The sequence below is a fragment of the Heterodontus francisci genome, chromosome 37 (genome assembly GCF_036365525.1).
Source record: "Heterodontus francisci isolate sHetFra1 chromosome 37, sHetFra1.hap1, whole genome shotgun sequence".
NCBI classification, from domain to species: Eukaryota; Metazoa; Chordata; class Chondrichthyes; order Heterodontiformes; family Heterodontidae; genus Heterodontus; species Heterodontus francisci.
In genome coordinates, this window is record NC_090407.1 from 39,491,670 (window position 1) to 39,635,848 (window position 144,179).

At 44.1% G+C, this 144,179-nt stretch overlaps 1 protein-coding gene across 5 annotated transcripts; it reads left to right on the forward strand.

The window, feature by feature from the left end:
• Positions 1 to 226: 226 nt before the first annotated feature.
• On the forward strand, positions 227 to 96,009 carry LOC137352262 (alkaline phosphatase-like). 5 transcript variants are annotated; one of them, XM_068017547.1, is made up of 16 exons: positions 229 to 427; positions 8,208 to 8,320; positions 24,109 to 24,304; positions 24,607 to 24,692; positions 29,294 to 29,441; positions 32,048 to 32,184; positions 43,928 to 44,047; positions 53,061 to 53,176; positions 53,749 to 53,923; positions 66,040 to 66,215; positions 70,913 to 71,053; positions 72,552 to 72,621; positions 74,453 to 74,587; positions 79,419 to 79,610; positions 92,328 to 92,447; positions 93,568 to 96,009. In XM_068017547.1, exons 6-16 carry the CDS (start codon positions 32,124 to 32,126, stop codon positions 93,846 to 93,848), a joined length of 1,587 nt encoding a protein of 528 aa, XP_067873648.1. In that variant the 5' UTR covers positions 229 to 427; positions 8,208 to 8,320; positions 24,109 to 24,304; positions 24,607 to 24,692; positions 29,294 to 29,441; positions 32,048 to 32,123; the 3' UTR covers positions 93,849 to 96,009. The 5 variants fall into 5 exon arrangements, with proteins under 5 accessions (XP_067873651.1, XP_067873650.1, XP_067873648.1 ...); XM_068017546.1 differs by lacking the exon at positions 24,109 to 24,304; XM_068017550.1 differs by lacking the exons at positions 24,109 to 24,304; positions 43,928 to 44,047 and having other exon boundaries at positions 227 to 427.
• The last annotated feature ends 48,170 nt before the right edge of the window (positions 96,010 to 144,179 follow it).

The following is a 144,179-nucleotide window of genomic DNA, read 5'->3' on the forward strand; positions in this document are numbered from 1 at the left end:
CTAGATTGAATTCAGTTAGAGCCGGGGCATGAGAGAGCAGTTGAACGAGCATTGCAGCCCCCAGTGCAGTCCACACGTTTGTTTCTGCGGGTTCGGCTCCCAACTGTTCCTTCAAAAAGCAGCCCACTGTTCAGCAGTAGGTGGAGCTCGGTCTTTAAGCAAATCCTCTTCACACATTAACTAATCGGTGAAAGGCAGCCAAACAGTGCCACAGTTGTGGTACCTCCTTCTCCCTTAGGGCAGGGAGAGACTATCAGCGCTGGGTGAAAAGCTCCTTCATATAAAGGAGTCACATCAGTTACTGAGCCGCTCAGCACTGGCTGCATCCTCCACACGGGCTTCGAACTTTGCAACTTCTCATTGAAGGGACGGAAAGAAACTTTCATCCCGTCAGCTTTACCGGATTTAAAGGGGTAGTCCCAGTCAGGTGAGTTTGCAGCAGTTTCTGCTATTACTAGCCCTTAGACACATTTTAATGAACTTTATCAGCCATTTCTTTTCTGCAATTGTCTCCCATTTGACATCAATCTTCCCTGAATGACCGAGTAAAGTCTGTTTAATTCTTTTGTTCATGTTTCTATATTTAAGTTAGTTATGCTGCGCTTGTGCATAATATTTTGATTTTAAATGCTGAGTGTCAGAATAGACTTTTTAAAAATGAAATGTTACTTTGCAGGAACAGCTCCTCAGTTCCGATCAGAGATAAAGGGGAAATAAATATCTTTAGAAACAAGTTGAAAGCATTCGGGAAAGACATGAAAGATGATGAGAATCGCAGAACCATTAAGCATTGGGTATCTTCTATTATGTACAATGATGTTGACAATTTTAATCCCAAAGTTCTGTGATTGAATTCATTCAATTTCTCGGATATAAATATCAAAAATATTCTGACATCTCTTTCCCATTCTTCCAAAAGGCTCTTCAGCGAGGAATGTTGCTGAAACTGGGTGGTGTTAAACCTTAACCTGGTATGGCACGCACATCTGTCCCTAATGTTTCTTGACATTTTATTGTCTGCAGGGACCCCAGCTAAATAAGCAAAGGTTAACAAAAGAAAAAAAACATGCAAATAGTAGAAATCTGAAATTAGGTGGACTCTTGCTGGAGGGGGAAACCCTACACCCTTCAGCAAGTGGGGGGGGGGGGGGAGGGGGGAATGACACTGGAAATGCAAGCCGATAGGAAGGGCAACAAGGCATCTGGGTATAGCAGTCTATCTTCTTAACGAATGAGCTTTAAGGATTGAGAACCAGGAGCCCTGGCGAAGGAGATAGAGTGAATTAGAGTTAAACCAAGGACAGAAAGAGAAATAAAGAGAGGGAAAGAAAGATTGTTTTCAGTGAGAGAGAGAGAAAAGAGACAGTAAGAAAAAATGTAAAATAATTCTTTTACTGAAATCTCTAAGAATTGACTGCATGCGGGAATGAGATTGAACAGTTTAAATTGTTCCCATTCTGAGCCAGAGAAATTAATTAGCATTGCATCAGCAATTAGCATGTTGATAAAAGGTGAGTTTAATGTACAATTAATGTACAAATCCAGCAAGTTCTTAAAAATAATGTGGATAAGGCCGAGATGCCGTTTGTGCGAAGCAAACAGCGGAGTGGTGTAAATCGACCAGCAAGTTCTGGAGATTCGCACTTTATGGCGTATCTCTTAATCCTCTGAATTTGCTGACTAAATATGCACATTAATAATGGCATCCATTATTAGCGCACTATTATATTTCCAGCCAGATTTGGTTCAAAAAAAGGTGTATAAAAACACAGCAGATCTGTGAACTTGTGGAAATCAATGTTTCTGCTTTGAACTGGGCTTTCACCACTAGCAGAGTCTATGTCGGGCGCCAGTTGGGAAGGAGCAGCTGTGAGCCTGTAAGGAGATCTGTGCAAACCCATGGCCAAAGATTACGTCCAGAGAAAGCCGGAGAGAATCAGAGATAGACTGGGTGAAGCAGTTAGGGGCGCAATGGTTCTGATAGTGAGTCACAACTGCACGTCCAATTATTCTTTAACTCTCTTGCACATTGTGCATTTCTCTTTCTGTTTTCTGCTGTCAGTAGTCTGAGTTTGTGTGACAAAGGTCTGTGTCCTATTTCAACGATTATTGCTGATCTCAAAGATATGGTGTGATACTTGGTGGGAAAACGGACCCAGTTCACAGTAAATTGTTACATTTGACCTGCTTGTTTTCTGCTATTTTTATTTCAGATTTCTACTACTTGCACTTTTTTTTTGAACTTCCAGCATTTCGGCTCAGCAGCCAGTGCATCATATGGAATCTTGGAAATGTCCTGTTGTGTTTTTTTCTGCCCTTTGCCCTTTGCTATGTGGACACAGTTCCTTAGCCCCATTCTGAACTTCTTACCTGATGTCCAGATTCCCTTCCTGACCCCTATGCTAGCTGACATTGTAAGAGTTTCCCTCTCCACAGGCACCGAGCCGCCTCCTTTCAAAACAACAGTGATTGCTCTCCTCCTCCGAAAGTCATCCTCCACTCCTCTGTCCTCACTAACTACCTCCCTGTCTCAACCCATCCGCTACTGAGGCTGTCAACCATGCCTTTGTCAACTCCAGACTAGATTATTTCATTTCTCTCCTGGTTTACCGTCCACCCTATACCCTCAATAATTTGAGTTCATTCGAAACTCAGCTGCTCGTATCTTATCCTACTCCAAATTCAGTTTGCCTATCACCCTGACCCCTGACTCTCAGCACCACCCCCCCCCCCCCCCATGCCTTAAATTTAACATTTTAAATTCCTTCATGGCCTCAGCCTTCCCAATCGTTTTACCCTCCTGTAGCTCCACAACACCTTGAAATTGCTGTTTTTCTGAGTTTGTCCACTTTTGTGTCCCTCCTCCCTTTGACCCCACCATGATGGCCTCCAGCCATCTGTGCTTCATGCTGGAATTCCATCCCTAAATCCCTCTGCTGTTCCACATCCTTCTCCCCTTTCCTCAAAACCGACCTCTTTGATCAAGCTTTTGATCACTCATCCAATATCTCCTCCTTTTGGTTCAGCAGTCAGTGTTTTTCCTTATACTTCCATGGACTGCCTTGAACTATTGTTCTACATGAAGAGCACTATATAAAGGCACGTTGTTGCTAATAACTTTGTTTCCTTGTGTATTCTTTTCTCACTCAATCAGCCGATGAGAGTTTCTCTGAGCGGACGGTGTTTGAAATCTGCACCTTTGCGCTTTCTGACCCCGTGGAGTTTGTTGATCGGGGGATTAATAATAATTACAACAGTGGTGCTGCTCCCAGGTTAATGGTTAATCCCAGGGGCTCAAAATTTGTCATGTTACGAATTGAACGAGAACCCAAAACCAACATAATTGTTGGCAGCCAAAGTGCGATAAAACACATCTACACACCCAAACTGTGGAATGCAAAAGGTGAGTTATAGGTCAGAGAAAAAGAAAAACAAAGAGTTAAAGAGGAGGTTAGAATGTGGAATTCTCCCACACAACAGTTCTAGAAGCAGAGCCCAATTTATTTTTGATAGCTTGAAAAGGAAGCATATTAAAGGGATGGATTAGACCAGTTGGCTCAAGTGGAGCAATCCACTACCACAGACTTGATGGGTTGCCTACCCTCTTTCCTGTGCTGGAACATTCTATGGTTCTATGAAGTGGCTAGGCTGGTGACGGGGTGAGCCAGTGCCAGCTCAAGAGATAAAAGGTCCAATGTGAAACAGGACACACAAACTGACAGTGGAAGTGGAAAAGGGGGAGCTCAGAATGGAAGCAAAGGCAGGAGACATGATGACACAGATTTCAGAATGGAAGAGCAGTCTGGTAATGAGGACTTCCATTCGCCTGTTAAATGAGAAAAAATTACAAAAAGTACCCAAAACCATAGCACTCTGGGCCAGATATAGCAATCTGGGCATTGTGCCATTGGTGCTGGCACTGATGAATGTTGTGTTCGCCCTCACACAAATTGGTTGACCTCATTCGACAAAAGGAGTTTAGCCCATTGGCATAATTTGTTGGCACCTTCAAACTGACTTTCATGATGCATGGGGAGTGCCAAAGGTGCCTTGGGTTTGCCAATCTGTGACTGGATGGCAAGGGTTCAGTAGACACAGGTATGGTTAGTGGGGGCGGGGGGGGGGGGAGGTGGCATGGTGGGTGGTGGTGATGCACCCAGGCAAGATGGCAGAAGTACAGAGACGAGACCAAAACTTTCATTTACATAGAGCCTTTCACGGCTTTTGGACATTTCAAATTGCTTTGCAGTAAAATAAGTACCTTTAAAATGTTGTAATGTCGGAAACAGGACAGATAATTAGTGCACAGCAAACTCCCACAAATAGCAATAACCAGATAATTTTCTTTTGTGATATTGATTGGGGAATAAGTATTGACCAGGATCACCAGGGAGAACTTCCCTGCTCGTCTTCAAAGTAGTGCTATGATTTTTTTTTTACAACCACCTGAGAGGACCGATAGGGCTTTGGTTTAATATCTCAGCCAAAAAGGACAGCAGTCCTGCCACCAGGAGTATCAGCCTAGATTTTGTGCTCCGGTCACTGGAGTGGGATTTGAAACAACCAACATTCGAGCTTCGGGGGTAAGAGTACTACCCATTGAGCCATGGCTAATACCAGGTGGAGATTTTTTTTTAGATTTAGATTTAGAGATACAGCACTGAAACAGGCCATTTGGCCCACCGAGTCTGTGCCGACCATTAACCACCCATTTATACTAATCCTACACTAATCCCATATTCCTACCACATCCTCACCTGTCCCTATATTCCCCTACCTATACTAGGGGCAATTTCTAATGGCCAATTTACCTATCAACCTGCAAGTCTTTTTGGCTGTGGGAGGAAACCGGAGCACCCGGAGGAAACCCACGCAGACACAGGGAGAACTTGCAAACTCCACACAGGCAGTACCTAGAATTGAACCCGGGTCGCTGGAGCTGTGAGGCTGCGGTGCTAACCACTGCGCCACTGTGCCGCCCATATGTGAAGTGATGTGATGTGAAGTGGAAAGAGGCAGAAAGACAGGGGTAACAGTATCCCCTACGGTCTCTTTTCCAAATGGGCTCTGGGTGCTGGAGTTCTGTTCAGACTCTTCAATTACTAATGGGGTGGCTGCGGTGGGTTTAATAAGTTGTGCAGATGTTTCTAAGCATGTCAGGCTTGGCTCAGAGGGTGAGTACAAATTTGCTGTCACATTTCCCTACATTATAACAGTGACTACACAGTCCTTGGCTGTGGTGCACTGTGGTATGTCCTGAGGATGTGAATGGCGCTGTATAAAGGAACACGCTTTTGTGTCATTGCCCACATCAGGATGGGCAGCTAATCAGCTACTTTATGTGACAAATTCTATACTACAGGCCTCCCAACAGCCAGCGGGAGGTAGAGGAGCAGATATGTAGACAGATGTTGGAAAGATGTAAAAGCAACAGGGTTGTTGTGGTGGGTGATTTTAACTTCCCCTATATTGACTGGGACTCACTTAGTGCTAGGGGCTTGGATGGGGCAGAATTTGTAAGGAGCATCCAGGAGGGCTTCTTGAAGCAATATGTAGATAGTCCAACCAGGGAAGGGGCTGTACTGGACCTGATATTGGGGAATGAGCCCGGCCAGGTGGTCGAAGTTTCAATAGGGGAGCATTTCGGGAACAGTGACCATAATTCCGTAAGTTTTAAGGTACATGTGGATAAGGATAAGAGTAGTCCTCGGGTGAAGGTGCTAAATTGGGGGAAGGTTATTTATAACAATATTCGGCAGGAATTGAAGAATTTAGATTGGGGGCGGCTGTTTGAGGGTAAATCAACATCTGACACGTGGGAGTCTTTCAAACGTCAGGTGATTAGAATCCAGGACTGGCATGTTCCTGTGAGGATGAAGGATAAGTTTGGCAAGTGTCGGGAACCTTGGATAACGAGGGATATTGTGAGCCTAGTCAAAAAGAAAAAGGAAGCTTTCGTAAGGGCTAGAAGGCTGGGAACAGATGAAGCTCTTGAGGAATATAAAGAAAGTGGGAAGGAACTTATGTAAGGAGTCTGGAGGGCTAAAAGGGGTCATGAAAAGTCATTGGCAAACAGGATTAAGGAGAATCACAAGGCTTTTTATACGTATATAAAGAGCAAGAGGGTAGCCAGGGAAAGGGTTGGCCCACTCAAGGACAGAGGAGGGAATCTATGCGTGGGGCCAGAGGAAATGGGCGAGGTACTAAATGAGTACTTTGCATCAGTATTCACACAAGAGAAGGACTTGGTGGATGATGTGTCCAGGGAAGGGAGTGTAGATAGTCTGGGTCATGTTGATATCAAAAAGGAGGAGGTGTTGGGCGTCTTGAAAAACATTAAGGTAGATAAGTCCCCAGGGCCTGATGGGATCTACCCCAGAATACTGAGGGAGGCAAGGGAGGAAATTGCTGGGGCCTTGACAGAAATCTTTGTATCCTCATTGGCTACAGGTGAGGTCCCAGAGGACTGGAGAATAGCCAATGTTGTTCCTTTGTTTAAGAAGGGTAGCAAGGATAATCCAGGAAATTACAGGCCGGAGAGCCTTACGTCAGTGGTAGGGAAATTATTGGAGAGGATGCTTCGGGACAGGATTTACTCCCATTTGGAAACAAATGGACTTATCAGCGAGAGGCAGCATGGTTTTGTGAAGGGGAGGTCGTGTCTCACTAAGAGGTGACAGCCTCTTTATTGGTCACCGCCGCACGGGATTGAGTCCCGCTTTCGGTCCTAGCGGTGGGTCTGCTTACCACTTGAGAAAATCCAGTCTTAGGATGCCTGGGTTTCTACATCTAATAAAAAATTGCCTTCTTTCAGAAACAAAGTGGAAATCAAAGCGAGGAGCCCTTGCTGAGTTCCAGCTCTTTCTGCCTCTATTTTTTCACTGAATGATACAGAGAGAGACCTTTTAAAATTCTATTTGAGTCTGAGGGATGGTTGGGCAATTTTATGAATTTACAATTCCAGTGCCGGGCTTTGTGTATCAGGATTGCACATGGCAAATTGGGATGCACACTCCCTGCAATTTTCCAAATGGATGGAAAAATCATGGGATACACACACCCAACTTCCTTTGGGCAGGTCAAGTTTTTCATTCAAGGGGGTGAATTTACAAATTCACCCTTTAAGAACAACAGTGAGACTAACCGCCTCTTTAAGTGGATATTTTAGTGGCCATGTATTCAAAGATACAGTCTTGTATTTTACAGTGCATGCTTAATATGGGAGGGAAGGGGGAATGAATGAGAAGGAGGGGCAATGAGAGAGAGGGCTGAGGAAAAGGGTCTTGAGAGAAATTTGGAAAGAGAACAAGAACAGAAATGGTGCAATGAGAGAAAAGGAGTGAAAGGGTAAAATAGGAAATGAGAAGAGGATAAGAGTCAGGGAGGGTGAGGAAAGAGGGGGAATGTAGTGAGAGACAACAGAGCAGAAATGTGAGACAGAAGGAATTAGAGGTTGGGAGAATGAGACTGGGAGGGACAGTGGGCGGGAGGTGGAATGAGGAGAGAGCGAGGGCAGGAGGTGAAATGAGACTGGGAAAGACAAAGAAGGGGCAGGGAAGTGAGAGACACAATCCAGATTTGAAGAAAGTAGTGCGGAAGAAAACATGTCAAAGGTTCTCGCGATGCACTAAGCTACACGTTTTGCATGGTGTGCCTGTCGTAGCTGCAGTTACAGTGAATGCACTCGTAGTTGTCAGTGTACAATATTTTCTCCTGGCTTTGAACTGTGAAAGGTGACCACCTGTGGTTTAACCTGCGGTGCAAAATTGTGAAATTGTGGATTTTGAAACCGCATGCCCTCATAATTTCAGGAAAAGCCTACTGTTTTGTGAGACTTTCTTCTTGCTTTGTGTGTCTGATCTTTTATTTTCCAATGTTTCCTTAGACCCTCTGTTAATGCACCTCAATAGCCACCCCGGCCAGCCTACAGATTAATGGCAATACATTGAACCCAGGAATTCAATTTGTTACATCCTCAATAAAGTGCAAAGGAAGATTCTGATTGAAAAGAAGCAGACCCACTAGACAGGAATCATTTAGATCAGACTTAAAATCTTTTGCCTCTTCAGTGAAAGGCGAAGAAAAGTTCTTTGTGTCTTTCAGCGAGGAGGAAATGTGATTCTAAACAGAAAATGAGAGAGAAAAAACATTTTAACAACAACACAGGGTAAACAATGAGCTGAAATCTGCTTCTATTCTGCTTTCAGGCTGAACACCATTATCTGTCTTTTACTGAGTCTGCTACCATTGACCAGCTGATGCACAGAACAGCGATCCACTGCCAGTCACACAGGACAATTACAATTTAAAGGCCAGAGAAGTAAGTTTATTTTTTTCCTTTTAACTGAATTCATTTCAGTCAGGTTCCAAAGGCTGGTATCGTCTGTGTGGAATGGTTTTCTTCTTAAGGGTCTGGATCATTATTTCCTTCACAGGCGCCCTCGTACCATTCCTTCCCTCCGAGACCATCTGCTGCCAATTCTTTGCCAATGCCAGGCTGTACCATCTGCTAGGGATTGACTCTCCCTAGGATTTTCACCTGGCTTCCGTTTAGCATTTCCCTAGAGCAAAGGGACCAAAGATCACTGTTGTTTATGAAATACTGCAATCCACTCCTTCCCAGTTAACACCTTCAGGATGGGCAAGCCAAGGACAGAAAAAGGCTTTGGAATGCAGTAACGTATAAGGGAGATTTGATTGAGAAGGAAAGGGATTCAGAAGCTCTCGCTCCACTCTTCTACTGTTAAATAGTGACTTGTTTTCTACCCTAAAGTGAGAATTAAAGCTGAGATGAATGAGAAGGAAAGACATGCATGAGCATAACATCATCACGTCCAACAATTGTCAAAGTGCTTCAACAGAATAATGTAACAATTCCAAATGGGAAAACATGGCAGCCATTTTGTATACATCACATTCCCATTAGTATGGGCGACAGGAGTGTCAGTTAATCTGTTCTTGGCTATAATTGATTCAGGGAGGAATGTTAGTCACTGCTAGGAAGGCCAGCCATGACTCAGTTGGGAGCACTCTTGCCTCTGAATCAGAAGGTTGTGGATTCGTGTTCCACTCCAGGGACTTATAAGCATAATAAGCTAGGCCAATATGAAAAACATTAAGGTAGATAAGTCCCCAGGGCCTGATGGGATCTACGCCAGAATACTGAGGGAGGCAAGGGAGGAAATTGCTGGGGCCTTGACAGAAATCTTTGTATCCTCATTGGCTACAGGTGAGGTCCCAGAGGACTGGAGAATAGCCAATGTTGTTCCTTTGTTTAAGAAGGGTAGCAAGGATAATCCAGGAAATTACAGGCCGGAGAGCCTTACGTCAGTGGTAGGGAAATTATTGGAGAGGATTCTTCGGGACAGGATTTACTGCCATTTGGAAACAAATGGACTTATTAGCGAGAGGCAGCATGGTTTTGTGAAGGGAAGGTCGTGTCTCACTAACTTGATCGAGTTTTTTGAGGAAGTGACGAAGATGATTGATGAAGGAAGGACAGTGGATGTTGTCTACAAGGACTTCAGTAAAGCCTTTGACAGGGTTGAGGGGCCTTACACCTGCTCCTATTTCTGGTGTTATGTTCTTAACCATGAGACAAGGTGAACTTCCTGCTCTTCTTTGAATGGTGCTTAATGTCCACCTGAATCAGCAGAACAGGCAGTCGGGGTCTTACCTTAATATTTCGTCCAAAGAATGGCCCCTTTGAAAGTACAGCAATTCTTCGAGTATCAGCCTAGACTATGTGCTTATTCAGAGCTGGGACTTGAACCAATCATCCTGTGATTCCGAAGCAAGAGTGATCCCAACTGAACCGAGCTGACAACTTGGGCCAAGAGCCTTCTTCCTCTGACCCTATCTTGTGATAATGGCAAGGTAGCATTTCCTACCTTTAATTCACTGGAATAATCAGAGAGGGTCTTGGTCATCCAAGGGACAACACAGAACTCCTTCATTGTTAGGCTGGAGTATCAGCATAGATTAGGACTCCAATTCTGGAATGACAGCCCTTAACTCAGTGTTACCGACGAGCCAATCTGCCACCTTGGCTCAAAGAACTTAATATGGATTAAATAAAACTCTCCTATTATATTAATGCTCCAGGAAATAGAACAGAATATTTGAGTATATTTACCCTCCTGTAATAGCAAATACCCTCTAACCTCCCCCTTTCATCCCAGTTTTCTCCCCTTCCTGGTACTCCCCTGGCCAAAAAACGATATATAATCAAAAGAGTAGAGCTTTTTGTAAATCACCAACAATACATCTCAACTGGCTACCAAAAGGCATGGATTGTAACACAACAGAGACTCACCTGCTTAGTGTCACCTTACAACAGGGCTTCTGATATTGGGAAGTCAGTAGAGTGGGGAACTGTCAGCCAGAGTCTTTCCACCCACTGGCACATTGGTACCAACTTACCACATCAACAACACAACTCACATTACATTCGTTCAGCATTCAGGAAAGTTTAAGCTGCCTGTTGGCTGCTCTTACGTCTAAGGGTTTATCAGCTTCCTTTTCTCTTGGCCTCTCGGTGGCAATTATTTTCTAGGCAGATTATGATCCTGAGCAGTTCTACTGAAGGTTGTATAACCCTTGTCAGGATATTTGCGCAACATCACAAAAGCAATGTCAGTTTCTGAGCTTTGTTACTATTACTAACGTTTGAAGAATTAGCACGCTATGGTAACTGCTATGATATATGGGTCTTTTCAAAGTGTAGCATGACTCTATTACCAAAGGCATATTTAGGGTGGAACCGCCAGCAGAACAGAAGAGTATCCAGTGGCAGAGCTGCAATGCTCTATCACTGACAGCCCTTTTGGAAGTAAACCACAGGAGGCAGCTTAGCAGCAGAAACAGGCTTCAAGGCCTCGAAATTTGTGCTGCGCCAGTTTTTCAAGTGAGCTGAATCTGTGCCACAAGTGTGTTGTGTACCACGTTGGTTCTGGTGCCCTATAATCATGGCAGTCACCCATCTGAATGAAGTGTTAAGCTTATTAATATGTTTAAGTCAGGCCCTTCATGGTGTTTTTAGGATCCATTCACGATATTAGTCTGTGGCAACATCTGATTTGCCCAGAAAACCATAAGGAAGCAAACTGCAAGAACGCTACTTAAAGGGATCCTCACCTCTATTCGGCGTCAGTAGCTGGACTGCTGGACTGTTGATTTAGGTTGCCTGTGGCCTTGTTTTGGCGACAATAGTAGTGAATTTTGAGTTTTCAGATGACCTGGAGGCCCTTGAATTAATGTTGTGCCTTTAAAATCACTTTCTTTTCAGTGGAGCCAATGCTCCCTTTAAGAGATGCAAAGTGCCATTAAATGGCATCAGGGATGCCTGATTAATTTCCCCATCATCAGGCGAGCAGCCAATTAGCAGCACCTTGCCACCTCGCCTCTTTCAATGTGACGCTGGAGGGAGACCAATATGGTGTGGTCCTTGCACCCCATTCTTAATCGCAGCATAATCTAATTTCTCAGCTCATGTCTCTACAATATTTTATTTTATTTATTTATTTACAGCACTGAAACAGGCCCTTCGGCCCACCGAGTCTGTGCCGACCGACAACTACCCATTTATACTAACCCTGCATTTTAGTCATCTTTATAATATTGATAATGTGCTGAGGGAAGTATGCAGTACCAAGACTGTCTTAATATACTATGAAGGAGCATTGATGGCCATCCCTTCAGCTGTCTAGGCCCTAAACTCTGGATTCCCCCACCGAACCCCTCTGTCTCTCTTGTCCTTTAAGTCGCTCTATAAAACCTAACTCTTTGGCCAAGTTTTTGGTCACCTGTCCTAATGTCTCTTTATGTGGCTCAGTGTCATATTTTGCTTGATAACACTACTGTGAATCACCTTGGGATATTTTACTAAATTAAAGATGTTATATAAGTGAAAAATGTTGCTATTGGTTGAGGTGAGCCTAGGAGACAACCTTCCAGGGATCAGAAGTTGGACGTGTGAAAACCAGGGAGTCTCTATTGGAACCTCCAACACATAGGTTCATTAAAAAAGGGAGGTAAGAGGCTGTACTTCTCACTTAGTCACTGCTATCCCAGGAACATAGGAACAGGAGTAGGCCATTCAGCCCCTTGAGTCTGTTCCATCATTCAATTGAGATCATGGCTGATCTGTATCCTAACTCCACCCACCCGCCTTGGCTTCATATCCTTGGCTAGCAAAAATCTATTGATTTCAGATTTAAAATGGTTGAATTAGCATCTACTGCTTTTTGTGGGAGGGGGTTCCACACATCTACCATGCTTTGTGTGAAGAAGTGTTTCCTAATTTCTCTCCTGACTGGTTTAGCTCTTTAAGGTTTTGTCCCCTTATCCTAGGCTCCCTCTCCAGCAGATAAGGTTCTCTTTTTAACGACCGGTTAATTCCTTTCAAAATCCTCAAACCTCAATCAAATGACCCCTTTAGCTTCTATACTCCAGAAAATACAGGCCTTGTTTATATAATCACTCCTAAAATCCAACACCTGCTGGTAGCTTTCTGCTGAATCTGTGCTGCACTCTTTCAAAGGCCAATATATTCTTTCTAAGCTGTGGTACCACAACAGGACTGAGTACTCAGTGGGTAGCACGCTTGCCTCTGAGTCAGAAGGTTGTAGATTCATAGAATAGAATCATAGAATTATTGTACGGTTACAGCACAGAAAGAGGCCACTCGGGCCATCATGTCTATGCTGACTGTCTGCAAGAGCAGCTCAACTATTCCCACTCACCCTCCCTTTCCCCAGAACCTTGCAAATGGTTTCTCTTCAGATGCTTATCCAATTCCCTTTTGAAAGCCATGATTATATATGCTTCCACCACACTCTCAGGCAGTGCATTCCACATCCTAACCACTCGCTGAATAAAAAAGTTTTTCCTCATGACACCTCTGGTTCTTTTGCCAATCACCCTAAATCGGTGTTCTCTGGTTCTCGACCCTTCTGCCAATGGGAACAGTTTCTCTCTATCTACTCTGACCAGACCCCTCATGATTTTGAACACCGCCATCAAAACTCCTCTCAACTTTCTGTTCTTAAGGACAACAATCCCAGCTTCTCCAATCTATCCACGTAACTAAAGCCCCTCACCCCTGGAACCATTTTCATAAATCTTTTCTGCACCCTCTCTAAAGGTTTCCCATCCTTCCTAAAGTGTGGTGTCCAGAATTGGACACAATATTCCAGTTGAGGCAGAATCAGGTTTTTATAAAGGTTCATCATAACTTCCTTGCTCTTGTGCATTCTATATCTCTATTTATAAAGCCCAGGATCCCATAGGCCTTTCTAACCACTTTCTCAACCTGCCCTGCCATCTTCAATGATCTATGCATATATCCCCCAGGTGTCTCTGTCCTGCACCCCCTTTAGAATTGTACCCTTTATATTGCCTTTCCTTGTTCTTCCTACCAAAATGTATTACTTCACATTTCACTGCTATAAATTTCATTTTATTTCAATCCCATTGAGCACAAAATCTATGCTGACAGTATAATGCAATACTTTAGGAGTGCTGCACTGTCAGAGGTGCTGTGTTTCAGGTGAAATGTCTGCTCTCTGAGGTGGACGTAAAAGATCCAATGACACTATTTCGAAGAAAAGAGTAGAGTTCTGCCTGGCGCCTGGCCAATATGTATCCCTCAATCAACATTGCTAAAACAGATTATCTGTCATTATCACATTTCTGTTTGTGGGAGCTTGCTGTGCGCAAAATGGCTGTTGCATTTCCTTACAACAGTTACAACACTTCCAAAGTACTTCATTGGCTGTAAAGTACTTTTGGATGTCTTGAGGTTATGAAAGGTGCTATATAGATGCAATTGTTTTTGTACACAGTACTCTATATGTAGTCTAACCAGGGTGTTGTACAGCTGTAGCAAAAGTTCCTCCCCTTTATATTCTAGCCCTTTAGTATAAAAACTAAAATTCCATTTGCCTTTTTGATTATCTTTTGTTCTTGATTGTTAATTTTAGTGGTCTCTTTAAATCTCTTTGGACCTCCACTGTTCCTAGCTTTTTCCATTTAAAAAAAATATTTAGATCTATTTCTTTTTGGTCCAAAATGGATGACCCCGCACTTACCTGTGTTGAAGTTCATCTGCAACTGTTTTTCCTATTCTCTTAATCCATCAATACCTCTGTAATTTTATGCTCCTGTCTATACTAATACTGTGCCACCAATCCTTGTGTCATCGGCAAACTTGGATGGATACGCAAATCTCTATTATGTTATCTAAGTCTTTAATAAATATAGTGAATATTTGAGGTTCCAGCATAGATCCTTGACGGACTCCATGAGTCAGTTCCTTCCAACTTTGGAGTCTGGGTATCAGTGTAAAAATATTCATGGTTAAGAAGGAGGCTGACAGACTTTGAGTATCAGCTAATATGTGAATCAGTGTCTTGGCGTGTATAAGTTGCACCATTTTGAATGGGTCGCATTAAACGGCTGTCACATTTTATTTGCAAGCAGATGTGTTTTTATTCCTTTTTAAATCCACACATTATTATAATTGATGCCCCTTATCATGATTTAAATGTCACATATATTTCTAAGAGACAAGCCATTGATGGAATTATGTAAATATTTAAAAGAGCGCCTACATTTTTTCTGCAGAGTGCGCATTGAAGTTCGACAGCCTGTCAAACATCTCTCATTTATGATATTGGCGGGGGCAGTGGGGGAGGCGCGGGGAGGTTTGGTAAAATAAGCTCATCAGATCCCAAGGGTTTGGTCTGTCGCAACAATGGAAATTTTTAAACCTGGGAAACCATGCAAGGCATCTCTGCCCTTTTGCACCATTTTGGGAAAGATATTGTCATTGTATCTATTTTATTGATGCAATGTAATATTGAGGGCTCCACCCCATAGTAACTATCTGCCTAACTCCTGAATTCATGGAGGAGTTATAGCAGTGTATTTTCAAAATTATGGGCTAGAAATTTGGCACTATCGTGTAGTTTTGAGTCCAAAATGACATCTGTGGCGTATGTGCACAATTAGAGTCATAAAGTCATAGATTCACAATTCATGAGTCACAATTCTGATGTGAGTTGCACCGGAAGCCATTTAGTAAAGACCAAACAAGAGGCATCCTTTACCCAGAACAGAAGCAGGCATTAGGCCATCAATATAGGCAAATAAGGGGCCTAACGCTTGCTTCTGCTCCATCTTGCAACTTTGGTTTGTGCCTGAGGCAGCCAGCACCAGTGCTGATTGCCTCCATGAAAACCAATGTTAAGCAGCATGGAAGAGAAAAGGGTTAGTACTCACTTTCATCACCACTGCTCCTGGTCCCAAGATCTCTGACCTCACTCCCGGCTCTGAACTCCAGGCCCTCCAAAACTCCCAACTGTATTCACACTCCCCTCGCACCCAAAGCAATACTTCCGAGCCCTATGATCTTCTTCCCCGACAGACGTCAAATCACACTCTGAGGCCCAGCCGTTCCTCCTCCAGAACCCCATGATCATACCCAATCACTTACCTGAACATTGGTTCCATCTATATGATAATGATGTTCAAGCCCCAAAATCTTGGGCTCCTCAGAGCTCCCGGTTTGAGTGCAGGCTGTTAGCATGCTGCGGGTGAGGCACCCAAATATGGACACTGTTGAATTTTTAGGCATACATATCATACGCCTAGTAATAATGATTAGATCCTGTCCCTCACACTTCTTTGTCACACTTGTACTGTCACACTCAAATTTCGGTTTCACGCTTTAAAAAAAAGTTAAAGAAACAGAAACATTCATTTGACAAAGAATGTTAAATTTCCTCAACCTTCGACTGACTTTACCAAACACAGTTTAAAAAAAAAAGGAAATCAGCGTCCTGACCTGAGACTGAAGTGATTTAAACTTTGACCTCATCCATTGTTTCCTTAACAGTTATGCGTGCTTAATGTGACACAGCTTCACATTAAATGAATAATTTACTTCGCGTCCAATGACAGGACATAGACCATATTAAAAGGCTCAGCATTCAACTTACATGAGCAATGCCACTGGGCATCTGATAGCAATAAATAAAGACATGGGCTAATTTTAACTTGGAACAGGATCGGTGCATTGGGTGGGCAGGGGAGAGTTCCTGAAACCATCTTAAAGCTTGTGAGATTGTCTGATATTAATAACTGGGACTTATTTTAATATCTGAAACCAGTCTCTGAGGTTAAGGCTGGTGGGTAGGAATACAAACGAGGGTGCGGGGGTGTGGTTGGGGGTGTGTCCAAAGGGACTGTTCTTGGGCAGGTTGGGGAGGGGGCGTGGGGGTAGTTTACAATAGAATACTGGTGCAGGAAGGACTGAGACAAAGGGAGGTCTGAGGGATCTTTCTGGGGCCCAGAGGAGAACTCCTGCTCCAACCTAACCCCGAAGGAATCTTCTTGAAGTGCCTCTTCTGGCCACTCCCCTACATCTCACCAGGTTACTCTCTCACCAGCGCTGCCTCAACATTGTACACGAGTGCCAGCCTAGATTATGTGCTTAAGTCTCCGGAGTAGATCTCAAAGCAGCAATCTTTGGATGTGGAAGTGAGAGTACAGTTGACTGAGTCACAGTTGACACTAGCTTCCCAAGTTCATCCTCAGCATCCCATTCCATTGACAGCTTTCATCCATTAGGAAAACAAACCTCAGCATGCAACCTTTCCAAAGAACAATGTTGAAGCTGCTACTGCTGACTCACGGATCCATAGTCCTGCTTCCTACCTCCCCACCTGGAGTCTTACACACCCACCCATCAGACCTCTTGAAGCAGCGATGCACATCACTGCAGTGGCTACTACTCATTTGCCCACCTGGAGTCCCATTCTCCCAACTATCTGGACTCTTGCTTCCCACCAACTCAATTGGAATCCTGCTTTGTGGCAGCTGGCACTTTCTCCTCCGCCCATGGTCTGGCCAGCTTTCTTGCTTCATCAACCGGGTTCAGGCTTACCTACCTGGGTTCTCAAAGCAGTGCCACCCATTACTATGACAGATGCAGCTTGCTTGCCCATGTGGAATCCCACTGGCCCACTTGGAGGCTCCGCCTGCTCTGTGATAGCTGCCACTTGCCCCTCTCCAGATAATTAGTTGATGGTCTAGGAATCCTGTTTCGTCTGCAAGATATTCAGTCACTCTTGCCCTGCTCCATAGTCTTGTAACGTGCAATAACAGAGGAAATAATATTACTGTCACTGAAATGAATTCCCAAAGACAGCAATTCAAAGACATCATGCAAACAGACAAAATTATGCCTTGCCAGCCAGAGAAAGATTAAAACAGCAACATAATTCAACTTGAACAATCATTGCCATTGACTAACACAAACACAATCGCAATTTAACCAGCCACATATAATTGGCAAACTACATCCCATATTTGCCACAAAGCAAAGGAAATCTTGCACAGACCACACCCCACACCCCCAAAAGGCACAGTTGGATGATGCCATTGCTCATCTGCATCTACTTTAATGATACAGAATAAAGACAGAAATTTATAATATCACACAAAGTACCGAGAGCTTTCGTGAGTTTTACACCGAGAGACCTGAGCTACCTGCCCACATTAATATTGACTGGAATGTTTTAGTTTTAAGAGATTGAACTGTGACAAGGTATTCAGTGTTATTGTGCCAACTTGTAAAGCATCACCATTAAGGATGCTCCATTTTTTCCATAAATTTAAAATTTCAATAAAAATCAAATCAAAATATTAGGTCTAGTGATTTGTTCATTTCTTTTCTGAATGCAAGGAAGCATAATTTTCTATTAAGTGTACAGATGAGTTAATAAAGGAAATGATTTTGTGATTGGTCTGTCCCCTTAATACACAGATGCTCAAGGTAGCCATCCCCTTTAATATACAGACACCTTTTTAGGATCACGGCAGCACAGTGAGGGAAATTGCATAACTTTGGAACTGGTTTGCAAGTTGAACATTAAGATAAATTTATGTACCTCCAACTTGAACGTTAGTCTGATGAATGTGACAGTTTAAATAGTCTGTGTCCTATTCTGTCCACTGCTGTACTGTATATGGCACCTGATTGCCCTGTAGTCTCGGGAGCTGCTGCTGGTTTGGCCACTGGCATTTTATTTTACTTTAATTTCCTGAAGGAGGACAGGGCATATCAGAATTTAAAGCCTAAATTCGTTTGTTTGTTCTTCCTTAATGTATAGCCAAGAGATTGATTTAGAGTAGTTTGGAAGGGTGTGGTGAATGGTGGGATACAAATGAATATACGATAACCCACGATAATGAATTCTAGGATTTTTAATCACAGTGCAGGTAATTGAGTCTTATCATCGGGACCTTGCAAAGAAAGAAATCAGTAAGTAAGAGTTGTTGTTGCTATTAACATCCTTTCTGTTCCAGTTCATTTTAGTCAGTTAGTCTAAGCAGTGGAAAGCATTGTCTCAAAGGACTGACCTGTGAAATAGCTGAATTAGAGAGACAATTATACAGTCTGGAATTATTCAACACAGGCTCTGCATGTTAATTCAACAGGCTGCATACTTGGCTCAGTAATCCTTTGCAGTCAGTATCTCAATGACGTTATTAATACTCACTATTGTAAAAGAGGAGGAAAATCAATTGCTTATGGACAAAAGAAATAAGAAGGACAATTAAAATCCTTTGTAACTGATTTTTCAAGGGGCCCTGATACTGAGACCCTCTAGCAACTTGGATTGGGTGGGTATAGAAAGCTTTAAATTTTGTGCCGTGTTCTCAGCTTTTCACAAAGGCTGTGGGCCAGTTCAGCTGGGAGGTAGTCAAGATAAGTTAACTCTGTAATGATTCGTCACTGAGAATCTCAAAGAGCCTGTGCTGTTGACAGCAGAACTCAACTTGACAAGCATTGAGATTCTAATTCCTGTAGCAAATAGTGGCGTCACTGAGCAAGCAGATGGCTCATTGTATTGGGAGATCTGATCTTTCAACTTTGAAGAGCCAGGTTCAAAACCAACCTAGAGAAAGGCAGATGGAGGGTGCCCTTTACGTGCTGGCAGAAAAGGGCACAGAATAATTCTCAGTTTCTCGTCTTGTGGTGGAGCTACGATGTAAGATTGGTCTCTAGAAGGAACTTAATTTAAATGGGGCCATCTTGCCATCAAGGCAAAGTAGGTTACACCTTTGATTAAGCTTCACTGCTCAATAATATTTAAAAAAAAAACGTGGGTGGGAATACACAAGAAAATATCATTTAACATTTCTGGTTTAGATGCTTTGTTATCATTGATGAAAGGTCTAAAGTCAGCCAGTTTCCTCATGGATGTGGAAGGATCTGTTGAATTGTTTCAACACTTTTTTTCCCTTTTATTTTCGATTTCCAGAATTGGTATAGTTTTAAAAAAAATTAATATGTCACCATCTGGAGAGCAAAACCCAAACCACCACTAGTGTGACATTAGATAAAGTGCCCATGCTACAAGTTTTGAAATGTTTACTGGCCATTTGAAAAGTATTACAGTTATCATTTCACCCTTGTTTGGAGGTCAGCCAGTGCAGTTGCCTGACTGCATTCCATAGCCCTGCTGCCATAAGTATGCTGATAGAGGAGTGAGGATAGGATTGAGATTCGAATCACCCTATGGTCAAACAACCTCTTGGGGCACTATCTCCAGGTTCGAGGGACTGCACTCCTGCTGCTCACTTCCTTGGCCACTTCCATCCATGCCTGCTTGGTTTGAGAGTCTGTCCTCTTCCTCCTGTCCTTGAGCGACATCACCTCACTTCAGTCCTTCAGACCCTACAGCAGGACCTCCAGGTCTCCTCTCCATTCCTGTGGTTGCTGACGCCTCAGGAATCCATGTCCAGCTCATCCATTCTAACCCCTGCTGAGGTCCCTTTAACTAAAAATCCTTTGACAGATTCGACGCATCATCCTGCCCGCCCTCTCTGATTGGTTGGGAAACCTAGAAGCGCAATGCCAAATTTGTGGCTCAGCTAAAGAGCTACGGCAAAGCCTGCTTCAGATTCCAGCAGGTTTCTGCCCTTCTACTGGTCTCGCCATTGCGTCTGGGATTACTGATTTAAAATTATGCCCCTTAGTGCAACACGGAGGGAGCACTGGATCATTACAGCTGGTGCTCTTTATGTGAGATGACAGGGTGTTAAAAATCTCCTGGTCTATTTAAGGAAGCGCAAGCAGTTTTCCTGGTATCTTGGGCAACATTCCTCAACTAGTACCAATTAATGGCAGATTAAGAAGCCTTTTCCAACTCATTGCTGTTTGAAGCATATTACTGGTGCAGATTAATTGCATATTTGTTTACATAATAACAGCTTGTGCACTTCTAAAAAGTAATTCATTGTGTGAAATGTTTAGCGTGATCAGCACATATAAATGTTAATATTATTTATTATTCCATCACATCATACAATCATAGAATGAAACAGCACATTGTGCTTATGCTGTCTCTATGTAAGAGCTATCCAGTTACCCCCACTCCTCTACTTTTTCCCCATAGCCCTGCAAATATTTCCTTTTCAAGTATTTATCCAGTTCCCTTTTGAAAGCTGTTATTGAATCTGCTTTCAGGTACCATCTTTTCAGGCAGTCCATTTCAGGTCACAACAACTTGCTGTGTGAAATAATTTCTCTTCATCTCTCCTCTAATTCATTTGTCAATTATCTGTGTTCTCTGGTTCCTGATTCTCCTCCCATTGGAAACAGTTTGCCTTATTTACTGTATCAAAACCCCTCATAATTTTGAACACCTCTACTAAATCTCCCCTTAACCGTCTCCGCTCCAAGGAGAACAACTCCAGTTTCCCCCCTATTTCCATGTCTCTTTGTCATACCTCTTCATTGTTTGCCTTCAACTTTCCACCAAAAGCTTTCCTTGTGATTCTCAAGCAATGGACTCACAATCGGCCAATTTAAATGTCATGATCAGTGCCAACACTTCTCTCCTTTCTTGTGCTAGTTAAATACTTTCCCACTCTGCTTGTCCGACTAATTTTTGACATATGTCTATGGATTACTTGGATATCTCTAGCCTTCAGACTTCAGCCATCAAGGCCCAATATTGACATCTGTACATTGTTGACCACTGCTATAACTTTCAGCTCTGCCCATGTCTCCTCTTAGGCACAGTGGCGCTGGTCATTACTGTAAGCATATCTTTCGGAGTGTGGTGTACTGCCTAGCACTAACTATATAATGATGTAGCCCAGCAGTATAACAGTAGAGACCCCCTTGTGATTGGAATTGGATATGGTGGGGTAGAAATTGGTTGTTGGTGCCACGCCCAATCTGCACCAACGTTCGGGTCATTGCCATATTGGTAAAGGCCTCTTTCCTGATGTCCACCTAAAACAGGTGCTAGGCCCCTTGCTTCCTCTAAGACACATAGACTGCATGCAGTGGGGCAGATTTTCAATTTGGCATTGAGGCTGAACATTGAAATTAATGGGAATGAAAATCGGCTGGTTTCTATAACACACGGCTAATCTGCAATAAAACAAATCACAAAATGAGGTGAATGCTGGAAATCCAAATCAAAATCAAAAATATGCTGGAGACACTCAGCATCATCTGTGGAGACAGGAAAGCAGTGTTAATGTTTAATGTCAACGACCTCTCCTTACATCTGAAGTTCAAGTTTCACAGCAGGTTGTAAATCGACCTCAGTGACTCCAGTTAAGGTTGAACATGTGAGAAGTGGAGCTTCTAAACAGAAAGCAGCAAACTCAGCTGAAGCAGACCAAAATTTGGCCCCGTTTCCCAACATCTGCAAATATTTTAAACGGGTTCCTGAGGTAGAGGTCGAAAGTGGATCCCAGCTCTTGTGGTTTTTTAACCTGATCCCTCCCAACATGCAAACTTGTAAACCAATATCTTGTATTATTCATTTGAATGGGCTTATTTTTCCTCTCTGAGTTAATGTTTTGATGGGCTGTATACCTTAGCCCTTCCTATTGACTACATAATTGATCTTTTTTCGCAATCATGTTCATGTAGGACTTGTTAATGCTTGATATTTTCCTTGAATACATTTGTCAGGATAATTAAAGTTATGTCATTTTGCAGCTGTGGACATGATTTAATTCCATATCAGCTGTCCTGCCTGGTAACATCTTTCCCTGAGACATCTTGTCCTTTTTTCCCTATCTTCCTTCCCGGAGGCCAATCAAAGCATTATTTCCCAAGGTCACCTGCACTTCCCCCTGTGAGGCTGCCAAAGTTGCTGTTTATCTCCAGGCAAGCCGTCCTGACCTTTCCTTGGTCTAGCAGCCAAGGAACTTTCGTTCCATGGGACACATACAAACTGCAGTGCTCTGCCGTGATTTCCATGCTGTAACCACCAGAAAACCACCCAGCTTTCTCAATGGTTCCGCAAGTGTGGTGAAAATTACAGAAGCGGTCAAGTGCCACTTGTTAAATTAAAAATAAATTGTTTTGCCTCAGCGTTAATTGGCAGGGGGAAGTTTTGAGTGAGAGCCAGGCAACATTTATTCCTGCTTCCTATCTAAATTAAATACACAAAAAGCATGTCAAAATACAAACCTTCTGCTGCCTCAATGGATGAAGAATTCGCCTTCAATGGTGGAAGTCTTAGGCAAATTTTTTTTTGAGTGTTGAGAGTTGTTGAGAGTAATGGTTGGGGAGTGTGGGGAATGGAGGTCAAAGGAGAAAATGAGACCAAGGATGTCGAAGGCTTAAGGGTATAACTCATAGTGGGAGCTATTAGACTTGCAAGAGATATGGGAGCAATAGTGCAAGAACTTTGGCCATTGCTCTGAGAGCACTGGGCATTGTGAGTACTGAAGTTGAGTAATATAAAGAAGGTTGATGATTGTAGAGGGAAATCATCAGTAAATGAGTTGATGGGTTTGGATGATGAGTGGAGGAGATCACTGCTATTGGTGCCGTTTTGGAGTAGCTACAGACTAGGTCTACTGGAGCAATGCGTTTAAAAACGCAACGATTTGGAATAAAATTCCAACAAATGCAGGTACATTTTAGGTTAGGACTACAATGGAGGGACGATAATATTATTTGTATTACTTACCCTTGCCCCATCACATGGGCCCCATACTATAAATGTAGATGAATTACTATATATAAGAGGAATTGCTCAGTAGGCATTCCTGGTGTGGAGCTTTGTGTACTGGGAGCACATATCAAAATTTCAGGCATGTACTGTGCATAATATTCCAATAATATGTGGCACAAAATAAATTACATTTGAGAAACTGCATCTCTGAGAACCACCAGCATTAACTCTGCTCGATCTATTGGCTCTGATTTAAGTATTAATTGTAGAGTCGAGCAGTAGCTTTCTTCACGCACTGTACATGCATGGATTCTTCCGATTGTCACCAGTCGCCTCAAATCCCTTTAAAACCTACCTCCCTGACCAAACTTTTGATCATTCCTGAAAATATCTCCTTCTTTGGTTTGGGGTCCATTTATTTTGATTGCACCTCTCAGACGCACCTTGGGATGTTTTTCTGTGTTAAAGGCAGTATTTAAATGAAAATTGTTGTTGTCACTGTACAGTGTAACACCCTTTCCTTTCCTGCTCTTTAAGTTTCTAGTCGGTGGTCTGTTCTCCTAAAAGTTCCATTTATCCAATCACATCAGGTTGCATGGAGTGCACAGCACAGAAACAGGCCATTCGACCCAACCGGTCTGTGCTGGTATTTATCTTCCATGCAAACCTCCTCCCACCCTATTTCATTTAACATTATCAACCTATCCTTCTATTCCTTTGTCTCTCATGATGTATCTAGCCTCCCCTTAAATGAATTGATGCTATTCACCTGAACTACTCCTTGTGGTCGTGAATTTCACATTCTCACCACTCTCTGGGTGAAGAAGTTTTTCCTGAATTCCATTTTGAATTTATTAGTGACTATCTTATATTTATGACCTCTAATTTTGGACTCCCACAAATGGAGAGATTTTGTCTTGCATCGACACCATCCCTTTATCCACTTTTTTCCTTTTCTCGATAGCAAAGAATTGAACAGCCTTTCCTCAGAACTAACAATACATAATACGATTCTTACACAGGGTCCAAATGCAAACCTTTTATCTGGAGATGTTCAGTTGTAATGATTTTGATTTGATTATGTTTTTTTGAAAATCATATCTTACAGGAACGCCACCCCATAGTTAAAACTAGGACAACAGAATTCTTATTAAAAGTGAAAGTTGAAACCATGCTCTGCCTGCTGTTCAAAAGCTTGTGAAACTAAATGTTGATATTTGGTGTATGACGCAAGCCCTGGCATTTAGACTGATCTTGATCCCCATTCAGGACGGAAGCTCTGTGAATCTTCAATTTATTTAATGGTAAATTGCTTTCATTAATAAAGACTAGATAGGGATTGTGTAAACTACTTTGCTTTGGAATGTCTGCTCATGCGAAACAATAGTTATGGCCCATTAGTTCAGACTGAATTTGTATCCAAGCTTCAGAAGTGAAAGGACAGCATTCTCACTCTGCCTCCCAAACGCTTTCTGGCTTAAACAAGGAATTGGCATAGCAAGGCTTTGCAACAATCAGCAGATGGATCAGATGACAGCACTTTCGTCACTTTGAGTACTTTGCAATCTGATTAAATGTTTCTCTTGTTAATTTCAAAATTACACAGGGCCTTGTAAATGCAGAAGATTGAACAGAATTAAAGCGCGTGTGCTCTGTTTTTCACTGGGTTCAACGCTGACAAAAGGACCAGAGGTAATTGCGAACGACATTTGCAACATGCTTAGTGCCAATGGCATTTATTTGGCACCAAATTGCTTTCTATCAGCCAGCAATTGATCCCCAGGCAAGGTGTTTGTTGTGATGATAGGTTCAAAATAACACAAGTTTAAAATCTAGGCACTAAGTTATAAGGGAGGTTAAGTGAATATTATAAACAGGGTGATTGATTTATGGAATAAGTAACCAGTAAAGGGGACTGATGTGGACAACTTCAAGAATCAATTAGGCATGTTTCTGGAAGACAAGGATTTGGCGAAAAGGTGACATGAGATCAAGCAAAGAAACGCCAAACTTGTTCAGCCAAACTCTTACCTCTGAGTCAGAAGGTCGTGGATTCTTCGCCCACTCCAGAGAATTAAGCAGAACTCCAAGGCTGACACTCCAGTGCGGTGCTGAGAGAGTACTGAATTGTTGGAGGTGCTGCCTTTCAGATTACATGTTAAACTGAGGCCCCATCTGCCCTCTCAGGTGGACATAAAGATCCCACAACACTATTTCAAAGAAGAGCATGGGAGTTCTTCCAGATGGCCTGGCCAGTATTTATCCACCAACCAACATCACTAAAAATGGACTATCTGGTCACTATTAACATTGCTGTTTGTGGGAGCTTGCTGTGCACAAATAGGTGTCCCATTTCCTACATTACAACACTTCAAAACTACGTCTTTGGCTGTAAAACGCATCGGGACATCATGAGATTGTGAAAGGCACTATAGAAATGCAAGGCTTTCTTTTTTTCAAAACACACTCACTAATTTTGTTTAAATAAGTGTCAAGAGGCTTTAACTAATCCCACAGTGTCATGTTTCAGTGCTAAAACGATATGTGTTTGTAACTAGTTACTTGGCTGAGCTCTGGCTCAACTTTGATCCTGTTTACTGACACTTGTTCAGACATCTACTGGAACACATCTAAAACCACCGGTGCCAACATTTCAAATTAAATACAGGTGTCACTGGCGACAATCCTTCTGAGACTGTGTTGAAAATGGAAAGGCTGAGCCCAGCCCATGCTGCTTATCTTGTTGCTGTCAGCTGCCTGTGTTAGACTGGAGGTGTGGTTTGATGTGTGCAGTGACCCCTGTTAAAGAGTTGGTGCTCTGCATGCTACCAAAGGTTGGTTAAGTTTGCCAGGTCATTAAAGGAAATGACAGATTGATAGCTTGGGAACTATAATGATAATTGTACAGCAGGCAAAATGATTATTGAAGCATAACTGCACCTTCAATCATCACTGTGAGAACATTTCAACATCAGTCTGATCTCTTCCATGACCAGCAGAGTATTCACTTCATTCCTCTGAAGGGGAATTTAACCAAACGTCAATTTAAATACCGAAAACCATCAGTCTTTTAAAAATTGGTTGTATTTATAGGATACGTAGGATTGTTGTTATCAAGATCTGACTGCAATTTTAACTCTGGCCTCAGCAAGAAAACCTGCCCACCAAGTGAGTGCCAGTCAGGGCCTGCCAGTAAGGAGATGAGGCCGATAAAGTTAAGTTATTTATCTTTTTTTTTGTGGGGCCAGCAGGATTAGTGATGTTCTTTTAGGTCCCACTGGGTAAGATGAGGCATCCCCTCCCTGCAAGATATCCCGAGAACGTAATCCCGCCACCTACCTTGTGTTGGCAGCTGACCTCCAGACTGTGCGATTTTCCGCTTTCCCGGGAGGATTTAAATGGGGCTGGGGAGTCGAAATACACCAGCCTTCATTACCGAAGCAGCGGGTGAGTTTCACACTCACCTCGTCACCGATGCCCGCAGTTTCAATCAGGGCTATAGAGTTCCCCAGTTGGATACAGCAAGTGGGTTCTGTGCACTTGGGCAAACCAGTCCAAGACACAACTAAGGGAATGCGTGTGGCTGCCAGTGCCCCATTTTGCAATAGACCAGACCAAACACAAAACCAGAAAGTGCAGCCCAGCAGGGTTGCAGTGAAATACCTCCCAAAGGGATCATACCACTACAATTGTTGGGATTGGGGTTGTTCATGCAAACAGACCTCAGGCCAAAATATCAAATCAAAACGTTACAGTCAGGTTGGGAGGTGGTGTAGATCAAAGCAAAAATTCATCACAGATGGCATCCCACTAATGCAGATTGGTATTTGGGGTCATGCAGGGATGGGCAGCAAATACTGGCCTTGCCAGCGATGCTCACATCCCATTGAAAGAATAAAAAAAAGGTGGGAACTGCAGCTTGAAATTTGGGAATGCAGTGGGATGGCTGGCAGTGCCACCTGGGATTCATGGTCTGCCAAGGATGAATCACAAGTGACTGGGCGCCATCTATAACTTCAAGGTGCCACTTCTTCAAAACAAACACCTTAATTACAACCCCTATGTGCAATTTTTGATGTACATGGTGGCTCAGGGAGTTAATAACACACACAAACGCTTGAGGGTGGAGTGTGTGCAGTAAGTTCATAATAAGTGTGTTGAAAATGGATGTGGATTAAAAAAATTGATGTGATTTAAAGTCAAGAGTTTGCCTTTGGTGGAAACAGTGCCATCAGCAGTGTGGTCTGTAACTAGATGCTTCCATGGTGGGCACTGCCAAATACCTCAGTGGCAGTAATACCTCCAATGCCAATATAAACACCATTGGCTTACTGGAGGTGGCCATAGTTTAAGTTGCCTGAGGGACAAGCGGTTCGAGTGCACTAACTTGCTCCATACAGACAGTGAAACATATCACTGCTGCTGTACCCTCCATTCATTCCCCAGACACTGAGGAGAGGTAGTCAGGAGCAGCAGCTTTAAAATGAATACACATGATAAATGCTGTTATGAAGTGGAACCAGCAACTGCAGAAACCATCCACAATACAAACAAGGCAAAAGAAGGAGAGGCTTCCATGATATCGGGACATCCCCAATCTAATGAAGTACTTTTGAAGTGTGGTCAATGTTGTAATGTAGGAAGTGTGGCAGCCAATTTGCGCACAACAACCTCCCACAAACAGCAATGTGATAATGACCAGAAATTCTGTTATACTGATATTGGTGGAGGAATAAATAGTACTGCTGAAAACAGAGACATTTGGTCGAAGCTTTTCATCTTGCACTCATCAGGACAATCACAAGAATACCAATGTAAGGGAAAGCAACAAATTTCTACTATATTAGAAGAGAGTGCTGATTAGTTGGCAAGTGGACTCTGATTGGTAGAGGCATTGCCACGGACAATGCTCCAGTTTATGGTGACTGACAGTTAACTGCCAAGCTTCGTTTGAAATTTAAACCAGGCAGCTTGACTCTGATTGGCCAAGGCATTGCCCTGAGGAATGAACCAGCGAATGGCTGTCACTTATTGCTGAAACAGGCGCAATGTGTGTACACGTTAATATTCTTGTGAATTGTCCTGATGAGTGCAAGATGAAAAGCTTGGACAAAATGTTTCTGTTTTCAACAATACTCAAGTTCTGTACTACCAAACAGATAAATAGTATGCAGATCACCAGCGAAGAATGCCCCTGCTCTTCTTCAGAATAGTGCCAGGGAATCTTTTACATCCATCTGTCAGAGCAGACAGGGCCTTGCTTTAATGTCTCATCTGAAAAACATCGCCTCCAACAGCATGGCACTCCCTCAGTAATGCATCGAGTATCGACTTAGATCATGTGCTTAAACCCCTGGAGCAGAACTTGAACCCACAACCTTCTGATTCAGAAGTGAGCTTGCTGCCAACAGAGCCACAGCTGATACAGCCATAGCCTGCTATAGCAGTTCCTACGGCACCAGAAGCTGGCATCAGAACAGCTCCTGAAAATAGAAGTCTATTGTGGCACTCTTTCCAAAGTGGATGAGTTCCACTGGTTGATTCATGAAGCTGATTCACGAAGCAGATTTGGAAACAAAGAACCAGCTGCTCATTCATGGGTTTTGTAAATGTAAAATCCCAGTGACTGCAGTCGTGTATTTGTAGCTTTCTGATTTGCCCACATACCTTCCCAGCATGCAGCACTCCAGCACCTCAGCCATCATTGCTTGGTCTAAATTTCCAGACCGAAGCTAACTGGTTATTTGTCTCATTGATATTTTGGGGCCTTGCTGTGTGCAAATTCCCAACATTATAACGGACTTTATTTCAAAAGTACTCCAGAGGTTGTAAAGCGCTTTGGCACATTATGAGGCACGATATAAATGCAAGTCTCTATCTCTTTCTTTGTTGAGAACTGTATATTTGGTGCTAGAGGTAAGTGTGTAAGGCAGAAGATGGAATTTTTTTTTATTGATAAAAGCAGCTGTTATAATGCAGGCCTGATGTTGTAGACATCACTGAACCCTGGCTGCAAAGTGATGTTGGACTGGTTGTGACAGGTTGGAAATACTTACACCCCTGGGCTGCTTACTGATCAGGAATTAATGTAAATTTTGATATGCTTTGTGCCCAGCAGAAAACAGATTCATTGATCATTGTTAATTGTGGGATCTTGCTATGTGCAAAATGGCTGCTATGATTAGCCACATAAGGACAGGCAGTGCATATTTGAATTGATGTATGTGCTTTGTACTATTTCTGAGCAATGCAGGAAGTCTGATGTAAATGCTTCTTTCATTCGTGTGTTGCAGGATCTGTTCTATGTGATGTTTAACCAGCACTTGGTGAAACATATAATCCAATAAAAGAATCTGGGTACCGGCCTAGACGACCGTTTCCCTGCGAAGGAGCCCCTCCAATATTTCCAGTTGAATTTCGAAGCAACAATCCTGCTGAGAGGTAATGGGAGGTGTTTGGGTGATAATTCAGCTCTAGTGAGTGTAGCTATTTGAGAAATATCAGGCGACTTGGAATAAACCCGCAGAAAATAGCAAATTCTAACGATATTGAAATATATTTGAGCATTTAATTTCTAATGAGGTGTTAAGGCAATGGCACTGTGTGACAGGCTGAGCTCCCTCTTTCTGACTGCTATTATTCATGGTGTTAGTCCTTTATACTTCATTAGTTCTCTGCTATGTCCAGAATGAGGAAAATCTCATAATTTACCTTACATAACAATGGTTTCTGTTTAAAGCATCACATTGCTTTACTATGCTGCCCTACATTTCTCATCTAAAAAACTAGTCCTGTGAACTGGTTGTAATGGGTTAAGTCTGAGTAGGGAGGTCATGGGCTCACGGCTAGTCCAGAAGCTTGAGGACATAATCCAAGCTGACACTTTGGTGCAGTACTGAGGGAATGCTGACTGTAGGACATGAGGCACTAGGGCTGTGCCCCTAGCCAAGCTGTGCCTGTACAGCTACAACACTGGCATCTACCCGGCAATGTGCAAATTTGCCCAGATATGTCCTGTACACAAAAAAGCAGGACAAATCCAACCCGGCCAGTTACCACCCCATCAGACTACTCTCGATCATCGGTAAAGTGGTGGAAGGGGTTGTCGACAGTGCTATCAAGCAGCACTTGTTGCGCAATAACCTGCTCAGTGACGCTCAGTTTGGGTTCCGCCGGGGCCACTCAACTCCTGACCTCATTACAGCCTTGTTTCAAATGTGGACAAAAGAGCTGAATTCCAGAGATGAGGTGAGAGTGACTGCCCTTGACATCAAGACAGCATTTGATTGAGTATGGCATCAAGCCCAAGCAAAACTGGAGTCGATGGGAATCAGGGGGAAAACTATTTGTTGGTTGGAGTTGTACCGAGTGCAAAGGAAGATGGTTGAGATTGTTGGAGGTCAATCATCTGAGCTCCAGGACATCACTGCAGGAGTTCCTCAGAGTAGTGTCCTAGGCCCAACCATCTTCAGCTGCTCCATCACTGCCCATTCCTGCATCATAAGATCAGAAGTGGGGTTGTTCGCTAATGATTGCACAATGTTCAGCACCATTCGCGACTCCTCAGATACTGAAGCAGCCCCATGTCCATATGCAGTAAGACCTGGACAACATCCAGGCTTGGACTGATAAGTGGCAAGTAACAATTGTGCCACACAAGTGGCAGGCAATGACCATCTCCAACAAGAGAGAATCTAACCATCTCCTCTTGACATTCAATTGCTGAATTGTACTGGGGAGTTCTGAAAGACCGGGGTTGTCCTCTTGCCTTTTCAGCCTGGCACCGGGAGCTCTGTTGGCATGACTAAATCCAGCCCAGCATGTGCATTCGATGGGACTGAGGAACACTGCCATGACCCTATTTATTAGACTAACTAAACTTAACAGAAAAAAACTAAAGTCCTGTAAGACTTAAGAAAAACTCACCAGTCAGCACCCTCCCTTGTACCGACGATACTTTTCATTTTTTATTTTGCCTTGCTCCTTGATGTTCACTCCACTCTGCTGCTCTGTCCCTGAACTCCTTCAGAAACATGCTCCTCATCTTGGGGTTCTCCAAACACCCGAATACTTACCTGCTGCCCTGTAATGTCACACCTTGATTTTTCTCTGTTGATTTGCTCTCCAGAGTGAGACTTGAATTCACAAACCTTCTGACCCAGAGTGCTACCAACTGAGCCAAGACCAATACTTTAAGATCAAAAATCCTAATGAATGAGGAAGGCCATTTGGCCCATCTTAGCCTATCCCTCTGGAATGATTCTACTCTCTCTCCATCTATTGCAATGCCCTGTTACTTCTTAACTAATTGCAGGTCTTTCACACTCCCCCACTCTGTCCATATGTCAATCATTGTCTGTGTCAAAAAGCTCCTCCTCAAGTTACTTTTTTACTAGTTTGAACCTGTTCCCTTATCCTTGTTTTAAACTCACAGTTTAGTTTAAAGGTGTATTCTGGATTAAACCTTTCCATATAATTTACTATCCTATACACTTCTAAGATCGAGCTCAGATGCCTTCATTGCAGTCAATGGAACTGAGTATCCAGTGCTGCCTAAAATGGGCGGCTGATCCAATATTGCCTGTTTTGCGCCACTATCCAAGACGAATTTCTATCCCACAGTCTTGCCAGTCTTTCCATCCCAACTCACACCCCTGACACTGGAGAGCAGCCTTGGGCTATTCTCTGCACTCCCTCCAGCACAAAAATGCCCCCCTCGCTTCTCACTGATCAGAACTTGGTACAGATCTCAGGGTGCGGTCTGACCAGAGCCCTGAACACTTTGGTCACGATTATCCAGCTCACTCACATTTTGCGTTACACATTCAGTAATTGGTAATCCAATGATTCCACTGACCCTCCAAATTTGGCATCATCTGAAAATTTGGCCAATTTTGCATCGTGTCATTGAAGCAGCATTTGTTGCAACATGCAGGGCTAGGAATATATCTTGTTCATGGCTTGTTAAATAATCTAGTTAATCTACATCTCTTGAGTGTCGCAAAACTCAATTGCGATTGTTGGTTTTTGTCTCCTTTTCTTTACAGAATACCTGAGGAGTTTGACACCAATCTCACTGGGAATTGGATCACTGAAGGCAGAATTAGTTCTCCTGGAAGTACAATGAAGATTTCACTGCTGCTGCTAATTGCCAATCTAAATCTCATCTGGGGATTCATCCCAGGTACAGTCATTTAATAAAAACTGGCTTCATTAAACTCCTTGACCACAGAATTTTTTTCAGTCTTGGTGCCAAAATAAAATCAAAGGTTTCATGCTGGATGTTGCATAAGTGCAATTAAATTTTGTTAGAATCTTTTGAGCTGCACTTCGTTGAACTCCCTATCTCTATCATTTTCTCCAGCCCTACAACCCTCCAAGATATTCTGTGCTCCTCTAATTCTGGCCTCTTGTACACCCCCGATATTAATTATTCCACCATTCGGTGGCCGTGCCTTCAGCTGCCTGGGCCCTAAGCTCTGGAAATCCCTCCACAAACCTCTCTACCTCACTCCCTGCAAGACTCTCCTTAAAACCTACCTCTTTCCCTAAGCTTTTCGTCATCTGCCCTAATATTGCCTGAGGTAGCTCGGTGTCAAATTTTGTTTGATAACGTTCCTGTGAAGCACCTTGAGACATTTAAATTAAGTTAAAGGCGCAATTTAAATGCAAGTTATTATTGTTGGGTCTCCCCTGTTCCAAGGCCATATCCAGTTAGAGGTAACCTATTCTCAGCCCTCTGTCCCTCTGTGGTTCCCACCAGCCGTTCAAATGCACATAAGACTTAGCTCTGGTGACTTGTCCCTATTTCCCTCCCCCCCCGCCACCATTGCCACCTCCCCATCCCCAGCAACACCTCTGGAACGCAGCCCATTCCTGTGTTGGAGCAACGGAGTTGCTAACATGTAGCTACACTGATTCAATACTGTGTGGGCATTAAGTGCGGGAATCTCATTCACTGCAATCCTGGCAGGTATGGATCATGATTGTGTTTTGCACAAATGAAAGATCTTCAATAGCGTGCTGGCCCCTCCCTGCCGGTGGATCTCGCTCTGGTGTCAGACCACAGACCGACAGCCTGTGGAACTGAGAAAAAACTTGCTGGAATTTTTCATCAGGAGCAGGAAAAGGCCATTCAACACGTGGAGCCTCTTCCACCATTCAGTTAGATCTGTATCTTAACTGCATCTACTCATCTTGACCATGTGCAGGAGGCGACCCCACTCTGGCAGGCGGTGGGACCCTGGGTTGGCATTTTGCTGGAGGTGGCCAATTAACGGGCCGCCACTGGGGCCACTGTCCAATTGAGGGCGACGGGCCTCCCCCAAGAATTGCCAGCCCAATCCGAGGGGTGGCAGCTCAGCAGCCTCGGCAGTGTCCTCGCTAGCGGCCACTGCTGAGGCTGCATCACCAGGGAGAGCGCGCCTCAAATGGTGGGGTGCCCTCGAAGGGAGGTGAGATATTTTTGGGGAAGCGGCGGCTGGGTCGGTAGGCCCTGGCGATCTGAGTGGAGGGGAGGGATTGTTCCGGAGGCGGCGCCTTGGGCTTGGGGGTGGCCATAGCCGCCAGGTGGCACCCCCTGTGGGCCATAGAGCACCCATCAAGGAAGGCCTCTCCCCAACCCTCCCCCCTCCACCCCCCACCCCCAGCCCCCCTCCCCCACCTGGGAACCTGCAAGGAGGCTGTCAGGGTTTATCTGGCAGTCTCCCCATGTTGTGGTGGGCACACCCGATGCAGCCAAATACCTGCGGGGCGGCAAGTGGCCCTTAATTTGGCCATTAAGTGGCTCAATTGGCCACCCAATGGGCAACCGCCCTGCTAAAGTTCCTGCCACTGGCAATATGCCATGGTGGCAGGAAGACGTTGGGCTCCCCTCCTGGCACCTTTCCCCCCACTCTATTGCCAACTCTCCCACCTCCCAACCTGTTGCTGATGGGCTGGGAAAATTCAGCCCTCTGTGTTTGTATCTTCAAGCCATCAGCCTCTGCCCTTCATTCTAACTTCTGGCTCTGTTACTGCCTGGCTACGTATATCATCCCAACATTCCTGGTTCACTATTTCTTCCACATGACAGGTTGGCTTATCAGAGTTTGCCGATCATTAACCATGCGGTTTGTGAAGACTTAAGTATTTTAACTCCCTTTGATGTTTTGGGATATGAATTTGTTAACACTCATCCAGACCTGCCAGTGATAAAAGATCTGTGCTTCTCATTAAGCTGGAGGCCGTATGCACTGTAAATAGTGACTTCATAGCTCATGGTTGTTTCAGATGAAATCGGTACACATTATGTGAATTGACACTTCCCATTCATTTTACCATGGGAAAAAAGTGATTGGAGCCTGATCAGTATAACATTGCACTTTCTGTTTGATGTAGCGGAGTGAAAAGTGAGAGTCAACACAAATGTAGACCTATTTATGCGTTCTTTTGCTAAAATTACCATATTTGTGCATTTATAAACCATTTATGGGCTCTCCTAACCCTTTGGAATATAGGTTGTTTACTGGAGTTGTTTCTGATTTTATTTTGAAAACTCCCTGCTGAGATCTGAAAGTCTCCACCAAGCCTAGAAACCTTTAAAATGTACCCATCGTAAATATTTTTTTCTTTTTCTCCTAGTCTTCTCTGAAATATTTGCTCTTACTAAACCTTGGTGCTGTTTGAAAGACGACTTGGGGTAAAGGTCTATTTAATCTGTCTTTTGAGTCATGAGCTGGTCAGGAGCCCTGATTAGCTGATGAAAATAGGCAGATTGGGAATTTCCCATGCGCCCAATTTAAATCCATCCTTAAACAACCAGTCTCTCCCCTCCAAGCCCAGTGTATCTGGTAAATACTTCCATCTGATTTCTGAGCAAAGTCATTTGCACCTGGATTATTCCATTATATTTTGGAGGAGGGTGTGATGGGATGCCCACATCTGTGTCAATGCAGTTTTAAAAAAAAAGTAAATTTTGGCCATTTTTCTTTTCACTGTCCCCATGTCCCTCTCCTTACCCAAGCTCATTCCCGGGAAAACCCATTCACGAAATTGTATTCAAAAAATGATAAATTCTGGCTGTACTGATTGCCATTTTATTGTGGAACTATCTCAAACTGGGAGCAAGCAGTAGAGAGGAGCTATCAGTCCAAAATTGCAAAGGGATTTGAATTAATTTGGATGCATCAGTGATGGTGGGGCATTCTGTGAGTGTTGGCAGGACGTATTGCTGCTGACTGACTGAACTCTTCCGGTTAGTTTTGATTTGAAGTGAAGCTGGAATGTACAAAGTAAAACAACTGTGTAAACCTTAATCCTGAAGCAACATAAATGTTTTCTGATATTACTATGTTATTTTAATATGTATAAAAAGCCTTTGCGTTTTTACAAAGCATTGCCTTATCAAGGCATCTTGTTAGGGCAAGTTTGTGTTTGTGATGTTTAACAGATACAAGTAGAGCCATTTCTTCACTGAACTTAACTGGAAAGCAGAGACTGGAGATGATGAGAATCATGAGTGGCTTTCTTACTGTTCTGGTTGGTTAAGGGTGTGCGTGAGTAAGCCATACAGACCGGGGAGAGTTCAACTTTGACCCTGGTCTCTGTGAGTTAGCTAAGTTCTGTCAAGATGGCAGTAGGGGTATTACAATTAGTCTCAGCACCGTGGGATTGGGGCAGTTGAACTGGACAGCAATTGGCTCATGGATGACCTTTCCACCCTATAGCCAGTGAGGCCCTGAACAGGTTATTAATGCCCAAATAATAGTCACTTCCCACCGCTGCTGGTAGCAAGGAGCACAACATGTAAACCCGTGTGGGGTTCCATGTGGTCTCCTGGGGGAAGGAGGTGGGGTCCCTTGTTCAAAGTCACTCAGTGCCTGATTGAGGGACCCGGCATTGGTACGTTGGGGGGGGGGGTCCCCCGAGAGTCATCCCACTGCCCTTGCTGCCAACCCCCAACAACCCCCTCTCTCACAACCTGCACCCCACAAAACCCCTCCCGCCGTCACTCACCTCTGGCCTGGGTTGCTCCACAATTCTGGGCCTCTGGCTGGCAGCTCTTGACGGGCGGGACTTCCCATCTGCGGAATCCTGATCCTGGAGAAGGCCGCCAATGGTCTCTCAACTGCCTGAATGGCACATAATACCGGCGGGCCTTCTTGGAGGAGTTGGCGGGGGCCTCGGCCACCGGCTGGAGAAATAAAACTCCCCCCTGACCTGTGCATGTGCATGTGGACAGACTCTAGCTGAGGAAATTATCAGGCTTGGCTGTGTTGCCACTGCAGTTGAATAGCTTGCTGAGAATTGCTGCTGAAGCTGATAGCTGAGTCAACAACCACTTGGGTGAAGTACCAGAAGGTTGCCGGGACCTCTGTTACGTGTGGTAGAAAATTTCAGAAACTGCAGACAAAACCAAAATTAGGGAGAGTGGTTAAATGTGAAGTGATTTCAAGAGGAAATAGACAGGTTGGTGCATTGGGCAGATAAATGCCCGTTACAACTTAATGCAAAGAAATATGAGGCGATATATTGTGGGAGGATGAATATATACACCAGATGGTAAAATCTGAAAAGAGGACAGGTTGACAAAGCTGTAAAGGAAATCTTCTGTAATGCGAGGTTTGTAAAAAGGGGCTCAGAGTCTGAAAGCAAAGAGATGATGCTAAACTTCGATACATCTTTGGTTAGGAAATATAAGAGAACATTGGGGTTGAATTTCCATGGGAGTTTTTCCAATCGCTCATCATAACTTTGGAAGATCTGCGGAGGCCCTGTAAGGTTAATGCCAATGCCATTTGCCCCAGTTTCCCCCGATCTTCCACTGAAGTTATGGCAGATGATAGGGAGAACCCCTCCCCCACCACCCATCCCCCACCCTCCCTACTCCGAGGAACACGATCTCATTGTGTCCTGTTTTACCTTAGGCAGGATGTGAAAACCATGGATTATGACAGGATGCATAGATGCAGGCTCTTTATTGTAGTTGATGAGTTTGGAACAAGGAATCATAGATAGAAGGTTGAATCTAAGGGATTCAGAACATAAGGCAGGAGAAACCTCTTCACATAGAGAGCTGTGAGGCTGAGGAATTCAACTCCAGGGTTAGTGGCTGAGGCAGAAACTATTATCAATGTTGAAGATTAGATTGGATAGGTGGATGAAGGAAAAGGGGTTGGAGCAATAGGGGAAGAGGGAGGGTAAATGTGATTGAGACTATTTGTTCATGTGGAGGGTAAACACTGGCATGGACTAGATGGGCTAATGGCTTGTTTCCTTCTATATTGTAATTTCTATAGAGTGCAGAAGAATTCTCTAAGATGACAGCAAGGCTGAGAAGGGGCTGGAGAAATGGGTTCATTCATTCGAACGAAGAAGGTTAGAAAATCTAAGAGAGCTGTTCAGAATTAAAGAGGGCTTTTGATGAGGCAAATTTGGATCAAAAATTCTCACTGGCAAGTAAATTGTTAACGTTAACGAAGGGAGTTTTTTTAAAATGGCAGAACACAGGATGTATTCCCAAAAACAATAGTGAAAGCAGTATTCACAACAAACTTTCAAGCGGAAGTGGGTAAAAATGTTAAGTCAGAAATATTTTAATGGATGTGAGGAAAGGACAGGAGAATGGGACCAAGAGGACAGCTCTAACAGAGAACTGAAGTGCACAGGGACACCAAACTAACTGATCTCCTTCCTTGCTATAAAATTCTATTGTGTCCTTCAATATGTCAAAAGCAACTCCCTTCCCTGACCAAAGAGTGTTTTGATGTTATTGGGCAATTTTCAAAGTTTTTGGGAGGATAGTTAGTGAAAGATTAATTCCACTGATTGCTCAATTGGTAACAAGGGATACAGACTGAGGATTATCACCAGAGAAAGAAAGGGAGAGGTTAGAAATGATTTCACACAGAGTTAGTGGGACATGGAAGGCTTTATCACAAGTGGCAATTGAGGCAGAGACCTGGAAGTTTATTTCGAAGGGATTTTGCTACACATTTAAGAAGGGAGAATACAAAAGGATACGGAGAAAGAGCAGGAAAATGAGACTGGAGTAGACTGCTCCAGTTCACAATCTAGTACAGGGGGCTGAATGATGGCCCCTTTTTGTACACATTCGCCTGTTAAAGTTCGACATTTTGAGATGAGGCCCAGCAGAACTTGTCGCCTAAGTGCCACAATTTGTCATAAAATTCATCCCAGAGGACGTGAGGATGCCAGTTTCTGACTGTTGGGTAAGAAGTGTCTTCTCACTGGCAGGTGCCATCTTTGCAGTGACCCTGGGGAGAAATGTGCTCCGGATGAAGTAGCATATTAGTGTAAGGGAACACTTGCCCCACAGTCTGTTCCCCGACTATCTATCAAAGACTGCACTTACCTCAGGTAAAACCACAGGGGTTGCTGCAAATGCCATATGTGATGAAATATTCATTTTATTTGGCCGATTCTCTCATAGTTCCCCATTTCAGTCAGGTAGTAATAAAATCTTGTAGGTTTTCAACTTGAAGCTCCTCTGCACCCGATTCATAGAAGTTAGGGCACAGAAACAGGCCATTCAGCCCATCCAGATAATGTCAGCATTGACCCTCCACACGAGCAAATAGTTGTAATCGCATTTACCCTCCCCTGTTCCCCTGTCCCTTCATCCTTTATGTTGCCCGGCGATATAAAGTGTCTGAAATTGTGACCATGGCACTGTCTACGAATTGACTAAAATGGTATTTACTGGAGGTAGGCAACATGGTGAAGAATTACTGCAACTACCCAATTCTTGAAGTGTTTGTTTATTGATCAGAAGGGACTAAAATCACTCAGCATTCCAAAGGAGGGACCTCTTCCCCGCCCCCATACATCTTCCTATCCCTCATCCTAGTTGGTTGAACTGAAATGAGACACTTAAGGTGTCAGTTACACGGGATATCAGCTCACGTCCTACTGTGTGTGCTGTTCCATTTGATGTCTAACTGTATTTTCATCGACTTGTGAAGCATAAAGTAAAGGAAGATGGTGGCGTAGTGGTAATGTCACTGAACTAGTAATCCAGTGGCCCAGGCTAATGCCTGGAATTTAAAATCAATTCGTGAACAAAAACCTGGAATTGAAAGTTAGGCTTAGTAGTGGAGCCGTGAAATTATCATCAATTGTCATAAAAAACCCCCATCTGGTTGACTAATGCCCTTTAGGTCATCAGTGAATGGCTTACATGTGACTCCAGACCCACAGCAATGTGGTTGACTCTTAACTGCCCACTGAAATGGTTGTCAAGGGAAATTAGGCATGGGCAATAAATGCTGGCCTTGTCAGCGAAGCCCACATCTCATGAAAGAATAAAAAAGAATCTGGGCCATTGTAACTGACACCACAGAAAAGCATAGATATATTTATGGAGGAGTGGCAGAGCTAGCATTCACATATGAACATGTATCTCAGTGTACATGCTTTTATCAATGTGTATATCTAGTATCTGTGTGTATCTCTGTGCATGTATAGTATATGTTCATGTGTGTATTGATGGATGCATGTGGATCCATGTGTGTATATCTGTGCATGTATGTTAGTACGTGTGGCAGGGGTAAGGAATTTCATCTATTCAGCCCAGAGGGATTTGGGATTTAGGCTGAACTACATTCATAATATGGACCCAATTTCAGAATCCCATATGTTAATTCTAAAGGGTCCAGGGCTGGAGTTGTGAGGATAAAGAAAGCACAGCTATGTTATTAAGCTCTCTCAAAGGTTAATCAGCCAGCTAGTGAGATTCCTATCCTTATAAATCTGGGACAATAGATGGGTTGTTCCCACATTGTGGTGTGTCCAGTACGCGTACACACATTAATGTGTTGTTGGGGACTAACTTCATGCATTCACAGCACCAAATTAGTGGATGGTAGTCAATTTAATTGACAGGCTTACTAGCCAATCCCCAGGCAAGAGGCCCAACTCACTTTCTGCCCAGCTAGAATACAAAGGACAGAAGCCTATAGCTCAAATCTAGAAAGCCGATTTTTTATTTTCTCTTGGGATGTGAGCATCATTGGCAAGGCCAGCATTTTGATTCTAACTGCCTTTGAGAAGGTGGTGAGCCACCTTCTTGAACCACTGCAGTCCATGTAGAGTAAGTACATCCACAGTGCTTTTTTCCCTATAGTGGCTTGACACGATTGAATGGCTTGCTAGGCCATTTCAGAGGGCAGTTAAGAGTCAAGCGCATTGCTGTGGGTCTGGAGTCACCTGTCGGCCAGGTAAGGATGGCAGATTTCCTCCCTTGAAGGGTATTAATGAGCCACATGTGTTTTAGTGACAATGCAGTAGTTTCATGGTTATTATTAATGAGACTAGCTTTTTATTCATTAATTGAATTTAAATTCTCCCCAGCTGCCATGGAATGGATTTATTAAACATTATTCCTTTTCTTTCCTAGTTGAAGCCAATTTATCATGTTAACATCCTAGAATTGCAGCTGATTCTGACGATGTCTCCGGAGCATTAGTCCAGGCCACCGGATTAAGAGTCCAGTAACATGACCACTATTCTACTGTATTCTCCAAAACTAAGAGAAACAGATGAGGCCAAAGGTTTCCTTAAAATATAGCCAACTAGGTCCAGAAGTAAAGTTGATTTAGGCAACTAACATGGCTTATTTTGTTTTTCATACTACTGGGGTTTTACTGCATTAGGTAGAAGTGAGGTGAGACTTACTATAAATTATATTTTATATGTTTATTGTAAAATAAACCAAGTTGTTGATTTTTCCATTCAGTCTTGTCCTACTACTGTGTGAATCAGTTTGCCTTTTAGAAGATTGGAGAAACATGGGGATCCAGTTCATATATACATGGTTAATTTCATTACCATGGCCCCCTGGATTATACTCCATTATGACTAGATATTGGGCAGATCAAGGTAAACTCCTGATCGTAAGGGTCATGGTGCCCCCTATGGGAAACACTCGTGATGTTAAACCCAAGAGAATTTCTAGAGCAGACCAGATCAAGTGGAAATGCATATATTTTGTATTTGTGTGCTTCTGTCATTCTTGAATTGCCTGTTGTAGGCACATGAGTCTCCAAAATAATTATTTTGCTTTCTACGATTCACTAATGCTTCTTAACATTTCCATAGAATGGATTTATTAAACATGATCCCTTTTCTTTCCTAGTTGAAGCCGATTTATCATGTTAACTGCACCTGACTCTGATGATGTACCTGATGGTTAAACCAATGGCATTGACATGATCTTCCTCTTTGATCTTAACTGGAATGTGAAGATATTTGTTCAGTGTAATTTCTAATCATCTGTCTGTTCCCCACAAGTGTTCAAATTGCTATGTCATGTGTTATTGTGTTTCATTTGTCTTGTTACATTTGTGTATTGTTTTTATCATCTTCTCTGCAGTGACCTAGTCCCCTCCCCCAACCAAGCTTCATCCTCTGGTCTGGAGGGGGGGCACTCTAGCCCCATAAGAGGATCATGACATCCTCCATTCCCCTTGCTCCTGCCATCAATTTTGGGTGTTTGGGGTAGTAGAGGCACAATTCAAATGGTGATCTTGATGCTGAGTTTCCCCTTAACTCTTTTATAGTCAGAGAGAAAGAGAGAGACAATTCCTCATTAATGTGGGACTCTATATGCAACTCACTGACTTTATGAAACTTGGCCCATTAAAGGCAGTGACAGGCAGGCATGAGACTTGAACTCCTAACTCTCTTGGGTGTGGAGTGAAGTATTCAGGTCAGTAATGCTTTAATCAAGAAATTACTTGACTCCATTATCTCATTATCCTAAATATTATGGAGGAAGCACCAGCACGCTCATTAGTTTTTCTCAGTCCTCATTGATATGTGTTCAAAATTATTGGTCAAATGTAGCCTTGATGGGAGGACAATTTTTTGGGCCCGATTTTAACTCAGTGCAGGTAAATGGGTTTTGACTGAGTTAAAATCAGGCCCAATCCTTAATCTGAGTGGGTTCCCAGAACAATTTTTTCAGGAGATGGCCCTGATCAATTTGAGCACGCAAAAGGGCAGAACTGAGAGGTGGTAGTAAGTGTAAAACAATGCAATCTCGCTGCTAGCTGGTAACCTGCCAGATCGAATTGCCTGCCCGTCATAGAATCTCCCTGATATTTATTTCTTCAATTCAATCAGAAATGGGATGAAAGCTGGGTGGGTTCTGTAATGGGTGCAAAGTCCACTCTGCTAGGCATATTGCCCAGAAGGCAAAGTTGCAAATGACCTCCTATTTCCCTGTGGGTTTTAAGATTGTGACAGCTCAGTAGAATACCATCCCCTCCCCCTTTAAGATATGAATTTCTTTTAATTTCAAATAGCCTTGAATCCCCGCCTCTTCATGGTCACTAACCCTATTACAACTTCCTAGTTTGAGTTTATTTTATTAATCGTTGTAGTGTTGGTGTTTTCTGTATCCCATAGTAGAAAAACGATCCCTTTCAATCAAACTTCATAGTCCCATCTCTTCGACTTCAATAGGCCACACCTCACCTGCTGGACTCAAGAAAAAACGAATCTATCATGAGATCCGCCGCCCACCTCCAGGTTAGGCCAAGCTCAGAGGTCCATCTTATCTCATTTTATGTTCCATTTGTTGTGTCATTTCTCTGAATGTGCTGCAAGCGGGACTATGTGAGGCTCTAGTCTGACTTTCTTTGAGCATGCATGGATTTATGTTTCTCTGCTGAGCCAATTACATTTGTCTCGAGCAATTTTCATCTTCTTTGGGGAAAATTCTCTTGCATTCTTTTCTGACCTGTGCATGGTTATAATCAATTATGCATCAAAGAAAATTAACTGCTTCCTGTACTTAGAATAATGACTTGTCTCTTACTAAACTGAAGCTTACTCTACTCCAATAGCATATTATTACCATGCGTAATAATTGTGCCACATACAGGAACAGTACTGTGGGCCCCTCATCAATCTGGTAGGAGTGGAAACAAAGGACTGAAACTGCAAGCAAAACAAATTAAGCAAAAGATTTTCTATTTGCTAAGGTGGTTGCATGTCTATTCCTCCCTATATACTTTGAATGGCTTAAAAGTTGGCTCTACAGCACATGGATAATCTATTCCCAGAGCCAAATGGAGTTTACTTGTAAGTATGATTACTTTTCTGATGAAATGCCCGAAGTCTTTTAGTCAAGAAGGTCCCTTCTTCTGTGCTGAAAGAAAACAGCCACAAGGACATTTCTATATTTCTTTGCCCCTCCTGCAAGTGCATTCCTCTGTCTGCTCACATCGCCCTTTGTTTGCAGCAAAAGGTGTTGGTAAGTACTGTTGGGGTATATTCAGATTCTGTTCGTGTTTAACATGAAGATCAATTTCTCCAGGCCAAGATGGATGATATCTGTTTTAACAGCAAAGAGCTCAGTTGCACTCTTGTTAATTATTCTGTCTCCTAGCCTAGCCCAAACTGGTGTGTCTAGAGTTACCCCAACACTGACCTGTAGGAACATCCAGTTGTGTTACTGTAGATCCATGCCCTTTGGAACCACCAGCATCACTTCATCTGGGATTCTGAACAGCTGACACTGAGAGGAATCTCACTGTACAGTTGTGCGGCCCAAAGGTGATTTCATATACCAACAAAATTTGTGACCATCTAGAATACAGTAGTCTACAAAGTTCACTCTAGGATACTGGTAAAATGAAGAAAGATAAAGGAGGCATTCTGAGTTCAAATATTAGTGAGAGGAAAAGCTACCTGGAAATTGCACTAATGTAAAGAATTATTACATAATAGCACACGATAAATCATCATCAGAATGAATGACTCTTTGGCATGTGTTACAGTTAAGATACCAAAACATTTTACGTTCAGTCTGAAACTCTGGTGAAATGCGCTTTATCTGAGATTTTGGTTATGGTGAATCATTTGGACCCCAAAACAGCAAAAGTTCTTTTGATCTGATCACCTTGTTTTCTACATTGTAGTGCATGAAATGAACCCAATGTACTGGAGGAACCAAGCCCAGGAAACACTGAAACGAGCGCTCAACTTACAAAAGCTCAACACTGGTGTCGCGAAAAATGTTATTCTTTTCCTAGGCGATGGTACGTGTTCAGACATTGGAGAATTGATAATGTTGTGTTGAGTTGTCCATTGTTGGCCCTTAGTTACAATTTCTTAGAAAGTCTGGTTTCGGACCTGAGCTGGTAGCTGCGAATGACATGGTGGCCTAACGGTGGAGCTGATAGGGGTGTGTGTTGGTGCTGATAATGCTCCACACAGTGAATGTCTCCGTTTAGCAGTGTCCTTCTGATGAGCTGGGCAAAGTGCACTTTCCTCACTAAGGGATAGGGAGAGAAAAATCTGGCGAGAGGTCTCCCCCAACTCTAGCATCAGCTAATGGCATCAATTATTGATCATAGATTAGCAAGAAAGGAGACCAAAGAAACGCGTACATTATCATAAAGAAACAGCAAACAATGTTGCATTTCATTCAGCTGTTCCATAACTACATTATTTAATTGGAAATGACCAGTGCCATACATGACTTTTCCTATAAATTGGGATCCGTATGTATTATGTAGTAACTGATTATTCTGTTGGATTGCATTCGGTTAATTCTTTGCGATCGTCAATGGGCTGAGATGATTTATAGAGTCATAGAGTCATAGTCATAGAGTCGTACAGCATAGAAACAGGCCCTTCGGCTCACCGCGTCCATGCCGACCATAATGACTTTCTATACTAATCCCAACTGACCGCATTAATTCCATATCCCTCAATGCCTTACTCATTCAAGTACCTGTCCAAATGCCTTTTAAATGTTGCTACTGTTCCTGCCTCCACCACCTCCTCTGGCAGCTCATTCCAGATACCCACTATTCTTTGTGTGAATTTAATTGGTATAGTTGTAATGCTTCATCAACAGCTCTATAACTCTTCAAGATATCTGCGCTTCTCCAATCCTGGCACAACCCCAATTTTAATTACCCCACTATTGGTGACTGTGTCTTCAGCTGCCTGGGCCCTAAACTCTGGAATTCCTTCCGAAACCTCTCTACCTCTCTCTCCTCCTTTAAAATCTAAGCTTTTGGTCACCCATCTGAGTATATCTAAATGTGGCTTGGTGTCAATTTTCATCTGCTTACATTCCTGTGAAGCACCTAGCGTAGTTTTTACTATGTTAAAGGAGCTGTATAAATGCAAATCGTTGTTGTGCTTGTAGATATCACAGTTGTTTTGCAATGCAGTGACTAATTAGTTCTGAGTTAACCATTTGATATTGAGGTGTGGATTATTGAGACCTACAAATTGTGACTGATGCTGCAGTGATTCTGTCCCAATTTCAACATTTCTGGGCAATTCCTTCACAGCCAAATAGTCTCTTCAGTGTTTGCTTCGTTTATCATTCCCCCTATGTGCTCTTCCTTTTGCTTTCCTGGTCTTCTGAAATGCTGCTGGTTCCAAGTGGCCAGTGCAGGCTTTCAATTGAGACTGATCCTTGGCTTGTCCAACATACACAGAAGTGCACCATCCACTACTGGGGAAGTTGTGGGGTAGCAGTGAGCAAGATCATTGGACAGTGATCAGGAGTGGGAGCTCTGCTGGTGTGCCAATTGGTGGCTTGCCTGAGATCAACCAGAACACATTGAATCTGGGTAACTTCCTGACTCGCATGAATCAGTACCACAGTGGACATGTGTATTCACTCACTGCGATAATAGGGAGGTAAGCTGTCATGTATTGATTAGACACACGTATCCCTGCATTACTGGACTCAGCCTGAGAACACTAAGTAGACAAAGTATGCTACTTTGGAACTAGACTGACTTCTGGGTGACTCCAAGGTTTCTTTACACTGTGGTGCCTCTGAACTTACTCTGGAATGAACCCAACCTATCACACTGTGGTATCTACACAGACAGTGGGCCGCTGTGTGGGCAATAACAAAAACATATACCTTTAGTAAGACTGCCTATTTCCACCTCCATAACATTATCTATCTTTGCACTGCCTGAGCTCATATGCTGCTGAAACCTTCATCCCATGTCTTTGCTACCTGTAGACTTGACTATTCTAATGCACTCCTGGTCGAATTTGACTCCGCGACAGTGAAGGATCGATGAAATAGTTCCAAATCAGGATGGTGCGTGGCTTGGAGAGGAACTTGCAGGTGGTGATGTTCCCATACAACCGCTGCCCTTGTCCTCCTAGGTGGTAGAGGTCGCGAGTTTGGAAGGTGCTGTCTAAGGAGCCTTGGTGCGTTGCTCCAGTGCATCTTGTAGATGGTACACACTGCTGCTACTGTGCGTCAGTGGTGGAGGGAGTGAATGTTTGTGAGTGGGGTGCCAATCAAGCGGGCTGCTTTGACTTGGATGGTGTTGAGCTTCTTGAGTGTTGCTGGAGCTGCATCCATCCAGGCAAGTGGAGATTGTTCCATCACACTCCTGACTTGTGCCTTGTAGATGGTGGACAGGTTTTGGGGAGTCAGGAGATGAGTTACTCACCTTAGGATTCCTAGCCTCTGACCTGCCCTTGTAGCCACGGTATTTATATGGCTACGTTGATAGTGGGGGAATTCTGCGATTGTAATGCCATTGAATGTCAAGGGGAGAAGGTTAGATTCTCTCTCATTTGAGACAGTCATTGCCTGGTACTTGTGTGGCGCGACTGTTACTTGCTTCAGTATCTGAGGAGTCACAAATGGTGCAGTCATCAGCGAACATCCCCACTTCTGACCTTATGATGGAGGGAATGTCATTGATGAAGCAGCTGTAGATGGTTGGGCCTAGGACACTATCCTGAGGAACTCCTGCAGTGATGTCCTGGGACTGAGATGATTGACCTCCAGCAACCACAACCATCTTCCCTTGCATTAGGTATGACTCCAACCAGCAGAGAGCTTTCTCCCTGATTCCCATTGACTCAGTTTTGCTCGGGCTTCTTGATGCCATACTCGGTCAAATGCTGCCTTGAGGTCAAGGGCAGTCACTGTCATCTCACCTCTTGAGTTTAGCTGTTTTGTCCACCATTCAGTAAGCAAGGAAGTAAAGCACACACAATGATCAATAAAACACCACACACTCTGCTCTTCAGCTCATCATTTTACCAACAAGCACACAAAAAAGTTCAAGTTCACAGGAGAATGCTGTGTGAACACAGGGATGGAGATTACATGGTCAACAGTAGTGCCTATTACTCCTTTTTTATTTACTATCAGAACTGCAATCAGCCATTTTCTTTTGGCAGTGAGGTGCTGTTTGGGCTCCATGTTCAATCATATTCTGGCTCTGCACTTTGCAGGGGTTATTGTAACATCCTTTCCCTTCCAACGCAACATTGCATATTTAATATTTACATGGAGCCTTTGGTTCCCAGATGGTCTAGTGGGTAAGTGCACTCTCTATTGTAGTACTGAGTCAAAAGGAACAGTAAGGTCTCATGTCCAGTACATGGTCTGATCTGAGATAACTATTTGCAGTAGGCGGGGCCATGTTAATGATCTAATGTTCAAAAAGAAAACTGATGTGGATGTTGAGTGATCTCAGGAGAAACTTCTTTCCCCAGAGAATGGTTAGAATGAGGAACATTTTCCATGTGGAGTAGATGAATTGAATAGCTTGGATGCCTTTAAGGAGAAATAAGATGAGCAGATGAGGGAGAAAGGACAAGAAGGACACGCTGATCGGTTTGGATGAAGTAGGTTGGGAGGAGACTCATGTGGAACACCAGCATAGGCCATTTGGACCAGATGTTTCTGTGCTGGAGATTCTATGTATTATAATTGTCTCTTCACAATTGCATCCATTTTTCACCTCCCAGCTTGAGAAGGTGAGAATACAATGGGCTGTGCTGCCCCACTGTGATGACAGGGAAATGCTTATTATAATGTGATTGGGCACTGCCTGGACCCTCATTCTTGTGAGGAAAAAACAAATGTAAAGCTGTTGTCACGTCTTTGTAAATGTTGCACCTTCTCCATGAACTATTTAGAATGGATACAGCACAGAAGGAGGCCATTTGGCCCATTGAGTCCGTATTGGCTCTATATAAGAACAATCTAGCTAGTCCCACTCTCCCACCCTTTCCTCGTTGCCCTGTAATTTTATTCACTCCAGCTGCTTCTGCAATTCTCTTTTGAAAGTTATGCTTGATTGTGCTTCCACCACACTCTCAGGCCATGCACTCACTGCAGAAAAAAAGGTTTCGCCTCATGCTTCTTTTGGTTCTTTTACCGATCAGCTTAAATCTGTGTCCTCTGGTTCTTGACACTTCAGCCAATGGGAACAGTTTCGCTTCATCCACTTTGTCCAGACCCCTCATGATTTTGAACACCTCTATCAAATCTCCTCTCAAACTTCTCTTCTGTAAGGAGAATAACCCCAGCATCTCCAGTATATCTACGTAACTGAAGTCCCTGATCCCTGGAACCATTTTCATAAAACTTTTCTGCATCCCCTCTAAAGCCTTCACAAAGGGATAGGCACCAACATGTTGTACCACAGACATTTAACAAAATTATTGACTCAGCCACAGACATGGGGGCAATTACTCTGTATACAAAGGGGTGAATTTTACAGACCCCCGCCCCCCCGTCAGGGGTCTCTCTGTCGCTCTCTCTCGCCCTCCGTCTCCCCTCTCTCCCTCTCTCTCAACCCCTTTCCCTCTCTCAACCCTAGCTCTCCCTCTCTCCACCTCTCGCTCTCTCCCTCCCTCCAGCCCTCTCACTCCCCCTCTCCCCCTCTATACCCCTGTCCCCTCTCTCTTTCCCTCTCCTTGTCCCGACTTCCTCTCCTTCTCTCACCCTCCCTCTCCTCGCCCCTACTCCCTCTCCCCTCTCTCCCATCCCCCTCCTCCTCACTCCCACCCCTCTCTCCTCTCTCTCCCTCTCCCCTCTCTCTCTCTCCCTCTGCCCCCAATCTCTCTCTCTCACTCTTCCCCCTCCCTCTCTCCCACCCTCTCACTCTCCCCTCCCCTCCCTCTCTCTGTGACAGTTGCAGAGTGTGGGAACTCTCCCCAGAGCTGCTTTGTGATTGGTCAGTTTTTAAAAAAAATTTCTCTGCCATTGGTTGCAGTTTCACAGCTGACAGGAGCGGGAACGGCAGCTTCCGAACTCAGGGCAAGTTCAGGGTTTTTGGTGGGCTTTAAAAAAAAAAATCAGAACCCACTGGAAAAGTCCGAACTTGCCTTGAGTTCGGAAGCCGCTGTGCCCGCTCCTGTCAGCTGTGAAACTGACAGCTGTGAATTTTCTAAAGTCGGACTGCTCTGGAAAGAAGAAGTCAATGGGAAATTTCTCTTCCTGACATTACCAGTCACGGACCTCAAACCTTTTGCTACAGACACTATTGTCTGTGTACGGACCTGTTGCCAACTCCTGCCTTCATATCCTTCCTAACGTGTGGTGTCCAGAATCGGACACAATAATCCAGTTGAGGTCTAAACTGCATTTTATGAAGGTTCAGCATAACTTCCTTCCTTTTGTACTCTTTGCCTCTATAAAGACTAGGATCCTGTATGCTTTATTAACCACTTTCTTAACCTACCCTGCCACCTTCAATGATTTGTGCACATATACCCCCAGGTCCCTCTGCTCCTGCACTCCTTTTGGAATTGTATCCTTTAGTTTATATTGCCTCTCTTCATTCTTCCTACCAAAATTAATCACTTCACACTTTCCTGTATTAAATTTCATCTGCCATGTGTATTCCACCAGTCTGTCTATGTCTTCTTGAAACATACCACTATCTTCCTCACAGTTCACAACACTTTCAGTTTCTGTGTCATTTGCAAATTTTGAAATTCTACCCTGTATACCCAAGTCGAAGTCATTAATATAGTTCAAGAAAAGCAGTGGTCCTAATACAGACCCCTGGGGAACCCCACTATATGCCTTCCTCCAGTCCAATAAACAACCATTCACCACTACTCTCTGATTCCTGTCGCTCAGCCAGCTTCAGATCCATGCTGTCACTGTCACTTTATTTCATGGGCTTTCTGGCAAGCCAACTATTTCATCCAATACCATTTGGAAGTGCATATACACCACATCCGCTGCATTGCCCTCATCAATCCTTTCTGTTACCTCATCAAAAATCTCAATCAAGGTCTTTAACAAATCCATGCTGGTTTTCTTTAATTAATTCACATTTGTCCAAGTGACTGTTAATTTTGTCCCAGATCATTATTTCTAAATGCTTTCCCATCACTGCTTTTAACTGGTTCCATTCATATTAAAATTTCAGTGAGTTAAACAGAGGCAGACATTGAGGGGTTTTGATAGAGTAAATAGGGAGAAAGTGTTCTCACTGGCAGGATGGTGATAACTAGGGGGCACAGATTTAAGATAATTGACAAAAGAACCAGTGGGGAGATGAGAATTTCTTTTTATGCAAGGAGTTGTTGTGATCTGGAATGCGCTACCTGAAAGAGTGATGGAAGCAGATTCAATCATAACTTTCCAAAGGGAATTGGAAAGTAAATAATTGCAGGGCTGTGGGGAAAGAGCAGGAAAGTGGGACTAATTGGATAGCTCTTTCAAAGAGTCATCATAGACACGATGGGCCAAATGGCCTCCTTCTGTGCCATATCATTCTACGTTAAACTGGCCTGTAGTTGCTGGGCTTAGCCTTACACCCTTTTGTGAACAAGGGTGTGACATTTGCAATTCTCCAGTCCTCTGGAGACATTATGGCCAGTGCCTCTGCTATTTCCTTCCTTACTTCCATCAGTGTCCTCGGATGCATCCAATCAGGCCCTGGTGACTTAACAATTTTGAATACCGACAGCCTTTGAAATACCTCCTCTTTATCTGTTTTAAGCCTATCCAGTATCTCAACTACCTCCTCTTTCACCATGACTTTGGCAGCATCTTCTTACTTGGTAAAGACACAAGCAAAGTACTCATTTAGTACCTTACCCATGTCCTCTGTTTCCAGGTGTAGATCCCCTTTTTGTTCCCTAAATGGCTCCACTCCTCCCCTTACTATCCTTTTACTGTGTATATGCCTACAGAAGACTTTTGGATTCCCATTTATACCAGTCTCTTCTCATACTCTCTCTTTACCTCTTGTATTTCCTTTTTCACCTCCCCTTTGAACGTTCTGCATTCAGCCTGGTTCTCAGTTGTATTATCAAGCTGACATCTGTCATACACACCCTTTTTCGGCTTCATCTTACCCTCTATCTCTTTCATCATCCAGGGAGCTCTGGCTTTGGCTGCCCCTCCTTTCCCCCTTGTGGGTTGTACCTTATCTGTGCCCGAACCTTCTCTTTAAAAGCAGCCTGTTGTTCCATTACAGTTTTGCCTGACAATCTTTGAGTCCAATTTACCCGGGACAGATCCACTCTCAACCCACTGAAATTGGCTGTCCTCCAATTAATTATTTTTACTCTAGGTTGCTCCTTGTCCTTTTCCATAGCTAATCTAAATCTTATGATACTCTGATCATAAACGTTCCCCTACCGACAGTTGATCCACTTGACCCATCTCATATCCCAGAACCAGATCTGCAATGCTTCCTTCCTCATTGCGCCAGAAATGTACTGATTGGGGAAATTCTCCTGAACACACTTCAGAAATTCTTCACCCTCTCTGCCTTTTACACTATTGCTATCCCAGTTTCTATTCTTTTTGGGCCTCCTTATCTCGAGAGACAATGGATACGCGCCTGGAGGTGGTCAGTGGTTTGTGAAGCAGCGCCTGGAGTGGCTATAAAGGCCAATTCTGGAGTGACAGGCTCTTCCACAGGTGCTGCAGAGAAATTTGTTTGTTGGGGCTGTTGCACAGTTGGCTCTCCCCTTGCGCCTCTGTCTTTTTTCCTGCCAACTACTAAGTCTCTTCGACTCGCCACAATTTAGCCCTGTCTTTATGGCTGCCCGCCATTATGATCTATTAGGATCATTAAAATCTCCCATTATCACTACTCCATAGCATTCTTTCACCTCTCTGTAATTGCCCAGCAAATCTGCTCCTCCTTTATTTTTCCCACTAGTTGGTGGCCTACAGAATACAACCAGTTGTGTAATGGCACCTCTTTTTTCTTGACCAAATAGATTCTGTCCTTGACTGCTCCAGGACATCCTCTCTCTCCAGTACTGTAATATTCACCGTAATCAATACTGCCACCCCTCCTTCTTTCTTTCCTTCTCTATCTTTCCTGAACACCTTGCATCCAGGAATATTTAGTACCCAGTTCTGTTTTTTTTGAGCCAGGAATCTGCTATTGCTACAGCACCATATTCTGATATAACTATTTACGCTTGCCACTCACCAATCTTATTTACCATGCTTTGTGCATTTACAGACATGCACTGTAAACATAATCTGCATCTTATTGTATTCCCTCTTAGTCTGACCCTACCTAATAGCTTAATATTTCTTACTCTAGTGCTATCTATCTCTCCCAAACCTTTGTGCACCTTGTTTCTCCTCACTAATGCTACATCCTGGTTCCCATTCTCTGCCAAGTTAGTTTAAGCACTCCCGACTCATTGTTATGAGGAATGATAGACTTGCAGGAAATAATAATTGGTGACAGCTGCTTCCTATACATCCAAAGTGTGTGTTACAAATTTGCGCCTAATGTTCACCGGTTCGATGCTGTCAGTCACCACCTGAAGAAGTCTGAATGGTCACTTCTTCATAGACATTGTTACCCAAATGCCCTATTTCTACTTTTGAGGTAGTGGACCACAGGACTGTAACAGTGAAGCTCCCTTGTGATCTGGACCAGATTCCTTCAAGCTCTCCGAGGGCAGACTGGGTTAACACCAAGTGAAATGACGTTTGCTTTAAATTGTAAGCTGCATTATTCCACAGTCCATGAAACACAGAGAACAATGCGATTGGCAGATTTGATTCATTGGTACAGATTTGCATACTCTTACAAAAATAACGAACACACAAGTGCTCGCCCATCCAATTGATCATCTAACTCAACTTAAGATGATAATCTCCCTGGACCCTGTCCTGCTGCCCAGGGCAACACTAATTGTAGCTAAAATTAAGATATGTATGAAGACACAGGAACAGAAAGTGAGATCTGGGAAAACATTGAAAGTAAGGAAGAGCTCAATGCTGAAGTCCTCACTGCCTGAGCATCTTTGTTTCTTTTTTAGGTATGGGGATCCCCACAGTGACTGCTGCTCGAATTCTGAAAGGCCAGTTGGAAAACAAAAGTGGAGAGGAAGGTTTCTTGGAAATGGATAAGTTCCCATACGTGGCTCTTTCAAAGGTAGTTCATTATCTACATCAAGTTTGTCTTGAACTTCTACCCAATTATTGCCAAGAACTTTCAGTCTTTATGGCCACCTGACACATCTGAATTTTATCTCCCGTATTCCTTGGAGGACGACACTACTGGTAACATATGTCATCAATTTCTTAGTTATTAAAAAAAGATGTACTTTCCCCTTCATAAAGTAGAAAATAGTTTTCATTCTCCCCTGGATGGAGGTGGACCAAGATAAAACCCTTGTACAGGAAATAACCTCTGCCTTAGAAGATACCTTACCAACAATATTGTTTCCTCCTGACTGCTCTGTGGAATTCTGACATTAAGTGTGTGGAACTGGCTGAAAATGGGTTATGTAATTTTTACTGGTGACACAAAATAATCAAATAATAAACACCTAGAGGTATGAGAATGCAAATTTTTAATCTTATTTTTATTCTTTACATAAACTTGAGTTGTGACCTCATTTAGCTGCCCGTGTTGATTTATTGTGAAAGTGGTCATTCAAGAGACGGAAAGACAAGTTGCAATGTTTCGACTTTGATGCCAGCTCTCTCACTTTTATCCACCAGACCTATAACACCAATGCCCAGGTACCTGACAGCGCTGGCACAGCAACAGCCTACCTGTGTGGAGTCAAGGCAAATGAAGGCACCGTGGGTGTGAGTGCAGCCTCCATACGTAGGCAATGCAATACCACCTTCGGCAATGAAGTGACGTCCATTCTGAAGTGGGCAGAAGATGCTGGTTAGTGTCAGTTATATTGCACCCAGTCTCAGTACAAGAATGTTGGCCTTTTTTTGCATTTCTCAGTCAATGGGAGGCATTTTAGACTTGTCTCTCAGGGACCCATGTGCAGATTCAAGGATCAGTTGTTAGCCTGTTGTAATAGGAAGGAGTGACGCTGTTTTATTTCACAACACATAACTCATGCATTGCGACTACTTACTGGGCTGACAATTGAAGTGGCAACGAGAAACGGTAAAATCTCTCAGTTAAGATTTAAGGAGCTGTTTTCCCAAGAGCCCATTCCTGATCTAGGAAGCTGAGAGAATTAGTTGAACACTGGTTCCCACGCTTTCCTGACTGACCTCCCACATCCCAGCCTGCATAAGCTTGACTCATCTATTGCGCATATCCTAAGTTGCACCAAGACCTTTTCACCCGTCACCCCCCCATGTGCTCGCTGACTTACAACACCTTTCATTTAAAATTCTAATCCTAGTTTTCAAATCTCGCCATGCCCTCGCTGTCCCTATTTCTGTAACCTACTCCAGGACTAGAAACCTTCAAGATGTCCAGGCATCTCCAAGTCAGGCCTTTTGCTCATCATTGATGGCCATGCCTTCAGCTGTCGAGGCCATAAGCATTTATCTCCCTCCCTAAACCTCTCAGCCGTGCTCTCCTCCTTTAAGCTGACTAAGTTTTTGATCACTTGCCCTAGTGTCTCCTTCTTTGGTTCTATGCCAATTTTTGTCCAATGATGCTGCTATGAAGTGTTTTTTGACATAAAAACAAGAAATGCTGTAAATACTCAGCAGGTCTGGCAGCATCTGTGGAGAGAGAAGCAGAGTTAACGTTTCAGGTCCGTGACCCTTCTTCAGAACTGGCAAATTTTAGAAATGTGAAAGGTTATAAGCAAGTAAAGCGGGGTTGGGATAAGAGATAACAAAGGAGAAGGTGTAGATAGGGCAAGGTCACAAAATAGTTGACCAGAAGGTCATGGATCAAAGATATGTTAATGGTGTGTTGAAAGACAAAGCATGAGTACAGATAGGGTGTCAATGGACTGAAAATTGAACAGCCACAAGTACAAACATAAAAAAAAAAACAGTGGGTAAGCAAACTGAACAAACGAAGATGAAATAAAATAAAATAAACACTAAAAAAAAGAAAAAGAAAAAAATAACTAAAAATGAAAGTAAAATGGGGGGCCCGTCATGCTCTGAAATTATTGAACTCAATGTTCAGTCCGGCAGGCTGTAGTGTGCCTAATCGGTAAATTAGATGCTGTTCCTCGAGCTTGCGTTGATGTTCACTGGAACACTGCAGCAATCCCAGGACAGAGATGTGAGCATGAGAGCAGAGGGGAGTGTTGAAATGGCAAGCAACCGGAAGCTCAGGGTCCTGCTTGCAGACTGAGCAGAGTTGTTCTGCAAAGCGGTCACCCAGTCTGCGTTTGGTCCCCCCAATGTAGAGGAGACCACATTGTGAGCAGCGAATACAGTATACTACATTGAAAGAAGTACAAGTAAATCGCTTCTTCACCTGAAGGGAGTATTTGGGGCCTGGGGTAGTGAGAAGAGAGGAGGTAAATGGGCAGGTATTACACCTCCTGCAATTGCAGGGGAAGGTGCCATGGGAGGGGGACGAGGTGGTGGGGGTAATGGAGCAGTGGACCAGGGTGTCACAGAGGAAACGATCCCTTGGAATGCTGACAGGGGAAGGGAGGGGAAGATGCGTTTGGTAGTGGCATCATGCTGGAGGTGACAGAAATGGCAGAGGATGATCCTTTGGATATGGAGGCTGATGGGGTGGAAAGTGAGGACAAGTGGAACCCTGTTGCGTTTCTGGAGGGAGGGGAAGGGGTGAGGGTTGAGGTGCGGTAAATGGGCCGGACACGGTTGAGGGCCCTGTCAACCACAGTGGGGGGGGGGACTCCTCGGTTGAGGAAAAAGGAAGACATATCAGAAGCACTGTCATGGAAGGTAGCATCATCAGAGCAGATGTGTCGGAGACAGAGAAACTGGGCGAATGAAATGGAGTCCTTACAGGAGGCAGGGTGCAAAGAAGTGTAGTCTAGGTAGCTGTGGGAGTCGGTGGGCTTATAATGGATATTAATGGACAGCCTATCACCAGAGATGCAGATAGAGAAGTCGAGGAAGGGAAGGGAAGTGTCGGAGATGGACCATGTAAAGGTGAGAGAAGGGTGGAAATTAGAAGCAAAGTTGATAAAGTTTTCCAGTTCGGGGTGGGAGCAGGAAACGGCACCGATACAGTCATCAATGTACCGGAAAAAGAATTGGGGGAGGGAGCCTGAGTAGGACTGGAACAAGGAATGTTCGACATATCCCACAAAAAGACAGGCATAACTGGGACCCATGCGGGTACGCATTGCAACAGTGTTTATTGACATCTTACTACATTAAAGGTGCTATATAAATGCATGTTATTGTTGAACTTTTGTTAACACCATGCCCTAAAGGCAAAGGGATTCAGATGCTGGTTCCTTGTGGGTTACCCCAATACAGATGCATTTTCTCAATGACTTTTATCAGCGTAAATTTTTCCCACATTTAACATGCTCTCTTGCAAGTTGGAAATGGGCTGTAAGCAACTATATTTTATGTAAAAACGGACCTGCAATGTGCATGTTACATATAACATGCAAAATATTGCTTTAGATTGTGGGTGCCTACTCTGCTACATTTGGTGCACCCAATTATCACAAAAGCCCAGTCAACAGAAATCAGAGCTGGGGAAATGTGGGTGCAAAAACATTGCGAGACCAAATAGTTGATGGTGAGACAGATGGAGAGATTGATGGAAATAGAAAACTTGGTTGTTAGAAAAGATGGAGCCATATTTTTTAAGCAAGTTTCTTTCTAATAGAAAGCCAGAAAACACCAAAATAAAAATGCACCAAAAAAAAAATGCACCAAAAATATCAAGGGATTTGACAAATAGTTTCAGCAGCTATTGATGTGGTGGTGGTTTAAAAATCTAACTTGAGAGTGTCCAGAAGCTCTCCAATAGAACAAGGGTTGTCAACACTGTCAGAGTTATTCCTTGATTTAATTAAGCTATTGATCTAGTTAACACAAATAATGAGGCTCTCATGGCATTGCTGCTGGTTATGATATTCGAATGCTAAACTGGCCCATGTCTTCAAGACGACTTCACATAAATTGTAGCTACTTATAAATGGCTGAGAGCATTCAGAGAACAGTTGTAACTGCTTGTAAATTTCTGGCTGTAGGTCAGTGATTTGGCTTTCTTTTTCGTTAAGATTGTTTTGAACTTAAACATAAACGAAAAGACATCAAGACGTCCCACAGCACTTCAGAGAGAATGGAATGCTTTTGAAATATGGTCATGGTTATAATGTAGGACACACAGTGAGATGCAAGACCAGATAATTTGTCCTAATGATCTTGGTTGAATAGTGCCATAGACCTGAAAGTGAAGATAGAGACTTGGTTTAATGGCACCTTCAACAGTGTAGCTCTCCCTCAGTACTGCACTGACGCGTCTGTCCAGATTGTGTGCTCAACTATCTGGAGTGGGACTTGAACCCTCAGAGCTGAGACTGCCATTACTGAGCCTCAGTTGACATCTAAAAGGATGTGAAGCAGAGGGAGTGAAAAAGCACGAGAAAAATACAGAACAAAACCTCCAAAAAGAGAATGAGGTGGAAAGTGGATGGGAGAAATGGGGGAAATGGGTAAGTTCTGAATCTGCTACTGTCAATGTTCAGATGCTGTACCTCACGGTGGCATCATGGAGGTTGAAGATGATCAAACAATTTCTGAGATTTATGGGATGGAATGTGTTAATTGCATTCCCGAGTCTTGTATTGAGATTTAATCAATTAGCTACTGTTATGCTTAGGGATTTTTCTTAACTATTTTTGTGTTGGGTGTTTAAAACAAAGCTTTTCAGCTGGTTAAAATATTAAAAATCTAGGCATTGATATTGTTTCCCCAATGATACGCAATCCACTATCTCAGTAATTGATGAACACCTCAGCACTGGGAAGTCTCTGGCATTTGACAGAGTAGGTCTGGTAGGCCTTACCTTGTGGCTATAAACACAGTATAATTAAAACAGATAGAGACACAGGCAATCTGTCAGGTTTTTATAACAGAAATATCAGAGGGCAAGCATTGGCCAGACTCAGAAGTTTCGAATACAGCAGGATGGTTTGGAGTAATTTTGTTGCAGAGAAGTAGAATAACCCACTGATGTAATGGAGTGCTTTATGTTCATTGTTTTGTATTATTGTATGAAGACAAATTGTCCTGATTGATTGATTTAACTGTGTTGATCATAAATGTTGCTCTGTTTGCTCACTTCTTGTTAAATAAAGAAGCTTAACTTTGTATCTGGCCTCACCTTGTCAGATATCTTCTTGGTCCATCTTGAAGCAGACTGGAGAGGCATGTGAGGACGTGTCACAAAGGTGTACTATTGTTACAACCTTATGTTACATTACCGTTTAAGCAGATATTGGATAGTATGAGTCTACTCTAGTATTTAATCCATTAACCGGGATGACTAATGCCACTAACGTCAAGAAGGTATCTACAGCAGGCCCGAGTGAGTAATATCTATTCCGGGCAGTCGCTGGTGCTTTTTGTTTTTATTATTTATGGTAATATTGCAGTGATTTCTACAGATGGCTACTTGGACGTTGTAAGTCTTGGTCTCTTGATTCATTTTGTGGTACATTTTGAAATCTCCATTTGCTCAATTGTGGTAAATTTGTGATGTCTTAATCTGCCAGATTGGACTTTCCCAATTTGACCATTGGATTTTGATGAGTCATTTTAATTTTGAAGATCTGAGTTGAAAGAGCATTAGAAGACTTGAAGAAGACTTTCATTTATGTAGCGTCTTTTACAACCTAAGGATATCCTGAAGTACTTTACAGCCAATGAGGCACTTATTGAAGTGTAGTCACTGTTGTAATTTATGAACCATTATCATCTTTCTTTTTTTTTAAAAAAAGCTCACAACATTTCAACATGATGTGGAAACAGGCATCTCTTTGTATGTAATATGATGTGCTTATCTTAGGATTAATGCAGGATGCGTTCCACCTCCTTGTGGCATCCTTTGCTTTCCTTTGTTGCCAACCAGTGGTTATGTGCCTTGCAGGTGGAGAAGAGTCAGGAGTTGCGGCCTATTTAGTGAGGAGAGATTTGTGAACCTTTGAATTAATTGGCAGGAGGTTGGGGAGAAATCAGCATAACCCAGCTCAGAGAGGAGGGGGTTTTGGTTTGTGAGTAGTAACTTGCTATTTAAAAAAAATCAGCAGTTATATTTGTTAAACATAGCAGAATTTTAAAACAATTTTTATAGTCGTTACAGCCAGGTGAGTGATGGGATGGATTGTTCTCACTGTTCACCTCCCAACCAACCACAGCAAGTGTTTTTGTCACTAGGGTTTTAACCCCTATTGTTTTATTTGTCAAGTGAACAGACAGTGGCAGGTTTTCTTATAGGTTTAAAACAGAAGATCAACTATTTATTGAACAATATTCATTCCCAAAATTGTCGCAACGGCACCCATGCACGCATTTACTCGCACACACACAAGAATAGATAGAGAGAAAAAGGGTAAGTGGTTTGAAGAGAGGTAGGTGTTCGGGGTTCACACTAAGCCTGTTGAATCTTCTCAGAGGACACTTTCTCTTTTAAAGTTGCAGGCCTGGGTGTTTGTAGTTTTCTGGTGGTTAAGACTTTGGACTGGAGGTGATGGTCACTCAGTTCTCTGCTGCACCAAGTTTGGTTTTTGCTGGGCTACTTTTCACAGCCCTTGCCTGGACTGTTTTTCAGTGATGTTCTTGTGATCTTTCTCTCTCTCAGATCTGCTCAGTCAACTAAAACCACTACTTTTTTTTAGGAAAACTGCCCCTGATTTGCTGTTGTCAATCATTCATTCACTTCAATGGAATGGAAACCGTGTGGGTTCTATAAAACTTGGGTGATCTGCTCTGCCAGACTCTTGCCAGAATGTGAAGACAAAAAATTTGCCTCATTCAGTCATTATTTTCAAACCAGACTGAATTATGCCTTTTCGTTTTTTGCTGCGCTGCTTTTGTGACAATAAAACAAGGTATGAAATCCATTATGGCGTTATTAGATCACATAGGAAATCCACAATTTCCTCTATTGGAATGCATGCAGTAATGTGTTGGCAGCAGAACATACATGGACATTGTGCAAGGGATTATGTTCTTGAAAGTTCCCGAATATAGCCAATCTTTTTGGTAGTTTGATTCAACTGATGACCTGTGATTCCTGCACACTCAGACGGTTCTTTACCAGTTAGCAGCCTGAAGTTCACTTCTTCCAACAGCCACAAAAAGTAATACCTGACCACTCTCTGCAGTATTTTTTAAATATTCTTTCATGGCATGTGGGCATAGCTGGCTAGCTCAGCATTTATTGCCCATCCCAAATTGCATTTGAGAAGGTGGTGGTGAGCTCCTTCTTGAACCGCTGCAGTCCATGTGTATAAAGTACCTCCCTCATACTGACCACTGTCTGAGGTATAAAGTACCTCCCTCATACTGACCACTGTCTGAGGGATAAAGTACCTCCCTCATACTGACCACTGTCTGAGATACAAAATACCTCCTTTATACTGTGCAATGGCAGCAGTGTGTACCATCTAAAAGACGCATGACAGCAACCCGCCATGACTTCTTCAGCAGCACCTTCCAAATCTGCAACCTCTACCACCTAGAAAAACAGGGGCAGCAGATGCATGGGAACACCACCACCTGCAAATTACCCTTCAAGTCACACACCATCCTGACTTGGAACTGTATCACCGAGCATTCACCGTTGCTGGATCAAAATCCTGGAACTCCCTCCCTAACAGCACTGTGGGTGCACCTACACCACGTGAACTGCAGTGGTTCAAGAAGGCAGCTCACCACCACCTTCTCAAGGCCAATTAGGAATGGGCAATAAATGCTGGCTTTGCCAATTATGCTCACATCCCGTCAACAAATATATAAAAAAAACTGGGCCTGGGGACTCCTGTTGGGAAGAAAAGATCAAAACAGCAAAAATAGAAATGCAAAAACGTTGAAAACTGCACATAGCTGAAGACTGAAAAACAATTGATGCAGGAAGCAAGGCTGGAAGTTAATAGGTTACAGGCTCATGGCAATGAATGAAGTCGGTGTTTTGATGTGACTCATTGCAGCTATTAAAGTGAAATGAAAACCGACAAGCCTTTTTCCCTTTCTTCAATCCACAATTCACAAAATGAGAAGGAGACGCAGAGTCCTACAGGTAAACCAATGTCTAAATGCCCTCCACATAACCCCACTGCCCATTCTTTCTAGAACCAACAAGGGGGCCTGCCATATTAGGTTTAGTAATGAGTAATTTAGTTAACAGCCTAACAGCGTACAAACATTTATGTGATGGCGATCATAATTTGATTGAGTTCCATGTACTGCTGAAAGGGAGAAACACAAAACGGCTACTAAGATTCTGAAGAAGGGTCACTGACCTGAAACGTTAACTCTGCTTCTCTCTCCACAGATGCTGCCAGACCTGCTGAGTATTTCCAGCATTTCTTGTTGGTGTTTCAGATTTCCATCATCTGCAGTATTTTGCTTTTATTATACTAAGATTCTAGATTTAGTTAAGGCTGGCTTCAATGCAATAAGACAGAGATTGTCTCCAGTAAACTGGCATATCATTTAACGGGTAAAATGACAGATGATCAGTGGGATGCATTCAAAAAACAATTTAATGTGATACAGAACCAGTTTAAAGCCTAAGGGGCAGGAGCTCTACTTGCCAGAGAACAGCCATGGATGACTAGAGGTAAGAAACTACACAAAATGCGAAGAAAAAGCACACAAAAATGCAAAAACTAGCACAGATCCTGGCGAATGGGAAATATACAAATAGCAGCAAAGGGTGACAAAACAGATCATAAGCTATAACAAGAGGATAAAAAGAAACTTGCAAATGATATCAAAATCAACACAAACATTTTTTTTACAAATATTTTAGGAAAAAGAGGGTGGTCAGGAACAATGTGGGCCCCATAAAAACTGATAATGGTGATATAGTCAATGCAAATAAGGAAATGGCAAACATGTTGAAGAATTAATTAGCATCAGTGTTTACAGCAGAGGAAGAGGTCAGCATGCTGGGAATCCCAACGAAACTAATATTGAATCAGGGACTCACAAAAATTAACATAAGCAAAATAACAGTAATTAAGACAATAATGGCACTAAAGAGTGACAAATCCCCAGGACCAGATGGTTTCCATCCCAGGAACTTAAAGGAAGTAGGTGAGAACATTGCAAATGCTTCATTGGAGCTTAACGTAAGCTTGCGAAACAGCACCTCATCTTTTATGATATAAAAGCAAAATACTGCGGATGCTGGAAATCTGAAATAAAAACAAGAAATGCTGGAACCACTCAGCAGGTCTGGCAGCATCTGTGAAAAGAGAAGCAGAGTTAACGTTTCGGGTCAGTGACCCTTCTTCGGAACTGACAAATATTAGAAAAGTCACAGGTGAGGTGGGGGTGGGGCAAGAGATAACAAAGGAGAAGGTGTAGATTGGACAAGGCCACATAGCTGACCAAAAGGTCATGGAGCAAAGGCAAACAATATGTTAATGGTGTGTTGACTGGGCACTTTACAGCCTTCTGGACTCAACATTGAGTTCAACAATTTCAGACCGTAATCTCTGCCCCCATTTTGTTTCCTTTTTCTTTGCAGTTTTTGGTTTAAGTCTCATTTTTCCCTTGTGGAGAGTAGCTGTTCATCATTCTGCCATTCACACCTCCTCCAGACACATCTTTTGTTTCTTTATTTGTCCCATTACCCCTCCGTTTGGCCCTGCACTAACTCTTTTGTCATTTAATCTCTTCTGTCTTCCATCCTATCACAGACCTTCCCTTTTGTTCTTTTTTCCCACCATCTCCCCTTTCACTTGCTTCAAACCTATTTCTAACTTTTCCCAGTTCTGATGAAATTGGTTTGAAACGTTAGCTCTGTTTCTCTCTCCACAGACACTGCCTGGCCTGCTCAGTATTTCCAGCACTTTCTGTTTTTATTTCAGATTTCCAGCATTTGCAATATTTTGCTTTTACATAACCTTCCAAAATCCTCTCGATTCAGGAATACTTCCTTTAGATTGGAAAATTGTGCATGTCACTCTGCTATTTAAGAAAGGTGACAGAGGGAAACCAGGGAATAATAGACCAGTTGTCCTCACATCTGTTGTTGGGAACTTACTGGAGTCTGTATTTAAGGATAGAGTGAACACCTTGAAAATTTTCAGTTGATCAGCCATGGATTGGTAAAGAATTGAACATGCCTAATGAACCTGATTGAATTTTTCACAGAGGTGTCTGAAGTAGTAGACACAGGAGATATTGATAGATTAAGTGAATTTCAGTGTAGGCAAATGTGAGGTCACCACTTTGGACCTAAAAATGATAGAACGGGATACTTTCTAAATGGTGAAAACTAGAAATAGTGGAGGTCCAAAGAGACTTGGAGGTCCGGGTAGATAGATCATTAAAATGTCATGTACTCCAGAAAATAATGAAAAATGCTAATGGGATGTTGACCTCTGTATCTAGAGGTCTAGAGTACACGTGGGTAGATATTATGCAACAGCTATACAAAGCCCTATCTAGACTACACCTGGAGTACTGTGAGCAGTTCTGGGTATCACACCTTAGGAAGGATATATCAGCCTTGGAGGAAGTACAGCATTTGCCAGAATGATACCTGGACTCCAGGGGTTAAATTACAAGGAGAGATAACAAAAATCTGGAATTTAGAAGGTGAAGAGGTGATTTGATCAGAGTTTTTGAGCTATTAAGGGGAGCGGATCTGATAGATAGAGAGAAACAATTTCTGCTGGTTGGAGAATCGAGGACTAGGGGGTATGGTCAAGAGTGAAATTAGGAAACACTTCTGCACACAAAGGGTGGTCGAAATTTAGAACTCTCTTCTGCAAATGGCAATTGATACTTGAGGGGCTAAATGGCCTACTCCTATGTTCCTACACTCAAACGCCTACCACCCAGCTCCACTGTCCAAACCTTTACCATCCAACTCCAATACCTCTAATTCCTGCACCCACCACCCCCGAGCAGCTCTTCCCAATCTGATCTGTCTCACTGCCTGTTCATCAGCTGGTTACTGCGCTGTGTGGTAACCTCCTTTTGAATATAGGATATAGACCAGCAGGCATTAAAAGACTGCAGAATCGGACATGTAGATTACAGCAATAGCTTTAGGTGGAACCTCAACAGCATTAGGCCTCGAGCAGGCCCTATCTCCTTTGTCAAGAGGGTTTTGATTTAATTGCAAGAGGTTTTCCAATAGGGAAACAATGTGTACATTGGAATAACTTGATAATGGATGTTGCCAGTCTCTCAAAATGCAGCCATGTGTAAAACTGGCAAGACTCATGCAGAGCAGTGGTCAGGAGACCTAAAATGAAACAGACTGTCGTGTAGATCAGAGGGTGAATTTGTAAACAAGTGCATGACGCTCGTAATAAAATATGATGGAATTGCATAAGCCCATGGCATTAGCATCAATCTTGGACGAAAGAAAAACTCTGTATGGTTTGCTGTTGTAAATTCACTGTAAAATGGCCTCAACTGTATTTAATATTTTTAATTATGTTTATAGAATAAAATGAATAAATTCAGTCCAAAATATACTGAACACAATAGAAACTATACAGGCAATTCTTAAATCATTTCCTTGTATGTAGGAGATGTCTGAACATTTTTACGACTGCTTTTTTTCCATCTCCTTGGGGCCTGCTATTTCAGGCCTCTCAGATTCTCCAGACAGCAGAAGTCCGATCTTGGCTAGCGGCTGGGATTTAGATTTCAGTGTCACCAATACAGCTGTTCCCTCAACCAACACTACACAGGGAGAATGCCAATGTTCAGGATTTCACATATAGTACTGGACAGATGCCTGCTGAGAGTCACTTGAAATGGCAGCCTGCAGCCCCTAACCCTCAGTCCCCGGTTCCCAGTCCTCCATTATCAAAAAGTATTATTGCCCTTTCATTTCCATGGTTTGTTGCCATTTTTACTGAGGCCCCATTTGCTCTCTCAGGTGGACATAAAAGACCCCCTGGCACCATTCCAAGAAAACTAATTGAGTTCTCCCCAGTATCGGTTCTCCCAATATCCATTTGTCAACCAGTGTCATTTTAAAATGAAATAGCCAGATTATCTGGTCATTATCTTATCACTGTTTGTGGGATTGTGCTGTGTGATAATTGGCTGTCACGTTTCCTACATTACATCGGTAACTTCAAATTACTTCATTGGCTGAAAATGCTTTGAGATGTCCTGAGGTTCTGAATAGTTTGATATGAGTTCTTTTAATTGTTTGTATTTAATGTATATTTTTATATGAGTATAGAAATCTAGCAATATTTCTTCGAAGATCTGGGTACACCATTCCTCACCCCTCCTCCTTGCAAAGCATCATGTCCAACTCTGACCCAATTGTTCTTGGGACATCCAACTATGGAATTCTTTACTGCGCTCACTCTGCCTTTCTCTTACAATCTGTTAGCTTTGAGTACTCAAGTTCAGCATCCTGATTTAACTTTGATTTTACTCTATCCAACCACGGTGGTGTCCAGCTCAATGAGCCTTGTCCTTGCACTCTGGTTTGCTGATTTGGAAAGGTATGACTCTCTGAGCCATCCGGCTGCTGTGACCATTCATTAAAGTGCACTACACCTTTAAGAAGGCAATAACTACGCAACACCTTGCATTTCTATAGTGCCTTTAAAATAGTAAAACATCCCAAGATGCTTCACCGGAGCGTTATCAGATACATTTTGACATCCGGCCACATGAAATATTGGGATAGGTGACCAAAACCTTGGCCAAAGAGGTAGGTTTTAAGAAGCGACATAATGGAGTAGAGCGAGGTAGAGAGCTGGAGAGGATCAGGGAGGGAATTCCCTAGGCAGCTGAAGGCACAGCCGTTAATGATGGGGATGCTGAAGAGGTCAGAATTTGAAGAATGCAGAGATCATCCAATAAGCTGCTTTTGAGCAGGAGTTCATTTTCCTTTGTGTTATTTTTCCTCCACAGGTAAGTCCACAGGCATCGTAACTACGACACGGGTGCAGCATGCCACGCCCAGTGCTTCCTATGCACATTCCGTGAACAGGGACTGGTATGCAGACTCTGACATGCCTTTTGAGGCCCTGGAACAAGGCTGTAAAGACATTTCTCAGCAGCTGGTTTATAACATTCCTGGTATTGAGGTAACTCTACTCCTATTAAATGTTGCTGTGGACCTGGTGTTGTAATTACAGGCATGCTCAGATAGTGTGGGTACCCTGCTACAGAGCAGTTGGATTTGTATGCCAGATCGATGCTGTAATCACCATGACCAGAAATCTGCACGGTCCAGGCATCAGTGACTTGGTGTCCATTTCCTCCTTATATTTTTGCTACCTTTAGTACACCCCTATTACTGCCCGTCTCACTGACTCCTCCATTACTGTCGATCTCACTGTCTCCTCCATTACTGCCTGTCCCAATATCTCTCCTATTACTGCCCGTCTCTCTGACTCCTCCATTACTGCCCATCCCACTGTCTCCTCCATTACTGCCTGTCTCACTGTCTCCTCCATTACTGCCCGTCCCACTATCTCTCCTATTACTGCCCGTCTCACTGTCTCTCCATTACTGCCCATCCCACTATCTTCCCTATTACTGTCCGTCTCACTGTCTCTCCATTACTGCCTGTCCCACTATCTCCCCTATTACTGCCTGTCTCACTGTCTCTCCATTACTACCCATCCCACTATCTTCCCTATTACTGTCCGTCTCACTGGCTCTCCATTACTGCTTGTCCCACTGTCTCCCCTATTACTCCCCGTATCACTGTCTCTCCATCACTGCCTGTCCCACTATCTCCCCTATTACTGCCTGTCTCACTGTCTCTCCATTACTGCCCATCCCACTATCTTCCCTATTACTGTCCGTCTCACTGGCTCTCCATTACTGCTTGTCCCACTGTCTCCCCTATTACTCCCCGTATCACTGTCTCTCCATTACTGCCCATCCCACTATCTTCCCTATTACTGTCCGTCTCACTGTATCTCCATTACTGCCTGTCCCACTGTCTCCCCTATTACTGCCCGTCTCACTGTCTCTCCATTACTGTCTGTCCCACTGTCTCTCCATTACTGCCCGTCCCACTGTCTCTCCATTACTGCCCGTCCCACTGTCTCTCCATTACTGCTCGTCCCACTGTCTCTCCATTACTGCCCATCCCACTGTCTCTCCATTGGGGAGGCGGTGGCGTACTGGTATTGTCACTGGACTAGTAACCCAGAGACCCAGGTATTGCTCTGGGGACATGGGTTCAAATCCCACAACAGCAGAAGGTGGAATTTGAAAATTCAATTAATAAATCTGGAATTTAAAGCTAGTCTAATGATGGCCATGAAACCATTGTAGATTGTTGTAAAAACCCATCTGGTTCACTAATGTCCTTTAGAGAAGGAAATCTGCTGTCCTTACCTGGTCTGGCCTACATGTGACTCCAGATCCACAGCAATGTGGTTGACTCTTACATGCCCTCGAAATGGCCTAGCAAGCCACTCAGTTCAAGGGCAATTAGGGATGGGCAATAAATGCTGGCCTGGCCTGCGACGCCCACATCTCATGAATAAATTAGAAAAAAAGTAACTGCCTGTCCCACTGTCTCTCCATTACTGCTCGTCCCACAGTCTCCTCTATTACTGCCTGTCCCACTGTCTCTCCATTACTGCTCGTCCCACTGTGTCTTCTGTTACTTCCTGTCCCACTGTCTCCCCGTTACTACCCGTCCCACTGTCTCCTCTATTACTGCCTGTCCCACTGTCTCCCCGTTACTACCCATCCCACTGTCTCCTCTATTACTGCCTGTCCCACTGTCTCCCCGTTACTAACCGTCCCACTGTCTCCTCTATTACTGCCTGTCCCACTGTCTCCCCGTTACTACCCGTCCCACTGTCTCCTCTATTACTGCCTGTCCCACTGTCTCCCCGTTACTACCCGTCCCACTGTCTCCTCTATTACTGCTCATCTCACTGTCACCACAGTTCTACTGCTCACAGAAACCACAAGACTCTTGGGCCTGCAGCTGTCCAATATTTCGTGCCTGCTTTCCACTGCGATGTCCAGGAAAGGGAGATGGGCCCATGCTGGGAGCACCTCTGGGCAGTGTCTATGATCTAAGACATGGAAATTACAGTGATCCAGTTCCCCCAGAGGCTCAGCAGACCTGGTGTGCCCAGTTGATGCACATTGAGCAAAATCTATAACCTTTACAGGGATGTGCTTTACATCTTTCTTTTCCTTATTTCCTCTTGGATTGTGGTGAAATCACATTAGAACCCCTCTCCTTACTGTGTGTTTGTCTCAGGGACGCCATGATTTGCCATACAGACAGTACTGCATTTGTTATTGAAAGCCTGCTAGTCGATATGAAAATGATGTTGGTTGTGTAATACTCCCAGAGAACCATCATATCTTTGTCCAGTTGAACAGAAAGAATAATTATCCTTGTGATCAGTCACTAAATAGTGTCTCAAAGGCAGAAAAGAAAATGCTTTGAATTTACAAACTCTTGATGTATGAGAAATCTCACGATTCATTTCGTAGAATTGAAAATTTAGGGAGACATCAAGAAACCTGTTGTTTAATAGGAGCCATCTGCAAGGGGATAGTGGCCAAGTGTATTTTCGGTTTAGCTGCTGTGAATGTATTTTCTGCTTTTTCATTGGCATCAGAAGGATTGGTGAAATCTACATGGGAATGAGTTAACACAAGGCTGTTTGTACTTGGAGCTTCTTTTAATGCCAGGCCTGTGTTGTGAGGAATACTCATTTCGAGATATCCGGGCTAGTTTTTGTCCATCTATCGGCCCATTTGTGCTGGGAAATGGGGCAGTGGGAAGGCAATTTTAAAAAAAAATTCTCTCGCCTGTTGGCTGCCCGAGTTCTGCCCAACTTGATTCTTGAGCGACTGTCAATGGGCAACTAGTTCACTCAGCCAAAACAGGAAGGACTCTGGCTGCAAGGGGCTAAATTTGCCCATGGCATATTGCCAGCGACAGGAACCTGAGTGAAGCAATTAATTGCCCAATTACAGGCCACCTCCTGTCCCCACGGGCATTTTGCCCGTGTCGGGAGGGCACGCTGCCACAAGGCGAGACTACCAGGTAAACACTGGCAGCCTTCCAGTGATTTTCCATGAGGGGCCCTCCTTGATGAGTGCTCTGTGGCCCAAGGAAGAGCCCCCTGGCAGAAATGCCCACCCCCACACCCAAGGTGCCATGGCTGGAACAATCCTGCCCCCCTGCATCCCACCAATCGCCAAGGCCTGCCTGCCTGGCCCCGGCTTCCCCAAAAAGATATACCCCCTTTGAAGATGCCCCACTATTGAGGCACCCTCTCTCTGGGGGTGCAGCCTCAGCACTGGCCGCTACTAGCGGTGGAACCTGTTAATTGGTTGCCGCTGGCAAAATGCTGCCCCAGGGCTGGAGCGGGGTCACTTCCTGCTTTCGGCCCTGGCAGCGGGACTTCAAGGTCCTCCAAAGAATTTCAGCCCAATACTTCAGTTGGGGCGCTAATCTGCTTCAGGGACCTCGATGCTATTTGAGTGCGCCCCTGGGTGGCATGTGCGCCCCTGGGTGGTGCACATGCCCAGGTGCCATGTGCGCCACGCTCGCTCCAGCCTGTGATGCTGAGCAGCTTGATTGGTGGTCCTTAATGGGACCTCTGGAGATTACTCCTGAAAATTTTCCTTTAAAGATTCCACCACAGTTATGGCCCATTTGTGTCTTCCTCCTGCCACCACCCCCCACCCCCCCCCACCCCACCCCACTTTGATTGCCTCTCCCCTTTAACTCCAAGGATTCCCTTCCATGCTAACCCAAGCCTTTCACTGTCATGCCAGTATAAGGCTGGGAACTGTTCTGATGCTATGCCCGATGACAGCTCCGCCTGACTGTGCTGTTTATCCACCCACGGTGCCATTTATCCGCCTCACGGAGTCATTTGTCCACCCGCTGTGCCATTTACCCATCTCATCCATACAGTTGCAACAAAGTGTGACATCCATTTCTGGTTTTGAGGTTTTGTGAGCAGCTGAGCTCACATGGGCTTGTGTTATTTATTCACAGCCCATTGGTCGCATCATTGGCGGGATGGAAATTCACACACAAAGGAAATGGGAGGCGTGTAGGAAGGCTTCAATCAAATGGGAAAGTCACTGGGACAAAGGGAGTTTGTGTATTACTGCAGCGTTTCCCATTCAAATTGAAAAGTACAAATCTTTGACCATTTCTGGCTATTGTAAAGGCTCCTTTCCCAGCGCACTGTTTATTTATTTCAACCACTTATTAAAGGCTGTTTTATAATGCAGATTGTACAGCATGGGGAGACTGACTTTATATTGCACTGATCACCTGGATACTGATTACAGCAGATGATTAAATTCACATCTTTAATGTATTGGTGAAATACGTTTGTGATTTAGTGACAGAGAGGTTCAGTGGAGGACATGCCCAAATGCCATACATCAATAAGCTTCATTCATTCTCCAGGACACCCAGAATGTAACATCCCAAATTAGCTGGGGAACTAAAACTTTTGAACTAAGGCTCAATAATTGTTCTTTATCTGATCTGTGCATGTGAAGTTTTCTGAAATATGTACACTTGGCAGGGAATGAAAGATTATCCCCTCATGTTGTAACAGACTGAGAGTCTTACAAAATCCTTAATGCAGCTCTGTTGCCAGCTGGTGAAATTGTGTATTTGTGTGCCAGTGTGTATGTGTGTTTCTGTGTGTGTGTAAAACGCATGTGTTAAACTTGTTTAAAACATATGTGTAAAACATGTTTAAAACCCATGTGTAAACACACGTGTAATGTGTTTTCAAATGATTCCTATTTTGTGTACCAGGTGATTATGGGGGGTGGCAGGAAGTACATGTTTCCGAGAGACACTCCTGATGTTGAATATCCAAATGACTGGAAAGCCAATGGTACGCGGCTCGATGGAAAGAACCTAGTGGAGGAGTGGAAAATTACAAAAAGGGGCAAGGTCAGCTTTTAGTTCAGTCTGATAACCAACTTTGTAAATACTAACTTTGTGACGTGCTTAATTGAACCATTGAGATTTATACCCTGCTTCCTGTAGTTGCTGAGTGGTTAAAGTGGAATTTATTAACAAGTGTACTCACTCACAGTGCTGGGTAACCTTTGATTCCACATGTACTGCTGTCTTTTCCTGTCTGTCGTGCCTGCACACACAATCCATTTCTCTAAATGTATTTGGCTGTTTCTCTCTGTCTCCATCCGCATTTCTCTCTCACCTTCCACTCTCCATTTTTCTCTTGCCACCTTCTTTTTGTCAACTCTAATTTCCTCTTTGATTTCTCTATCTCATTGTATCTAATTCTGCAATTTTGCTTTTGAGCTTAAACAAAATTTCTTTTAAACACACTAAGCACTAATTTGGGTTAATCCTGCTGTGTCCAACATAGTAGGTTTTAAACTGAACAACACTGAATGCAATCAGGGAGATTGGGATTTATTTGAAATGTCCAGTTATACTTTTGGATTTGCTTTGGAATTTGTGCCCTAACTAGTAACTTATAAAAGGCTCTCCTTAAAACCCACCTCCCTGAGCGAGCTTTTGTCCTCTGTCCTAATGTCCTTTCTTTGGCTCAGTGCCAACTTTTGTTTGATAATGTTCCTGTGAAATGACTTGAGACATTTTACTACGTTAAAGATGCTATACAAATACAATTTGTTGTTGCTGTTGTTCTTGTGTCCGTGCATATTAACCTGTTGTGCAGAGAAACTTCCAAATTTCAGAGCCGTTCCCCGAGTTGGCCTCCCATCCTCCACAGACCAGCCCATCCAAAACTCCATGTCGGGATTCTGTCCCAAACTAAGCCCCACTCACCCGTTGCGGCCCTATCCTCTCTGGTCCACATTGGCCCCCAGTGCACCAGATTTAAAATTCTCGTCCTCATGATTAAATCCTTCCACTGCCTCTCCCTTCCCAATCTCTGCAACTTCCCTCAACCCTAAAATACCCCCAAGCTATCCATTCCACAGATTTCAGTCTCTTGTGCATTGCTCCCATTCCTTTGCCTCATTATTGGTGGCCGTGCCTTCAACAGCCTTTGCTGCACTCTTGAATTCTCTGCTTAACCCCTCCACCTCCCTCTTCTCCTTTTAAGACCCCCTTTAAAACCCACCTCTTTGGGCCAGTTATTGGACACCCCTCCTGATCTCTTTTACTTGGGTGCAGGGTCCATTTTTCTTTACAATTGTGTGAAGCATCTTGGAATATTTTTCTACAGTTAAGGTACATATAGAAGCAATTGCTGTCTCCTCAAACACTGTAAACCCTGTCTGTTTTGTCTCTGGAAGTAGTTGGAACATTTACAGGAGCGAGCTTGGTGGTCCAAATTGATGTGATTTGAGAAAAAGGACAGGATAACATATTGCTTTGATAAGCAGCTACCAATGGAATTAGAACATTCTTTACTGTGTGGATAATACAATAATAGAGTCTCTCATTTCCTCAGAATGCTCATTATATCTGGAACAGGGAACAGCTGAAAAGCCTTGACCTGTCAAAAGTGGAGCATTTAATGGGTAAGAAGACCTTTGTTTTTAATCTGGTGCTCCCTGGTTAGACTGTGGTCCAGGGCTAGGGCACAGAGAGTGGTTTCTGTTTTATTCATTCCTTGCCAATTTTCTCCCTTTTCTTCCCGAAGATTTTGCTGGAATTTGGTTTCAAACCTGAATCAGGCTTAAAGAGTCATTCATCAATTGTGTGGCTGGTCGGTGTATTTTCGATGATACAACTATGTGGAAAATCCCAGCAGAGAACTTCCAATGTTCACACATGTCCAGTTGGGGCCATTAGATTGTGAAGAGGAGCTGGATGTCTGGTTAATCTTTCTTCCATCACCCCGCCCCGCCACACCTTCCTCCCCCTCCCAACCCTAGGGACACTGAGCCCAATTGTAATGTTTCAGTTAAGTCCAGCTGACTCAGTACAGCCAGGAAATAGAAGTTGGGATTTCCCAAGTTGAGAGTCAGCCACATTGCTGTGGGTCTGGAGTCACATGTAGGCCAGGCCAGGTAAGGTTGGCAGATTTCCTTCCCTTAAGGACATTAGTGAACCAGACGTGTTTTTGCAACAAACCGACAGCTTCGTGGTCACTTTCACTGATATCAGCTTTTTATTTTCCAGATCTATTAAACTGAATTGAAATTCTCAGACTGTTGTTTAGTCCAGGCCTCTTAATCACTCCCCATCACCATAGCAAATCACGCCATGGAAACTGCTTGGATCATTATTTTTATAATAGGCAAACAAACAACCTGTGAGTTAGTTTTACATTCTGAGGAACAAAGGCAGGATCATTTGTGAGTTTTTAGTGAGTGAGAAATGACTTCATCCCAAATGTTATAGGTCATGCATTTAACGGTGTCCCATTGTATGTTGTGTGCATATTTCTGGCCATTTCAATAATGAAACACCCTTTCATACTTTGTTACTATTGAGTGGCCATCACCTTGAAAAATATCCTTTGTAGAATGAAAAATTAAATACATTGACATGTCTCAGCCTTGGTGGGATTGGATCACCCATTCGCACATGAATTACAAACAGGCTCCTGAAATCAGTATGAGGGCTCTGATTTGCAAAGGCAAAGCACCTAATGAGTGTTTCCGGCAGGCACCTTGGACACCTGCATGTCAGCAGAATCCCATTTGGTGATTGGCGCATTTCTGGGGAAGATTAGGTGTGAGACATCGCGACCCGAAATTCATCCCCCTTCCTTCATTTCACATCGATGAAAGGGGAACATGATGGTAAATTTCTCCCCCTCTCAGGTCTCTCTATCAAGATTCGCATATTCCCCTCCCAAGTTTCTGAGACTCGTTCCTATGTTAAATATGCGGACCTAGAATTTCAGGCATTCCCACTTTTAGACACGTGGGATCAACCTCTGCACCTGAATGATGTGGCTCGAAGCTTCCCTGATATTCGGCCTTTGAAGTTGGCACAGTGCAATAGCCCTGGGGTGAGTGGGTTCGGAGGTGGGGGCGAGACAATGCAGGGCTGGGAGAGGGGGCGTCAGGTTGGCGGGGGCCTGGGATCTCTGGATTGGCCATCAGGGAGGCCAGGAGGGTGGTCAACTGAGGAGAGAAGGCCAGGGCATGGGAGTGAGGATTGGGGTCAGGAACAGTGGCAAAAAACAGGGGGAATATCTAGGCCATGAGTTTATATAGATATTGGCACGGTGATGGTGTAGTATAGGAGCACAGTAATTGTTTCCTTCCCATGCGTGATTGCTATTAATGTATATTAAGCTTTGTTTTATCTCCAGATGATGCAATAATCTAGCAGTGTTTCTGTATGATTGGGATTAATGTGTCGTGCTCACCCTCTTCTCCTTCTTCTGTTTCCCAGGCCTGTTTGAACATGGTGACCTGCAATACGAACTGGAAAGAAATAAAACCACCGATCCTTCCCTTGAGGAAATGTTGGGAGCAGCAATCAGGATTTTGAGCAAGAATCCAAAAGGCTTCTTCTTACTAGTGGAAGGTAAATGTGCAACGCAGTGTCTGAATGGAGCCGTAGCCTTGGTTACCATTGAATTGGACATTAAATGGAGTTAAAGTAAGGCCGATCAGAAAAATCTAAGTTGTATTCTCTCTCTACTTTCCGACACAGCACATACCAGGAATTGAACCTGGGACATCATGTTCTGTGTGTCAAGTAGTGCTACCCTGCAGAGTGTGTTGAATCACTGTCACCAGTGTGACCCCGGCCATCAACCCCCATTAAATATTTATCAACAAATCACAAACCTTGATCTTTTGAGTGATGTATCATATCACTTCAGTTACCTGCCAAGTTACAGAGGATTCAAAGTAAAGTGAATAGTTGTTTTCAGCAAAGTCTTGTCTTCAGTTAAAACCTGTGCAGTTGGTAAATTCAGAAATGCTGATTTTCCAACTGGCATTGTGTTTTTTGTGGTAAAAGTTGTGCATTCAGAGAATCAGCCTCTAGCTGATTCATGCCACACTATCAACTTGAGTGCACAATCCAGACTGACACTCCAATGCAGTACTGAGTGAGGGCTGCACTGTCAGAGGAGCCGTCTTTTGGATGATAAACCGAGGCCCCGTCTGCCGTCTCAGGTGGATGGAACAGATCCCATGTCACTATTTCAAAGAAGAGCAGGGGAGTCCCTACAGTGCCCCGGCTAATTCCTCAACCAACATTATCAAAAAGAGATTATCTGATCATTGCTATCTACATAACAATAGTGACTGCTCTTCAAAAGTACTGTCCCTTCAGGGCTTGCAAATTTCACAATTTCATACTGATTTAACCTCCTGATTTCATAAGATGCTGTATAAATGCAGGCTCTTCACTTAATACGTTACTGTGAACTACTGAAACACTTAGAGGTCTATAATGAGTGGAATGAAAACCGGATGGGTTCCATAATTGGCAGTGATCTCTTCCCTCAGATTGCTGCCTGTGGTATAAAAATGGCTTAAGACATTTCTTGCACGAAATCCCATCCGTAGCCTTCTGAGTAGATCCTTCAGAAACAGAAACCACACAGTTATTTTGTGTGTGTGTTTTAAGAGCTACTTATCATTCATGGATACATACAACAGACGAGGCTCTATTGGGACAAACATTGCTAATGTTGTTTACCTCACTGAAATAATTACAGATGTTGAATAACCCGTTGAATTTTCACACAGCCCTAAAGTAGACTCCACATAATTTAAGCTAATTAAAAGCAAAACTCTGCAGATGCTGGAAATCTGAAATAAAAACAAGAAATGCTGGAAATACTCTGCAGGTCTGGCAGCATCTGTGGAGAGAGAAGCAGAGTTAACGTTTCAGGTTATCTGAGGAAGGGGCTCTGACCTGAAGTGTTAACTCCACATCATTTAAATTGACTTCAACACATTTGTCTCAGTTTAAAATTCCATTGAAATTTCTTGACCATTTTGCGAAATAAGCGGAGTAATACAAATTAGACAAAGATCGAGTGATTCAAATATTGTACATATACAGATTTCTCATGGGGAGACATTATTTCAGGCAAATCTTCCAGTTCTGTGCTCCTGATGCTGAGCGCCATCCATAGGGGGAAGGTTAGGGTTAGGGATTTCACTGGTTGGGTTAATTTTCAAGAATAGGGCTAGAGTATCACATGTAGGGTTCGGGATATACTGAGTTAGGGTCACAGTTAGGAATATCACAGGCTAGGTGTAGGAATATCATGAATTATGGCTGAACTATCACAGGTTAGGTTAGGAATATCAGCAGTTGGTGCTGGACTATCATGGAGTAGGGTTTGGAGTATCATTGATTTGGAATATCACGGGTTAGGGTCAGAAATTTCATTGGTTGGGGCTACGATTATCACAGGTTAGGGCTAGAGTTAGAAATATTACAGGTTAGAGTTAGTAACAGAACAGACTGCATTTTAATGTGTGCTCCCACTGGATGAGGCTCTGTGCTGGAAGTGCAGAAGACAAATTCCCTCTAAAGCTTTGTTTGTTTGGAGTAGGGTGCAGGATATGCAGAAAGGCTTTGACCGACCTAGATAGACTGTTGGGGTATTGGTGGGACTGTAGCTTTGTCACCAGCAATGTCATTCTCATTTTCAAAAGGTAAATTAGAAGCAGAACAGCCCTTTAAACTCTACGGGGACCGCCACATTTCTGTTTCATCTGCTGAGTATACTGCAGTCACGGGTTCCTGGCTGTATATACAAGGAACACATTATCATGCTTATTACTGTGACCAATCCATTGACTGGGAGGAGAGAGGTGGATTGTTGAATTGAGGAGATCACTAAACCTCCCCCCTGAGCACCAATACTTTGGTTTGGCTTCTCTTACACACGTTTTCAATCTGCCAGGAGAGCTCCCGGTTAAAGTGGGTTCAGATTGCAGGCCAAGAAGACTTATCTGGGAATTGTCTTTTCTACAGTGCGGCACAGTGGCGCAGTGGTTAGCACTGCAGCCTCACAGCTCCAGCGACCCGGGTTCAATTCTGGGTCCTGCCTGTGTGGAGTTTGCAAGTTCTCCCTGTGTTTGTGTGGGTTTTCTCCGGGTGCTCCGGTTTCCTCCCAAAAGCCAAAGGACTTGCAGGTTGGTAGGTAAATTGGCCATTATAAATTGTCCCTAGTATAGGTAGGTGGCAGGGAAATATAGGGACAGGTGGGGATGTGGTAGGAATATGGGATTAGTGCAGGATTAGTATAAATGGGTGGTTGATGGTCGGCACAGACTCGGTGGGCTGAAGGGCCTGTTTCAGTGCTGTATCTCTAAACTAAACATTTCCCCTCACCGCAGGTCACAGCTCCTCCAATTGTGAGGCAGGGTGCAGCAGCTATGTTGGCTGCCAGTTTTGAGCTCTGTGATTGGCTGGTAGGGATTCCTGCTCAGTCAGATGAGAATAGGTGAACGTTAGCTCTGCTAGAGTTGGCCAGTTTTACTGTTAGTCTCCCAGCCCGGGTAAATTACCCTGGAGTGACTGAAGATTTTCCACTCTGATTTTGAACTGAGGTTGGGAGACCAGAGCATTCACCAGCTGCTGTAGTATATGGACTGTTCCACGTGCAGGAATCCAGAACAAGGAGGCATAACCTTAAAATTAGAGCTAGGCCACTCGGTGGTGATGCCAGGAAGCACTTCTTCTCACAAAAGGTAGTGGAAATCTTGACCTCTCTTCCGCCAAAAAGCTGTTGAGGATGGGGTCAGTAGTAAATGTCAAAAGGTGAGATCACTTGTTTTTTATTGGGTAAGGATTTCAAGGGTTATGGAAGCAAGGCAGTTGAGGTACAGGTCGGCCATGATCTAACTGATTAGCACAACAGGCTCAAGGTGCTGAATGGCCTCTTCCTGTTCCAATGTCAGTCTGGGATTCCAGGGAGTGGACGCTTGTCTTGCTATCCAGAGACCAAACTCTTTAGAATGAGGGAGGCAGATGTATGGGGAGGAAGGACGAGAGGAAGGAGGGAGTTAAAAGCTGAATTAAGATAATTGTGTGATGGTGTTTGCAAAATGCCAAGTACACATGACATGACAAACTATGGGCTGGATTGTCCTCTAGGAGACTTCTTGAAACTGCAAGGAAATTGGCATCTGACCAGAGCAAAGTCTGATAATTAGTTTCTCTTCTATTCTACTGTTTTGGCTATGTGTAATACAACATCCCATTGGCTTAACTGATTGCTGCTGTATATTTGGATATGTTTAGAGTCAAATCTGCAGAGACTCCAAGATGTCTTTCAGCTTCATTGTTGCCTGCTTCAGAGTGCATGTGTTGTCTGTTTTCCTTCCTATTTCTAGCCCTTTACGCTTGTCTGTATGACAATCCTTCCCCACTATTGTTCTGCCCACTTACACATTTTGTTCAAATCATTCAGTAATTTCTGAACTTCTTCCTCTGATTCTACCGCCCTGTTTGGTTTGTTATCATCTGCAAATTTGAACACTTGGCACCGAGTTTCTGAATTATGGTCATTTATATAAAAAAAGAAGCAACTCTGGTTCCAGCAATGAGTCCTGAGGCTCCACACTCAGTATTTCCACCCCAATTCTAACTTAACTTTTTTAAGATGCACTCATTGTTTCCTACCCTACAGCTAGTTTCTTATCTCTTCTTAGGGTTTACCCTGAACTCCCAGAGCTTTGTGTTTAGTTAAGAGCCTCATGTGTGGAACTTTATCAAAACTCTTTTGGCATTTGGGGTACCCCATGTCATAAGGTTTACCTTGATCCACTTGGCCTATCACTTTCTCAACATTAAGGTGGTTGGTCCAGCAGAATTTACTGCTTACATATAGAGTCACCCTTCCCTGCCTACACTGGCTGATTTATTATCTGTTGATAACACCCCTATTGTTGTAAACTAGCAAATCTTCCAACTCACCTTGAGCAAAGCCATGGAAGGTACTTTTTACCACATATGTGTAAAGGTCCACCTTCAGCTATCTCATTCCATGTGGCTCTTCCACAGACAACAGGCTCGCTGCAAAGATGAAGATGGTGGACTAAGGAACATAATAGCTGGAGGAGGTCATTCAGCCCCTCGAGCTTGCTCTGCCATTCAATTAAATCATGAATGATCTTCATCTCAGCTCTATTTACCAGACTTTGCATCATATCCATTCTATACTTCCCCATGGTTGATGGATGAGGCACACCTTATGTTGTAGGACAAACCCCTTGCTGATATTTCATTGTTCCCCTGCCTTGGTGAGATCTTTGCCCTTCTGACGTTTTTATTTCTTTGCATTGTGTTGCACAAAGGGTTGGTTCTTTCTTCTCAATGTAGAAACTTGTGAGTATTTTTCCTGTGTCCCGAGATAATGAATGAATGTTTCCTTTTAAAGGTGGCAGAATAGACCATGGACATCATGAAGGGAAAGCCAAGCTGGCTTTATTTGAAGCAGTGGAGATGGACAAAGCCATTGGGCGGGCCGGCTCCTTAACCAGAGACACTGATACATTAACAGTCATCACAGCGGATCACTCTCATGTTTTTACATTTGGTGGCTATACCTTTCGAGGAAGCAATATATTTGGTGAGTTTGACAACAGGAACTTGTATTTATACAGCATCTTTAACATGATAAAACATCCCCAAGAGCCTTATCAAGCATAATTTTGACACCAAGGCACAGAAGGAGATATTGGGGCAGATGACCTAAAGCTTGGTCAAAGAGGTAGGGTTTAAGAAACGTCTTAAAGGAGGGAAGAGAGGTAGAGAGGCCGAGAAGTTTAGGGAGGGAATTCCAGAGGTTAGGGCCCAGGTAGCTGAAGGAACGGCCACTAATGGTGGAGTGATTAAAATCAGGGCTGCACACGAGGTCAGAATTGGAGGAGCATTGATATCTTGGAGGGTTGTGGGGCTGGAGGAGATTACAGAGACAGGGAGGGACGCGAACATGGAGGGGTTTGAAATCTCGGATGAGAATTTTAAAATCAAGGCATTGCTTAACTAAGAAGTCTTAATAATATAATAATCTTGTTTAATCTGCCAAAGAAACGACAGAATTATTGAGTCTAATGTCTCTTTCCTTTTATGTTTTAGGTAGCTTCTGTGGAATTGGGAATATATTTTACCTTCTGCTTTAGTCCAGAGTGCTAGAGTTACAGGTTAGGATGGTGTGTGGCTTGGAAGGGAACTTGCAGGTGGTGGTGTTTCCATGCATCTGCTGCCCTTGTCCTTCCAGGTGGTAGAGGTCACGGGTTTGGAAGATTCTGCTGAAGGAACCTTGGTGAGTTGCTGCAGTGCATCTTGTAGATGGTACACACTGCTGCCATGTGTGTCGGTAGTGGAGGGAGTGAATGTTGAAGGTGGTGGATGGGCTGCCAATCACGTGAGCTGCATTGTCCCGGATGGTGTCGAGCTTGTTGATTGTTGTTGGAGATGCACCCATCCAGGCAAGTGGAGAGTATTCCATCATACTCCTGACTTGTGCCTTGTAGATGGTGGCCAGGAATGGGGGGGACAGGAGGTGAGTTACTCACCACAAAATGCCTAGCTTCCGACTTGCTCTTGTAACCACTGCATTTATGTGGCTACTTCAGTTCAGTTTCTGGTCAATGGTGACCCCCTAGGATGTTGATAGTGGGGGAATTCAGCAATGGTAATACCATTCAATGTCAAGGGGAGATGGTTAGATTCTCTCTTGTCATTGCCAGGCACTTGTGTGGCACAAATGTTACTTACCACTTATCGCCTGAGCTTGGATGTTGTCCAGGTCATGCTGCATATGGACATGGGCTGCTTCAGTATCTGAGGAGTTGCGAATGGTGCTGAACATTGTGCAATCATCAGCAAACATCCCCACTTCTCAGCTTGAGATGGAGGGATGGTCATTGATGAAGCAGCTGAAGATGGTTGGGCCTCGGACACTACCCTGAGGAACTCCTGCAGTGATGTCCTAGGACTGAGATGATTAACCTCCAACAACCACAACCATCTTCCTTTGCACTAGGTATGACTCTAACCAGCGAAGAGTTTCCCCCCGATTCCCAATGACTCCAGTTTTGCTAGGGCTCTTTGATGCCATACTCGGTCAAATGCTGCCTTGATGTCAAGGGCAGTCACTCTCACCTCACCTCTTAAGTTCAGCTCTTTTGTCCAACTTTGGACCAAGGCTGTAATGAGGTCAGGAGCTGGCAGTACCCAAACTGAGCGTCAGTGAACAGTTATTGCTGAGCAAGTGCCACTTGATCACACTGTTGACGACACCTTCCATCACTTTACTGATGATTGAGAGTAGACTGATGGGGTGGTAATTAGCCGAGTTGGATTTGTCCTGCTTTTTGTGCACAGGACATACCTGGGCAACTTTCTACAATGTCGGGTAGATGCCAGTGTTGTAGCTGTACAGCTTGGCTCGGGGTACGACTGGTTCTGGAGCACAAGTCTTCAGTACTATTGCCAAAATGTTGTCAAGGCCCACAGCCTTTGCAGTATCCAGTGCCTTCAGCCTTTTTTTGATATCATGCGGAGTGATATGCGGCACAATGATGACTGGCATCTGTGATGCTGGGGACCTTAGGAAGAGGCCGGGATGGTTCATCCACTCGACACTTCTGGCTGAAGATGAATACAAATGCCTTGTCTTTTGCACTGATGTGCTGGCTCCCCCATCGTCGAGGATGGGGATATTTGTGGAGCCTCCTCCTCCTGCCGGTTATTTGATTGTCCACCACCATTCATGATTGGATGTGGCAGGACTGCAGAGCTTAGATCTGACCCATTGGTTGTGGGATCGCTTAGCCCTGTCTATCGCACGCTGCTTCCGCTGTTTGGCTTGCAAGTAGTCCTGGGTTGTAGCTCCACCAGGCTGACACTTCATTTTGAGGAATGCCTGGTGCTGCTCCTGGTATGCCCTCCTGCACTCTTCATTGAACTAGGGTTGGCACCCCGGCTTGATGCTAATGGTAGAGTGAGGGATATGCCGGGCCATGAGGTTACAAATTATGGTTGAGTACAATTCTGATGCTGCTGATAGCCCACAGCACCTCATGGATGCCCACTTTTGAGTTGCTAGATCTGTTCAAAATCTATCCCATTTAGCATGGTGGTAGTGCCACCCAACATGATGGTGGGTACCCTCAATGTGAAGATGGGACTTTATGTCCACAAGGACTGTGCGGTGGTCACTCCTGCCAATACTGTCATGGATAGATGCATTTGTAACAAGTAGATTGGTGAGGAAAAGGTCAAGTAGGTTTTTCCCTCTTGTTGATTCCCTCACCACCTGTCACAGACCCAGTCTAGCAACTATGTCCTTTAAAACTCGGGCAGCTCTGTCAGTAGTGGTGCTACTGAGCCACTCTTGGTGATGAACATTGAGGTCCCCCACCCAGAATACATTCAGTGCCCTTGCTACCCTCACAGCTTCTTCCAATTGGTGTTCAACATGGAGGAGCACTGATTCATCAGCTGAGGTGGTGGGGGTAGGTGGTAATCAGCAGGAGGTTACCTTGTCCACGCTTGACCTGATGCCATGAGACTTAATGGGGTCCGGAGTCAATGTTGCGGACTCCCAGGGCAACCCCTCCTGACTGTATACTGCTGTGCTACCACCTGTGGTGGGTCTGCCCTGCTGGTGGGACAGGAGATACCCAGGGATGGTGGTGGTGGTGTCTGGGACATTGTCTGCAAGGTATGATTCCGTGAGTATGACTATGTCAGGCTGTTGCTTGACTAGTCTGTGGGACAGCTCTCCACAAAAATGTGGAACATTCCTAATGCTACTGTGAGTTTTGTCAAACAACTTGTGGTTTTCAAAGTCCACAAATTAACTGGGTAACTGGATGCATTTTAAGCAGATGGTTTACTGAGTTACAGGCCAGTAACTCTAACATATCAACCAAAGAGCTTCACTAACAGCGCTATGAATTATTGCTGGAACTATGTTTATATTGGGGTAGAAACAAATCTGCTCCCAGTTTCCAGTGTGAAGGTAGTTATTTGACCATAATCCAAACTAGGAGGCCTGATGTTGGCATTGAAATAAGTCTTGGGCCTCCTTAATGTTAATTGGGTGAGCTCCCAGTGTTATCATGCCTCCACAGGCGGCTTACCCATTCAAAATAGATGAATATTGGCCCCTTGCTTACATATGTAAAGGTCCTAACACCTGTATCTGGCGATTGCCAGGAATGCCTGAAAAATATCCCGATGCAATATTGGGTTGGATGTTTCTCACATCCTTTGGGTACTGGACGTTGGTCCCCAAAATTCTCCTGTTTTAACTCTGTAATTTGGGGGGCAACAGGATCCAATTTATACCCTATAAACTCTGCATTGTACCCAGTATTCCTGCCCAGTGGTATGGGTATAAAATACATGAAAGGCCACCTTTGTTACTGAAAAGCTACAAAGGTCAGGCCAGGCCAGAAGGAAGTGTTTGGTGGTTGCCTATTCCTGTGTTATTGGTTGTACTATGTTTGATCTCAAGCAATATCGAGGCAAACAATAGAACTGTTCAATGAGACACACTATTTTGCAAGATTACAGAGTTAAGAAAAGTTAATTTTAGCTCACAAGAATGCTAACCCAGGGGTAAACCTTGTCACACTGTGCCGGTGGAATAGAGCCTTGCTGGTGGTAGGCATGGGATGTAGATTTGGATGTGTGACCTTGCATGTTGGTACATTAGGTGGCATATTTTGTGACCTGTGGTAACAGGCCAGACTGAGTCGGTGATGTAGGCATGACGGAGCCTCAATCTAAATGAAGTGCTCAAATTTAATCCTTTACTGAATTTCACAACTTCTACCAGGAGTTGCCAGCTTCACCATTTTGACAAGGTCACAGATAAAAGAAGCTCACTGGCAATCCTGGCCTGCTCAAGTAGGCTCCTTAAAAGGCTGGTGATGGAGTGGGGGAGGGGTAGTTAATGCTTGGATATTGTTAAGATAGTGGAATGCCAGTAAGCGTAAGTTGGTACATTTTGGATATGAAATAATCATTACATTTTGGAGGGAAAGCTGGATGATGTGGAAGGGCAGGGAGATTTAGGGGTTTATGTTCACAAGGCATTAGAAACAGTACCTCAACTGGATAAGGCCATACAAAGGCTAATGGAATACTTGGGTTTCTGGCAAAAGGAAGAAAATATAAAAGTCAAGATGTAATGGTGGATCTATATGAAATTTTACTATGACCACAGTTGGAGTAAGTGTGTGCAGTATTGGACTCCACACTATAGGAAGGATGCTGAAGTTGTGCAAAAGATACAGTGCAGGTTCACAGGGATGCTGCCTGGTATGAGGAAATACAGATAGGAAGCAGGTTTCGGAGCTATTGTTACTGTTGCTGTGCAGCAGGTTTATCAAATTGGCCCCCATTGCCATAGTCACCTCCTGTGCCACCTCAGTGCTGCTGAATTTGTGAGAAGATGCCATTGGATTCCTCCCTCCTCATGCCATGGAGAGGTGTGTCCATGACTTCATTCTTCAGTCTTTGGGACACCAACAGCTCCCCACCACCCGTTCATTGGACGTTATTTTACTGGAAAGCTTTTATTGCTGCTGGACTCCACGTGCTGTCCCTTTAAGCTGCTGCAGAGCTTTAAATTCTGCCAGTTTCCAATTTGAAGCTCCAGAGGGTTCGACGCACTTCTCACCAAGTGGAACACCCTGAGACATAAACAGAACATCATCCATGCACAGAACACTAATCCATTAAAGATAGTTTGGCACCATCCAGCTATCGTAGTGTTGCCGCAGCCTCACTGCAAACAAGACCCCTGTTCTGCTTTCTTATATCTACAAGTTGATTTGCAGGTTGACCAAACCTAATCTACAAACCATGCCAAGTAAGTGGTGTTGGCAATGTCTCTGGCATAAATTTGATGCCAACACAGAAGACAGGAGTGCCAAAGCAGTGTCTATCAGCTACCACATTGAAACCATAATATTTTGTCAAAGTCGGGGGTTTCTGTGATTCAGCGCTTCTGGCTGGAAGCAGCTCTCTGTACTGAGTGCTGGTTGATGGCATCAACTCTGTAAACCGCTCCATGCAGTTGCCTTGTGAGGAGATTCAGGAGGAACTCTTTGCATATTGGTCCTTGTTTTGTGATAAATGATAAGCTGCTTCAATTGTTTGTAATGAAGACCATTACATTGGCACACTTTCTATCAACTATTTTCTCTCCCTGCTAGTTTAACCCAGCTTTTCACCCATTGATCTGAAATTACTTTGCTAAATGACAGAGTAATGTCAAAACAACTGAGTTTGTTCACTAATATTGACAATAGTAATTTCTAGGCTATTATCATTAAAAAGTTACTTTTTATTTAAGCAAAATTTTCAGGCCCTCCTGTACGTCACGTTTACCACAACTGAGTTTGGTCCCCCTGGTAGCACATTTACCTTTAAGTCAGAGGTTGTGGGATCAAGGTCTACTCTCAGCTTGAGCACATAATCTAAGCTGATGCTCCAGTGCAGTACTGAGGGAGTGCTATACTGTCTAAGATGCTGTCTTTCCACTGAGATGTTAAACCACATCTGCCTGCTAAGGTAGGCGTAAAAGATCCCATGACACTAATTGACGAGAAGTAGGGGATTTTTCCTGGCGTCCATGGGCAACATCCCTCCCTCAATTAATACCACCAGACAGATGATTTGTCCATTTGCTGTTTGTGGGATCTTGCTCTGTGCAAATTGTCTGTATAATTACAGTAATCCCTGCAGTGCTTTGAGAGATCCTGATGATGTGATACAGCATAATATAAGTGCAACTACTTTCTTCTTGCCTTTGACATCTGTCTTTAGCTACAGGGCCATTTAAATATTTAAACTAGATGTTAAACAACAATACTAACAGTTCCATTAATCCTTCCAGCACCATGAATGGGTTAACTTCTTGGTAGTGCTTCACCCTGTGTTTATTCATCAAAACAGTTGCAAGAGATACAAGAGATAGCACCTTTCACATCACCAATTGAGAGCTTCGGATGACAGGACAAGCCTCGAAAGTAGAATTTCACATCCAAAGAAAAGTTAATTTAAAATAAAACTTGCTACAAACTCCAGAATGAGTGGAAGACAGGGGAAAGATAAAGGAAATAAGGAAAAATATGGGATAGTTTTAGATTAGGAAAAAAAAAAGACAAAAATAAAACTACAACCAAGAATGGGAAAGAAGTAACACGGAGATAAAATAATGGCAGGGTAAAAAGGTAAAACTTTTTCAATTAAAGTTGTGGTCAGACATTCCTTATGGAATTTAAAAACAGCCATTTGACTGTTGTCATCTTAGTGTTTACATGGTTTGGAAAGTTATAGAACTGGATTCAGAAGCAGCAAGGATTAAATCCACGTAAAAAGTTGAATATTTTACAAAGTTAAGTTGATGTTTGTCCAGATGCTTAATTATTGAGTTGGTAATTTCTGACCTTCTAGCCCAATGTTACTGTATAGTGTATTGAATTCCTAGTGAGTAGTGAGGGAGAGATGTCTCAGGGGCCTGGGTCATGCTACATCAAGCAGGACTAGCCAGCGTTAGCAATAATCTCAGCTACCAAGTGCTAAAAGCCAACCGAGAGGATGCCAAAAAAGAAAATACAGTAGTGGTATTCACAAGGAAAGATATGAGTATCATGGCCTCCTTAAATGGGGCAACCCAGATAAAATTGATAAAATTGATATAAATGAAAGGGAAGCAGCGGATAGGGTAAAAGGGGCCAATGCCAGTAAATCACTGTGGTTTTATTATCCGGTGTTAAGAGATGCTAGGTGCAATGAGAAACTTTTTATGTTTTCTGATACAACATAAATGAGATGCGTGGAGTTCAGCTGATTGAAGATCTCAAACAGGTTTATTTACAGCTAACAAGTATATAGAGTGCAGAGCTAACTATTTACAGGACTTGCATCTTGGTGTTACATTTACAGATTGAGACTGGCATGTAGTCACATGACGGTATCCAGGTAGTCAGCTCATTAGCATCTTCTTCTTCTTTGGCCTCCTTGTCTCAGGAGACAATGGGTTAGCGCCTGGAGCTGGTAAGTGGTTTGTGGAGCAGCTCCTGGAGTGGCTATAAAGGCCAATTCTAGACTGACAGAGTCTTCCACAGGTGCTGCAGATAAAATTGGTTTTCGAGGCTGTTACACAGTTGGCTCTCCCCTTCTGTCTTTTTTCCTGCCAACTGCTAAGTCTCTTCGACTCACCACACTTTAGCCCCGCCTTTATGACTGCCCGCCAGCTCTGGCGATCGCTGGCAGCTGACTCCCACGACTTGTGATCAATGTCACAGGACTTCATGTCGTATTTGTAGACGTCTTTAAAGCGGAGACATGGACGGCCGGTGGGTCTGATACCAGTGGCGAGCTCGCTGTACAATGTGTCCTTGGGGATCCTGCCATCTTCCATGCAGCTCACATGGCCAAGCCATCTCCAGCGTCGCTGACTCAGTAGTGTGTATAAGCTGGGGATGTTGACCGCCTCGAGGACTTCTGTGTTGGAGATACGGTCCTGCCACCTGATGCCAAGGATTCTCCGGAGGCAGCCAAGATGGAATGAATTGAGACGTCGCTCTTGGCTGACGTACATTGTCCAGGCCTCGCTGCCCTAGAGCAAGGTACTGAGGACACAGCTCATTAGCATACTAAGATCTTAAAGGGACATCACTCTTAAAGGCAATCACACAACACTGGGGAGGAGAGATGTGATTATGAGGGAGTCGCTGGACACCAGCGATGGACCATTACATGGAAAACAGGCTAATGTGAGGACCCTCTTCAAAAAGAGTGACAGAACAGACACCAGTAACTACAAACCTTTAAGTCTTTCTTAAATTTGGTGTGAAGTAATGAATTGATGATCAACAGCAACTTTTTTTTATATAGAACCTTTACATAGTAAAATGTCCAAAGGCATTTCACAGTAGTATTAATAAGGCAAAATTTGAAACTGAGTCATGTAAAGAGATATTCGGGCAGATGACCAAAAGCTTGGTCAAAGAATACATTTTAAGGAGGAAAGAGAGGCAGAGAGCTTTAGGGAGGGAACTCCAGAGCTTAGGCCTAGGCAGCTGAAGGCACGGCCACCAATGGTGGAGCGAATAAAATTGGGGATGCTCAAAGGCCAGAATTAGATGAGCACAGATATCTTGGAGGGTTGTGGGGCTGGAGGAGGTTACAGAGATAGCAAGGGGCGAGGGCAGGGAGGGAATTGAGAATAATAATGAGAATTTTAAAACTGAAGCGTTGTAGGTCAGTGAGCACAGTGGTGATGGGTGAACGTGACTTGATGCGAGTTAAGGCAACAGGGTTTGGGATGACCTCAAGTTTACAGAAGGTAAAGAGTGGGAGGCCAGCCAGGAGTGCATTGGAATAGGCAAGTCTAGAGGTAACAAAGGCATGGATGAGGTCTTCAGCAGCATATGGAGCCGAGCCAGGGGTGGAGTCAGGCGATCTTATGAAGGTGGAAATCAGGAATAAACTTGAGGATAATCTGTTCAATGATAAACTAGAAAACAACAGCTGGCAAAGACCAGGAAGGTGAACAGCTCCTACCTCACCGCTCTCCACAATATTTTTGAAGAAGTGACAACACAAGCAGAAGGTCATTCCTCACAGTGCACCTAGACTCCCAAAAGACATTTGACAGAATTGAAAGAACTAAGACTAAGGTTGATAGAAAACCTATGGGCTCCTGTTGGCTGGGCATTCAGTGAAGATAATGTAAATGGGGTGTCTCAGGAGAGATGTATAACAGGTGGGTGATCTGATATCAACCATTTACACTATAGCCCAAAGTCAAAATTACCCCAATGTGCCCAACCAATGCAGAGCAGCAATCAACAAAGCCTATATAATGTTGACAATGTAGTGCAATACAAGACAAACTCCTGGTAGAAGTTGTGAAATTCAGTAGAGGATTAAATTTGAGCACTCCATTTAGATTGAGGCTCAGTCATGTCTATATCACCGACTCAGTCTGGCCTGTTACCACAGGTCACAAAATATGCCACATGAATGAAATGTACCATGCTTTGGCCAGACTGCACCTTGGAGCAGTGTCTAGTTTTGACCACTGAGACACAGGTTTGCATCCAAACATGATTTGTTCTGACTTCGATTAGTGCTTGTGGTGGGTGCCACCTTTACAGGTGCAAGCAGCGTTCTCCAACTGTGTAAATGACCCTGTTGCTGAGATTTGGGACAGACCTACAGCCTATTCTGAGAGACGATGGAAATTCTGCTCCTTGCTCCTTTGGATTAGAAGGCCTGGAAATTCAATTCTGAGTCTGCTGAGGTTATGCTGAGGTTACACAATGCACTGGTAAAAGAACATTAGCAACACCGAGTCCAGCATTACAGAAAGGACGTACAATCAGTGGAAGGGGTACAATGGAAAGGAGCAAGACTGATCCCAAGGCCAAGGTTGGCATCTCATGCAGAGTATATTTAGGACAGCGATTTTTGGATGCTAACGAAATCGAGGGATACAACAATAGTGCAGGAAGGTGGAGTTGAGGTAGAAATCAGCCATGATCTTACTGAATGGCAGAACTGGCTTGAGGGGATGTATAGCCCAGTCCTGCTGCTATTTCTTATGCTCTTATAAAGGAAGTATTAAATGGTATACATCAGATTTAGATAACTGAGAAATATATTTAAAACAAGGTGTCAGATATGACTCAGTGGGTAACACTCTCACTGCTGAGCCAAAACGTTGTGGGTTCAAGTTCCACTCCAGCAACTTGTGCACAAAAAGCTACCTGGCCCTTCAGTGCAGCTCTGCCTGTCTGCTCTCTCAGTTGAACATAAAAGATCACACAACACCATTTCAAAGCAGAACAAGGGTGTTGACCAATATTTATCCCTCAACCATCCTCACTAAGGCAGATTATCTGGCAATTATCACATTACTGTTTGTGGGAGCTTGCTGTGCGCAAATTGGCTGTTGTGTTTCCTACATTACAACAGTGACCACACTTCAAAGAGAAAGTAATTCATTGGCTATGAAGTGCTTTGGGACACTGCGAAAGGGGCTAACTGAATCTCCCAATTGACTTCAATGGAAGTAAAGATTGGGAAAGACATAAAACAGGTTGCTCACTTGTTATCATCTGGTTTACACTATTACACAAAGTCGGATCCACCCCATGTATTCAGAAAAACATTTTAAACCTTGGCTGATAAATGTTTAGATTCATAGTTAGGAAGGTGCAAACCAGCATATGGTTGCTGAGTGGGAAAGTGGCAGCAGTCGAGGGATGAGCTTCTGAGAGCCAAATGGCCTTTATAAAATGAAAATTCTTTGATTCATCTCCCTCAGGGCTTTGACAATTTACTAATCCAGGAGTCTGCTGTTTTGAAACCTCAAGGCTGACTCAGTGGAGGGTTTGGTTTGTGTGTGTATCTTTCTGAAAAGCACAAGGATTGACTAATCACCCAAACCAACCACAAAACTGAGGGGTATGAACAGCTGTCGAGGCCAATCAGCAGTCTCCCTTTGGGAGAAATACATAAATAGTCAGCAATCAATTAGAAAGGAGCAGAGAGGCTGCAGAAAACCTATCCACAAAATGACGGAACGACAGATCTACTGCTTCCATTGTCAATTGATCCACAGCCAAGGCTAGTCCACCAGAGTTAGCACAAGCGCTGTAGTTCGTGGAAAATAAATTAGCTTCTATTTCTTTACGGAAATGCACCGTTCGATAACTATAAGTTAGTGCTAATAATTATAGGCAGTTGATGCCCTTGGACAACAGTCAGTTTCATTAAGGAGTTGGAGGAGGTGAGCCAGCCACAGAGAGGTTATTTCTGAGGGACATCACTCGTGTAGATTGAGAGTTAAATGTTTTGGGATGCGGCAAGGCCGATATTTATTGCCCACTAGTAGTTGCCCAGAGAAGCAGCTAGTGGGATTTCTTCTCAAGCCACTGAACTCCATAGCAGTTTGATCCAACTGAGTGGCTTGCTAGGCCACATTAGTGGGCAGTCAAGAGTCAACCACATTAGTGTGGGATTGGAGATACATAGAAGCTAACTGGATAAGGACAGCAGCTTTCCTTCCCGAAAGGACATGAATGCACTGGTTGGGTTTTTATGCCAATCTGACAGCTTTCTAGTCACTTTAACTGATACCAGCTTTTTATATCCAAATTTTCTTTTAAACTGAATTCAAATTCTCAACCTGCCATGGTGGGATTTGAACTCGTGGTCTCTGAATTTTTAGTCTAGTCTTTTAACCTTCCCCCTTTGAGTAACACATTTCTCTCTAATCCTGCACAGCCGAGTCCAGTAACAAACCACTACAATACCATACTCCAAGAATCTAATATATCATGGTGTTGGTCAGTAGATTGAGGGATGATTTGAAGAAAGGATGATACCCATTAAAGAACAAAATATATCCTTCATATTGGAGATCACTTCATTGTGGTGGATTTAGTGGTGGCACAGGGTGTCGGGGCATGACAGCATTCAACTTTACCATGCATTGCTGTACATTGTAATCAGATTTTTATAAATTGTTAATTCAAGTGGATGCAAACATTTTGAGTTCTTGTTTGAAAATGTATGGTTTCCAAATTGAACTGACAAGACCTCAAGGTGCATGGGTCCAAACTAGTAAACTTAAACTTAGGACTGATGCCGGGAAATTCTTCACACAAAGATGGGTCAGCACTTGGAATGGACTCTGGGTAGAGCCCTGCAGTAAATTAGGGAGCAGTTAGATGCCGTGATGGACATGCTGTAGGGTCTTTGTGAATGGATGAACTAAGTTGGGCCGAATGGCCTTCCTCAGCTGTATCTGCTTTCGCGTCTTGTTGTCTTTTCACGAATGGGCTGTGAGCAGTTGGGCCGATAATGTAACCTGTAGTAGACTTGCCAAGCGTCCAGCATTGCCCTGGAGTCTCAAATTGAAGCTTAATCTCCAGAGTGCTGCAGTGAGGACTCCAGGAGAAAGGTGATTAAAAAACGTTCTTTTTTCCTTTTCTTTGAACATTTTCGGTTATTAATTATAAATATATTAGAGATAGGAAAAAGAAAGCTGTTTGACTGAATGGGAGGTCATGTGATGAAACCTCCATACACCCACCTAGAGTTTTGAAACCTTAAGAGTTTGATCTGTAGTACTGTGAGGCCTGTAACACTGATATGACCTGTGGGGCCTGCATTGCTGGTGACGTGACCTGTACTGCTAAAAATTTGACCAGTGAAGCTTGTTTGTCCTCTTAGCGTTAAGGAACCATCTGTGCGATGCATTCCTGAGACTGCCAGTTTCTCAGATCTGTGCTTTCTCTTTCAGGTCTGGCTCCATATTTAAGTGACGTGGACAGTCGACCATTTACTTCGATATTGTATGGAAATGGACCTGGCTACACACTGCAAAATGGAGAAAGGCCAAATGTTTCAAACAGTGAGATCTGTAAGTTTTGAAAACATTTTGTTCCTTTTCAACTTTTCAAAAAATTACCTGGAATGACCTTGTGTGAGAAGTGGGATTGACCTGGAGAAAATGGGACCTAATTTCTTGTTTTTTCTACCTGTCCCCACGTTACCTGGTGATCTGCTACATAGCCACAATTGTACTAAACCCAGCCTGTAGATGTTAAATTCTTTTTATCTGCAGTCCAAGTAAACAAAGTATCACATGAGCACTCTGAACCCTTGACACCATCCAGGACAAAACAGACCTATCCACCACCTTTAACATTCACTCCCTCCACCACCAACGCACAGTGGTAGCAGTGTGTACCATGTACAAGATGCACTGCAGCTACTCACCAAGCCTCCTTTGACAGCACTTTCCAAACCCGTGACCTCTACCACCTAGAAGGACAATGGCAGCAGATGCATGTGAACACCACCACCTGCAAGTTCCCCTCCAAGCAACACATCATCCTGACGCAGAACTATATCACCGTTCCTTCATTGTCACTGGGTCAAAATCCTGCAACTCCCTTCCAAACAGCTTTGTGAGTGTACCTACCCCAAATGGACTGCAGTGGTTCAAGAAGGCAGCTCACCACCACCTTCTCAAGGGTGATTAGGGATGGGCAATAAATACTGGCATAGCCAGCGACACCCATATCCTGTGAATGAATTAAAAAAAACCTCAGTGTGACGCTTGCATTCCGGGTATACTCAGTGTGACACTTGCATCCCGGGTATACTCTGACACTTGCATTCTGGGTATACTCAGTGTGACACTGGCGTTCCGGGTATACTGAGTGTGACACTTGCATTCTGGGTATACTCTGATACTTGCATTCCGGGTATACTCAGTGTGACACTTGCATTCTGGGTATACTCAGTAGTTAAATACACTAAGTACATTCAATAGCTGCTGTTTGTGTACCTGTCAGAGAGAAATTATATTCTAACCTTCTCTTTTGTTGTGTTGTATTCCTCCCATTCTCCCTCCTCGCTCTCCCTCCTCTCTCTGTCTCTGCTTCCCCCTCCCTCCTCTTCCCCTTCACTCTCTTCCCTCGCACTATCTCCTTCCTCTCCATTCTCCTCTTCCTCGCTCCCTCCCTCTCTCACAGATGAGAACAATTACCTGGCACAGTCGGCTGTGCCGCTGAGGCAAGAAACCCATGGTGGAGAAGACGTTGCCATATTTGCAAAAGGCCCAATGGCTCACCTCTTCCACAGTGTGCACGAGCAGAACTATATCCCACACGTGATGGCGTACGCAGCCTGCATTGGTCAAAACAAGGAACACTGTACTGATCTCCTCTCCGGGCCCTGTGACAGCAGCGCATGGGTTCCTGAGGGTGCCAGTGCCATATTGTTAGTATTGCTGGCGCTACTGTCCTGTGTCTAGAAGAATATTTTTCTGGAAACGGCTTCAGGGTGGATGGTACCTGTTAATCAGGAATTCCCCCCTCTTATCAATGCAATAGTTCTGGTTTGTGGAGCAGTGTGATCACTCATCAGCAGAACAAGACCCCTGAAAGGTGTTTGCACACCCAGCGGCATGACCCTTCCTGATCACATTGCTCCATGGAGCAGAATGGCCATCTCCCTCCCTGCCTCCCTCTCTCTCTCCCTCCCTCCCTCTCTCCCTCCCTCCCTCCCTCTCTCCCTTCCTCCCTCTCTCTCTCTCCCCCTGCCCCACTTAGTTTACCTTCCTGTCCAGCCTCAAATTGAGACCTGCAACAATAAGCATGAACCTTAAATAAAGAACCACTAGCTAACTAAATAGCAATAGGAACATTCAACAATAAATTCTTATGTTCTTATGGCAACTGGTCTCTTCCTTTCCTTGTTGCAGCTCGGTGTTCTGCAGACTTGACTCCAGTGGTTTTGGTGGATCCTTGCTGGGTGATATCCCTGCTGGGAGTAATGAGCTGATGGACCCTACACTGCCCGTTGGCCACATCACCCCCTCAATCTCTGCCAAAAAAAGGTCCTCTTCTCAAATTTGTTTCCCCCCCCACCTTGCACCTCCTTCAATCCCAATCAGCCCAGCATTATTGTATGAACGAGAGTCAGCACTAAGCTCCTTGCGATGAGATTCTCACAACGATGGAACTGGACCTTGTCTGACAGTATTTCTGCTGTACAAGGTCTCCATTCCTCTGTGTGAAAATGTCATCACATTGATTATGGTTTCCACCCTGGCCAAGCCTAGGGTTAAAAAGCGATGAGTTTTATTGACTTAATGTACTTTGTCAAAGGTTCAAGTCGGAAGGGATGTCTGGTATGGCCAATGGGTTTGAATTTAGTCATGAATTGTAATCACAGGAGATGGCTTTCAGTGCCAGCCAGTTATGTGGTGACATGCACGACTGTCCTGACAGTTAACATTGCACCTAATGTCAGTAAACCCCAAGGAGGCTGCCAAGAAGAGAGGTTGCTGGGTGCAAATTATTCCGCTTAATCCAAGGAGTGCCGGGCAAGAGCTGGCTCAGCAGAACAGAAGGAATAGCCTTGTTTCTTCTGGTAGCCCCCGAATTGCTACTTGCTGACAGTAATGTGCTCCATAAATCTAACCAATGTTCTGAGCACTGTAATGGGACCATGCCGAATAAACATCCATTTGCCTTGCAAAGGCTGTTGACTTCAAATACCCCTTGTACAGATTTCCCAATAGCGATAGTGTCAAACCTAGGGAAGTTTTATGTTCATTCGTCCAGAGTTTTGCAAGCCATTCACTCCTCTCATGTTGTGGGTAAGACACCCAAGGGTTCAGACAACCAGGACACATCTTTGTAACTGGAGAATGAAAGTTACTTTTGCAGAAGACATGTTTTAAAAAAAATATTCTTGTACCTTTTTACAAAGCCATATTGAAACACACCCTGCATTAAGATCAGTTTAAATATCAAAATAAGGCAGCAAGTTATTTGTGTCTGCATGTATTTTAAAAAATTTATTCCCTTGTTTTTAAAATGTTTTAGGTTTCTTGGTGTAGGGCACTGCTCTTCTGCTCAAATGGTGGGTTGGGTGCTGGTTCCAGGTCCTTGTCTCTGGTCCTCTGTAACCAGCTGCTCGGAGATGTTTGAGGCTCACCTTGGCTGTCACTGTTTCTTGTTTCTGCTCCCCCAGCAATTGAGGGTGGTGGTGGGGAAGAAGCCATTCAATGTGTTAGACTTGCCAACACTGACATCTATCAGGCAAAACATTGCTAATACTCGTGATTCCAAAAAGCACCTCCGAAACAGCATTCAAGAAGGAGTCCTTGATCGAGTTCCGAATCTCTGCTTTGGAGCTACCAGTTATGCTTGACCAGTGCATTGGGACTCCTTTTGCAAATGACAAGTTAGCAGATCTGAAATGTTTGAACACGCACACCACCCAAAATGCCGTTGAGGAGGAGGAACACCACAACAATTGCTAGATCAAATGTAAAACAAATTGTATAAATCAAATTTAAAATATTGGTTTCAAATTGTAACCATTCCTTTGTGTTACCAATATCTATCTTATTTGAAGTTTCAGAAATCTTTTATAAAATAAAGTTTTTTCACTGTTTTATCCAATGCTTTTTGGAATTCCATTTTGTCTCATAGCGTTTCGTTACTGAGCTCTCAGAGTTTTCTATTAATTGCAACAGACTTTGACTCATGAAATGCTCAATGTTGACGTTGAGGATAAAGGACTCTCTGGGTAGCACCGCTGATACAATGACACTGAAGAGGTGAGTCTACCCAAGGCGCCTATCCGAGGCTGCCTCTTGCCAGCAGTTTTCCTTTTGTGACATTGCACATGAATAATTAAAAGCATTTAAAGGGAGAAATTCACCTTTTACAAGGCTTTCGGTCTGTTTCATCCTAGACCAGGTCCTAACTCAAGTTTCACACATGAGATTCTTGAGCCACATCCTGAGGAACCGCATAAGAGCAACAGCCACTCGTTGGCCACAGGGATCGGACTGGAGCTGTGGCCCCCATTGGAGGCAGGCATCTCTTCCCTGTCACTCCAACATACCTGTGCTGTCTGTCAGAGTGAGCTCTCTGCTTAGTCCCAGTGCTTAACCCTAATCACTGATCAGATCACAGCCTTATAAGTACATCCGGGTATCCAGGCTATTTACAGACACCAGCAAACAGTGTGGAATAAAAGAAAGACAGAAAGAAATTACATTTAAATAATGTCTTTTACCACCTCAGAGTGTCCTAAAGCCATTTACAGTCAATTAAGCACTTTTAAAGTATAGTCTCTATAGTAACATAGGAAACACAGCAACTAATTTGTGTACGGAAAGCTCCCACAATGACCAGATAATCTGTTTTTTTTTAGTAATGTTGGTTGAGGAATAAATATTGGTTAGCACTTGCCTGCTTTAGAAACATAGAAAATAGGAGCAGGAGTAGGCCATTCGGCCCTTCGAGCCTGCTCCGCCGTTCATTATGATCATGGCTGATCCAACTCAGTAACCTGTTCCCGCTTTCACCCCATATCCTTTGATCCCTTTTGCTCCAAGAGCTATATCTAACTCCTTTTTGAAAACATTCAATGTTTTGGCCTCAACTGCTTTTTGTGGTAGTGAATTCCAGAGGCTCACCACTCTCTGGGTGAAGAAATTACTCCTCCTCTCAGTCCTGAAAGGTTTACCCCGTATTCTTAGACTATGATCCCTGGTTCTGGACTCCCCCACCATCGGGAACATCCTTCCTGCATCTACCCTGTCAAGTCCTGTTAGAATTTTATAGGTTTCTATGAGAACCCCCTCACTCTTCTGAACTCCAGCGAATATAATCCCAACCGACTCAATCTCTCCTCATACGTCAGTCCTGCCATCCCAGGAATCAGTCTGGTAAACCTTCGCTGTACTCCCTCTATAGCAAGAACACCCTTCCTCAGATAAGGAAACCAAAACTGCACACAATATTCCAGGTGTGGCCTCACCAAGGCCCTGTATAATTGCAACAAGACATCCCTGGTCCTGTACTCGAATCCTCTCGCTATGAAGGCCAACATACCATTTGCCTTTTTTACCACCTGTTGCACCTGCATGCTTGCCTTCAGTGACTGGTGTACGAGAACACCCAGGTCTCGCTGCATATCCCCCTCTCTCAGTTTATAGCCATTCAGATAATAATCTGCCTTCCTGTTTTTGCTACCAAAGTGGATAACCTCACATTTATCCACATTATACTGCATCTGCCATGCATTAGCCCACTCACTCAACTTGTCCAAATCACCCTGAAGCCTCTCTGCATCCTCCTCACAACTCACCCTCCCACCCAGTTTTGTGTCATCTGCAAATTTGGAGATATTACATTTAGTTCCCTCATCTAAATCATTAATGTATATTGTGAATAGCTGGGGTCCTAGCACCGATCCCTGCCGTACCCCACTAGTCACTGCCTGCCATTCGGAAAAAGACCCATTTATCCCTACTCTTTGTTTCCAATTTTTTATCCATCGCAATACACTACCCCTAATCCCATGCACTTTAATTTTACACGCTAATCTCTTATGTGGGACTTTGTCAAAAGCCTTCTGAAAGCCCAAATAAACCACATCCACTCACTCCCCCTCATCAACTCTACTAGTTACATCCTTGAAGAATTCTAGCAGATTTGTCAAGCATGATTTCCCTTTTGTAAACCCATGCCGATTCTGTCCGATTCTACCACTGTTCTCTAAGTGCTCTGCTATAAAATCTTTGATAATGGACTCTAGAATTTTCCCCACTACCGCTGTCAGGCTGATTTGGTCTATAATTCCCTGCTTTCTCTCGACTTCCCTTTTTAAATAGTGAGGTTACATTTGCTACCCTCCAATCTGTAGGAACTGTTCCCGAGTCTATAGAATTTTGGAAGATGACCACCAATGCATCCACTATTTCTAGGGCCACTTCCTTACGTACTCTGGGATGCATACCATCAGACCCTGGGGATTTATTGGCCTTCAATCCCATCAATTTTCCCAACACCATTTCTCTACTAATTCTGACTTCCTTCAGTTCCTCTCTCTCACTAAACCCTGTGTTCCCCAACATTTCTGGTATGATATTTGTGTCCTCCTTTGTGAAGATAGAAACAAAGTATGCATTTAGTTGGTCAGCCGTTTCTTTGTTCCCCATAATAAATTCCCCTGTTTCTGACTGTAAGGGACCTACATCTGACTTCACCAATCTTTTTCTCTTCACATACCTATAGAAACTTTTACAGTCAGTTTTTATGTTTTCCGCAAGCTTGCTCTCGTACTCTATTTTCCCCTTCTTAATCAATCCCTTGGTCCTCCTTTGCTGAATTCTAAACTGCTCCCAATCCTCAGGTCTGTTGTTTTTTCTGGCAAATTTATATGCCTCTTCCTCGGATCTAATGCTATCTCTAATTTTCCTTTTAAGCCATGGTTTGGCTACCTTTCCCGTTTTACTTTTGCACCAGACAGGGATAAACAATTGTTGCAGTTCATCCATGCGCTCTTTAAATGTTTTCCATTGCCTATCCACCGTCATCCCTTTAAGTAACGTTTCCCAACGGTTTCGTCCAATAGTGCCATGGGATCTTTTACAGCTACCTGAGAGGCATCTTTAACATCTCATCCGAAAGACAACAGCTGGGATTTGAACTCACCACATCCTGACTCAGAACCTACACCTCAGCATGACACATAAAAACAGATACATGTCCAAATCATATAGGAGGCAGCTAATCTATGCCAGCTTGTGCAAATCGCCAGCTTTGAATGGTAAATAAAACATTTCCTTTGCTAGTCTAAGTCTACTCTACTTAGAACAAATGCAAGCTACAGAGATGAGGAGATTGAAATATTTTAAGCACGGAATGTTAATTGTATATTCATTCAGTGTTTAATTGTATTCAGGTGGTGGGCATTAACCGGGGATTCACTTGTGCTCCTATAAATAGCAGCAGACTGAAACTGCTTGTTGTGTTTGGAGATGCATGTTTGTAATGTGTGTCTCTGAAAATGCCTGGCTTTCTGGAGTAGAACACAGAATTTCAGTATTCCAGGTGACTTCTCATTCTCTCCCTTCTTAGGAACATATAAATTGATGGGCAAGAGTAAACCATAATGTCCCTCAAGTCAAGTGGCTCAGACCTTTATGCAAATATAGCATAGTGTGCATTTACTCATTCTTCAATATTGGTTCAAATTGGATATGTCAGTTTATTCATTGCCTTAAGAATGGGAATACAGCAATTTCTGGGACAGAATCCTGGAGCCCCCTCCGTAACAGCAATGTGGGGGTACCAATGTGGTTCAAGAAGAAGACCCTTCACCACCTTCTCAAGGGCAATTAGTGTTGGGTAATAAATGTTGGCCTTGCTAATGATGGCCATATACTGAAAATGAATAAAAGTAATATTTAATGTATATTAGAGTGATGTCTAAATATTCTATATTGGCATCAGACGGGAGAACTTTCTTGGTGAAGGCTGCTCCGATACTATGGCTGGAATGTCTCTCGGCATTGTTCCCATTCCGCTGGCATCCCTTCACCACTAAGCACAGTTTCCGCCACATTTCCAGTGAAGTAATGCTGGCGGAGAGACAGCATCTCTTGAGGAATTTCCCAGCCAATGTCGCCAACAGTATGCTGCTGGGAGGATGTGGCTCAGAACAAGTGAGAAGAAATCAAAGCCAGGCATAACACAAGGTTGGAGAACCTTAACCCAGCCTGACAAAATTGTAAAATAAGTTGATCTTGAACTGTGATATGAAACAGAAAAATACACTCAATGTGAGAATAACGTCGATGATGGAACTCCAGAACACTTACATCCTGATCAGGTGGTCATCATTTTGTTCCATCTTTTGATCATTGGTGCCACTCAACCAAACTGCTTATTCTTCAATCACAGGGGGAAACAACAATGTTAATGGTCACGCCCTTCATCTTTGAGACAAAGGGTGGAATCTTACCACCTTAGTCCTTGCCACAATGGCAGGACCATTTTTGGATTTGGAACCTGAATCTCTGCAGACCATGCCCGACAGTTGCTCTTTACCAGGATCCAGGACCTTAGAAGGACATGAAAGGTGAGTGGCATAACAGTCTCAGGTACCAAGCCCACACTCTGACTTGTTCAGCATTCTCCTGAACAGCACGCCTCAGGGTAACACACCTTGCAGCTCTGCTCATTCCACTCCCTGCAGGCTCCTCACATCCTCATCTGAGCAGCCAATACTCACACTCATCCTCATTCTACTGCCCTCTTGCATCCATGCCTCACAGTCACTCTCCACAAATGGTATCCGCACAAGTCATCATCAGCAGTCACACTTTGCTGCTTTCTCTCCTTGCAGAATAAGAGCACATAACTTGGTGAGAGGCAGAGATGTTGGAATTTTATACTCTCTCGCAGTGGGTTTGGAGGCAAGGGGAGCATAAAATCGTGTGGGATGATGGCAGTCGAGGGCGGGGGGGGGGGGGGGGGGTGGGGGGACCCTGCCACCATCCCACCTCCACCGGAACTTAGTCAGGGGCGGGTAGGCCTGTGAACGGCTTTCCCTCCCCACCATCAATTGAGGCCCTTAACTGGGTAATTAACTGCTAATTAAGGGCCTTTTCCTGCTGCAGCCGCAATTACCCGTGCAGCGGGCGGCCCTTTCGCCTCACGGGAGGCACAGCATCAAAACCCGTGTGGCTGCGGGGGTGGTCCTTCATTCCCGTGACCCCCACCCCACAAGTCTCCTCCTCCTGACCTACCTTAAGCCTGGTTCCAGCGTCGCTCCTCGGTGTCTGGTCGCTGCAGCTACAGCAGCACCCATCGTCCCCGTGGTGGCATTGCAGCTGCTGGCCTCTGATTGGCTGGCAGCTCTGCAATGCTGAGACTTCCGGCGTCAGGGTCCTAATTCATATGGAAGGCCTGCTGTTGTCCAGTTAAGTGCCTGATTGGCACCATATTTGGCAGGCTTTCTGCACAATAGGCAACGCGGGGATCTTGGCGTCAGTTTCCCCTGATGTCGAAACCCCCACCACCAGCAAAACATTCCACCTCTGCTTGCAGGGTAGGGTGGCCCTCCAGTGACAGGCATCTTGTCAGCCATTTCAATGCATTCCCTCCTGTTTCATTATTCCTGTTTCCAATGAATTTTTATATTTCTGTAGTAGTGCCTCTGCTATCTCTTCCCTGACTTCTTATAATATGCATGGTGCAATCCATCCAGAGCAGGGTTTTATCCTCTCTAATTTTGATTAGCTTATTAATTATCTCTCCTCTTTCTATTGTAAATATCTTTATATCCTTTTTGATCTCTTCTTCCAGAACTTCTTCTGGAACTGTGTAAAACACCAGATAGGCCAGAGTTAGAGTACTGCATACAGTTCTGGTCACTACATTATGGAAGGATGTGAATGCACTATCGAGAGTACAGAAGGGATTTACATAGATGTTTCCAGGAATGGAGACTTTTAGCTATGAAGAAAGTTTGGGTAGGTTGCGGTTGTTTTCTTTGGAACAGAGGAGGCTGAGGGGAGATTTAATCGAGGTGTACAAAAGTATGAGGGGCCAAGATAAAGTGGATAGGAAGGACCTATTTCCCTTAGCAGAAAGATCAATAACCTGGGGGGCACAGATTAAAATTAATTGGTCGAAGGATTAGAGGGGAGTTGAGGAGAAATCTTTTCATATGGAGAGTGGAGACGGTCTGGAACTCACTTCCTGAAAGGTTGGCAGAGCCAGAAAAACTCATCACATTTAAACCACACTTGGATATGAACTTGAAGTGCCGTAACCTGCCTGGATACGGACCAAGAGCTGGAATGTGGGATTAGGCTGAACAACGCTTTCTTGGCTGGAACAGCCAAGATGGGCTGAATGGCCTCCTTGTGTGCTGTGACTTTTCCAGGTTTCTATGCTTTGATTCAGCATGTTAGCTTTTCTTGTAAATACCAAGGCAAGTAATTATTTAATATTTCTGCCATTTCGTTATCGTGTTAATTACATGAATCCCTTTGTGGCCCCATCCCTATCCTGATTTTTATTTTGTTATTTTTGTCTGTGGAATACTTTACTATTTCTTTTTATATTTTTTGATAATTGATTTTCTTCGTTTCATTTGCCTTCCTAATCTGTTCGTATTCCCTTTTGTCATTTTCTCCTTTATTGTCTATGTATTTAGTTTTCTTTAGTTTCAGTTTTGCCCTTATTTCTTTATTCATCCATGGTGTGTCATTACTGGCTAGTTTGTTCTTGCTTTTAAGGGGAATATCTTTCTCCTGGTCTCTATTGATCATCGTTTTAAATGTTTCCCATTGCAGTTCCATTTCTTTGTTATCAGTAATTTTTTTTCCCAGTTTGTTTTCCCCAGTTCCATTCTCAACCCCTTAAAATCAGTTTTATTCCGATTTATTACTTTCATCTTTGCTGCCTATCTCAATTTTTATCTAAAACTATATGATATTGTGGTCGCTAGATGCTCCCCTCCCCTTATCGCTTTTGGTTCATTTCCTATTACTAGATCCAGCAGTGCTCCCTCTCTTGTTGGGCTTTTTCCATACTTACTAGGTCTTGGGTACTGGATACTCTTTTTTTTTATTCTTTCATGGGATGTGGGTGCTGGCTAGGCCAGCATTTGTTGCCCATCCCTAATTGCCCGTGACAACTGAATGGCTTGCTCAGCCATTTCGGAGGGCATTTTAAGAGTCAACCACATTGCTGTGGGTCTGGAGTCACATGTAGGCTAGACCACGTAAGGAAAGCAGATTTCCTTCCCTAAAGGACATTAGCGATCTAAATGCTTTTTTTAATGACAATTAATGATGCTTCATTACTAAGATTAGCTTCCAATTCCAAGTTTTTTAATTAAATGCAAATTCCACCAGCAGCTATAGGGGGATTTGAACCCTTGCCCCCAGGGCATTTGCCTGCACCTAAGGATTATTATCCCAGTGACATTACCACTGCACCACTCCTTAGGAACTACCCCCCCCTCTCTTCCAAAACTGTCATCGTCACACCTTCCTCAAAAAATGACTTTATCCTTGAAAACTATCGCCCTATCTCTAACTTCAATTTGCTGTTCTATCCCAAAGCTGTGCCCATTTTTCCCTCAACATATTTGACTCTATTCCATTCTCCCTAATGTATGCATCAAGCCTCCCATTAAATGCATCAATGCTGTCTGCCCCAAACACTCCATGTGGCAGAGTCCCACATTCGGACCACTCTCTGTCAAGAGATTCCTCCTAATTTTTTTTATTTGATCTGCACTGGAGCATCAGCAGTGCGTAATTATTCAACAGACCTATTTCTCAATCAGTTTACTACAAGTTTGAATAGGTCGAAGTGGGTGGAGGGGATTGTGCAGAGGATTTGTGGAGTTGCTCTGAGAAGTCTTACTGCCCAAGCCCACCAAGAATCCTTAATGTGGTTCTGCCTCTCGCGGCAGGTGGGAAATGAAGAGATTGGCTTGGCTGAGGCATCTTTCCCCAGTGGCCAAACCCAGCAACTGCAATGCTCCAGAGAAAACACCCTTGCAACTGGCCTCATTATAGAGTGTGTTTACAAATCTTTCGGGGAGAAAATCTTCATGAACGTGTTTCCAACGTCACAGCATGTAGTGACCAGAAGGATTCTCAACTGGTGATGTCTGCAACGTTTGAAACACTTCCCCATTATGACAGTCTCGATATTTTCTGCCCACTCCACATTCCAACAGTGACTACACTCCAAAGACAATTCATTGGCTGTAAAGCACTTTGGGATGTCCTGAAGTTGTGAAAGGTGCTATACAAATGCAGTTCTTTCTTTTCTTTCATGCATTTGTCTCACATTCTCACACGGTCTCTTTGTTGCAGCTCATCTGCAATTACCTGTTTTCCATTGCTTCTGCTCTATTTCTGTACAAAACTTAGCCAGCCATGTTCTGGGGTTGGCTGAGGTGCAATGTTTGTGAATTTAGTGTGATGCCCCCCTCACTGGTCTTTTATCCAATCCAAATGCAGTTAGCTGCAGTATCAATGTTGGCACCAGAGAGCAGTCTTGGGCAATGGGCCAAAAGTCAGCAAATAATAACATCGAATTATATGACATAGAATTTACAGCACAGAAACAGGTATATGGCCCAGCAGGTCCATGCCAGTGTTTAAGCTCCTCGTACACCTCCTCTCACCTATTTTATCGAACCATGTTAACATATCCTGCTATTCCTTTCTCCCTCCTGTATTTTACCTAGCTTCCCCTTAAATGCATTTATGTTATTTGCCTCAAGTAATCCATGTAGAAGCTAGTTTGACATTATAACCACTCTCTGGGTAAAGAGGTTTCTCCTAAATTGGTGTTGCATTAATTAGTGACAAACTTATATTTATGGCCCCTATTTTTGAACTCCCCTACGAGCTGCTGCTTACACCAAAATTTCTTCAACCTTAACCCACAATTTGCTCATGGGTTAAAATAATACCACAGATGAATTTCTAACTAATTGTGTTGTTAAATAATGATACCAGCTCAAGTTAGGGCTTCTGAAGGGACCTTAAATAAGGCTAGCAGGCGCCATATAATAAGAAACACCACATTTTCTAATTAGGAGGCATTTACGATGACTTACTGTAAGCAACTGCATCTCAGTGCATGGATGTAGTTATAAATTCAGCCATAATGCCAGCCAGGAGATTATGAAATGAACAAAGCTGATTCAGTTTTACTTCAGTGCATAATTGCAGCCTGGAATTTGTCTGACTAGGCATTAACATGATATGCACCTTTATGAGAAAATTGAGGCAAATATATAGAACACCATGAATGGAAATTATAACATGGAGGCGTTTGGCCCAGTCTGGGTCGGTGTTTACCCTTGAGTCAAGCAAATAGTTCCTATCACATTTACCTTTCCTGGTTTCCATATCCCTTCAAACCTTTCTCCTTCATCTCCCTGTCCAATTAATCTTCCATGTTGACACAGTTTCTGCCTCAACCATTAAACCTGGAAGTGAATTCCACAGCTTCACAACTCACTGGACTGGATTCTATGAGCCCGCCGCCGATCTTAAGCGTGGTGGCTCATTTAAATAGTTGGGGCGGCCCGTCCCCCAATCATATGAAGGGGGCAGACTGTCCATCCTGGCAATGCGCAGGCACTGACACCATTTTAAAGGGCAGTCAGCCCTGCAATAAAATTAACTAAATACATTTCTTTTGCCCCTCTCCCATCCACCAATAACTATTACATTAACTATTTCCCCCCCCAAAACACATAACCTTTAACATCTGACCTTCCCTCCCCAAACTGCACAAAGGTCAAAGTACAACCCTTCCCACCATCCCCTACACCCATGACCCCACAATGATAAAGCTACCTCCTCCCCCCTTCCCACCAGTGTGGCGCCTCATTTCCCCATATGGGGATCTGTTGGCGCGGGAGTGCCGGCCACCGTGCCGAAGATCGTGGCGGGTCCTCAAGATCTGAGGTAAGAATTTGTAACGGCATTAACTTCATTAATTTGAATATGGTGATTGTAGTCCCATCACCGAGCGGCAGGGGTGAGGGGCCGCCACACTGCCTCTCTGCCGCTGGGAGGATCGGGCCGGTCGCTGCCGATGTGGAAGTCCATCGCGGACCTCATCTGGAGCCATCTTCAGGCCAGCCCCCGCCACAGATCTCGCATTCGAGGGCTGCTTAAAATCCAGCCCACTGTGTGTAGACGTTTCTCCTGCCTCTGTTCTAAATCTCTTGAAGGTTGAGACTGGGAGAACAATGCAGAGTGTGTATTTGTGTGTTTAGGGGAGGCAGGGGAGTTGGGTGTGGTGGTGATGGCGAGGGTAGGGAATGGAATGGTACAGCCGACATTGTTTTTTTACATCATGGAAGCTGGGTCAAGTAACGAGGTCTATGGTGCAGGACTGCACCATGGCTGAAATGAATGGGGTAGGGGGAATGGGAGTGAGAGATGCCTTCATTAACACAATTCAAGAGAAGGGGCATTAATATAAGATTAACACCAAAGGAATGAAGGTAGAGGTTAAGAGAAATCTTTTCATGCAGAGGGTTCTTCAGATATGGATTTTTGGGTAAATACTTGAACAAGAAAAATTTAAAAAGGCAATGGGGATGGCGCAGGGGAATGGGACTAAGTGACTCAGAGAGTTGGCACAGGTGCAATGGGCTGAATGGTCCCCTTCTATGTTAGAGAATGCTATCATTCTATAAGGAGTGTTTACATGAAACCACATTTGGGTTGTAGAGGTAAGTCGAGTGCAGATGTTTTAAGTATACATAGCTTCTATGTTGGCTTGGTAACAAACTGAAGGGAAAAAAGGTCCTGGCGATAGTCAAGACGTATTCCCCACCATGAAGCTCCGCAGCAATCACTTCAGGTTGCACCTCTTATAATGAATCATAGAGTTTTACGCACTCCTGTGACTATTACATTTTTTGCTTTCAAATATTTTACCAATTCTCTTTTAAAAGTCATTATTGGTCCTGCTTTCTCCACTATTTCTGGGCAACCCTGACCTCTCCTTTCATTCTATTCGCGAGGATTTTAGATTTTCTGCTCTTTATTTACCAATGAGGGTAAAATAGTTTCCCCTGATCAGTCTCTACAAAACCTCTTATCATTTTGAACATCTTTATCTGATCTCCTCTTACTCTTCTCTGATCTAATGAAAAGAACCCCAGTTTCACACAGTCTCTCCTCATGACCCTAGCATCTCATCCCTGGGATCTTCTGAATTGGTTCTGCACCCTCTCCATGGCCTTGACATCCAGCCTAAAGTAAGATGGTGAAAAGTGAATATTCGAACAGTGGCCTACATAGAATTACATCGGATAGACTACATGGAAATAGACCATTTGACTCAACCGGTCAAGGCCGGTGTTTATGCTGCACTCGAGCCTCCTCCTGTCCTTCCTCATCTCACTCTATCAGCATAACCTTCGATTCCCTTCACCCGCGTGTGCTTGTCTTGCTTCCCCTTAATTGCATCTATACTATTCACTTCAACCACTCCCTGTGGTAGCGAGTTCCACATTCTCACCACTCTCTTGGTAAAGAAGTTTCTTCTGAATTCCCTATTGCATTCTTGGTGACTATCTTATATCGATGGCCTCTTGTTATACTCTTCCCCACAAGTGAAAACACTCTCTCTGGGCAGGATCTTATTCCCTTTAAAAATAATCGTGGCGCAGGACCATTCAAAAGGGAATTAGACAGTTATATGAAAAGGAAGAATGTGCAGGGTTACGGGGAGAAGGCAGGGGAATGGAACTGAGGCAGTTGCCCTTTCAGAGAGCCAGTGCAGACCTGATGGGCCGAATGGCCTCCTTCTGTGCTGGAACAATTCTGTGATTCTGTGAGGACTATTTCTGGGTCGCGACCCCGCATTGCCTGCAGCAAACCCGCCAGCATGCTATTCCTAATTGGTTCCTATTTGGCCGCTCCCCTGTCCACCGTCCAATTAAGGACAGCAGGCGGGTTCTTTAGGCTGCAGGCCCTATCAGAGGCAGAGGTGGGTGTTGCCATGTAGGAGGGGAGCTGTGAGGGCGCCTTCATCTTGAGGCACCCTCTGAAGAGGCATTTACTTCTTGAATATGAACTCTATGGCCACATCTGACAGGGCATTCCTGTGGAGGTGTTTCCACAGGTGCGGGGGGTGGGTGGTGGTGGAAGAATGGAAAGCAGCCTTGGGAGCATCTCGGCCAGCTTCTCCAAGCTGCCTCCAGGCACCTGCTGGGCTTTGTCCTCAGTGGGGGGGCCCGTTCATCGCCAGGAAAATCCCAGCGGCGCCCCAATCTGCCCCTAAGTGGGCCCTTAAATATCTAGATTGGCTACCTGCCACTGCCGGGTGGGTAGCCATTGCCAGTTTCACCCCATCTCTGGCGAGATCAGCAGGAGAAGGGAAAGCTTCAGCCCACCGACCCGACACTCTCACATCCTACTTATCTCCCAGTCCCGCCTTCAAAGCCGCCTCAGTGGGACCGGTAAGATTCCGCCCTATGTGTCGACTCTATCAAAAGGCTCTCGTAATTTGAAAGACCTCTTTTATGTCAACCCTCAGCCTTCGCTTTTCAAGAGAATAGAGACCCAGCCTGTTCATCCTCTCCTGATAGGTATAATCTTGCATTTCTGGTATCACCCTTATAAACAAATGATTTGCAGAGGTTTACCATTGCCTCTTTGATTTTGTACTCTAAGCAACTATTTACAAAATCTGGGATTCCATATGCTTTATTTTTTTATGCTGCTTTATCAACGTGTCCTCCCAAAATGACCACTAAAATGTAAAGTCACCGTCTTGGGTTTCTGGAGACACAAAGAGTGATATTCAGATATTAACTTGGTGCTTTTGACACCGTCGAGAGCTCTGAGAAGCTGACTGTGTCGGTAAAGAAAACTGTGGGCAACCAACAACAACAAACAGCCCATTCAGACAATTTAACATGAGTGCTCAGTGAACCTGCTGTGGTGAGCAGGAGAAAAGTGATATTGAGTGTCAGACCAGTAGAATGCAAAATATTAGTATGGTGAAGAAGGGCAGATATAATGGAGGTGACTGTGCGACCCAGACATAGAGCAAACACGCAGAAAAGCTTCAGATTCTTAGAAACCATGGCTGGCTCGGGAGTAAAACGTCTGATATTGAAAGAAACGTTAACCGATGTTGAGGTATAATTTGATAATTGCTGAGCATTGGGCAATCAGTTCTGAGGAAGGGCTCGACATTTCAAACATCAACTGTTCTCTCACCAGACGCAGTCTGACCTGCCGGGTGTCTCCACTGGGTCTTGTTGCTCTTTCACATTTCCAGCACCTGTAGTAGTATTTTGCTCACTTTGTTTTTTTTTCTCTCTCTTGCAGTTACTTTATTGGCTCCACTACTGAAGGCAAAAAACAACAAAAGTTTCCTGAAACGGCGTCGAAAGGTCCTATATCACAACTACTCATAAAGTCTGACATTAGTGAAGTGTTTTAAATCATCAGCCCTTTATGAAGAGAGAACATACATTGCTACAATGCCTTACACGTCATCAGGGCATCCTACAATGCTTCGTCGCCTAGGAATTAGCCTTTGAAATCTCACTGTTGCTATTAGGTAAAATGCAGGAGCCAAATTAAACACTGCCAATGAATAAATGGGGAGCGAATCCGGTTTTGGTTGAGGGACGAGTGTCGGTTTGTGAGCCCAGAGAGCTTGCTGCTATTTATTAAGTAGTGGAGTCTTTTGTATGCACCTGAAGGCAGCCGGGGTTTCAGTTTAACATTCATCCCAATGAAGATGCAGCAGTCCCTCAGTAATGCCCTCAAGTGTCCTGCTAGATTGAGTGTTTTGTGATATTTAGACACGTTGAAGGTGCTATATAAATGCAAGTTGTTGTTAAGTGCTCAGGTCCCTTGGGTGAATTCAACCCACAGGCTCTGACTCCTCCTGAAACACGGCACAGGTGGCTCCGACAAACAGCAACATGATAATGACCAGATAATCTCAAATACTGAAGCAGTTCTTGCCCAAATGCAGTGAGACCTGGACAACATTCAGACTTGGGCTGATAAGTGACAAGTAACATTCACACCACACAATGACTATCTCTAACAAAAGAGAGTCTAACACCTCCCCTTGGCATTACCATTGCTGAATCTCCCACCATCAACATCCTGGGGGATACCATTGACCAGAACGTTAACAGGACCAGCCTTATAAATACTATGGCTGCAAGAGCATGTCAGAGGCTGGGAATTCTGTGGTGAGTGACTTGCTTCCAGGTACCCCATGGCCTATTGTTATGACCAGGTGAGAAAGAGGTCTAGGGTTCCCTCTCAGCCTTCACCTGGTCTTACTGTAACAGGGTTTAATTTTAAACACACTGTTTTTAGCTCCCCCTTGGTGAATCCTTGTTCACTGCTTTCCAATTATAAAGCAAAGAAACCAGCACAAACAGGCTTTCTTAGGTTTAAAGAAGAAAAGTTGAAATTTATTAAACTTAAACTCCAATTTGGTTGATGCCTGCGGATACATGCGTGCCCGCACTAGCATGCATATGTGATACACACATGCAAATAAAAACAGAAAAGAGCAGAAGAAAAATAAAGTGAAAAAGTCTGAGGCAATATCTGAAGAGTTTTAGTTACGGTTCTTTGAGCTCACTGCAGAGTCCTTGATTGTAGGTAGATCTTGCTTTTCGTTGGGGCCCGGTATTGTTCTTAAACCTTGTTCACTGTTGGAGACTTTTCTCTCTTGGGGTTCATGTGTCTTCAGTGTATTCAGAGGCTTGTGAGAGAGAGATGGGAGCAGACAGGAGAGATCTTCTCAGTTCAGGAGCAAACAGACTTTCTCAGTTCAAACTGTTTGTACAATTCAGAGAAACCCAGGTTATCAAGCAGGTTAGTCATGTGACTAACTGGTCTGACCACGTCTTGGATTGTATCACCTTAGCAGTCTCTGGAATGCTCCTCTTACACACAATACCTGGTGATCAAGGTCCATTGTGGGTTGAATGTGTCTGGGAATGGTCCTTTCTCTTTCCAAGCACTGTCTGTTAATATGCAAATGTCTTTTCCAGCCACGGCCGATCTGTTTAACAAGTCTTTTCTTCACTCCAGTAACTGTTTAAAATCAATGTTCATGACAAAATTAATGTGCCTCATTCTTGGCAGGTGGGTGCCTAACATGACACTATCCACCATCTACAAGGCACAATTCAGGAGTGTGATGGAATACTCTCCACTTGCCTGGATGGGTGCAGCTCCAACAACACTCAGGAAGCTCGACACCATCCAGGACAAAGCAGCCCGCTTGATTGGCACCCAACCACCACCCTAAATGTTCATGCGACTACCAGCACATCATCGCTGCAGTGTGTACCACCTACAAGAGGCACTGCAGCAACTTGCCGAGGCTTCTTTAATAGCAACTTCCGGATGTGCGACCTCAACAACCAGGAGGACAAGGACAGCAGGAGCATGGGAACACCACCACCTGCAAGTTGCCCTCCAAGTCACACACCATCCTGACTTGGAAGTTCCTTCATTGTCACTAGGTCAAAATCTTGGAACTCCCTACCTCACATCACAGTGGAAATAACTTCAGCATGGAGACTGCAGCAGTTCAAGATGGTGGCCACAAGGGCAATTAGGGTTCAATAAACATTGGCCTTTCCAGCAATGACCACATCCTGTAAATGAATAAAAAAGCTCTATTTCACTGGTGTTGTTTATATTGGCTGTGACACTCGGGAGATCGTCCCTATTTTTTGTAAAATAGTGCCATTAATCTTTTGTGCCACCTGAAAGGACATAAAGACAGATGAGGCCTTGATTTAATGTCTCATCCAAAAGACAGCATTTCTGACAGTGCAGCATTCCCCCAGTCCTGCATTGAAGTGCCATCTTAGCTTTTGTGCTTCCAACCTTTTCAGAAACGTTCTGACACAGAGGAAAGATTGAGCTACAGCTGACCGTATGATTAAAGACATATCACAGGCTGTAGATCATGATACAAAACTGTCGCTCTGATCAGCACTTCCTTTGGCTGTGTGCCAAGAGTACAGTATCAGTGGGAATAGGTATAGTTCTGTCAGTACCAGCGATAATTAGAGACTGTGGGATTTAAGATTACTTGGAGGTTAATTGCATGTTGGAGTCTAGTAATTCTGTTAGGTAGCCTCAATAGAGTGGGTACAAACTTCTGATCATTCCCTTAAGTTCACTCCAGGCAGTAAGTATGTATAATATACATTAATGAGGTGTTAATAGTCTATGATTTTTGAGGCAACATTCCAAGTATACATCTTCACACAACTGGTGTACACATGGAGAATTGACCATGGAGGTCAGTGTCTCAGGGACCTCTGTCTGAACTCACCATTGTGTGCGGGAGTGCGAATTCATAAAATCTACTTTCATATGTTTCACTGATTAAATAAAATGAACAATACAGAAAGCAATGATGGTGGCAAGGTTAATAATTTCATTGTCCATCAATGATTATGCTGTATGTTCCCTGTATAATTGTGCAGAGAACATCTATTAAACCTTCTTCAATTAAGAGTACCCTGCTGTCTCTATAGTCTAAAGGTGTTTGGATTGCTATAGCACGGGTAGGTGTTCTATTTCTACTTTGTAAATGGCCCCTTTATTCACCCTGATACACAGTTAACTGGTTGAAAGGTTCCTACATGTTTTTTGAGATTGAATCTTGTGCTATCATGTTGCTTCTGAACGAATGGTGCTGAAAGAGTTTTGGGGGAAGATGAGAGATTATTCTATGCTAAACATGGCCAATCATTGTACAGCAGCAAATCAACAATACCAATAGAATGTTGAACTATGCACAGGTAACATCATACAATGTAAGTTAAAGGAGAGAATGATCAAACTGTATAGGGTTCTGGTCAGACCACAGCTTCATCGCTGTGTCCAGTCTGGTCAGACCACAGCTTCATCACTGTGTCCAGTCTGGTCAGACCACAACTTCATCGCCATGTCCAGTCTGGTCAGACCACAGCTTCATCACTGTGTCCAGTCTGGTCAGACCACACCTTCATCGCTGTGTCCAGTCTGGTCAGACCACAGCTTCATCGCTGTGTCCAGTCTGGTCAGACCACAGCTTCATCGCTGTGTCCAGTCTGGTCAGACCACAGCTTCAAAACTGTGTCCAGTCTGGTCAGACCACAGCTTCATCGCTGTGTCCAGTCTGGTCAGACCACAGCTTCAAAACTGTGTCCAGTCTGGTCAGACCACAGCTTCATCGCTGTGTCCAGTCTGGTCAGACCACACCTTCATCGCTGTGTCCAGTCTGGTCAGACCACACCTTCAAAACTGTGTCCAGTCTGGTCAGACCACACCTTCAAAACTGTGCCCAGTCTGGTCAGACCACACCTTCAACGCCGTGTCCAGTCTGGTCAGACCACAGCTTCATCGCTGTGTCCAGTCTGGTCAGACCACAGCTTCAAAACTGTGTCCAGTCTGGTCAGACCACAGCTTCATCGCTGTGTCCAGTCTGGTCAGACCACAGCTTCATCGCTGTGTCCAGTCTGGTCAGACCACACCTTCATCGCTGTGTCCAGTCTGGTCAGACCACACCTTCAAAACTGTGTCCAGTCTGGTCAGACCACACCTTCAAAACTGTGCCCAGTCTGGTCAGACCACACCTTCAACGCCGTGTCCAGTCTGGTCAGACCACAGCTTCATCGCTGTGTCCAGTCTGGTCAGACCACACCTTCAACGCCATGTCCAGTCTGGTCAGACCACAGCTTCATCGCTGTGTCCAGTCTGGTCAGACCACACCTTCAAAACTGTGTCCAGTCTGGTCAGACCACACCTTCATCGCTGTGTCCGGTCTGGTCAGACCACAGCTTCATCGCTGTGTCCAGTCTGGTCAGACCACACCTTCAAAACTGTGCCCAGTCTGGTCAGACCACACCTTCAACGCCGTGTCCAGTCTGGTCAGACCACAGCTTCATCGCTGTGTCCAGTCTGGTCAGACCACACCTTCAACGCCGTGTCCAGTCTGGTCAGACCACAGCTTCATCGCTGTGTCCAGTCTGGTCAGACCACACCTTCAAAACTGAGTCCAGTCTGGTCAGACCACAGCTTCATCGCTGTGTCCAGTCTGGTCAGACCACAGCTTCATCGCTGTGTCCAGTCTGGTCAGACCACACCTTTAACGCCATGTCCAGTCTGGTCAGACCACACCTTCATCGCTGTGTCCAGTCTGGTCAGACCACAGCTTCAAAACTGTGTCCAGTCTGGTCAGACCACAGCTTCATCGCTGTGTCCAGTCTGGTCAGACCACACCTTCATCGCTGTGTCCAGTCTGGTCAGACCACAGCTTCATCGCTGTGTCCAGTCTGGTCAGACCACACCTTCATCGCTGTGTCCAGTCTGGTCAGACCACAGCTTCATCGCTGTGTCCGGTCTGGTCAGACCACACCTTCATCGCTGTGTCCAGTCTGGTCAGACCACACCTTCATCGCTGTGTCCAGTCTGGTCAGACCACAGCTTCATCGCTGTGTCCAGTCTGGTCAGACCACACCTTCATCGCTGTGTCCAGTCTGGTCAGACCACACCTTCAACGTCGTGTCCGGTCTGGTCAGACCACACCTTCAAAACTGTGTCCAGTCTGGTCAGACCACACCTTCATCGCTGTGTCCAGTCTGGTCAGACCACACCTTCATCGCTGTGTCCAGTCTGGTCAGACCACACCTTCAACGTCGTGTCCGGTCTGGTCAGACCACACCTTCAAAACTGTGTCCAGTCTGGTCAGACCACAGCTTCAAAACTGTGTCCAGTCTGGTCAGACCACACCTTCAACGCCGTGTCCAGTCTGGCCAGACCACACCTTCATCGCTGTGTCCAGTCTGGTCAGACCACACCTTCAATGCCGTGTCCAGTCTGGTCAGACCACACCTTCATCGCTGTGTCCAGTCTGGTCAGACCACACCTTCATTGCTGTGTCCAGTCTGGCCAGACCACACCTTCAACGCCGTGCCCAGTCTGGTCAGACCACACCTTCAACGCCGTGTCCAGTCTGGTCAGACCACACCTTCAACGCCGTGCCCAGTCTGGCCAGACCACACCTTCATCGCTGTGTCCAGTCTGGTCAGACCACACCTTCAACGCCGTGTCCAGTCTGGCCAGACCACACCTTCATGGCCATGTCCAGTCTGGGCAGACCACACCTTCATTGCTGTGTCCAGTCTGGTCAGACCACACCTTCAACGCCGTGTCCAGTCTGGCCAGACCGCACCTTCATGGCCATGTCCAGTCTGGTCAGACCACACCTTCAACGCCGTGTCCAGTCTGGCCAGACCACACCTTCATGGCCATGTCCAGTCTGGTCAGACCACACCTTCAACGCCGTGTCGGGTCTGGCCAGACCACACCTTCATGGCCGTGTCCGGTCTGGCCAGACCACACCTTCAACGCCGCGTCCAGTCTGGCCAGACCACACCTTCATGGCCATGTCCAGTCTGGTCAGACCACACCTTCAACGCCATGCCCGGTCAGGCCAGACCACACCTTCATTGCTGTGTCCAGTCTGGTCAGACTACACCTTCATCGATGTGTCCGGTCTGGCCAGACCACACCTTCAACGCCGTGTCCGGTCTGGTCAGACCACACCTTCAATGCCGTGTCCAGTCTGGCCAGACCACACCTTCAATGCCATGTCCAGTCTGACCAGACCACACCTTCAACGCCATGCCCGGTCTGGCCAGACCACACCTTCAACGCCGTGTCCGGTCTGGTCAGACCACACCTTCAATGCTGTGTCCAGTCTGGTCAGACCACACCTTCATCGCTGTGTCCAGTCTGGTCAGACCACAGCTTCATCGCTGTGTCCAGTCTGGTCAGACCACACCTTCATCGCTGTGTCCAGTCTGGTCAGACCACAGCTTCATCGCTGTGTCCAGTCTGGTCAGACCACACCTTCAACGCTGTGTCCGGTCTGGTCAGACCACAGCTTCATCGCTGTGTCCAGTCTGGTCAGACCACAGCTTCATCGCTGTGTCCAGTCTGGTCAGACCACAGCTTCATCGCTGTGTCCAGTCTGGTCAGACCACACCTTCATCGCTGTGTCCAGTCTGGTCAGACCACAGCTTCATCGCTGTGTCCAGTCTGGTCAGACCACACCTTCATCGCTGTGTCCAGTCTGGTCAGACCACAGCTTCATCGCTGTGTCCAGTCTGGTCAGACCACACCTTCATCGCTGTGTCCAGTCTGGTCAGACCACACCTTCATCGCTGTGTCCAGTCTGGTCAGACCACACCTTCATCGCTGTGTCCAGTCTGGTCAGACCACACCTTCAAAACTGTGTCCAGTCTGGTCAGACCACACCTTCAAAACTGTGCCCAGTCTGGTCAGACCACACCTTCAACGCCGTGTCCAGTCTGGTCAGACCACAGCTTCATCGCTGTGTCCAGTCTGGTCAGACCACACCTTCAACGCCGTGTCCAGTCTGGTCAGACCACAGCTTCATCGCTGTGTCCAGTCTGGTCAGACCACACCTTCAAAACTGTGTCCAGTCTGGTCAGACCACACCTTCATCGCTGTGTCCGGTCTGGTCAGACCACAGCTTCATCGCTGTGTCCAGTCTGGTCAGACCACACCTTCAAAACTGTGCCCAGTCTGGTCAGACCACACCTTCAACGCCGTGTCCAGTCTGGTCAGACCACAGCTTCATCGCTGTGTCCAGTCTGGTCAGACCACACCTTCAACGCCGTGTCCAGTCTGGTCAGACCACAGCTTCATCGCTGTGTCCAGTCTGGTCAGACCACACCTTCAAAACTGTGTCCAGTCTGGTCAGACCACACTTTCATCGCTGTGTCCGGTCTGGTCAGACCACAGCTTCATCGCTGTGTCCAGTCTGGTCAGACCACACCTTCAACGCCATGTCCAGTCTGGTCAGACCACACCTTCATCGCTGTGTCCAGTCTGGTCAGACCACAGCTTCAAAACTGTGTCCAGTCTGGTCAGACCACAGCTTCATCGCTGTGTCCAGTCTGGTCAGACCACACCTTCATCGCTGTGTCCAGTCTGGTCAGACCACAGCTTCATCGCTGTGTCCAGTCTGGTCAGACCACACCTTCATCGCTGTGTCCAGTCTGGTCAGACCACAGCTTCATCGCTGTGTCCGGTCTGGTCAGACCACACCTTCATCGCTGTGTCCAGTCTGGTCAGACCACACCTTCATCGCTGTGTCCAGTCTGGTCAGACCACACCTTCATCGCTGTGTCCAGTCTGGTCAGACCACAGCTTCATCGCTGTGTCCAGTCTGGTCAGACCACACCTTCATCGCTGTGTCCAGTCTGGTCAGACCACACCTTCAACGTCGTGTCCGGTCTGGTCAGACCACACCTTCAAAACTGTGTCCAGTCTGGTCAGACCACACCTTCATCGCTGTGTCCAGTCTGGTCAGACCACACCTTCATCGCTGTGTCCAGTCTGGTCAGACCACACCTTCAACGTCGTGTCCGGTCTGGTCAGACCACACCTTCAAAACTGTGTCCAGTCTGGTCAGACCACAGCTTCAAAACTGTGTCCAGTCTGGTCAGACCACACCTTCAATGCCGTGTCCAGTCTGGCCAGACCACACCTTCATCGCTGTGTCCAGTCTGGTCAGACCACACCTTCAACGCCGTGTCCAGTCTGGTCAGACCACACCTTCATCGCTGTGTCCAGTCTGGTCAGACCACACCTTCATTGCTGTGTCCAGTCTGGCCAGACCACACCTTCAACGCCGTGCCCAGTCTGGTCAGACCACACCTTCAACGCCGTGTCCAGTCTGGTCAGACCACACCTTCAACGCCGTGCCCAGTCTGGCCAGACCACACCTTCATCGCTGTGTCCAGTCTGGTCAGACCACACCTTCATCGCTGTGTCCGGTCTGGCCAGACCACACCTTCAACGCCGTGTCCGGTCTGGTCAGACCACACCTTCAATGCCGTGTCCAGTCTGGCCAGACCACACCTTCAATGCCGTGTCCAGTCTGACCAGACCACACCTTCAACGCCATGCCCGGTCTGGCCAGACCACACCTTCAACGCCGTGTCCGGTCTGGTCAGACCACACCTTCAATGCCGTGTCCAGTCTGGCCAGACCACACCTTCAATGCCGTGTCCAGTCTGGCCAGACCACACCTTCAATGCCGTGTCCAGTCTGGCCAGACCACACCTTCAACGCCATGCCCGGTCTGGCCAGACCACACCTTCAACGCCGTGTCCGGTCTGGCCAGACCACACCTTCAGTGCTGTGTCCAGTCTGGTCAGACCACACCTTCATCGCTGTGTCTGGTCTGGCCAGACCACACCTTCAACGCCGTGTCCGGTCTGGCCAGACCACACCTTCAACGCCATGTCCGGTCTGGCCAGACCACACCTTCAATGCTGTGTCTGGTCTGGCCAGACCACACCTTCAATGCCGTGTCCAGTCTGGCCAGACCACACCTTCAACGCCATGCCCGGTCTGGTCAGCCCACACCTTCAATGCCGTGTCCAGTCTGGCCAGACCACACCTTCAACGCCGTGTCCAGTCTGGCCAGACCACACCTTCAATGCCATGTCCAGTCTGGCCAGACCACACCTTCAACGCCATGCCCGGTCTGGTCAGCCCACACCTTCAATGCCGTGTCCAGTCTGGCCAGACCACACCTTCAACGCCATGCCCGGTCTGGCCAGACCACACCTTCAATGCTGTGTCTGGTCTGGCCAGACCACACCTTCAACGCCGTGTCCAGTCTGGTTACTGAGACACAAGGGAGACATTCAAGAACGGGGACAGAGCAGAGAAGAGGCACAAGGCTTTATCCACAATACCAGAGGTCTGAGTTCTGAGGAAAGGCTGGAAAGGCTTGGATGTATAAATTAGGTTTGGGCGATGAAGCACAATGAGTGACAGAGAATTGGCAGTGTGTTTTACACCCCGCCGAATAATCATTGCCAGTGACTTGAATGGAGAATAAATTCAGGTCGGGTATAAAACAGGCTGTTGATTCGCTATCACTTGCTTTGCACTATCACCCAAGATGAATTTATACCCATTGAGCTTTTCAGCCTGGAAAGGAAGAGTCTGAGAGTTGATCGTTTAGTGGTGCATAAAATTGTTATGGGCATAGAGACGATTAAGCTGGAATGTTGTTATTAATTAAACTGTGGGAGTAGAACCAGAGAACATGGATTCAAACTAATGAAAGGTAAATTTAGGATTAATATCAGAGAAAGCGATCAACCTGTGGAATAAACTTCCAGATAAAATAATGGAGGCAAAAATTCAGCAATTATTTAAGAAACAATTGGATGTTGTAATGGAGGATGTTAGACTCTCTGGATGAATGAATTCTAATATAATGAATCGCTTTCCTCATCAGTAATTTTCTTGTGATCGTAACATCTTGCGTTAGAGTAGTTTATTGATAGCACAGTTTTGATTTATCTGCATATAGCGCCCCTTATTTGGGTTATGCTACATAAGAACATTAGAAAATATTTGATGGACATGGTCATTTAGTCCATAACTCCAGGCCTTTCACAAACCATGAAAGATTTGTCATATCATACACACTACCCTATTTTTAATCCCTAAATGAAGATGATAAAACGCAAGCAGGTAAAGCCCTGCGAAGCTTCTTGCTGACCCAAGAGATGAACTGTAAAATTCCAGGAGATCGCTCTAACACTGCACAATATACAACCCATTACACAATCCTGCCCAGTTACATTCCACAGAAAATCTTCCCAAGGCTCCAGCCGCAAAGGAACTATTGTGTCCCAAAGAGTATTTAATCCTCTGCCTCTATACTTATCCCATTATCCTCAATCCCAGATTTAACCAGATATTTATCCATCTGTATTTTAAAAGCACTAATTGACATTGAAATAGTTGCTTTTCTCTTGTAGTCTATTCACATGGTGACTAGACGGAAGAAACAAAATCTTCTGGTTTCATGGCTCACTTGAGACTTACTAATTTTTACTTGTATTGTGGCAGTCAAAGTTGCTTTTCTCATGGCCCGTAACATTGTGAATGCTCAGGGCATTTTTTAATTTCCATTTCTCAACTGAAAACCCTTTCAGTTGCGAAAGCCTCTCTCTCCGTTGCTGAGAAGCCTGAATCCTGGTGCCACCCTTGCCATTCTGTTCTGATGCACCTCGATGCATCATTGCCCTTCGAGTGTAGTGTGCCTCATATTGCACAGAACTCCCTCAAGGTGAGTTCACTGATGAGCTACATTGGATTAATCTGTTTTGATGTTGCAATGTTCCCACTATTCAATTTCTTTGCGAGCGACAACTGCACATTGCCATGATTATTTTAGTAAATGGTCAAAAATCTCGCCCGAATCACTTTTGCTTTCCACTGAAACTTTGTGCATTGTAGCTCATGGAATAAAAGGGATGGTAGCAACATGGATACGGAATTGGCTGAGTGACATGAAACAAAGAGTACTGGTTATTGGATGTTTTTCAGGAGGAAGGTTTGTAGTGGAGTTCCCCAGGGGCCAGTGTTGGGACCCTTGCTTTTCCTGATATATATTAATGACCTCGACCTTGGTGTACAGGGCATGATTTCAAATGATACGAAACTTGGAAGCATTGTGAACTGTGAGGAGGATAGTGTAGAACTTCAAAAGGACTTCGACAAGTTGGTGGAAAGGGCAGACAGATGACAGATGAAGTTCAATGCAGAGAAATGTGAAGTGATTCATTTTGGTAGGAAGAACATGGAGAGACAATATAAGGGTACAATTCTAAAGGGGGTGCAGGAGCAGAGAGACCTAGGTGTATATGTGCATAAGTCATTAAAGGTGGCAGGACAGTTTGAGAGAGTGGTCAATAAAACATACGGTATCCTGGGCTTTATTAATAGGAGCATAGAGTACAAGAGCAAGGAAGTTATGTTGAACTTGTATAAGACACTAGTTCGGCCTCAGCTGGAGTATTGTGTCCAATTCTGGGTGTCGTACTTGAGGAAAGACGTGAGGGCACTGGAGAGGGTACAGAAAAGATTCACGAGAATGGTTCCAGGGATGAGGAATTTCAGTTATGAATATTGATCGGAGAAGTTAGGACTGTTTTCCTTGGAGAAGAGAAGGCTGAGAGGTGATTTGATAGAGGTATTCAAAATCATGAGGGGTCTGTCTGGACAGAGTATATAGAGAGAAACTGTTCCCACTCGTGAAAGGGTTGAGAACGAGAGGGCACAGATTTAAAGTATTTGGTAAGAGAAGCAAAAGTAACATGAGGAAAAACTTTTTCACGTAGCGATTGGTTCAGGTCTGGAATACGCTGCCTGAGAACATGATAGAGGCAGGTTCAACTGAAGCATTCAAAAGGGAATTAGACTGTTATATGAAAAAGAAGAATGTGCAGGGTTATGGGGAGAAGGCAGGGGAATGGAACTGAGGGAATTGCTCTTTCAGAGAGCCAGTGCGGATATGATGGGCCAAATGGCCTCCTTCTGCACTGTAACAATTCCGTGATTCTGTGATCATCGAAGGGTATTTCCATGACTACTCTCTCAAGTCGCCAGTCTAATTTCAGCAGAAGATCAGCGGAAACCCTGGATAAACACGTAAAGAACTCTTTAGAGAACCCCTCAGGAAATTCCTGGTGTATGCATTTGTACATGTTATTCATTGTTATATGACGAGCTGTGGGAGTAGGATTCAATGGGATCATGTATGGTATGGAGTGACACTGCAGACACAACGCCACTGGATAATTCATTAACATTGCCCTCCAGAAAGCCTTAGGCTGACCCCATGGAGGTCGACAGAGTAACATCAAGGTATAACATGGAAAATGAATAATAGACTTTCAATTAGTGGATGTATAACATTAGTGGACTCTATAACTAAGGGTGAAATAAAGAACTAAGGGCATCCGAAAGTGTTTCACAGCCAATGAATTACTGTTCACGAAATATCTCACAATGTACTTATGCACTTGTGCCATTGGTTCAAACAATGTTGCAGTGAACTCTAACACATCGAGCCTCTCATATATAGGACTTATCCCCCCAACTGAATAATCTAGGGCTGCTGTGGAGAGATAAGGCTCATCTTTGATGGACTCATAAATGGAAGAAAGAGAAAGAAGTCATAGCATGGATCAGCAGTGTTCTGAGGGAAGGATTTCAATTGCATGGTTCTGCAAGAGTCAAAATATACTTGCATTATCATAATGGTACATGCAAGTGTTGGAAATATGCGTTTGTGGCATGATAACGTTTTTACAGTGTGAATGGCATTGACATGAAGTTAATGATATCAATTTGTTGCCTTAGCTTATTAAAGAGGTGAGAATGTGGAACGCACGACAAGAAGTAGTTGAGGTGAATAGGATAGATGTATTTAAGGAGAAGCTAGTTAAGTTTATGAGGGAGAAAGGACTAGAATATTGGGCTGAATTTTATAGGCCCGCTGGTGAAATTGGCGGCAGGCGAAAACAATACGTCGTGGAGCAGCTGCGATCCTCAGCGCGGCAGCTCAGTTAAATAGCTGGGGCAGGCTGCACACCCCCGATCATGTGAGGGGGGCAGACTGTCCAATCCCCAGCAATGGGGTCTGCTGCCTGTGCACAGGCACTGACGCGTTTTTGAAGGGCTTTGAGCCCTACCATTAAATTTAAATATTTAAAGCGCAAAGAAATAAAAATAAATAAAGACATTTCTTCTGCCCCTCTCCCAACCCCCAATAACAATCAAACTAATAACTTGCCCTCTCCCCGCTCAAAACACTTAACTTGTCCACCTGACCGTCCCCCTGCCAAAGTGCATAAACTTTAACCTAAAACCCGTCTCACCATTCCCTACATCAATGGTGTTTCATTAACCCCATTCCTCCCCACTCCCGCACTGAGAAACTTACCTCCTCCCCACTCCCCAAAAGTGTTCTGCCTCGTTTCCCCCGATGGGGATCCGAAAGCATGAGCGTGTCGGCCACCGGGCCGAAGATCAGAGTGGGAACTCAGGCGGGCACGTACGTATAATTAATGCATTCATTTTAATTTATTTAAATGTGCAAATGGATTCCCATCGCTGAGCAATGAGGGCAGCCACCATGTGGCCTAACTGCCGCCGGCAATATCGGACCGGGCCCTCCCGGCGTCGGGGTGCATGGCGTCTCTCTCCGGGAGGCATTGTCTGGCTCTCCCCTGTCATGAAAACCGATTTCGGGGGGTCTGTAAACTTTATGTTTATGTGGTTAGATCAAGTGGGGTATGAGGAGGCTCATATGAAGCATAAACACTGGTGTAAGCTGTTGGGCTGAATGGCCTGTTTCTTTACTGCAAATTCAATGTACTTTCAGCATTTTATGTTTTTATTCCAGATTTCCAATAATCATAGCTTCTTCTTCCGACTTTAACAGGCATGTTTGTAAATGCACCGTTAACACTTTGACTGAGTCACCAGTTTGAAATGGTTGCAGCGAAACCAGAGGCCAAGTCGAGGGAAGTACAGAGTCAATCCAAGCATGGACTGATGGGAGGAAGTCATATCCAAATCACCACATCCTGATTTGACCATCTCAGCTGTATCAAGTATAAACCCAAACACGTTATATGATAGGTTTTCTTTTTGAATATTACATGTTTGGCTCAGGGAGTGGAAGAAAAAGCAAGGAGACCAAACAGAGGAAAAATCAGCAAAGCAGCAACAAGGCCAAGCTAAAGAAGGCTGTCCACTCTGCGATAGAGGGGAAAGAATGAAACGATAAAGAAAATGATTGTGGTAATATAGAAACCGAAACTTGGTCAGGTGAATTATTCAGCACGTGAGAAACTGAACTGCTAAATGATTCTTTCCCTCATCAATTTGAAGGATTCGGATAAAGTAAATAGAGAGAAATTGTTTCTGTTGGCTGGCGGATAGGTAACCAGAGATTTAAGCTAATTAGTTAAGGACCCAAAGGACAGATGATGAGAATTTTTTATACAACGAGGTGAGATCTGGAACACACTGCCTGAAAAAGTGGTGGAAGCAGATTCAATCGTAACTTTCAAAAGAGGAAACATTTGCAGGGTCAAGGCGAAAGAGCAGGGCACTGATACTAATTGGATAGCTCTTTCAAGGATCCAGCACAGGCGTGATGGGCCGAATGACCTCCCCTGATCGATATGATTCCATGATTTTGTGCTTGCATTCTTGTTAATGTGTGGTGCAGAGTAGAATGGATTCATGTTTCTTTAACAATAGGAAGCACAGAAGATTAATACAGGGGAAAGCGTTAGCTAAAATTATTTTGTTCTCTCTCCTCCCTCACTGCTGTAAAAGTATCTGACAGTTGCCACTGGTGGCACATGTATGAGTCATTTGCCATGAAGAATAAACCATGTGGCCTTCTAATGAAGATGTGGTGGCTTGATTAGTAGCACCAGTGTTTCTGTACTAGACAGTTTGGGCTCAAATCCCTCTCTGAAGACTTAAGCTTAAAAATCCACGCTGATACTTCAGTGCTGTACTGCTGGAGATGCTCTCTTTCAGATGAGATGTTAAACTGAGGCTCATCTGCTCGAAGATGGATGTAAAAGATCCCATGGCACTATATTGAAGAAGTGCAGGGAGGTTCGCCAAATGTCTGGTCAATATTTATCCCTAAACCAACATCACAAAACATATCTGGTTATTATCACATTGCTGTTTGTGGGAGCTTGCTGTGCACAAAGTAGCTGCTGTATTTCCTGCGTTACAGCAGTGACTACACTTCAAAAGTACTTTGTTGGCGGTAGAGTGCTTTGGGATGTCCAGAGGAAATGAAAGGTGCTATTGAAATGCAAGTCTGTCTTTGCTTTTTATAATAATAAATGGTCACAATATTTTAAAATGATATATAAAATATACATTACATATTTCAATGAAATTTACTGAAGATTCTAATACTGATGTTTGTTGACATTAACTTTGCTCGTTTGGTAGCTCTCTCATCTCCAGGTCATAGGCTATGATCATATCGACCTTTCTGAATTTGAACCCCACAATGATATCTGAGTGCACAATCGAGGCTAACGTCCTCGTGCAGTGTTGAGGGAATGCTGCATTGTTAGAGGTGCCACCTTTGCACTGCCAGTGAAGGGGTCTATCATTATGATAAAGGGTTTGTCGAACGATTTGTTTAGATCCTGGCCTTTCACCTCTTTTAATCCAAGCTGGACTTGGAGGATGAAGAAAATCTCGATTTACATAGCAAATCTAATGTAGAACATTCTCAACTTTGTTTTCAAATCCTTCTGTGGCCTTGCCCCTCACTATCTGTAATCTACTCCAGCCCCACTATCTTCCGAGATATCTGCGCTCCTCTAATTCCAACCTCTTGAGAATCCCTGATTTTAATTGCTCCACCATTGGTAGTTGCGCTTTCAGTTGTCTAGGCCCCCAGCTCTGGAACTCCCTCCCGAAACCCCTCCATCTTACTACTTCCTTTTCCTCCTTTAAGACGCTTGTTAAAATCTACCTCTTTGACCAAGCTTCTGATCATCTGCCCTAATATCTCCTTATGTGGCTTGGTGTCATATTTTGATATAAAATGCTCGTGTGAAGTGCCTTGGGACATTTTATTACATTAAAGCTGCTATATAAATATATGTTGTTGTTGAAAATGTCACAAGGAACATCACAGAGGAGCAATCAGACAAAAATGGACACCTTGCTACAGAAGGAGATATCACTGTCATATAAGGGTATGAAAGGGTTCATGGTTGAGACAGTGAAAGTAACTCCTCCCACTGTAGTGATGACGTGGTAATAGTCACATGGGCAGTCGGCTTGGAAGGAGCTAGAAGCACCATTAGAAGCACTAGCTAGAGATCCTCATGGAGAAGGTAAATAGAATGCATCCTGCTAGGCTCCCACCTGCCAAGAATGAGGCACATTAATTTTGTCATGAACATTGATTTTAAACTGTTGTTGGAGTGAGAAAATGATTTGTTAAACAGATCAGCCGTGGCTGGAAAAGACATTTGCATATTAACAGATGGTTATTGGAAGGACATAGGACCATTCCCTGACACTTTCAACCCACGATGGACCTTGATCACCAGGAATTGTGTGTAAGAGGAGCATTCCAGAGACTGCTAAGGTGATACAATCCAAGACTGGTTAGACCAGCTGGTCAGATGTCTAACTGGCTCTTCCAGGGTCTTTTGAACTAGCCATGGAGAGTTTGAAAAAAAGCCAAAATATTGCAGATGCTGGATACCTGGAAATAAAAACAAGAAATGCTGGAAATACTCAGCAGATCAGGCAGCATCTGTGGAGAGAGAAGCAGAGTTAACGTTTCAGGTCAGTGACCCTTCGTCGGAACTGGCAAATGTTAGAAATGTAATAGGTTTTAAGCAAATAAAGCAGGACTGGGGCAAAAGATAACAAAGGAGAAGGTGTTGATAGGACAGAGGGTCACGGAGAATAACTGACCAGAAGATTATGGAGCAAAGGCAAATGATATGTTAATGGTGTGCTCAAAGACAAAGCATTAGTGCAGAGAGGGTGTTAATTGACAGAAAAATGAACAGCCCTGGCCCAAAGCACAAACATGAAAAAATATGGGTAAACACATGGTAAAAAAAATGAATGGTGAAACAAACTAAAATTAAACAAACAAATAAAAAATAATAAATTATAAAAAAGAAATAATAACTAAAAATAAAATGGGGGGGTGGGGCCTGTCATCCTCTGAAATTATTGAACTCAATGTTCAGTCCGGCAGGCTGTAGTGTGCCTAATCGGTAAATGAGATGCTGTTCCTCGAGCTTGCGTTGATGTCCACTGGAACACTGCAGCAATCCCAGGACAGATATGTGGGCATGAGAGCAGGGGGGTGTGTTGAAATGACAAGCGACCGGTAGCTCAGGGTCCTGCTTGCGGACTGAGTGGAGGTGTTCCGCAAAGCGGTCACCCAATCTGCATTTGGTCTCCCCAATGTAGAGGAGACCACATTGTGAACAGCGAATACAGTATATTAAATTGAAAGAAGTACAAGTAAATCGCTGCTTCACCTGAAAGGAGTGTTTGGGGCCTTGGACAGTGAAGAGAGAGGAGGTAAAAGGGCAGGTGTTACACCTCCTGCGATTGCATGGGAAGGTGCCGGGGGAAGAGGATGAAGTGTTGGGGTTAATGGAGGAGCGGACTCAGGTGTTGTGGAGGGAACGATCCCTTTGGAATGCTAATGGGGAAGGGAGGGGAGGGGAAGATGCATTTGATAGTGGCATCACGCTGGACGTGGCGGAAATGACAGAGGATGATCCTTTGGATGTGGAGGCTGATGGGGTGGAAAGTGAGGACAAGGGGAACCCTGTCGTGGTTCTGGGAGGGAGGGGAAGGGGTGAGGGCCAAAGTGTGGGAAATGGGCCGGACACAGTCGAGGGCCCTGTCAAAGACAGTGGTGGGAATCCTCGGTTGATGAAAAAGGAAGACATATCAGAAGCGCTGTCGTGGAAGGTTGCATCATCAGAGCAGATGCGTCAGAGACGGCAAAACTGGAAGAATGGAATGGAGTCCTTACAGGACGCAGGGTGCAAGAAAGTATAGTCGACATACAGAGAGTTTGAACTTGGGAAAGACTGCTCCTGGACTGAGAAGATCTCTCCTGTCTGCTCCCATCTCTGTCTTACAAGCCTCTGAATACACTGAAGACACATGAACCCCAAGAGAGAAAAGTCTCCTGCAGCAAACAAGGTTTAAGAAGAATACTGGGCCCCAGCGAAAAGCAAGATCCACCTACAATCAAGGACTCTGCAGTGAGCTTGAAGAACCATAACAAAAACTCTTCAGATATTGCCTCAAACTTTTCCACTTTATTTTTCTTCCGCTCTTTTCTGTCTCTATTTGCATGTGTGTGTCACATATGCATGCTAGCGTGGGGTGTGTCGTGTATCCGTAGATGCCAACTGAATTAGAGTTTAAGTTTAAGTTTAATAAATTTCAACTTTTCTTCTTTAAACCTAAGAAAACCTGTTTGTACTGGTTTCTTTGCCTCATAATTGAAAAGCGGTGATCAAGGATTCACCAAGCCGGAGCTAAAAACACAATGTGTTCAAAAATAAAACCATGTTACGAGAAGACCAGGGGAAGGCTGAGAGAGACCCCAAGACTCCTTTCTCACCTGGTCTTAACAAATGTAAGTGTAAATAAAGAGTTGATGTTTCGCCTGCGAGAGAGTCCCGAGACCTTTGTGAAGAACCCTATAACTATGCTACCAACAACAGATAATATCGTGACCTTGATATACAATATGGTGATCAGCGGAGGGTGCTGTGCAACTTGCTAAACAGTGAACACACCCAGACCATTTGAGAAGCCTAACCTGGTGAGAGAAGCACCAAATGGGAGAGGCTGTGAAGAGCCCCAGAACTGCTCCATAGACGGCGAAAGGCACAGAGGCTCAGTAAGTCAGCCACAATGATATTCAGACTGCACCACAGAAGCTTGGTGTTCTGTGTGAATGAACCGGGTCCAATGATCAGTCAGCGAGGCACAGTACCTAGAGATGGTCAGGGAACGGGTGAAACCCTTGAAGAAATGTACGTTATTAAAAATGGTGCATTGGGCAGGTGGGAAGGGAAGATGTAATAACAAAAAAACAGTCAGACCCTGGTGATGGTGAGTCCAGTGTCGGCGGCCATTATTCGAGTGTACCAAGGGAGGAACGAATGGGAAAAAACCCAAAAAGAACGGGAAACCTCAGAAAGCACAGGAACACCCGGAAAAGAGCGGGAAACCTCCAGGCACTGTGAGAACACCTCCATTAAGGAAAAGAAAATTTAAACTAAGAAGGGAATACCCTAAACTGTTTAGCACAGGATGGATTCAAAATACAAAAATGCCAGAATGCTTCCAAAATTCTGAAGGGCCAAATCAGATTCAAAACTGGACAATCTGGAGAAAAAGATTTTTAAGATTCAGAATAACTTCACAATTACATACTAAATCTGAAGTGGAGCAAGTAAATACTTTACTGTTCAACCTAAGCTGATGATGTGATCATGAGACAAGGCATCAATGAAGCTTCGGATAAATTTGAGGATGTGTTGCAAGCTTTTGAAAATTATTTTCAGTTAAGAAACAATAAGATCCTAGAAAGGGCGAAGTTCAATAAAAGGATTCAGAAGCCAGGTGAACTAGTGGGCACTTTCATTAATGATTTGTATAGATTGGCTGAAGGATGTGAGTCCGGAGCACAAAAGTCTGAATTGATTAGCGACTGTATAGTTGTGGGAATAGCTGACGAGCCTTTCTCAGATCTCTTACAGTCAAAAGAAGATCTTATTCTGGAGAAAGTGATTCAGATCGTACAAAAGGCAGAAGTCAGAAGACAAAATCGAGCCATCCTGAGAGCTGAAGAGAAGCCTTGGAATGGAAAGAATCTGACAATGGAACAGTTCCTCAAGCCCAAGAAGGGAAAAAACACTGAAGAAGGTCCACATAGGTGAGAGGGTGCAAAATACTGGGAAACCCTATCAGCACTTTGGAGCCAGAAAGACCCACAGACATGATCAGTGTCCTTCTAGTAAAGCAGAATGTTTTAATTACAAGTCAGGCCATTATGGGAAAATGAGCCAGAGCAAGACCTCTTCTCATGAAAGTGCCAAACAAAAAGCTTTCACACATAAAGTTGTGAATGCATTGCACCAATTCCCAGTGGAAGAAAAATAGGAGACTTCCTAGGGGAAACTAACGACCCCAGTCAGGCATTCTGGATGGCATACAGATATGTCAATGGACATATTACGAATTTTAAATTGGACACAGGCACAAGTGTCAGACCAAGAGCCGTGGTTTACAAAACATTCCTTCCAACCAGCAGATACTCAGTGACAAGCTGCAAGCCACACTCCAGCATAAAGGAAGGCACATTAAGGAAACCCTGTATGTTTTGAAAAATCAAGAATATTCACTGTTAAGCAGGAGAGTGTGCTTAGACCTACATCTACTCACAAAAGTGGAAGAAATTAAACGGCCAGAGTCTGATAGTCGCTTTCAAGCAGACTGTGCTGGGGTCTAGGAAGACCGAAGAGGGAGTATGGTATAACATTGAAAGAAGATGCTAGACCAGTATGTATCTTTACGCCAAGGAAGATACCACACCCATTGATGAACCAAGTTCAGCATCAGCCAGAAGAGATGAACAGGATGGGAGTCATTTCTCCAGTCACAAAGCCAACAGAGTGGTGTTCAGCTCTGGTTACAGTCCCAAGACCAGATGGTACTCTTCGTATCTGTGTGGACTTAACACAGCTTAACAAAGCTATGGCGAGGGAAATTCATCCTATGTCTTCAGTGGATGAAAGCCTGGCAAAGCTATCAAAAAGCATAATGTTCACGAAACTTGACACGAATGGTGGCTTTTGGCAACTTCCATTAGATAGAAGTCAAGATTGCTTACAACATTCATCACACCATTTGGAAGATTTTGCTTCAATTGCTTACCATTCGGTATAACATCGGGACCGGAAATCTTCCAAAGGACCATGTCCAATATTCTTCATGGTCTAAAAGGGGTGATTTGACATCCTGGTCCATGGAGAATCAGTCAAAGAACATGACCAGAGAATCAAGAAGAAGGGCTGACACTTAATAATAAGTGTGAATTCTCAAAAACATCAATTCGATTCTTAGGCAATATTGTGAGTGCTGAGGGCATAATGGCAGACCTGCAAAAGACAAGAGCAATTAGTGAGTTCCCTATCCCAACTACAGTCCAATATCTCCAAAGATTCCTAGGAATGGTGAATCAGTTGGCAAAATTTTCACTCAATTTGGCGCAGGCAACAGAATCATTAAGACAACTTTTGAAGAAAGATCAAGCCTGGTGTTGGAACACACATAAAGAGCAAGCTTTTTGAAGAATTAAGGAGATGCTAGTTTCAACAGAGATATTAGTACAATATAATCCTTCATGTCCAAATATAATTGCAGCAGACAGTTCATCTACAGGGTTGGGGGCAGTTCTCTTTCAAGAACAGCCAAATGAATGTTGAATAAAAGCAAAATACTGCGGATGCTGGAAATCTGAAATAAAAACAAGAAATGCTGGAATCACTCAGCAGATCTGGCAGCATCTGTGGAAAGAGAAGCAGAGTTAACGTTTCGGGTCAGTGACCATTCAGTGACCCTGAATGTTGAAGACTGATTTAATATGCATCTAGAGCTTTGTCTGAGACAGAGACAAGGTATTTGGTCATTGAGAAAGAAGCACTCGCAGTCACGTGGGCTTGTGAGAAGTTTTCGGATTACATTATTGGCCTGAAAGTGGTTATTGAGACAGACCACAAACCCTTGGTTTCCTTATTGAAGGAGAAGGAAATTGTAAGGATGTTTCTGAGAATTCAGAGATTCCGATTGAGGTTGATGAGATATAACTACGAGATGGTATATGTACAAGGGAAGATGCAAACTTCTGCAGATGCATTGTCAAGAGCAACTGTTGACCATCCGACAGAACAGAATGTTAACTTTGTCGAAGAGACAGAATCATATTCACAGTAAACAACATCACAGTGGCCTGGAAGTACACAGAAACTTCAAGAAATTCATCATACTCAAAAGCAAGATGAGGAATGTATACAGATACGCCAATATAGTTCAAAAGGTTGGCCACAGGAACTTCCTATTGGGAAAGTAATGAAAATTTTCTTTGAATTCAGGAAACACTTCACAATCGTCAATGATTTGTTGGTGTATAATGACAGACTAGTCATTCCAATTCCACTTCGATCAGATATCTTGGCAAGAATTCATCAAGGCCACATGGGAATTACAAAATGTACAGCTCGCGCTCAATCATCTGTTTGGTGGCCAGAAATAACAAAAGACATCGAGAGTACGATCTTGAATTGTCAGAGGTGTGCAGTACACAGACCAGAACAGAGAGAATCTCCGATAACTACACAATTTCCAACCAGACTGTGGGAACATCTAGGAATGGATTTATTTATGTACAATGGAAAATCTTACATGATAGTGATCGATTATTTTTCACGATGCATAGAAGTGAAAATATTGTACTCAATGACAATAGAATCTATTATTAGATCTTCACAGGAGATCTTTGCATCGCCCGGTATTCCTGGCGAGATTGTGCCAGACAACGGACCACAGTTTGCAAATGAATACTTCACACAATTTGTGAGGAAGTGAGGATTCGAGCATCTCTCAAGTTCCCCTTGTTATTCTCAAGTGAACGGCGAAACAGAGAGAGGAGCACGAACTATTAAATTGCTGTTGAAGAAGAACGATAATCTTCCAACTGCACTATTGAATTATCAATCTACTCCACCGTTATGTGGACATTCACCATCAGAGCTGTTGATGGGCAGGAAGCTGAAAACTCAACTTCCCATTCTATCCAAGAAGCTAATCCCGGGATTGAAGTACAAGACTACGAAAAAGTCAAAGGCAAAGAGAAGTCTTATCGGAACCAATAAGCTTGCAATTATAATCAATTTCGTACCAGAAACCTGCCAAGGTTAAATGATGGTGAGAAGGTATGGATACGAGATCTGGAAGGTGAAGGTAGAGTTGTCCGGAGAGATGAAGTTCATCTGAGATCGTACATAGTATACACTTCCACGGAAACTATATGTAGAATCAGGAGAAACCTTATCCCTATACCACAAATACAGTAACCAGTCATATCTGGAGGAACCAGAAGATGATAGAGAAACCCAGAGACAACAGGATCCTACAAACATTGGTAAAAGTCATTCAAGTCATCAAGCAAGACTTAAAAGAAAGACTGCTGATCGTCCGAGTCCGACAAGAACACGATCAGGGAGAGGCATGAAGCCTCCTGACTGATTTAATCTGTGATGTCAGAGACTTGGGAGGAGAAGGGGTATATGTAAAGTCAAAATTGATGCATATATATATATATATATATATATATATATATATATAAAATGTAGAAGGTCAAAGACTTGGGGGGGGGGGGAGATGCAGTATAAGAATCTGAAAGGGTTAATGGTTGAGACAGTGAGATTAACCCCTCCCACTGTAGTGATGATGTGGTAATAGCTACATGGGCAGTAGGTTTGGAAGCTGTTAGAAGCACCATCAGAAGTGCTGGCTAGAGAGCCTCATGGAGAGTGTAAATAGAATGAAAATGTAAGTAAAGAGTTGTTGTTTAGCCAGTCAGAGACTCCGAGGCCTTTGTGAAAACTATATTACCAACAACATATAATATTGTGACCTCGATATACAACAATTACAAGTTGGATTTTTAAAGAGGGCCTTAAAGGAGGAAGAGACGGAGAAGAGGAAATGCCAGAACAAGGTGTCTAGGCAGCTGAATTCATGGCCTACCTATGGTGGAGCATATTTCTGATAAGCTTAATGTAGACATCCTGGTGCAGACAATGAGTGCCTGCAATAGGAAAGAGTTTCCTTCATTAGCAATTCACAACAAAGTGGTGCTCTCTGTTTCTTTTCCTGTTGACAAATAAATTACATAAAGCTCAAAAACACATAACATTTGGGGCTGGTGCCACAACTGAAAACAATGATGGTTGGTTTTGTTTCCAGTTTCTTTGTAAACATGGCACTCTTTAAGACAAAATGGTTCTCTGCCACCGATCTGATTATAAATAAAATAATGACTCCAGCCTGATGCTGGACATGGCCTGCCAATGGGTGTAGTATCGTTTCAAAGTTAATTGGACTGCATCTTGGCTGGAATGACTCCTTAAGTGCCCAGTGCTGTCTACAATGTCTCCTTTCTGGAACCCTGATGCCACATTTATTTCATTTCAAGCCAATGCATAGAACAGATGTTTTAGTACCTTTGGTATTCAGAGCTCATGGGGGTGAGGGATTGCACAATGCTGCAGACCGTATTACTATATTGCTTAGGTGTTCCATTCAGTAGAAATATGAGGAAGTGTGAGAGAGCAGATTCATAATTCAGCTTACTGAATATGATGAAGTCACTATGCACTTGAAGCTAAAAATAGCTATAGTCGTTGAGTTTCTCTGCTTATTTCTTGCTTGCGAAATTCCTAGCTTAAGGCCCATTTTCTGACGGTTTCCCATCTACCTTTTCAACAGCACAACCTGCTTCTAGATCTCCCTTGATGCTATTGTGAAATGGTCTACTTTAGGTCCACAAGAATGGCTAAAGATAACCTGAATCTGATTTTCGTTTTGCGTGCAAGATCAAATGCTTCGCCTCCACTGATTGATTGAGACCTGGAACCTCAGTGGGTTACTAGGGATAGTGGCACCAGATACCATCGTCTCCAGGACCCTGGTTGCCTAAATTGGCTTAAAAAATTTCTCTCTCTTATTTCTCTCTCCCAGGAGATTGTGCGACTATGTTTGGGAGGAGAGAGGAGATGGGTGATGGGATGGATGTATTTAACAGTGCACTTATGTTGAACCATGACAAGATGGGACCAGATAGAAAGAACAGCTGATCTTCTCCTGTTCTTTCTGGTATATTTTGTATGTTTATATAAAATTGGCCATGGTGGTTATGTTTCCACTGTTCAGTCTCCAGGGACCAGCATTTGGCAATTTCCAACTGCAGACAGTCTGAGGGCAAACATCAGAGCATCTCAGAAACATTCCCCACTGGCCATGGCATAAACATCAGTCAACACAGTGATACAAAAAATACTTCATCTCAAACCTCAACATTAGCTTTGGGTTCTTCTTTAATATCTGAAATGTCATAGCTTTGGAACAATTCTTACTTTTCTTCCACTGCCAGCTGTTACTTGTTGGCCTGATTTTCCTCATATGTTCTTGGTACTGGAGTGTACAGCAGCAGAGTGAAGACACTAACTCCCATTACACATCCCTCACTAGTATTACAGAATTTAGCCACGTCAGGATTAGGATTTGGAATGCACTGTCTTATAGGGTGACGGATACAGATTCAATAGTAGTCTTCAAAAGGGAATTGGATAAATACTTGAAGGAGCAATAATTGCAGGGATTTGGGGAAGGAGGCGTGAGTGGGACTAACTGTACTGCCCCTTGAGGGAGCCAGCAGAGACTCGACAGGCTGAATGGCCTCCTTCTGTGCTGTGCTATTCTAAGCTTCTATGATTCGATTACGTTATCATTCCCAGCACTCATGCTTAAGTGAAATCCCTAGCTCTGGGGAGGTAGTGGCATGGTAGCATTGTCAAAAGACTAGTAACCCAGAGACTCTCAGTATTGCTCTGGGGACATGGGTTCAAATCCAAGGCAAAAGGTGGAATTTGAATTCAATTAATAAATCTGGAATTAAAAGCTAGTTTAATGATGGCCATGAAGCCATTGTCGATTGTCATAAAAATCCATCTGGTTCACTAATATCCTTTAGGGAAGGAAATCTGCTGTCCTTACCTGGTCTGGCCTACATGTGACTCCAGACCCACAGCAATGTGGGTGACTCTTAAATGCCCTCTGAAATGGCCTAGCTGTATCAAACCGCTACAAAGTCAATAAGGAATGACACCGGACAGACCATCTGGCATCGACCTAGGTACCTGAAATGACAATGACAAACGTAGCCCTGTCAACGCTACAAAGTTCTCCTTACTAACATCTGGGGGTTCTGTCAAAGTTGGGAGAGATGTCCCACAGACTAGTCAAGCAACAGCCTGACATAGTCATACTCACGGAATCATACCTTACACAAAATGTCCCAGAAACCGTCATCACCATCCCTGGGTATGTCCTGTCCCACTGGCAGGACAGACCCAGCAGAGGTGGTGGCACAATGATATATAGTTGGGAGGGAGTTGCCCTGGGAGCATCAACTCAGGCCCCCATGAAGTCTCATGGCATCAGTTCAAACACGGGCAAGGAAATCTCCTGCTGATCACCACCTACACCCCCACCACCCCTGCCCCTCGCTGATGAATCAGTAGTCCTCCATGGAGGACACCTTGTTCAATGAGGAGGGCGTGCCAGGAGCAGCACCAGGCATACCTCAAAATGAGGTGCCAACCTGGTGAAGCTACAACCCAGGACTACTTGCATGCCAAACAACATGTGATTGACAGAGCTAAGCAATCCCACAACCAACGGATCAGATCTAAGTCCTGCCAGGAGGAGGAGGCTCCACAAATATCCCCATCCTTAATGATGGGGGAGCCCAGCACATCAGTGCAAAAGATAAGGCTAAAGCATTTGCAACAATCTTCAGTCAGAAGTGTCGAGTTGATGATCATTACAGCCTATATTCAAACACGGACAAAAGACCTGAACTCAAAGAGATGAGGTGAGAGTGACTGCCCTTGACATCAAGGCAGCATTTGACCGACTATGGCATCAAGGAGCCTTAGCAAAACTGGAGTCAATGGGAATCGGGGAAAAACTCTCCACTGGTTGGAGTCATACGTAGCGCAAAGGAAGATGGCTGTGGTTGTTGGAGATCAATCATCTGAGCTCCAGGACATCACTGCAGGAGTTCCTCAGGGTAGTGTCCTAAGCCCAACCATCTTCAGCTGCTTCATCAATGACCTTCCTTCAATCATAAGGTCAGAAGTGGGGATGTTCGCTGATGATTGCAAAATGTTCAGCACCATTCGTGACTCCTCAGATACTGAAGCAGTCGGTGTAGAAATGCAGCAAGACCTGGACAATATCCAGGCTTGAGCTGATAAGTGGCAAGTAACATTCATGCCACACAAGTGCCAGGCAATGACCATCTCCAACAAGAGAGAATCTAATCATGTCCCCATGACATTCAATGGCATTATGATTGCTGAACCCCACACTATCAACATCCTGGGGGTTACCATTGACCAGAAGCTGAACTGGAGTAGCCATATAAATACAATGCATACAAGAGCAGGTTAGAGGCTAGGAATCCTGCAGCGAGTAATTCACCTCCTGGCTCCAGAAGGCCTGTTAACCATCTACAAGGCACAAGTCAGGAGTGTGATGGAATGCTCTCCACTTGTCTGGATGGGTGCAGCTCCAACAACATTCAAGAAGCTTGACACCATCCAGGACAAAGCAGCCCACTTGATTGGCACACCATCCACAAACATTCACTCCTTCCACCACTGATGCACAGTGGCAGCAGTGTGTACCATCTACAAGATGCACTTCGGCAACTCACCAAGGCTCCTTCGACAGCACCTTCCAAACCCATGATCTCTACCATCTAGAAGGACAAGGGCAGCAGTTGCATGGGAACACCACCACCTGCAAGTTCCCCTCCAAGTCACACACCATCCTGACTTGGAACTATATCGCTGTTCCTTCACTGTCGCTGGGTCAAAATTCTGGAATCCCCTTCCTAAGAGCACTGTTGGTGTACCTACCTCACATGTACTGCAGTGGTTCAAGAAGGCAGATCACCACCACCTTCTCAAGGGCAATTAGGGATGGGCAATAAAATGCTGGCCTGGCCAGCGACGCCCACATCCCAGGAATGAATTAAAAAAAGACCATGCCTCAAAGATAAGCACCGGACAATGCTGGAGAAACGTCTCCCAGGGCATCTCTAACACTAAATAACCAATTTTACTGCTCAGTTAAGTGAACTGTTTCAGTATTGTGTTTTTAAAAATTGTTTGCTATGTTATAGCTGATATTATTAGCTGTCTAGACTGACCTGAATTAAGAGGGAAAATGACACCCAGAAACAGTGTGAAGAAATGATTGATTAGTTAATTTTTTTGGTACTTGATACTTCATAATTTGAAGCTATTAAAAATGTGGCGTTTGATTACTTAACTTCCTGCTGGTTACTCGTTCCTCATTGGTGCCTTTTGCCTTACTTTCGAGTTGTTCACACAATCATATATTTGATCAGTAATATAACAAATAAGAGATTATTTGAGGCATTTGCAATTTTTTGATCAGCAGCTGCGAGACGCCTTGAAGCTCTGAGGTCCCACTTCCCCACCCTCCCACCACTCCTATCCCCACACCCATCTCACCCACCCTTGCTAACCCTGACCCTTATGTGGTGTCTAGGGAGAGGTGAAAAACCCAGGTCCAAAAAGGGGGGAAAAAAATCTGAAAAATTCCTCTCACCCCCTTCAGGCGAATGAAACCAGTGCGGGAGGCCACATTGACCACATGCGCGTGAACTGTTCTGCAGAATTCTTTCAATCATGCTGATGTTTGACTAGTGACCTAAACAACAAAGAATGCAATAGGCAGGACCTCATTTAAAATAAAAACCCCCTACAAATGTCAAAAGATGAATGTAGATCTGGAGATTCTGTATATCTTCCTATTATGGATATTTTCCTTACACTTCTAGTGAAAGACATATTACATTCTTCATCATTTCCTTACATGAATAACTATGAACAATGAGTTTAACTGGAGCCAAAATTTGACTGAGTTTGTTGGAACTGATACATTGCATGTTTAGCACCACCTGGTACCTATTAAACTTTCAGGGACCATTTATAATTGTCGTCATTTCAAGGGTACTTATTTGAATATCAATCCTCCCTTTCTCTCAACTCAGGTCCCATTCGCTGTTCACAGATTAAATCACTGCCTTTAAAATAATACTATTTCAAATAAAATCTGGTCTGTTTTAAGCATATACGAGTCGCTGCCCATGGTGTTGGTCTGGAATACATGGTGAGGAGGGGAACAGTCATGTGGGGGATACAACACGGGCTCAGGGATTGGAGCTGAAACATGAGGAGATACAAGAAACAAGACACGAGTTGAAGCAGGTGTGCGGTGGGGTCATCTTTCTGTTACCTGGCAACTGGGAGCAGCAAGATGTAGGGTCTGAGCCGGACGTAGGCATTCCTGAGTTTATATCCTGGGAGTAGAGGCCTTCCTAGTTTGAGGACAAGAACAGAGGTGTCCCTCAGATTGGGATGAGAGTACAGACATTCCTGGAAGAACAGTGACTTGTGTAGATGGAGCAGATAGTTACGAAGGGATAGACAAACTAAGTGAGTGGTCAAAATTATGAAAGATGTGGGAAATTGTGAGGTGATATTAGCGAGGCGGGAGTAATGCACTGTTAATTTACTCCCATTACTCCACAGGTCACAGCATATTATTAAAGTTTCCCACCTACTGGAAAAGAATAGCCAAATTAATCACTTTATTAACCCCCAGAATAAAACACACCAAACCAGGTATCTTTAAACAACAACAAATTAACTATTTATTAATAAACTAAATCTTAAACAATACTGAGATAAATCTATGTCTGAATAGACTTTATAACTTCTTATTCCTCCTAATCCCCATGCACACAAACATACATTCAAAAACCAATGATTAACCAGTTTTTAAAATGGTGGTTTAAATTAGAGCTGTTTCTTAGGAATAAAAAAAAAGGGTTGTAAGTAGGTTACTTTCCCGGAATGGTGAGGTGTCCCAGAGTCGAATAGTCAGATGCCACTCAAAGTCTCCAGGCGAGTTTTATGAACAGTCTTTAATGGCACTTTGGTGGCAGCAGGCATCACACAGATCTTTCAACAAAGAGTACAGCAACAGATTTATTTGGATTTTGAATTAGCAGTCGAGAGTGGAAACTTTCCTGAGATTTTCAGAACTCCCAGAAGCACAAAAGGCAACAGAAAGTCACTCCTGAGGCAGAGACTTCTCAGAGACTAGAGAATTTGCTACCTCCAATAATGCAAAGATTCCTTTCCAGGGTTTTTTTCCTTTTCAGGCGAAAAACAATCTGTAGGCGAACGTAGAGTTTCTGCTGCGGGAGAGACAAATCCTTCCTTCAGAGAGAGCACACTTCACTGGACTATCAGATCAAACCTCTTCTAGACAGTCTTTACACACAATTAACTGATACAAGACAGCATGTGACCTCTCTCTCTTGCTGTTGCCGAGGAAACAGGCTTGCAGCTCACACACATTAAATTCCCAGAGACAGACAAACAATTCTCAGTCTTAAAGGTACACAGACCTACTTAGTTTTTTACAGGAGGAAAAAAACAACACTCCCATGACAGAGGCCATCCACACTGGATTCAAGACAGACAAATCAGAATATTTTCTTAATGGAAAAGGGTTAGGAACTGTGGAGGAGCAAAGGAATTTGGGAGTCTATGTACACAAGTCTGTAAAAGCTATTGGACAGGTACCAAAAGTGATCAAAAGATTAATGGAAAGTTGACCTATGTCTCAAGAGGCTGGAATATAAAGGGATGGAAGTCTTGTTACAGTTGAACAGAGCTCTGGGTAGACTCCACTTGGCTTGTATTACCCTGCGTGTAAAAGTTTCAAAGTTATGGATGCTGGGGGCAATTGAAATTTTCTAGACTACGCTTCACAGATTTATATTAAGTCAGGGTATCAGGGAATATGGATCAATGATGGATAAATAGAGACGACGTACAGTTCAACCATGATCTAACTGAATGGTGAAGCAAGCTCGAGGGGGATGAATTGCCTTCTCCTGTTCCTATGGAGTCCAGGCTGAGATAGAAACTGGTGAGATTGCCAAAGTCAAGTTACTAGGCTTGGTTGAAGTGTAGGTGCGAGTAATGACATACAATTTCTGTACGACATAGCTTAACAAATTATCTGGACAATATTGCATTGCTGTTGTGGGATCTTGCTGTAACATGGCTGCCGTGTTTTGTACATTACAACAGTGACTGCACTTCAAAATTATCTTCATTGGGTGTGAAACGCTAACACATACAAATGCTGGAAATACTGAGCAAGTTGGCAGCAGCTGGACGGAAAGCAAAATATTAATATTTCAGGCACGGAATCCAGGTTGCTTTGAAGGGCTGTGTCAGAAACTTCAATATTTTATTTTCTTTATGGATGCTGCCTGACCTGCTGAATGTGTTAATACAGTTGTTCAGCCTTTCTGTACCAGTTAGCTTAGTTTAGAGATACAGCACTGAAACAGGCCCTTCGGCCCACCGAGTCTGTGCCGACCATCAACCACCCATTTATACTAATCCTACACTAATTCCATATTCCTACCACATCCCCACCTGTCCCTATATTTCCCTACCACCTACCTATACTAGGGGCAATTTATAATGGCCAATTAACCTATCAACCTGCAAGTCTTTGGCATGTGGGAGGAAACCGGAGCACCCGGAGGAAACCCACGCAGACACAGGGAGAACTTGCAGATTCCACACAGGCAGTACCCAGAATTGAACCCGGGTCGCTGGAGCTATGAGGCTGCGGTGCTAATCACTGCGCCACTGTGCCGCCCCACTTGTGGGCCAGGAGGAGTAGCAGTGTTTTCTCCAAACACAAGCAGCTACCACGTAAACACAAAGTGATCTGTCTAAGCCCCTCACCTCTGTGATGTCCACCTGACCCTACTGACCCTGTCTGTTATCCACCCTGCCCATTATACACCCTGTCTGTTATACACCCTGTCTGTTATTCACCCTGTCTGTTATCCACCCTGTCTGTTATTCACCCTGTCTGTTATACACCCTGCCCATTATACACCCTGTCTGTTATCCACCCTGTCTGTTATCCACCCTGTCTGTTATTCACCCTGTCTGTTATCCACCCTGTCTGTTATCCACCCTGTCTGTTAATCACCCTGTCTGTTATACACCCTGTCTGTTATCCACCCTGTCTGTTATTCACCCTGTCTGTTATCCACCCTGTCTGTTATACACCCTGTCTGTTATAGACCCTGCCCATTATACACCCTGCCCATTATACACCCTGTCTGTTATCCACCCTGTCTGTTATACACCCTGCCCATTATACACCCTGCTCATTATACACCCTGTCTGTTATTCACCCTGTCTGTTATACACCCTGTCTGTTATACACCCTGTCTGTTATTCACCCTGTCTGTTATACACCCTGCTCATTATACACCCTGTCTGTTATTCACCCTGTCTGTTATACACCCTGCTCATTATACACCCTGTCTGTTATACACCCTGTCTGTTATACACCCTGTCTGTTATACACCCTGTCTGTTATTCACCCTGTCTGTTATACACCCTGCTCATTATACACCCTGTCTGTTATACACCCTGTCTGTTATCCACCCTGTCTGTTAATCACCCTGTCTGTTATACACCCTGTCTGTTATCCACCCTGTCTGTTATTCACCCTGTCTGTTATCCACCCTGTCTGTTATACACCCTGTCTGTTATAGACCCTGCCCATTATACACCCTGCCCATTATACACCCTGTCTGTTATCCACCCTGTCTGTTATAGACCCTGCCCATTATACACCCTGCTCATTATACACCCTGTCTGTTATTCACCCTGTCTGTTATACACCCTGTCTGTTATACACCCTGTCTGTTATTCACCCTGTCTGTTATACACCCTGCTCATTATACACCCTGTCTGTTATTCACCCTGTCTGTTATACACCCTGTCTGTTATTCACCCTGTCTGTTATCCACCCTGTCTGTTATCCACCCTGTCTGTTATTCACCCTGTCTGTTATCCACCCTGTCTGTTATACACCCTGTCTGTTATACACCCTGTCTGTTAATCACCCTGTCTGTTATACACCCTGCCCATTATACACCCTGTCTGTTATCCACCCTGTCTGTTAATCACCCTGTCTGTTATACACCCTGCCCATTATACACCCTGTCTGTTATCCACCCTGTCTGTTAATCACCCTGTCTGTTATACACCCTGTCTGTTATCCACCCTGTCTGTTATTCACCCTGTCTGTTATCCACCCTGTCTGTTATACACCCTGTCTGTTATAGACCCTGCCCATTATACACCCTGCCCATTATACACCCTGTCTGTTATCCACCCTGTCTGTTATAGACCCTGCCCATTATACACCCTGCTCATTATACACCCTGTCTGTTATTCACCCTGTCTGTTATACACCCTGTCTGTTATACACCCTGTCTGTTATTCACCCTGTCTGTTATACACCCTGCTCATTATACACCCTGTCTGTTATTCACCCTGTCTGTTATACACCCTGCTCATTATACACCCTGTCTGTTATACACCCTGTCTGTTATACACCCTGTCTGTTATTCACCCTGTCTGTTATACACCCTGCTCATTATACACCCTGTCTGTTATACACCCTGTCTGTTATCCACCCTGTCTGTTAATCACCCTGTCTGTTATACACCCTGTCTGTTATCCACCCTGTCTGTTATTCACCCTGTCTGTTATCCACCCTGTCTGTTATCCACCCTGTCTGTTATAGACCCTGCCCATTATACACCCTGCTCATTATACACCCTGTCTGTTATTCACCCTGTCTGTTATACACCCTGTCTGTTATACACCCTGTCTGTTATACACCCTGTCTGTTATTCACCCTGTCTGTTATACACCCTGCTCATTATACACCCTGTCTGTTATTCACCCTGTCTGTTATACACCCTGTCTGTTATACACCCTGTCTGTTATTCACCCTGTCTGTTATACACCCTGTCTGTTATTCACCCTGTCTGTTATACACCCTGTCTGTTATTCACCCTGTCTGTTATAGACCCTGCCCATTATACACCCTGCTCATTATACACCCTGTCTGTTATTCACCCTGTCTGTTATCCACCCTGTCTGTTATAGACCCTGCCCATTATACACCCTGCTCATTATACACCCTGTCTGTTATTCACCCTGTCTGTTATACACCCTGTCTGTTATACACCCTGTCTGTTATTCACCCTGTCTGTTATAGACCCTGCCCATTATACACCCTGCTCATTATACACCCTGTCTGTTATTCACCCTGTCTGTTATACACCCTGTCTGTTATACACCCTGTCTGTTATTCACCCTGTCTGTTATACACCCTGTCTGTTATACACCCTGTCTGTTATTCACCCTGTCTGTTATAGACCCTGCCCATTATACACCCTGCTCATTATACACCCTGTCTGTTATTCACCCTGTCTGTTATTCACCCTGTCTGTTATAGACCCTGCCCATTATACACCCTGCTCATTATACACCCTGTCTGTTATTCACCCTGTCTGTTATACACCCTGTCTGTTATTCACCCTGTCTGTTATACACCCTGTCTGTTATACACCCTGTCTGTTATTCACCCTGTCTGTTATACACCCTGTCTGTTATACACCCTGTCTGTTATACACCCTGTCTGTTATTCACCCTGTCTGTTATACACCCTGCTCATTATACACCCTGTCTGTTATTCACCCTGTCTGTTATACACCCTGTCTGTTATACACCCTGTCTGTTATTCACCCTGTCTGTTATAGACCCTGCCCATTATACACCCTGCTCATTATACACCCAGTCTGTTATCCACCCTGCCCATTATACACCCTGTCTGTTAGACACCCTGTCTGTTATTCACCCTGTCTGTTATAGACCCTGCCCATTATACACCCTGCTCATTATACACCCTGTCTGTTATTCACCCTGTCTGTTATACACCCTGTCTGTTATACACCCT

Bases quoted from the DNA above. Each gene is read 5' to 3' on its own strand.
- LOC137352262 (XM_068017549.1), top strand. From the start codon at position 32,124: ATGAAGATTTCACTGCTGCTGCTAATTGCCAATCTAAATCTCATCTGG. The intron at 44,048-53,060 runs GTACGTGTTCAG...TTTCTTTTTTAG, and splicing joins TATTCTTTTCCTAGGCGATG to GTATGGGGATCCCCACAGTG. The intron at 71,054-72,551 runs GTCAGCTTTTAG...TCATTTCCTCAG, and splicing joins AAATTACAAAAAGGGGCAAG to AATGCTCATTATATCTGGAA.